At 37.2% G+C, this 144179-nt stretch overlaps 2 protein-coding genes across 4 annotated transcripts in view; both read left to right on the top strand.

Moving 5' to 3' along the window:
* The window catches only part of YIPF7 (Yip1 domain family member 7), a 14028-nt gene extending 7293 nt beyond the window's left edge, over positions 1-6735 (top strand). For both annotated transcript variants that reach the window (XM_040065048.1, XM_040065049.1), the window contains 2 exons: positions 1457-1638; positions 6318-6735. In XM_040065048.1, coding sequence (XP_039920982.1) covers positions 1457-1638; positions 6318-6480 — 345 coding nt within the window. In that variant the 3' untranslated portion in view covers positions 6481-6735. The remainder of the gene's footprint in view (positions 1-1456; positions 1639-6317) is intronic.
* A 41622-nt stretch (positions 6736-48357) lies between these two features.
* KCTD8 (potassium channel tetramerization domain containing 8) lies at positions 48358-141215 on the top strand. 2 transcript variants are annotated; one of them, XM_058420676.1, is made up of 3 exons: positions 48358-49245; positions 89264-89301; positions 139902-141215. In XM_058420676.1, the coding sequence occupies exons 1-3, from the start codon at positions 48402-48404 to the stop codon at positions 140097-140099; spliced, it is 1080 nt and encodes a 359-aa protein (XP_058276659.1). In that variant the 5' UTR covers positions 48358-48401; the 3' UTR covers positions 140100-141215. The 2 variants fall into 2 exon arrangements, with proteins under 2 accessions (XP_058276659.1, XP_039920634.1); XM_040064700.1 differs by lacking the exon at positions 89264-89301.
* Positions 141216-144179: the final 2964 nt, after the last annotated feature.

The following is a 144179-nucleotide window of genomic DNA, read 5'->3' as shown; positions in this document are numbered from 1 at the left end:
TCAATCCTCCTTAGGCGTCATCAGAGATAAACTAACAAGTATCACAAAACATGATAAAAGCTTCAACAATGTTTCCGCCTAATCCATCACTACAGAATCCAACCATAAGCAACAGCATTATTAGGAAACTATCTATTAGTTTTGAGTCTTATGTGGTTTATCATATGCATTACATATTTTATATAAAATAGTGTGTGTGCAGCATATAGATTGTGTGTGTGTGTGTGTGTGTGTATGTGTATGAACACACTTATGGTTTATGTATGTACAAATACCTTACTATGTGTCAGGAAGGTGAGGCATAGTTGCCCTTCATTTGAGAAATTTACTCCATGATTCTGAGTTAATGGTTACATTCCAGGTCTCAACTTTCTCCTTTACAGGTGCATTTTATCATTAATATTACAAGTTCCAAGAAAAAAAACAAACAGATTTCTGAATTATGAATGTTTTTCTGATGTACGGTTGTAAAAACAACAGTATTGCATAGCAAACATTCAGTATTTAATTTGTTAGAAGCTTGAAGAGAGACAAAAACGTATTTAACAATCTTTTGCGACTGTTTATTTTTGGGAGTGAACAATGCCCTTATGCCTGGAGGTGATCCTTCAAAATGATGGCAGGAGATGAAGGAATTGGTGGTGCTGTGGCCACAGTTGCCTCTTTTACTAGCTTTGGGTATAAATTAGAAAACATCAAGCTCCAGGCTGCCAGGCTGGTACCTTTCATAGAAAATAAATTCAAACAAAGGAATAAAACCCAGAAAGAAAAGAAATCTGGGATTTTTTGTTATTATTTGTTAGAACAAAAAAAGGACACAAGCTGACAGTTACTACTGGGTTTTATGTTGAAATGAACATGTATTGGCCTAAGCACAGAGATTAATTTTTCTCATGGTAGTCAAGGGGAATAACAGTAACATTTGCCCTGAAAACCACCATAATTTAAGCAAATTTTTCCTAACTTTTTTCAGACCTGCTTAAAGCTGAAGGTTTGTAATAAAATGTGAAGCATATCAGGTAACCTGGGTCATCATATTACTTTGGACATTTTTACAGCCCCATATACACTTACTGAAAAGATGTTTCCTGAGCCTATACTGATTTTTAAACATGCTTTCGATAATTTCTTCTTAGTTTGTTGCCAGTTAAACTTTACCAAGTCTCCCAACCAATTCCAGTTGTGTTCAGAGCCCAATGACGGTAAGACTTAGAATCAGCCTTGTGCCTTTAATTAACAACAAGAACATTTTGTCAATTGAAACTTGGAATTATTTTAATTCAAAAATCACCCAAAAGTATCATCTGTGGTTCACAACTGAACCACAGAACATAGGTGAAGCAGAGAGAGTGTCAACAAGAAGAAGTAACAAACCTAAACCTGAATCTGTCTTCTGCTAGCACTTTGTGATCACTGCTCACTTCTGTCACTTCATGCTTCCTCATATTTATTCCAGGCAGGAAAAGTTCATTTTGGCTATGTGTATGGGATGAGTGCCATTGGGTGCCTTGCCATGCACGCCCTGCTGAACCTGATGAGCGTCTCAGGAGTCTCACACGGCTGCGTTGCAAGTGTCCTGGGCTACTGCCTGCTGCCCATGGTCATCCTGTCCTCTTCAGCAGTTGTCTTCTCACTGCAGTAAGTACCAGTATATGGCAACAGAAGTCCTATCAAGAACAGTAAGTCAGACAGCTGGTGTTGTGCAAAATATTTTATAAATTGTCACGTAGTAAATTTTGGCTTCTGAAACTGTATCACCATTTTGTTGGTATGTATAGGAGGAAACAGACAAAACTGGACTGTATTTGAGAGGGCTGGTATATATTCATTTTGATGCCAGTCTTTAATTCTACTGCTTTCCACTTGGGCTGAGAGTGCAGTTGATTTTTGCAGCAGCCTCAGTTGTGATTTTTTATTTTGCAGAGCCAACAGTGGCCAAATTGAGGTATCGATTTTAAAAGCATCTTCTGAACTTCGGGTTTATATAGCTGGTTCTCTCTCTCTTTTTTTTTTTTTCATAGCATCAGGCCTCCCATCTTTATGTTTCCTTTCCAACCGACTTCTGTGGGACAGAATGAAATAGCCAAATAGCCCTTAATAATGTGGAGAATTAAGACAGGTGTTTAAGATATAGTAGACTTGTATATTCTGAGGTATAGCTGTGGTGCAATTGCACCACTGAAAATAACTGCATACTTTGAAAAACCAAATGTGTAGTGACGTATTTATCTGGGCACATGTGGGGGGTTGTTCAGTCATATTCTCTGAATAGGAAACTTTTTGGCAAGCCTCCCATTCCTCCTCGTTCAGTAAGCCCTTTGAGACACAGTGTTTATCTCCCTGTTCACACACAGCAAAGTACAAGCAAGTTCCAGCTCTTGCCTGAAGGCCCTGAGCAGTGCTTTTCCTATTGTTGACATGTTATTAATGATGGTTTCCCTCCTTAGTCTTTTTTGTTCTCTCATATTTTAAACTCTCCAGTCTGCAACATATGGAACCTTGCTGATGATGAACAAGAAAATGCCCATTTTCTTTGGAAAAGCATCATTCTTACATATCTATCTATCTACATATCTATCGATAGATAGATAGATAGATAGATAGATAGATAGATAGATAGATAGATAGATTTTTTTTTTAAGGAAATTATGTGGTGGAATGAAGTTTTGGCAAAATTCTTGTTGCATGTTTCTGTGGAGCTATGATGACTTAACCTGACCATATTCCATGTATTAAAGTGTTTCTGAGCTCTCCTTGATAAGATGGATGATAGTGACACTGAAGAAGCTGTTTATTCTCTGTTCTCCTACACTTTCCATATTTTCTAGATTAACCTGTTTAATAATCCAGCCTAATAAAATGTGCAGATACACAATCATAAGACAGATGGGTTGAATTCCAAACCAGCTGTTACAACTGTGCAGGGTACAGTTTTCTGTACATGGAATCCCCAAGCATACACCACAAAATTTGCTGTGTAAATGCTGTAATTTTGTAAAATGCTGTGAATTTACAGAAAGTACATATTTTGAAAATCTATAAATACTAAAACATGATAGCTTTACAAAACTGAACTGTTATTTTTAAAAGTAATTGATAACATTAAGTACTTATTGACAGGGTTCTGCCATCCTTTCTCATTTGGTATATGAAACTGCTTGAACACAGCAAGTACTACGTTAATTTTTGCAAAAATGCCTTTAAAATTAATGGTAACTTTTAAATCCAACGTACATTCCATTATTTTTAATTTAAAAAAAAAATTAAATGGCAAAAGAAATAGCAATACATTCATGATTTTTAAAAATATTTATTAAAAACATTATTTCAAAGTTCAAAGAAATAATCTGATTTTTTTTTTTTTTTTTTGCCAAAATTATAATGTACTCATCTATGGCAGAGATACATGGTAATCTAATAAGTTTCAATTTTCACAATTAGCTATTTCCCTGTAACAAAATAAAGCAAAATATGGAACATTTGGGGTACTGAATACTTCCAAGGAGAAAACCTTCTTACTCAAACTTGCATAGAACTAGATTTGTTTCTGCCCATCTATGCTGTTATCATGTGTGAGCCCAAGTTTATTAGGCCATCTTTCTGGGAGAAACATCAATAGACTTTCTTCCTGAAGAAAGCATAACAATTCTTTAATATAAAATCACCAAATAGGGTGGTAAAGCTACTTTCTTAACTAAACAGTGAAGGAAATGAATGTAAGCATGAAGAAATTCTTATATCCAGGTAATTCAAAGGACCCATTTGGTGACAGCATCTGCAGGATGTGAGAGAAATAGAAATGGAAAGGGTCCACCCATATGTGTCCCTCCATCTCAATCTCATACCAGTACAGCCCCAGTCCTCTTGGTCACTGTAAGCATGCCGTGCTTTTTGCCCTTCTCCCAGGCTAGGGGATTTGACCCTCATGGACATTCCAGACAAAGCTCTCTGCCAAACCATTCCTTTTAGCAGTAACACATTGTTGGATTGAGGACTGAATTTGTGAGTGCACAGCAGTACCTCTTGATTCTGATGGGACTTTTATGCCACCTTTCCATCCTGTTCTCTGCCAGTCCTGGAACAAACCATGAGAGGTCATTGGACTTCAGTGCAGGGTGGAGCATCCACAGCTCTAAATTGTGCCATGTTGTGATAGCTCCCTAAAGAATCACTATGTTAGCTGAAATTTGTCATTTCACAATATGTTCCTGGTGCATCCCATCACTCTACCGGCATGGGTACCTGCTCGAAGAGCCATCCATACCAGCTCTGAATTTCTGGCTCACTGTCTAGGTGAGCAACTTAGCATCTCTTCTTGGAGGAGAGGCCAGGAACTTGCTTTGTAAAGCCCAGTGGAATTTCCCTAAATGCCACTACATAGGTTTAAAAAACACTTAAACTGAGGATATTAAATCACATAGTCTTTAATGTTTTATTTTTAACTTGTTGAAGTTGCAATGAGGTGCTGAGTCACAGTAAAATCAATATTTTCCTTCCTCCCTCAAAGGCCCCAAGAGCTGACAACACCAAGTTATTGGCCTGGTGACTGGATTGCTAAGAAATCAACCATTTTATGTGATGTGAATGCATTAAGTAAACTAAGTCAATTATGTAAGGACAGCTTTATTCATCATGGTTTAGTTGCAATAATTATATTAGTAGAGATAATTTCTGATAAAAGGACCTACCTGAGTATGTATAAACAGTCTGTTTTTCCCTTCTGCTTCAGTTATGCTGATGCTTTGGAAGAGTGGGGCACCAGTAAGGCCTGCCTTTAGGAAGTGGCAGACGTTTATTCTTTCTCAAAGTCCTTGAGACTGACACAGCAAAAGTGTGTAAAGCAGCTATCTCATTATGTACTTCAGCAGTGTATTATGCACATGATCTCATGCATTTTACAGAAGCAGGCTGCAAGTGGAGTGCAAATAAACCATATGTGAAATATTATTTATTGGCAAGATTTTGTTCCCACAAGGTTTAATAATGAGCCCTCTGTAATCTCCAGGAGTACTTCAGTGGGCTTTTAACTATGGTCCTGTAATCATCAGTTCCCAAGGCCTCCCTGCTCCTGAAAGGGGGCACAGTATAACTTCAAAAGGGCTCAGCTGTCACTAAGAGGTAGGGGGGAAAGTCACAGTCCTTTCAGCGTGCAGAGATGTTGTCGTGTATTATTTGGGTTTATATTGTATTTCATTTTTATATTGGGTTTTGTAATGGTTTCTTCTGTACCCCCCTGTTCCCCTAGAAAATGTATCATCCTGAGGTTTGTCCATGCTCCTTTTCCCCGCCCGTTCTCCCACGCTGGAATGTAACCCAACTCTGTTCCACTCCCACCTTATCCCTGATTGAGTAGTGGCTTGTCCCCGCCTCTAGCCCCTTCCCCCTGGATAAAAGCCCAGACACCAGACAAAAAAATCCCCTTGGCTTGGGGGACAGGGACTGAGACTGGGCTCTGGACCCTGCGGGGGCAGGACCACAGAAGAAAGGCTGAATAAAGCCATGATTCCCCCCGGACCAAGAGGAGACTCTTTCCTTTTGCCATCAACAGGGGGCTGCTCTCTCTAATGGAAAAGGTTCATGGCCGCTCTGGGATCTTTAAGACCCAGAGGGAAAAATCCTTCCAACTGTGGTTTCTCTCTCAAGCTAGCTGAGGCAAAAACGGAGCCGGGGCTCCGAGAGAGAGAGAGAGACACATCACAGAGAAGTATGCCAAGATAAGCAAAATATTTTTCCTTGGTGGCTCTTTTCTTGCTCCTTACTTCGGGCTCAGTGTGCTCCCTTTTTTAAAAGGCCAGTCAAGCTTTTTCCTGGGAGTCCTTTCTGCCCATCCAGCTGGTGTGAGTCTTTCAGAGCCTCTCCTTAGTGTCTAAGGCACACTTAAAATCTGTTCTCTGTGTTACAAAAATGCAACCTCTCCAGATCATCAGGTAGGTCTGTAGTGTTATCTTAGAACCCAACAATTCCTTTGAGATGATTTTGGCTGAAATAGGAACTTGGCTAAATTTAATATTAAAATTTAGCAGCTGCATCTGCTGGAGGCCTAGAAGATTTATTTGTAAACGTACAGTCCTTTTAGCAGTACTTCTGATGAAGCTTTTATCCATGTTGAACATACTACTTTTCAGTTTATGGTTACCATTTTAATTTTCTGTCATGCTTGACTTTCATTACGTCAGTTAGTTCTTGGTTCTTCCACTGGATGATACCTATCAACGACATGCTGCTAGCCATGAACATGAGTTTGGTAAGATTTGATGCTACATTTAATAATAGGTGGACTCTGTCATGTTTCTTTCTTTTTTTTCATTTTCTCCTAGGGGGATCCCAGGAACTGTGTTAGCCCTACTTATTATTGGATGGTGCAGTCTGTCAGCCTCCAAAATTTTTACGTCTGCATTGGCTATGGAAGGACAGCAGCTCCTGATTGCATATCCATGTGCTTTACTTTATGGACTTTTTGCACTTCTAACAGTTTTCTGAGATGTATTTTCGGGTGATATTCTTACAGTCTATTTATGGTTGTTGGAGGGGAAAGGGTTTATTTACTTATTTTCAGATTGCCTAGAGTTGTGTTAAGTTCCATTAACAAAATTAGATTCTATGACTTACTGTTTTTTAACTAATGGCTGATAATGAAGTAAAAAAATCAAGCTAACAGGTAGATGGCCTTAAAATAATGGTGTTTTGACAGTCTTGCAGCTTAAAGAAAAGAAATTGTATTGAGAAGGTAGTAAAAGTGGAAAAAAAAAATAAATAAATTATAATTTAAATAAAAAATCCTGTTCTGAGTATTTATAATACATATGCTAGAGAGTAACTAGAAGGCAATTATGTAAATATTTAATGGACATAGTAAATCAAGTAAAAATGTGTATTTATTTGTTTGTTTTTTTTTAAAAAAAAAAAAAAAAAAGAAAAAAAAAACCAAAAACAGCTCGCCATCTTATATAATTACTAATTAATATCCAGAATATATATGTTTGGGTTTGGGGTTTTTTTGTGACAGAAGACTGAGTGACCCTCTTTTGTGGCATTGAAGAATTGGCCAGGAACAGGCTGGTACAGCAGAGGGAACCTAGGAATGTTGTCTTGTTTTTTTCTTTTTTCTTTTTTTTTAAAGAGATGATGGAGTCTAAAACACCATTGTACTGTTTTTAATGCACAGTAACATTATATTTTAAAATTTTCACTAAACCACTGCCTGCTGTAACTGCAGGAAAGCACCACACAGAGTAAAGGTGACCCCTAAAAATGTGTCCTGAAAGGCAGAACTCTATTTGAACAGGCAAAATAGAAATCTCCATAATTTTATCTGCCCCTCAAAAATCTATTTGCTGTTTTTAGTTTTAGGGGAACCAAACATATATAATAATGCCAATAAAGCACAGAATGTACAAGATGATATTTTAAAATATAGTATTAGAAATATAAATCAATCAAGAGGGATTGGAGATGGGTGCAGTCACAACATGAAAAAAATCTAAGTATGAAGTAGAAGATAAAATGAAGGTAGGTGTAGAAAGAGCTAGGAAAAATAAATAAATGAAATAAATGGAAATGTGAGGGAAATAAATGGTAGCAGATTATTTCTTCAGTGTTTTATGGTGTCTTACCTCTTGATGCATATTTTTATGATCTTGATTATACTCAACTGATTGTTTTGAACTCTTTGATGAATTTTTTACAAAATATTTTCTTTCTAGACAGAGGGTCAGTGGTTCTGGAAAAGAGAGTCCTGATGCTGCAAGCACATTGGCAGATGCTTAGTATGGCAAAGCTGCTCAAGAATACACAATAACAATTGTATTCCTAATCCTTTTCAGGTCAGAGGTAAATTAGATGATCAGTTTGTCCTCAAGCTAGTGACTCTCTTTCTGAATTGCAAGAGCCTTTGGTAAAAATATTTCCCATTGCTGTCATATTTGGGGGTTTTTTTAAAGAATTCTTATGCAAGCCATTCTGGAATTCATTTTACTGAATTACAGAGGAACTAGTTCAGACTAGAGGTCGTGAGAAGTAAACAAAAGATAATGTATACTTAGGTAATTCCTTAAAAAATCAGAACTCATTTATGGAAAAAATGCTGCATTTATCCATTTCTTTACTGCAAGGCTATGAAAACAGGAGCAAAAAGGCCAAATTGGAGGCATGACCCTGGAGCAAATTGTGACTATAACTAGGCAGGATCTAGTTGCATGTAAATGGGAATTGTGTGGATCTGGAAGATCAGCAATTGTAAACATGACAAATTTGGCCCTGCTGTGTCAGGGAGTAAATCTGACAGTAATAAGGCACAGATAAACATGTCAAATGGCTGCAGGGTATGGATATAAAAATCAGGCACTTTGATTTAACATGCATTAATGGCATTCTCATGTCTGAATGGGGACAGAATCATATGGTTGCACTAACTGCAGAGTTCAGAAAAGTTGGTTTAGAAACATTTACATCCATTTTTGGCCTACACCTCCTATTATCATTCATACTGTCTAAAACAAGTATAAAATGGCTCTATTCTGCAGCACTTTATGTTCATTCTCACAGTGATCTGCATGATTTGAATGGCAGGGGAAGAAGCAAATTGAGCCATCAATTTGTCTTTTGCTGTCATAGACAAGTCAAATTACTTATGGGGAAAATGAACACCTTGAAATTTTGCCACAACATTTGCAAAGCAAATGGTAGTCTAATTACAATTTTATGTTTATTTTCTTAGAATTTGTAACTTCTTCCTTTTTTTCACTGAGACACATCTTCATAATTTTGAATGCTAAGATCTTAATTCCAGTAACTTCCCTTGCTTTACTGTTTTTCTGTGCCAATTTCTTTTTACCTGTTCCCAAGTGATTTCCAGTGAGTGGTACATGCTGGTGCTGTGCTCCCAGTATGGTGTCCTTCAGGAGTCTCTGTGCTGACCAGGAGGGTTTAACTGGCTTAGATGTCCTTCTGCTTCTTTAAAACAAGATTCCTCCAGCTCTCTTCTGAAGGTCAGCATAGCCATGGTGATGCCTTTGACCATGCTATTCTTGTATCTACTTCCTAAATCTAAAAATATTATGGTCACTATCACAAAATGTTAGTTCATAAAAAAAAAAAAAAAATCTTATTTTGAACTAAGATCAGTTTAAAATGTATGTTTGGTAATAAGCTCTTGTTCCGACTCTCTGGACAGGCTTTCCCAATACCATATAGCTTTCTTGTATTTTCTCTTGCTTGGGCCCTCATATTTAACTCCCTCATATTCTTCCATGATAGTTTAAATACAAGGTTGGCAAACTGTTTCTTTCAACTGGCAAAAGAGAGGATTATTAAATAATAATAGGTCACATATTGATTTTTAAATCAGGCTTCACATCCCAAAGACTTAAAAAATTCACGAGACTTACAAATAATCTTCAGAACATAAAGAGAAAAATAGTTATGCTTTTGGAGAGTGAAGCTTTCTAATCTGTCTTTGGTTTCTTTTTTTTGTTTGGTTTCATGCACATGAAATGTTCTGAATGTGTATTTACACACAAAAATGGGCATTTACGTAGGTCCTTTCTTTTCATTCAAAGGTGATATAAGTGTTGGACACAGGTAGAGTGTGGCAGAGGTATAGGAGAAAAAGTGTTTGCCTGCCCTTCCTGTGTGCTAGGCATGTTCAAGGTCACCCTCAGAAAAAAGCATGCAGCATTCTGTTGTAATAAAATGTTCTATTGCAACTAAATGCAGGGAGGTATGAAAGTGAACGTATTCTGAGTGAGAGGAAACTATAGCATGTGCCTGACTGTGCAAGGGCAATAAAATGGTTTTATATCTGACTGGCAGCTGCTGACAAAATGTCAGGTTGTATCTGGAGACCTCCTCTCCCTGGCCACTTCTGTAGTACCAAAGCTCCTCTCTATCAAAAATCATCTTGTCACATGCCATCTCTAATAGGTTATAATATGACCTTGAATGGTTTAACTGTTGGTAAGCTGAATTGAGGGCAGAAATCTGCTGACAGATTGAATTGGGCACATGTTGTGCTTCTTGGGGAAAAAGCTGCATTAACAAGGGCTAATATTTTTCCAGTTTTTTTAGCTTACCAGCCAAAGAGGGCTTATATACAAAACAGTGACCTCATTTCATGACTGTGTTGTTTATGTCATTTGAGAATGAGAAAAGACAGCTCTGTGTCTTGACTTAGACCTCTATTGCCACCACTTTATTTTAGTGCCTAGCTAAAGAGTCATCTTCACATACTGGCATTTTCTGTTCACTGAATGATCTTAAGTGAATTTTACAGTAAGACTGAATTGTTCTTCTTTATTCCTATCAATAATCGGTATAAATGAAGCAAGATTTCAAGAAATTGTGCCAGTTTTAAATTTCCTTTTTCTCCCTTATTGTCAAGAGCATATTTAGTGGTCAGACCATTGTGGGCTTCTTCATGCCTGGCAGATAAGAATACATTAAGTACATAATAATATATGATATCCGTATACATATATAAAAATAGAGATATGCATATATATGATAGGGTGCAAGACACTGGAGCTGCAACAAATTCTGAACAGTAGATTGCCACTTTTCAAGGCATTATATCAACCATCTGTTGAATCCAGCCTGGGAGATGATGTATATCCTTCCAAAGAAACAGTAATTGCAGCATTTTTTGATAAGCCTTGTGGGGAATCGCTGCACGTAATGACAAAGCTCATGGTGACACAATTTACTGGTTAATGTATTTTCTGAAAGATAACAAAAGGCTACTGGATCAGCAAGTAATGGGTTACTGCAGCATGATGGCTGCAAAAATCAACTGCATAAGAAATGTCAACCTGCCTAGATCATTGTTATAAGAAATTGATTTCTACCTGTATTGCTATCACTCATGGACATGTTCATTTCCAAAATCTACTTTCTGTCTAAATTTCACTGATTCATGTTCAGTTAACCTCTTGCCTATTTATTCTAAGCAAACTGCAAGAGTCCTATGAGCAGTACCCATTCTGTAGCTGTAGGCCATGACTTGTCTTCTTAAACAATCTCACCTCCTCAACGTTCCTGATGGCGCATTCTTAGGAGAGGTCAAAGCAAACACAGGCACTATGTTTTAGTTGTTTGCCAAGTGCTTTTGAAAGAATAACATCTGTGACAATGACAATACATTTGCTGTGATTACCAAGCACATTTATTAGACTTATGGTCGCATCATTAGCTTAAAACTGCCCAGTGACCTTGGTGCTGCATCACTGAACTAGATGGACGGTGCAATTCACAGTGATCTGCATACAGTTGCATAATGAAGACCTTGGCCAACACATACCCTCTGCTCTGGCAGCATTTTAGTTACAATTGCAAAAAAAAGCATCTTTTTTTTGGCCATGACATTAAGTGAAGTGGTAATGAATGAGAAGAGGTCACAAAACACCAAACACTCGTAGTTGTAAACATACCAGACCATGTGGGAAGACCCACATTGCACCACATCCACCACTTTGCAGAGAACTAGGGGTGGATTTTTAAAAGCACAGATTTCTGTCCAACCCATCAACAGCCACTGAGGTCTGAGCTCAATGTCTACTTTGGTGGTATTCCAGACGACTTCTTGACAAGCACTCCTGAGAAAAGTGGAAAAGCCACCAGGCTACCACAGGCAGTGTCCCAGAAGGCTGGTGACCCACATAAAATTCTGGGTAGACACAGCCATAGCAATCAAACATAAGAAGCTCTCTCAATGTGTGATTGCATAATGTAATCACTGCCTACAGCTTTATTCCTTTGGTTATTTTCTAGTTTATTTAACCCTCATCTCTGGACATTGAGTGGCCATAATTTGTCGGGCTCAAGCACTGGCAGCTTCTCATCTCAGCTCTAAATGTATAATACGGAGTTTTACTGGGCTCTAGCTTTGTTCTTCAACTTAGTAAATCCCTGGTTGTTCTCAATTCTGACCCATCGCACCTCTTCTTGCTCTGTTTCTTAGCCAAAATTATTCTTTCTGATATTTTATTTCCTGGTTTGAGGTTCCAAGTTAATGGTTTTAGTCAGAATCTTACAATTTAACAGTCTGCACCCTTGTATTTTTTTGATACTCCATCTACCTTCTAGAAAATACACAGAGGAAGAAAGAGTGCTAGTGAATAATGTGAAAATATTTTGGAAGTAAAACCAGCACTTGGCCATCGTCAGCACTTTTTTTTCTACACCCGACTGTGGAATTAGCTGTGCAGTTGGGATATGTCATCTAATCCATAGTGTTGAGAGAGAAATCTCTAATACGCTTTTTGAGTGAACATGGTGATTTTAATGCAAATACCTTGTTGACATCTGAAATATGATCAGGGCCTTAGAGGTGATATACAACTGCATATCTTGATGACAAGACTCTAGAAACAAATACCCTAACTTTTAAAGAGGCGTAAAGTGAGCACTAGATTTTATCTCTCCACATAGAACAGTGAGATAGACATGCATTACTGTCCCATCACTCTTCTGAACTGCAAACTGAGTGGAGGAAGAGCACTGTTGATGCACTGCAGAATGTGAAACAGTTTAGGCAGTTATTCCTTGTGAAAAGTAGTAATGACACTTGGCTCTTCAGAAGTAGGCATGCTAATGTGATCTGCTTTAAAGTGCACTTGTGCATTTTGCTTGGTGAGTCAATTTGCTGGAGGAAGATGATACTAAGTGACACTAATAACCACAAAAAGGATGAGTGCAGCATAAATTTGCTTGTATTTCAGACATTGTGCACATGGTGCATAGAGATCTGCAGAGTGTTGCAGAGTAGCAGCACTGTGATGTAGCTCACCTGCATAATGAGTACTGCTGAATAACTGTTGGCACTGCCTAGGAAACTCTTTGACTGAGATATGAGCATACCTAATGCTTCCTGCCTTATAAAAAGGACCACTTCTCAAAAGAGAAGATCACCCTAGAGACGTGAATTTCTGAGGGCAGACATTGAGGTGATATGTTTAATGGTGCACTTTGCAGTTTGCTTCACCACCATCCCTGCCTATATACTTAAATTCTCTCTTTCCAGCGCACCAGCCTGATTTATTGCTTGGGTCCTGCTGCAAAGGAGGAAGCTCAGATGAGTTGCTAAGGTCAGTTGCTAAGAATACCCTACAGTGCAGAAAGAAGCTTCACAGAAATGTCCACCAGACCCACAACCTCTGTTCGGTGAATAATGTAGAGATGTTTTTGCTAAGATAAATCATGCCTCTCTCTGTGCTTCTCATGGCCAGAAGATGTATGTATGGCTGTTCAGTTCCTAGGCTATGGCTAGGGCTTATTGAAGAGCTATGGTGCCTACATGACCACAACTTTTACAGGTCTCCATCTGGTTCCACCAGATGAAACATTATGTGTGTTACATTTTCAAGCAGAATGAAAGACATTTTCCTATTTCAGACTAATTAAAATTGAACTTTCTAGCTGTTATAGCAGCTGAATAATCATAGATTCATTAAAAAATTGGTGCGGGAAAGAGCACTAAGAGGACATTTTAGTCCATCCTCTGTCTCAAAGAAGGGTTGACATCGTTTCTGACACCAGGAGAGTGACATAGTGACTTTCCTTTAAAACTTTCACCTTTCTCTCAGTAGACCTTTCAAATCACTATACTGAAGACCTGCACCATGGTTGTTACCCTGGTTTTTCTGAGCCTTTTGATTTTCGTAAATGGAGTCAGATCTTTTTAGTTATTGTACAATATTAAGAGCAGTTTTCTACCTTTCCCACAGATGTAACATAAACAAATCCTTTGTTTTTCATTCTCTGTCCTTTGTTTGCATATTTCTAACCTGAAAACAATTGTAACTGACAATTGGTCTGGCCACTGAGGCTGAGGGGTGGAAACCCCAAAAAGCCAATCTTCCGCTAGACCCACAAATGTATAAAAAGTAAAAAATAAACAAAGGGGCTCTCTTCTCTCAGCTCTCTCAGCTGTGAGCTGGGATCAGAAAGACCTCTGCGAAAATCTCTGGTCTATGTGTGACTGCTTTGTGTGTCTCAGTGACAGTAGGTGGCATATACAGGACAGTGTATAGTTGTTTTTTCTCTGTGTGTACATATGCATGTATGCATATGTACTGGCAGGGATGTTGAAGGTGGGTACACTGACAATAGACCAGGTCAGCTGGTTTTGAGTCATTAAGGTACAGCAGAGACCATGAAGCAAATCAAACCTATATAGGATCCCCACGGAGTCTAGTTCCAGTTTTCACATCCTTACTGCTGATTGCTGGAATCTCAAAGGCCATACCAGGGAAGGAGTCACTCTATACATGCCTGTTTTCTCATATGTTTTGCTTAAAAATATACTTCTGACTTTTATCAGAAAAGGGATACAGAGCTACATGGGGCTTTGGTCTGGCTGATCATAGCTCTTATCCTTAGAATTATTATCCTCATCCTCATGACGATTATGCAGTGCCTAATGGCTAATCAAGAATGATACTTAGGCAAGGTACGAGCAGAGAATAGTGCCTCTTTCCCAGAGCAGCTTATGCTGGTGAAATATGACTACTGTGGCAGCACACAATTGCATTAAAAATATCATTGCATTAAAACACTGCAAAGCTTTCCCTCTGTATAGCCTGCCTACTGCACCTCAGAAGGCACTTTGCTCTGTAATCACTGCAGTATGGTACTAATGAGCTTGTTGGGCTTTGTGTGCTTTACTGCACAGTTTGCATTCTTTGTGTATTTGGGCACTTGAATGTATTCTAGCTGTGCCAGTGGTATTTGCATTCTGATTGCTTAACAAAACAATGCTGCACCTTTAAGGAAAATCACAATGCAAATACAATGCATGGCACGGGTAATAATATCCTTTGTGCTTACAAATCCCTGTGTGTGCTATGTCGTGTTCAGATTTGAATGAAGTGGGCAATGTGAAGCTACAACATCAGTTGTTACATAAATTGTTTACCTATGTTTACCAAAATTTTTCAAGCAGTTCAAGGAGTTAAGGGGATAATTTTTTTTCTGTTAAAAAAAGGAATTGTGTCTAATACACTGGGTTGAGACTTAGTGAACATGGGTTCAACTCAGGCACTTCACTGGGTTTCCTATCAGACCCTGGGCAGACATTTGGGCTTTGAATCCTAAAGGTGCTTAGTGACATATCACACTGATTTCATTTAGGTACAGGCATATCTCAGCATCTGGCCCCAGAGACTTCTCAGCAAGGATAATGATTCTTTCACATTCCATAAACAGGCTGTGAGGTGAGTTTAGTTTCTTAAAAAATTTCTTAAAAAATCAGGCACTCGGATGATGGACCCTAAAGTGAACTCTCACAAAAATAGTCAGGTCAAACCTCCTTTCCCAAATTAGCAAGTTTTTGCTTGGACACACATTCCCCACATGCATGTTCCCCAATCTTTAAACACAGTGCATGTCATAGTGGACCCACAGATGGGGTGGCCCTAATGACAAAAGGTGGAATATGACAAAATCTGGTGGAGTTACAGCCTCCAGCTGGGGAGTCTCCAGCCAGCAAGCTCTCCTGCTTGCCATATTCTACTCTGCATTTTCCCTGTCACTGTAAAACACCTCACATCTTCCCAGTGAGCACATCTCCCTAGCATGGGGAGGGCAAAAAAAAAAAAAGACCTCAGGCAGAGTGTGTGTCTGCCTTTGATGATCCTCATTAAACCTCCAGGGAGCAATCAGAGGAGTGGAAAATACAGCTGTTCTAAGACCAAGATGGGAACAAATGTGACAACTCCCATTCCTTGCTTAGGAGTCTCAAGAGTCTCTTTAAAATATGAGAGACATAAACTACAGCAGGACTGGGAGATAATTCCACTGTTTATTGACAAGAGGGATGCATCCTATGTGAGTCACCTCAGAGCAGTAGAGGTCTTCGAGCCAGATCTACACCCAGCACTCACACCTGTGTACCTTGGCCACTGTACTGTCAGGTAGGATGAATTTCAGGAAGATTTAGCTCCTCTGTCCCACAACAACTGTTAGAAAAAGGACTCTACCAAAAACCAATACTGCTGAAATACAGACTCTGAGTCTGGGCTACTGAGTGACTCTTACCCAGACATTCAGTATCTTCAATATCTGATGGGTCCTACTTTCTTGTAAAAATTCAGTATGTTCTGTATATTTTCTGACTTTTCAATTCACAATCACTGTCCACAGCAATGGGTGACAGCTATGCAGAATCAGCCTGGCTGGCAGAACTAGATTAAGCACACTGTTCCCCATTAGATGGAGCTCAGTAAATTGCTTCTTTGACCTCAACAAGATATTAGTAGTGAGCTAACTCAATAAAAGGCTTTATCTTATAAATAGCCAGTGATGTTTTAAATAATCAAATATCTTTAAATCTATTGGTCAGTCTGTTACTTTGTAATGAGTCCAATGCATTCCAGAAATATTTTTGCAGTAAACTCTACCAAGTACTCTATATTGTGCAGTTCAGTGTGACAAGACAATGTGCATGTCAGCAGTAACTCTTTATAGTCCATCATATGCTCCTGATATTGTGTTTATTATTGACCATGTATAGTAACTTCTTTGTCCTTGATAGGACATACTCCATTTTAGCAAATAGATACAGAAGTGTTTTGGTTGGTTGGTTGGTTGGTTGGTTTGTTTGTTTGTTTGTTTTTGGATAGATCTGGTGTAAAGATTTTGTCCCCAATAACGTGGGTTTTTTTTTTTTTTTTACAAGTCTGCATATTTATTCAAAAGAGAAATACAAATTTCCATTCCCTCTGAATGAACAGTAATACAACCTTAGTGCTGAAATCTGAGGGAGAATTAGATCTCAATAGTCATAAAACTTTTGAGGAAGTAGAAATTGTTTTGCTGTTTTACCTTAGTATGTCCAGGATATGCTTAAGTGTATGACATTTAAAAACAAATAACTGGTGGAATGCAAATTTGGTGCTGGCATAGACACAAGTAGATAAGATATCCAGAAAGAATCAAATGACAAGAGAGGGCTGTTTTCAATTTCAGGAATACAAAGCTGACTTAAGCTGCTATGTCTCAAATTTCAGTTAACTTGGATCACTGAAAGAACATTGCATAGTTTAGTGTTAGTTAGAAGTATGGAGAAGAGGAAATTGTGCTATTCTTTATACTTTTGAATACAAACAGAGCACTTGGTCAATGCCTTAATCTCAGAGGTGCTTGTATCGTTTTGCTTATCCTTTTTCTCTTGCAGTGGGCATTTTCTAAAGTTACATTTCATTATCAAGGAATGTGAACTGAAATTTAATAGCATTAAAAGGGAAAGAATATTTTCAGTCAGTCTAAAATGTTTCTTTCACAATAATTAGTTAGATCCTGGGCTGAAGTATTTCTATATCATCAGAGCAATTAGACTGAATTAACTAGTTTCATTATTTTCTTTAAAAGTCAGCTGTTCTTCAGATTAATTTCTGATAAACAGCAAACAGAGAAAATAATTTTCTACCTCATTTGGGTACTGCTCCATCTCCCATCCAAGTCAACAGAAACCCTTTCCCTAGATTCACTAGGGTAGAGTTTTACTGTTCTTGATGAAAACTGAGAATATATAAGTTCGTGGTAATGATGGTGGATAGTATTTCAACTGTTCGTAAATTGTGCACCAAATAGAGTATAACTGACATCAGCACATATCCCAACATTACTAAAACTTTTGGAAAAGTACACAAAGGACAAAGGGAAATCTGTCTCTCTTTTTGTCTCTCACTTGCTAATCAGTCTGGCTGGCCGATAGGCTGGGACCAGTCCTTAGGACTTTTATAGTGGTGATGATTCATGATACTCTTGTAGCTCTGTCGTGTTGTTCAGGCACAATTAGGCATGCACAAAGAGATGTTGTGATCAAAACACATCTGGTTTCAAAGTATAAAGCAATCCTTCATTGTCTAACATATGTAAGAGATAGCAAAAGGCTTCAATGAGCTGCAGGGCTATGTCAAGGAGACACACAATGAGTTTCTGCTGGGCAGTCTTTCCCAGTCTCCACCTGCTGTCCTCCAACTCCTTGTGTTTCCTTTAGGGTTTCTGTGTTTTTCCTTATGACTCTGCTATAGGCTTCCTCACAGCTTTCTCACAATGCTGAATTTCTACAACCATCTAAACTGAAGTTGGCTTCACCTTGGCATTGTTTCTGGTAAATTAATGGGGAGGTGGGCATGCTGAAGTTGAAAACACCAGATGCTGCTGAACGCAAAGGAAATTAAATATTTTTTTAGAGTAATGAAAATCATTGATTGAGTAGGCTGTTCTGCAAGCTGATGCAGAATCTACAGTTTTGTCCACAAGTTCTTGCAGAAAGGGGAATTATTCCTCTCTACAAGTCCAAGGATGATAATAAAGATAATTTTAGTGCTTAGGGTGGGAAAAGAGGAAAAGAGTGGGGAAAAAAAAAAAAAAAAAAAAAAAAAAAAGGCTTTTACTATGAGTTGCACTACAGTAAAAATGGAGTAAGATCATTAGCAAGTATCAATGTGTAGATTATAAGAATATCAAGACCTGAAATGTCAGGACAACATCATACTGCTGGTCAACAGCAGGGGCTAGGTTTAAGGACAGAAAAATAGAGAGTTTGCCACTTTCTGTGGAGTGTAAAATAGCTGTGACATGCCTGAGAAAGAAAAGTTTGTATTAGCAGAATTGCTTTCACATTTTTAATGACAAAACCCGAAAGCAGATTCCTTCTGGTTCAGACAAACATTAATCAGTAGAAGCAGGTACTCGTAAATAAATTAACTCATGCCGTAGCCCTCTCTGTATCTTTTTTGCTTCAGAAGCTGAGAAATCACAATATACCTTAGGGAAAATGGTCTTACTTGTTGATAGAATCTAAAAAGGTCCTTGGGAAAAAATAAATACGAATCAGAAGTAAAATAAAATGCTTTTCTCTAATGAAAAGAAGGAGACTGTTTGATTAGTTTGTGATTCTTAGCATCTCCAAAATTGAGGTCACTATTGTGAAGGGGATCAGTCAGTTTCTAATCTATTTCTTCAGTGCAGCATTACCAATTCATCAGAAATTTATAGGGAAAAGTCCAACAAGCTTGAGGCTTGGGTAGAATTCATTATTCAGTACCCAACTTTCTCTTCATGAGATGCATATTTAGTACAGCAGACTTATACACTGAAGAACTCAACTAGGATCCAAAAGCTTTTCCTTGCTAAAGCTCTGAAAAATCTCTTGGAGATGTCTATTCTATAGCAAGTCCACACATATTAAGTGAATCATGAAGTATACCTCACTTACTTTTAAAGCTGTTTTTTAACCTATCAATGCAATGCAAATATTGACAAGCATGATAGGTAATCCCTATTTACTGATCCCTTAAATCATGCCTGTAAAATCACTTTCCCAAGAAAGGTTTGATACAGAAACAGATACAGCATAGATTTAGTCCAATGAAAAAGATAATTATTTAATCTGATAGATTTTTCTGTATTGGTAAATGCTGGATTTGATTTCTTCCCATAGGTTTTATTTCATTCTTCCCATGAATCTTAAAAATAATGCATCATATGCGCACCTTCTCTGTACAACACAGACAGCAACAAACATACACTGCTCCCAACAGTGTGGGCTCCGAGCCTGGCCATTAAGTGCTAGGATACCCCGGCTGCATTGTTGTAGGTATTTCTTCTATAACAAAACCCAAATATTACATTATATAGCTGAAGGAAGTGGATGCAAGAAAGGAGGGAGAATACATTTTCATGGCAGTGTTCTGTCTGCTGCAGTAGTTTGCATTGTGTGTCAATGTTCATGAAAGGATTTCATTGAATGCTCCTGTACTGGTATTGTCTCTCTGTACTCTTTAATAGGGGGCATAAATATTTCAGTTTTAGATAAGGAAGGAATTATAATATTGGCTAATAATTCAGTCATGCTCCTTGAATAATGGAAGGATAAGCAAAAGAGGTTTTTGGGTAGAGAATAAAACATCTCTCATAAATGTCCAAGACTTTAAGAGTTTCAGTCCATATCCCCTTTAGAACCTAAGGATCGTTGTGGGTAATATACAGTTTCTGACTGTCCCTCATCACGATGTTCTTCACAGGAAAAAGGAAGGAATGGATTGAAGCTTTACTGTACAATGAGGCCTTGTTGCTCTTCATGTGTTGTCTCTCATCTCTCACAGAGCTCCTGGCTCTGTTTTGCCCAGGCTAGCTCAAGACTGCGACAAGACAAGAAAACTCCCCTGAGTCCTAAAAACCTGGGGAGCGGCGAGGGGCTTTTTCCCCTTATCACGAGAGAGAGGTGGTTGGTGGTGGAGGAAAGGAGTTAGACTTGATCCGAGGGTGAATCCAAAGTCTTTTTTCCAGCCTTTATCCTGTCCCGTTTGGACGTCTGCCTCAGACTGCAGCTCGAACCAAGTCATCTGGCCAGCCTTGTGGTCTGGGCTTACATACAGGGGAGGGGCTAAAGGAGGGGACAAACCAACACTCAATGAGGGAAAAGGTGGGAGTGGAACAGGGTCGGAGGAACATTCAAGGAAACCAATGGAGAACATAAGGGGAGGAACCTCCTCAGCTCTTGCCCTGTCATTCGATGTCCTTACCTGAACTCTCCAGAAGCTGGGAGGAACAGCCAAATGACAGACAGGGCCCGCAGAAGAGGACTGGGAGGATGGACAGGGAAGGAAGGCAGGGACAAACCTCGGGATATAACATTTTCCAGGAGAACAGGGGAGTACAGAACAAATGATTATAACATAAAACCCAATATAAAAATGAAATGCAATATGAAAACAAATAACACACAGCAACAATGTATGTGCTTATTTTCTGTACAAAAAAATATGAAGTTCTGTTAAATTATGTTAGCAATTAACATAATCATCAATTTTCAGAAGAAAAAGCCACAAAACCTTTCCACGCGCACTTCCACTAAATTAAGCAGGGAGAATGACAGAATTACATCACAGGTTTGGAGAAATGTTGTTTGGAAAGAACCGCAAAGGGACATGTTGTGAATCAAAGCATTCCTATTCCCAGCACTGAGCTACGTCAGCCATTGGCTTGTCTAGTCAGATCTTGAAAACTTCCTAGAATGTCCACATCATCTATGGGCAACCTGTTCCAGTGCTGCACCAAGCTCTTTGTGAAGTTTCTCCTGATGTCCAACCTGGCTGTTGCCTCTTTTGCCCTTTGCCACAGCTGAGAATAGATTGTCTCTCCATTTTTATATCTGTTCTTCAGAAATTTGTAGGCTGTTGTTATTATTATTAGGTTTAACCTTGTCTTTGTTAGACTATGATATCTCAACTTCTCTTCCTGATACATGTACTGTAGACCGGCAAATACATCTTCTAACATCAGGATAATTCTCAACATTTTGCTGTGATTTTTTTTTTTATTTTATTGGCAAAACTGCCAATAATTTGAGTAAAGTCAATGTCTGAGATGAGATATGAGTTCAACACCAAGGCCTGTACAGTACACTGAAATATCTGAAGAAATCTAATTTTAATGAGTTTAGAATTACCACATTTTAGTGAACACTTAAAATTAGATTGTCTGCTTTTCTAATGGGAAGTGGTCAAGCAACACAAAAGGTTATTAGTAGAATAAAAGGCAAGAGAGAAATTATAAAGAAAATGTTCAGATCAACACAAAACCCAAACCTCTGTCCCAGCAGGACATTATGAGAAGATTTCAGTTTTATCAGCTTATATACACCAACATGGAAGCCACTGGGAACATTATAGTAATTCTACAACTGTTTAATTTAGTAGACAATAAATGAAGTGTTATTTGGTTGCTTTTACAAGTGGAAGGGGGAAAACTTAAAATGGAACTTGCTACAAAGTATTCTGTTTCTGTAATTTCACAGCAGGACAATCATAGACCACTTAAAACCACAAACTTGGAGAAATTCTCAGTGCTTCTAAAGCATTTATCAGCCACTGGAGCCTTATGTTACTGTCGATAATGTAAAACTGTAAACAGCATATGCTGAGCTTCTGTATTGTATAGAAACTTCTGTGTTGTATATTGTCAACTGTTTCAGAAAATGATTGTAACACGTTCAGCTGTGATCAGCAAAGTATAAAATTACTGCCAAATTCCTGCAGATTCCAAAAAATTATGAACCCAACCCAAAAGTTAGCTGTACTCAAGACGTCTGGAGTCTTTAGCATTACAACAGGAACACATACAAAACTCAAACGTGCTTGAGGTTTGACAGTGACACTTGCACATTCAGATCTTAAGAGCTCCAAATTTCCTTATAACCTTGGTAAGACTATCTAAGCCTCTAGGCATAAATAGAAGACTGGTAAACATCAATTATGATACAATAGTTTTAGAAGTATTTTGCAGAAAATATCCCAGACGAGATCAGGAGAAAGCCATGTGATATAATTTCTTGCTATGCTGGGGAAGATATAGGTCTAATCCAGGTTCTTATAGGTAAGGACCAGAACTGAATCTGAGTCTCACCCATTCCATATAACCATTACAGGATTGAGTAAATATGAGCCTTCACTACTTCCATGCTAATACAGGAAAGTGACAAGCAGTTTTGGAAGCTAACAGATATACTGAATACTGAATTTAACTTAGCATAAGGGACTATGCTGAGTGTTTCTTAGCATTTAGAAATGCATTGTTTACCTTGCTAGCCTTTGTAAGTCTATTTGCTGTGAGCTTCTATGCCTAACCCTGAATATGGATTCTGCTAAAAGTTCAGTACCACAGCTACTACAATTGGTCTAACCCCTTCATGTATCCTCTCACCAGGTTTTGGAGGAAACTCCTCAAGTACACCTAATGATCACAGAAAAAATTCAGACCCATATTATCAGAATAATAACATATTTTTTTGCCTTCCCCAAGTAGGATCAACAGAAGACTACCCAACAGATACTGCTAAACTGCAGTTAAATTACGCATTTCTGCTTACATTCCCTTTTTCACCCTTTTCAATTTCTAAATTTTTTCCCTTTACCATAGTCATCCACTCCCAAATAAACAGACTTTTTGTATTTACTCTTTATTGTTATCCCTAATTTTATTTCTCTTCAGCATTTCTGATATGTTTGCACTGGTAATTTCTACTTAATTCCTTCAGGTTAGTGATCCCCTCCTGTTATCAATCATAGTTCTCATTTCTACTACTTCTTATGTTGCTGTCTTGTTAACATGGCCTTGTCAGATGTCTACATATGCTTTACTCTCCTTTTGCTCTTTGTAGAACTCTAATAAATTCCTCTGGTGTTGTTTTGTTAGTGTAGCTGCCCACCTGGGTGCATAGTCTTACAAGTGTTAGGCTGGTCTGCATGATGAATCTTGTGCAATTTAGATGCATTCCTTACTGCAGTGGAAGATAAATCCCTATTGCATGAACAGAATTATTATCTCTCACTCTTGGTCAGCACATCAGGAATATTGACTCCATACCAGCTCATAGACATGAGATGTCAATGCACACATTATCAGGAGACAAGAAGGTTATATACAAGTTGGAATGATATACTGAAATTAAGTTGATTTTCCATATGGAGGCAGAGTACTAAATCATATATAACAGAAGATCATATTCAAAAGTTCATTGACTTTGCTTCTAAATCTCCTCCAGATTTTCCCAGATTGCCAAAAAAGCTCTTGGTTAGTTTGGGGACTTAAAAAAACCCAACTAATTAAGACCTGTGTTTGGTTGCAAATAAAGGGTTTCTTGTTTACACTTTTGCTTTTTGTTTTGTTTTAAGTTGCTGTTGTTGTTGTTTTTCTTTTAATAAGTAAGTAAAACTAATGATAGAAAAATATTATCAGCTGTCTCTGTCCTCATTGAACTCTCTCAACTTTGGAAATTACTGCTGTTGGCTGTGGCTCCTCACCATTGCATGCTTGCATTCGTTCAAGCCTTGAGACTCTTACCCTCAAACATCTTCCCTGAATGCTGGAATGCCTTTCAGAAGCCAGTCCTGATGCCTAGCTCCACTGGTAGAATATATATATCTCTGTCGTACACATATACATATTTTCCTGTAGCAGATGACTAATATAAATGGTTTGCATTATTCCATATGAATCCAGCTAATTCAGCCCATATGGTGAATTTTTAAGATCCTTGTCTTCAAGGACAAGAGCTTCTGAACAGATTGTTCATAACAGTAGAAACAAATTCATTTTCAAATACTTTTTTATTATTTGCCAAAAGAAACTATATCAAACATGTCATATCAGCTTTTTACTGTCCTGCCACAGAAAGGCTGACTGAAAGATCTACCCAGTCATTTCGAGCAAACTCCACCATTGATGAAGCTCTCCTGAGATCAGTTGTACTGCCTTATGGTTTGACCAGTAATATATGCAACTTCAAAGTGACAACTAACTTACTTAAATGTTTACATTCTTTTGCTGAACTGCACCTTTCTGCAACTACGTTATTCATGATGAGTGCAAGAATCATAAGAATAAAATCACTAATGAATAAGTAAATGAACAGATGAATGAATAAATGTGCAAATAAAAGAATAATCTACAGTGCCTCTTCTTATGTCTACATGACCATTTCATGAGCTCTTGAAGGACAGCTACCTTTATGAACAAAAGCAGAGTTTTACTGATTATAAATTATGAATTGAAGTACCTGTATTTATGATAGTTCCAGTATTATATATTGTATCACTTACATTAAAACCAGAAAGGAACCATCTAGCCCTGAGGCATCAAACCACTTTAATTAACAGTCTAATATATGATGTAATTCTTTCAAACACTAAAAGCTCCATCCCACTGTACCATCTACACCAGCTCTAAAACAGTATATTGAGAAGCATAAGGTCACTCTGCAAAGCCCTCTTCTCCATGCTGGTTCTGCCTGCAGTGGGAGGGCTCGCTGTAATGAGCTTGCTCTCTCTCCCTGTAGTACTCTAAATATCAGATGAACTTCCATAAGGATGATTGTACTTCTCGTCATCTTTTGTCATTAAATAGATGCTTTTATAATGTAACAGGATCCAGCCCTTGGCTGAAAAGAGAAGTTCAGAAGAAGGGAGACTCAAGTAGGTGTCTCAGGCAATAGCTGCGCTGTTGGGTATGGGAACCCTGCCCGGCCCTCATGCTGGCAGAGGTGCCCTCCAGGATTTCTGACTCCATAAGACCTGAGCACATGTTGCCTGCATTTGAATACTCTGATTTCTGCAGGGACTGGCCAGGAGGGAGCTGCCAATTGCCCTGGTGTGTGCCCAACCTAAACCATCAGGGATCTCGATGGCACATCAGGATCATCTGAGCTGAAGACTGACTAGACGTTTCCCTCCCACTTCTGTGCTCCCCTCCAGCGACGGATTTAGGTACTTAAATTACTCCCCTCTATTCTGGAAAGCCTAGAGATATCAAGTAGTTGAACCATTTTGCTGTGGGAACATTCCCTCATCCCTTTTCCAATGTGCATCCCTTTGCACAAAGTAAGGGACTGCTGGGATGCAAAAAGAAGGTAGATATTGTGTCATGCAGGTGGAAGGAACTAAAGAATCTTACCTGGCTCACAGCAGAAAATTTGTAATGACTTCAATTTGTTTATAAATTATAAATTATAAATTATAAATTATAAATTATAAATTGTCAAAAGATGTGGTTAAATGATCTTTATTTTCTTGTTTTATACAAGTTTTGGTGGAAAATAGATGTTAACCACCAATTCCTGTAGACAAAAAAAGCTTGTAAACACATTTTAGGGAAAATTTGAGAAAAAAAATCAAGCACAGTATTTGATAAAAAAACAGTATTTAACAATATTCTTTTAAAGAAAAATTAACCCAAACAACTGATCACCTCTACTGAGACATGATTCTTGGTGAGAAGATTAAGTTTATGGGTTTATTTTAATAAGCATATTTATACTGATAATATTTAGGCATGGCTCATTTCATGAAAGCAAACATAGAAACCAATCATTAAAATTCAGTCTCTCTCACCATAACCCATGCCTGAAAAATTTATAATCTACTGTAGGATAATTTTTAGGAAGTGTATAATCTAAGGAATGTCATTATTGCTACAATAACTCTTTACAGAAGAATTTTAAAGACCAGTAATTCTGTCAGTAGTTACTATGTCCCTGCCAGATGAAAAATTCAGGTTCAGAAATATAAAAAATGGCATATTTACATAATTATTCAACCTCAAGTCGCAACAGAAGTGGTATTTAGCAGCTGTTTATACTCTTTGGTAGTGGAAATTGATGGAAAGTACAATTAATACGGATAGCTAGATTGATTTGTCATTTTAAATATTTTGACTGTTTTTTTTTTTTTAATCTTTGCAGTAATTATATGAACTAAATGACAAAGTGATATAAAAAATAATGCTTAAGGCTGAACTAAATAACCAATTAAATCTAGTTTAAGGAGTGGAAATTTGTTTACGAAACGTAACTGTTTTCTAATTCAGAATTATTTTGCTATCTATTCTTCCCTCCAGCAAAGAGGTACTGGGCATTGAATCTGGGTATTGAATTCTGCTCTGTTTCTGTTGCTTTCACAATTGTTCCTTAATGCAAAGCCTATGAAAGTACACACTTATCTTGCAGGGGATTAACAAAAAAACATAACAAAAGGCAAAACCCAGTAATTTGTGTAGCCATTTCGTTTTGCTGAGCAGAGCAGAATGGATTTGCTCCAAAGTGCTTTATAATTTGTGGTGTGTTTCAAAAGAGTAGTATGTATCACCTTAACTGCATAACAGGTAATGCTGTTGTATTGTGATGTTGTAACTGTCAGCTTTTACATAATGCCCGGTTTGTTGAGCATTTTGCTTCAAGTCATAAATTATTGGTGCTAAAAAAAGAATAACAAATTAATTTTTGACTATTAGCAGAGCAGAACACATACCAAAATTGCATTTTTTTTTTTCCCTTCTACTGAGGAAATGGCATAGCAGGAACCAATCTAATGGTTATGCAGAACAGCATCTATTTTTAGTAAAGCAGTTTTCACTAGATATAATTTGGACACTCTGAATAGAATATTTGAACCATTTCAGATTTAAGTCCTCCCAGTTATGGAAGAAAGCCCATAGTGTATTTGACAAAGGTGACTTTCTAACTTTAGGAAATGATCTTGGTTTTGATCTGTTGCAATGTCACAAATTATAAGTGATTCTTGCATAAGTAAACAAACAGGATATTAATTTCTATGTCCTATACTGCAAGAATACACAAAGATAGGTCAAGTGACCCAAATGAATGCAGAATCGTGTAACTTGTTTCATTAGGGTAGAGTGGCTTCAAATATCTATGGATGGAGGAGGCATCCCAGCAAAGCATAGATATTTGCATTTTGTACTGTGTTAGTGTTCTATGTACTCCACACCTGTTTCTTCCATACCAAAATATAGTACAAAAGATAGTACAAAAAGAGTGATTAATGTTTGTCCATTGCGGGTTCAGCCTATTAACTTATCTATTTATTTGCCTGTATACACAGATTTTTCATATGAAGCCTGTGAAAGTAGTATCTAAGCAACAGACTGAACATTTCAGCTTTGTCCTGAGGACTCTATTCAGCATTTAGAATGGAACATAAATGCAGGCAAGCTGTAATAGCTATGGGGAATTTAACCACTATGTTATCTTACCTGGTTTGTGCTAAGCAGCTGTAAGCAGTGTATTATTTAAATGGCTACTATTTCCACCTTGAGACAGCACTCTCCCTGTTGTTACCCCAGAGTTACTAACCTAAAGAAATGCTAGGAGAAAAGTAATACGAGAAGCAAAATAACCCAGGAGGGGAAAAAAAATTGAAAAATCAGTGTTATACTTTGTTATAGTCTCTGCATATGGTTGCAGGCATATGTAAGATTTAGCAGGATTTACTTTTCAGATATTCAAAGAAAGCTAATAAGTTTTGAGAGTTTCAGATGTTATTTGAATTACTTTATATATTTCAAAGAGTTGCTGTATTTTTTCACCTCTAACTCAGTGTTTCTTGGAAGTCTTCTCACAATTTCTGTTTATTTGTGCCATTTCCCACCAAAGCCTGACAGTGTGGTGCTCAGTACCATGGCAGATTTCACTTTCTCATCTAGAAGGGTTATGTAGGAAAAAATGAGCACTTTCAGCAAGCCATCTATAGTGACAAAGTTATTTGGATGACCCATCTTGAACATTTACCTATTTTGATAAATAATACAGGAAAAAATTTTGAAAGAAGACATGAAAAGAACTATCAGCCTGATATGTGAGAGTGTTTTCTGCTGTTGAATTCAGTTGCCACTGTTTTTGAAGATAATAAAAACCCTGCAGCAATTAAGAAAGCAGCAATAAAAATTCCCCATTCATAGATCTCATCTACATTAGAAAAGTCCTACTGATTTTATTGCAACTTTAATAGTACTTCCACAATTTTTGCTAAAAAATGCAAGGACATCAGATGTGAATATTTTCAGTTTAGAGAAGGACTGGAATATCGTATTCAAACCTTAGGCTAAGACAAACCTGAAAATTTACAGTATTAAAGGTGAGGGCATGAACTTAGAGGCTTAAAGCAAGAATTTCTTCTACATACAGTGGGCTTTTCTGATGAAAATGAAAGAGGAGTAGTAGTAGTAATTGCTTTCATATTAAATAACTCATTGCATGCCACCAGATAAGATGCCAATAACTTGTTTCTGTGAAGAGGAAAATGGAAGATTTATCTGTGAGAGGAGTCTAAAAGACTTAATGTGATGTGTTTATCTGTATTTGCAAGCAACAGTAATTTATGTCCTGGAAATTTTCACCTGATAAATTCCAAGTCACTATATGACACTGGGACACTGCTAATTCTCTGAACTCTGTTTTAACCTTTAAGATATGAATTCTTTGTTCCTACGTATACTGTGAAGGACAGTACAGAAGTACACATACACTTCTGAATAGAATTTAGTTTGTTCAAAGTTTTTTGAGAGAAAAGAATGACCTAAATTTTCATGGCCACAGTGTCACTCTTGTGTACAGGATTATACATAGAAATATATTTCTACAAAGCACAGAGTACTTAAAGATAACTGAGAGAAATAAGATGTAGAAATTTAATCTTGACTATCTTGGCAAAGGTCTGCATATTTACTTTTCCAAATAATATCTTTGTATATCTTTATCAAAGTTGGATTATAGCTCTACTCTCTTGCAATAATTAATACTTTTACAAAAAGTTTGATTCAGAGTTATTGCTCATCCTTGGCTGTCCTTATATTCCTAGATCAGTGAAAACTCTGTTGTAGTTTCAGATATGCAAAAGTAAGTGTGTTACTAGCAATTCTCATTTTATTTGAAATACAGATTGCAATTGCTTTTGTCCTTTGAGTCCCTCTTATTATTTTCCATCTATTTGATCAGAAAGAAGAAATCATTTAAAAGAAATTTATTAAAAATTATGATCTTAGTAGATAGCCAGAGACTGTGGCCATTGTATTATGAATAAAACATTGCACTGATGCATAGCAGAAGTTGATGCATCACAGCAAAGAAGTAGAAATGAGAGGATGCCCCAATAATGTAGGCAAAAAAAAAAAAAGCTTACTTGGCTAAAGATACCTGGCAAAAAAGTAAAAACAATAGGTTTTTTTCAAGGGGGAGAAAAAAGTGTGATTAAAAATTTTATTGGTACAAGGCAAGAAAATACCAAGGAACTGAAAAAAAAAAAAAAAAAAAGAAGAAAATAGGAGGAGAACAAAATTGACTACATTTTCTTATATTTTTGTATTTTGGCAGCTATATGTCAACATAACACTATTTTAGGAATTAAAAACAATTCTTTTAAGAAATTTGGGGTTGGATATTTGCTACAGTTCCTGTTAATCTGCTAATCTTGTTTGCTTCTTAATGTCTTTTTTAATCTCCTGTGCTGTTGCCATATTTCTTTCCTTTTTTTTTTTTTTTTTTTTTTTTTTTTTGGTGGCATCCACAGAAAGTACTGCAGTATTTGTTTCATGCTCTTCTTGCCAGTAAAACACTATCCTTGACTAAAGACAAAAAACAAGCTTCTGCTCAGGAGGTGGCTAGAGAAAACTGGCAAAATACCAGTGAACATAATCCTGGCGTGGGACAGACTAGACTACCTATAAACTTTTCCTAATATTGAACATCAAGGTTTTTCTGGAAGTAGTAAGAGAAAGAGATAGATTCCAAAATATTAAAATCTCTCATGATATTTTAATTGTGAAGGGCTTAAGGTCTCCAGAGATATTCTATTCTAAACCACGTTTCATTCTGTTCATTTTGCTTCTCATCTTGTTTTAATAAATAAGATGACTGCTTTAACTACTTCAACTTAACCCTTCACTTTTTCTAAGTGGATGAGAAGAGTTTCTGTGCCAGGGATGAAGACAGCCTCTCTTAAGTAGGCTTTCCTCTGGAAAAAAACCCAACAGTGTGAGTCCTGGATCAGCACTGGAGTGCAGTGCACAAGGGTAAGCCTTGTGGCAGTACAGGTAAGGTGGAAAAAGGGCAGAGAAATTAATACCTTGGGGATTGGAGCATGTCCATATATTTTCTTTTGTTTCTTGCTTTCCTGTCAAGCTCTGCTGCCTTTTCTAAGCTACCTGTGTGGAGGAGTCTGAAGGTTTTCTTCTTGCCCTTGTTTTATAGATCCATGAATTGCTTAGCCTTCAAGAAAAAGTATCTATGTATGTTTGGGTATGAGTATTTAATTATTTTAATTATTGCTTCCAATATTTTGAAACACACACTTCTGAAAGACTGCAGAGCTATTCTATATTTGATAGGAAAAACAATATCCCCTCTTATCCAAGGTCATACTGTATCAATCCCTCAGGAGACATCAAGCTCATTTGTTAGTACAGGAGCCAGAAGAATATATGCTAGAACCCAGCACTGACACTGGCACATTAAACAGTCTTAAAAAATGTTCAACAAACCTTCAGACACAGTAATTTGGCACCTTAGTTTTCTTCCTCCTCCTATCCATTCCTATGTAATTTAAATATAAACCAGCCATTTGATTAAGAACACTTATTAATAAGTATTCAAGACTAGAAACTGGAAAAAAACCCACAAACAACCAACAAGCTAACAGCACTTGAAAAAAATGAAGCATTCATTCCAGATATGGAGCTAGTTTGCATTGCTATTTCTAACAAATAGTACTGAGCCTTTTATTTTCATATCTTGCTGTAAGTCTTTGCCAGTCTGCTTCTATTTCCCAAATAGCTTCTGCTTCACTACATTTCCATCTGTACAGAAAGGGCATGGGCACAAACACTGATAAACAGTGAATGAAATCTTCCTTACCTCCCAGCTAAGTCAGGATACTGGCAGGCTGTATTTTTCTTTTCAGAAAGTATTATGCTAGGGATTTAGTCTTTTATTGTGATTTAAAAGGTATTTTTATAAGGAAGCTGGCAGCATCAAGCTTTTTTTGCTAGATGTGGCACTGCTTTAAGATATATAGGCATATGTCTTTTGGTTGCTGTAATAACCTTTCTCAGAACCAACGAAGAACCATTATCTATAACTTCACCTTTTAATCACTGCAGTAGTGATTAAATAGATAATTAGCCTTGCTTTTTTTTTGTCCTGAATTTTCCTCTGATTAAGAACAAGATGGAAGATTGCCATATGTGTCCTATATGAAAGAGGGAATGAAAGAGCTGGGCTTTCCTCCATGGACCAGAGAAACATAATCTGACAGTAGGTACAAAATAGATTTTGTGAGGGTTTATTTCCTGCATTAAATAAGCAAGAAACGCTTGAATGGTTAGGATTTGGTGCAATCCTGAGTTCTTTTTTCCGTTATACCATTACTGTGCTGGTAACAACAGGTAAAAATTTATCTGAGCCTGCTGCAAAATTAACACTGTTATCCATCTACAGAAGAAATGAATATTTTAAATTAGCAGAACTTTAGGACAACATTGGTATAAGGTGTGGTTAAGGAATTGTAACTCTAGATAATAACAAATGGACACTTCTAGAAATAGTAGCAATAGATGAGTCACTGAAAACAACCACTTTGCATCTGTAGTTCTGTTTTCCATAGAAGGAAATTTTCAATATGAAAAAATTTCAATGAGGTACAAGTGTATTACATAATCAGTGTTAAGTTGTTCCACGTGATGAAAATACTAAGGAAAAAAGAATTGTCCACATTGTATGTTAAATAAATACTATATTGTATTTAGCTTGTGTTCCTCTAAACCACAAGAACATCTATTGATGAAAAAGGGTACATGTATGTCCTAGAAAACTACTGTTACATTACTTGGAACCATGTTTTTCTGTAACTAAATTAATGTCATCACAACTAAATTTACATAATTCTCATTAATGTCAATAGGAAGCTGATGCCTAGAGAATAGATAACAGAATCCTTACACACTTGTAAAAACAGATTTGCAGTTGATTAATTAATAAAAAAAGATTAAACTAGCTTTTATCCTCTGATCCTATGCAACACACTTGTGAATGCATATACAATCTGTGCCTTGCATTCTCACAGGTCAGCATCTATTCCTGAGTCCTGAACCCTTTTGTAATGTAATATGTATGATGGCAGAAATCTAGGAAGGATAAACAATGTTATCCTCCATTTAACTGTTTGTCTTTCACTTCCAGGCTGTTCATCAGAGCTGCTCAAGTCTGGAAGTGCTTCCCCACATGTTCTTCAGCCACGTCCAGCCTCCTGGATTCCCACGTTGAGCAGTAGAGGCATCTGCAGGAAGGCACTCCAGTATGTTCAGGGAGTATCTGCAAGAACAGGAAGATGGGGAAAAATGAAGTTAAAACAGTATTTAAGAAAATTATTTTCTTAGTAACTGTAATAAATGAAAAACATACTGGGAAGCGGACTGCAAGAAAAAATTGTATCCTTCAATCCTGCACAGATTAACAAGTACTAGAATTTAACTGATTTAGAATGAAAAAACCAAAATTGTGCTTGTAGGAAAGAGTTTAAATTGTCTGAAAGACAGATGCCTGAACTTTTGCCATGACTTAGGATATAACATGAAGGAAAACAACATAAGCACTTTAAAGATACTATCGCAGAGCTGTCCATTTTTCAAAACCATGGTGACTATAAATCCTCATGTTCAAAATCCATGTGGATCAAGCTACCCTTTGAATGTGATTTGTAGTTATTGGGGGTATATCAACCTCATTTAAACAGAACTCTGGCATGCAAACATTACTTCTGTTTGTCTGAATGTGACATTCTTCTGCATCTGCCCAAGAGCAGAATGCATGAAAAGCATGTTACAAGGCATGTGAAAGTTTGACAATGTGGGCTATAGCACTTCATGAATTCCCACAAGATTTCTGTCTTGTAGTGGTGAACCATCTGACTGCTGAAGTCAAAGAACTCAGAAGTGATCAGAATGCTCCAAAGGACAAAGAAAGAAGAAAACTCCCCACTCCTTCCCTGAAATTTTGCATGCTTTACCATCTGGTGAAATACCAGACAAAGTAATCCCAAAGAGCATTAAAAGGCTTCTGGCTTTTGGCTTTTCAGATTTCCTGAGCATATGTCATGCAGTTATCAGTTTGTGCTAAGAAAGGAGAAATTTACTTTCTTCTTCTGGGGCAACAGTCCTTTCCACACAGGTGCAAAAGGAAGTGCTGAGACAGAGAAAGGATTTGCCCTTCTTACAACAGCTTGCTCCAATTTTGTAAGTAAAGAGACAAGACAAAGCATTTTTACCAGCTGCTTCTAAAGAATGCCTCCTGACACTTTCATAGAAAAGTGGGAGGTCCCTGAAACTTAAAGAAGGGAAGATAGTAAGGGGAGGTAAGGCAGGGAGTGACAGCAGATGAAGTTGCTGAATGGGAGAACAAGTAAGGCAGATATCAGAGGAAATACAGAAAAGATCTTGCACATTATTTCAGATATCCTCCTCTTGTGTTACCATCTTACACCATTCATTCATCACATCACTTTATTGATGAATTTTATATTTGAACTTGATTGATAAATTGATATTTACCAATATTTTAAGAATACATGCAGGATCTTCTCTTTGGACAAAATATATTCAGTTCATATTATTAAGTGACATATTTAGATTTTAATTGGTTTGCCCACTCTTCTGTACAGTACAATATATGTACAATCATTGAACTCTTAATTTTTAAGTGTTTATGAAAAACAATATTCTAAACTAGGAAAAATTAAAAATAATTTTAAAAAAAGAAATTATCAGAAAGAGGAAATATACGATGAAGTGATTTAATAAACAAATCTGGAAGACAGATTTTATCTAAAATACAGATTTAGTGCCAGAAATTAAGCTCCATGCCAAAATATTATGATGCACACAAAGCAAAGGAAACCTTTTGCAGACTTTATAGTTGGGGTCCTCCCAGTAGAACGGATGGTTAATATTGTATTGTTAATAACTCACTAGATGCTAATTAAATTCAGGTTTTAATTTTTATGAAATCCTTTTCCTGTACTATCTTATAATCTTCCAAAATGCAGGAAATTGTGGTGAAATTAAAATAATATCAAAATGTAGTGAAGACGGTTTTGCTTCCTCGTTCACCATAACATTGGTTTATACAAGAAGAATAATGAAGCTGGACCCATACACTGTATTTTTCTATCTGATTTTCTAGATCTTCATTTAATGAGATGTGCTAAAACTGAAAATGAGCAATTTTCCTGTTTATGTGTTGGACTTCCACTGTGAAGAAGAACCTGGGGATTGGCTCGCTGTGCTTTTTCTTCTTTTTTATTTTTGGGTTGCCTTTTTTTTTTTTTTTTTTTTTAAACAAATGGTGTTGTAAAAGGAGATCGGGCAAACTGGGTTAGTTAGGACTTTGAAGTTAAGTACCAGGAAGTAGAGTACTTTATTTTCATTTAATAGCCCTTCAGATCTGTATAAAATATCCCCACTTAGTGAAATGATGTTGGTTTAGGTGCCTTACCTTGACAGTATTCCAGACCACGCTTAAATTTATCCTGACCCTATGTTTGTAGTTTTCAAAGCCAGTCTTATAATTAGACCCTCCAAGGTAGAAGGAAGCTAGTCTTTGGCTCCTTAGTTAGCAGCTGTGCACCCAGCTGGGCGTGTTTATTATAAATGAGGACAACTTCTCCAATTTCCATTCTCTGCATGATCATGCTTGGCTTCAGTGTCTGTTTCTGGATGTCACTGAAGATAAACATTAAAGGCAGTTTCGTTGTTGCCTCATAAAGATTTGGTTGGCATAAAGTACCATAATGATATGTTTCTAATCGGGCTATTTAGCATTATCAAACAAACTTTTAAAATATGAATCGTAACATGTCATTTGAATATAAATGTAACCTAACTCTCTGTATAATGAGTCTATGCAGTATAGCAACTGAATATGAAATTCAATATTTGCCTAAAGCATGCAGGTGATAACAAAACAATGGGACATGGTTGACCCGTGGAGAAAGTATTTCACTGCTCATTTGAAGAAAAAAAATTCTTGCATTTCAATCTCATTATAATAATTAGAAAATGTGCTCTATGGCATTATTCACAAAATGCACAGGGTTTTATTGTCTCACAGATAATTTGGAAGGTTTAAGCAAGATTTAAGAAGTACACAGGTCCAGTACTGCTTCTTAATATGAGAATTTCATCATTAATAGTTATAGATTAGATATAAACATCTATTAAAAAAAAAAAAAAAGTTGTAATTTACATTTAAAACTAGTTTTTTCCTAAAGTCTCTGGAGCATGTTTTTGTAGAACCGGAGGTTTTTGTTTCTGGTGATATTTTTACATGTTCAAAAAAATGAGTCCTTTCCACTCTCCTTTCTATTTAATTCTCTAGCAGGAAATCTTTCCCTCTGCACCTCCTAGCACTTTCACTGGATTTTTTTGCATGATTCATTTAGCTTTTTGTCTCACATATTTCATCCAAGTATAACAAATCCCCTCAAGCCACCGTTGGTCTAGAAAAGGCTGAGGATGGGAAAGCAAGTTATTTCATATCAGGTTAGAGACTTTAGATTATTGTTTTGCATTATAATAGCATTGAATTTGTCTACTTAGATTTATTTTAAATTTAAATATACTTAGATTTATTTTAAATTAGAGTTCTAGTTGAGATAAAACTCTAGATTTTTTAGGTGAAATCCCATCAGATTTGCAGCTGATTTCAGAAAAACTAGGTTTTCACTTGATTTCTTTGCTTTTTAAGTTTCTAAGATATAAATTTCTGTTCTCTTGATCTAACTTGCTGCATTCTCCTTTTCTCTTTCTACACAGTTAGTCATATAGATCAGTGGAATACAAAGGTGCTTTCTTCCAAGGTGACTTACATGCTGTTGAAAGCAATCACTTTCTTCCCTACAAATGTACCTCCCAATGATCAGGTAGTCTCAATCAATTATTTAGGAAGTCTTACTACTCATCAGTATGAAAATATATTGGTGTACTGCTCTGTGAGGAATATATCTGGTCCAACACATAATTTATTGCATCTCCTCAAGAGTCAGCTCTGGACAGTATCCATTAAGTTGCATATCCTGAGCCCATTATCATCACTGAGCTAATATAGGTAACACTAAACATAACCATAAGAAAGCTAAACTAAAAACCTTTCAAAAAAAAAAAAAAAGTGCCTTTTGTTTTTACCTCTTTCTAAGTAAGAGTTTAAAGGTGTTGATCCTTTGGATACAATTGTTGAAATGTAGCATTGTGTGCTCCTAGGTAGGACACTCTCAACTATAGATAATATGAATTTAGCACTGTCATAAAATTTTCTTTTAATGTAGTAAAAATTCTTGGATGGCAGCCAGCCTCTTTATCTCATACAAAACCAGCCTCTGTGATTACCCGTGTAGCAGAGATCTCATAATATGTTACAACATAGTGCCTAAAAGATGAGCAAACTGGCTGAGAACATACCCTCCACACAGGCGAAGTTTGGTCCCACTCATTGCTTGACATTACTGATGAAGATGTACTTTCTCTCCCAGAGGTAAACATGGTCCCATAGGCCAAATTCTCCTATGATTTGTCTCCATGTAAATACATGAAATGCAGACTCTCTGGGCTAATTAGAATATGCTCCTTTACCCTATTGTGCCTTAGAAAAATTCCCTTTTTCTATCACACATCTTAGAAATAGGATATATTCCACTTGGAGAAGGTGACCTTGCTCTTGTGCATGCCAGCAAAACCTGTCATCAGCTAGGCAGATACAAATTAAACCAAGAAAAAGCATGTAAGTATTCATGTAGGTCACAGTATGAAAAAATAACCCACAAAATCGTACTGAATTTTTTTTCTGCATCCATCCCCAATTCAGTTACTGCAACAGAACTGGGGGCTTTACCTGATAATTTTTCATTATAAAAAGCTCTGAGATTATAAAAGGGGGTGACTGTTGTGAGGAAGATAGAGCTTCTATTCAGCTAAGGTGGTGATTTCAAACTTTTTTGATTACCATCACCTGCAAGGGGTTATGTCCTAATATTTAGTAAACTTCAACCTCATAGCAGTAATTTTGCTGTGTTGACCCCAGGAGCTGAGAGAACACAGGCTGTCAGTGATAGGTCTAAGATGTATTTGCAACATACACAAAGAATAAATAAATAAAGTATTAAAAAAAAAACTTCAGAAATATGATCCTTCAAATCCCAGTTTCCAGCAGATGGAAAATGAGCAACACCTATAATGTTTCATGATTTATAAAACAAAGTGTGCTTCATAAAACTGAAACAAATGTCAAGACAAATATTCTAAATCAAATCTAAAATTAGTTGGCCATGTTCTTAATTCTGTGTTAATGCTTTATTAGTGCAGGTATTTATATTACATTTATTACCTGCTTGAAGCACTAAGTACCTTTAGTATGTTCAATAATTGAAATATCTTTCTATTCCCTAGAACCTCAAGCCATTGGATTTTAATTATTAGTTCCTGAAAAACATTTGTTTGATGCTTAGTAAAACTCATCTCTGTTTCACCTCAATTTTTTCTTTTAATTTCACCTTTATGCTTGACATCTTCCATGCTTTCTTTCTCCGTATTTGTGAGATTTGTCATTCTCAGCAGTATTTGTGCTAAAAGTATTTTGAAACTTATGATGTAGCAAGATAGTGGCTGTGTTTTATTGCCACATATATACTACCAGCTTCATTTCTTCCACTTGAGTCTCTCAAATCTATGACTGGATTAAAAAAATCTCTCATTACTCCTACAGCTATCTTGACCTTTCCATATGCCTTTTAATTTACTCAGTCATTTCACACTTGAGCTCTTGTTTTGGGAGAAGACAAAATATAGTACATTGCTGTAACCAGTTTATTCTCTGAGACCAATTCCGATTCAACACTGAATGACACTGCAGCCTTAGGGATGACCAGGTCATGATTGTTTTTCACTCAAGTAACAAGCAAGTAAACCAATGATTATACAAAAACCAGCCATGGGAGAGAATCCATAAGGGAATGTTTTGACTCCTCCCTGCCTTTTCCCATAGCATGGACTGGACCAGCTGGGAGGAAACCCCAAACTTTTCCTCTCCACACTGAATTTTCTGGCTCATTTAAGTTGGTATTACAATATTGTTTTACCCTTCTCATTTGCCCCAAATTAAAAAGGGATTACATGGTCTCATTCCTTATGGCTGCTGCTCATAAGGAAGACAAAGGTTTCCCAATTCACAAACTTTTCATTTCACATTTCTGTGGATTTCATCTAATCTGTGTCTGTTATTTTTAATAGCCCAGATAATGTAATCTTCAAGCCAAGTTGTGCCCATAATAGTCTACTTCTCCTCATATGACTAGCTCTTTCACTCTCCTATCTACTTGGCTGAACATATTTCTGTTTTTATATATTCATTTTAACATCCTTTTATTACTGAGCTTACATTATTGTATATTAATGTCCATCAATTCCTCATTAATCTGTCATGTAGCACATTTTCCACCACAAGAAACCCACCCAAACCCTTGCTAATATTTATTCTTTTTGTTTTCATCCTCTCTATGTACGTATTTGTTAGAGAGGCTGCATTAAGGTGAGACTTCAGTGTGCTTGAATAGGGTCAGCTGACTATAAGATATTCTTCTAATATTACAATAATTAAGAAATTAAGAGTTACTGATGCACTCAGATAATTTCTAGAAGTCTTTCCTCCCCATTTGATATATTAAATGAGAAAGGGTCAGCAGCTATTGAAAGAGTCTCACAAGAGACAGGGAAGTTGACACATATGGAAAGGTTTGGGCTGGAACAGATCTTAAAGATCATCTATTTCCTGATAAGTCTGTCAAGGTTCCTTCCCTCCAGCATGTCGATGGCATGACTCAGCTTAGTGCTGTCAGCAGCCTTGCTGAGGGTGCCCTCAATCCCACTGTCCATGTAACCAACAAGGATGTTAAGCACTGCTAGTCCCAATACTGACTCCTGAGCAACACCACACATCACTGGCTCTCACCTGGACTTTGAGCCTTTTACCGCAGCTCCTTGAGTGTGACCACGCAACCAATTCCTAGTCAGTCAAGTGGTCCGTCCATCAAATCCACATATCCCCAGTTTAAAGACAGGAATGTTGTGTGGGACAGTGTCAAATGCTTTGCAAAAGTCCGGGCAGACAATGCCTGTTGCACTTTCCTTATACACCAACACTGTGACCCTGCCGTACGAAGTCATCAGATTTGTCAGGAACAATTTGCCCTTATTGAAGCCATACTGGCTGTGGCCAATCCCCTCATAATTTTCCAAGTGCTCTAGCATAGTTTCCAGAATATCTGCTTCATGATCTTGCAGGGCAAGAGAGGATATCACACTCTGTCAAAAATCAGCTGGAGTTCATGGAGCTTCACCTGGGGGTGGATAAGGAGCCAGGCAAAAGCTCATGGGTCAGGATGAACTAAAGGGCAGGCACAGGTGACTTCATAGTGGGAGTCTGCTACAGGCTGCCTGGGCCAAGACAGCTGCACAGGAAAAGGGTGGAAGCAAGGACAGGTAGCCTTGGAGGGATACAGAGACTGCCAGCTAGCAATGAGATTAGGAAAGATAATGTCCCAACAGAATTAAATGTCACCAGAACATCAAGGGCAAAAAGAAAAGTTTCTATACTTATGTCAGTGATGAAAGTAAGACTAGAGACCCATCACTACAATGACGGGTATCAGTCACTGTTCCAGCCCTGACAGTTGTTCTTCCTTGTCCTTACATCCAGGACAGCATCACCCCAGGCTGGTCCTTCCAGTACCTGTGTCATCCCTGGCACCCTCCAGAAAACTCCCCAATGCCCTTTCCTTTGCAGCAGGTGCCAGGAGAACCAGTGCCCTTCACCAGAAATTTGGCTGTGCCAGGAACATTGTAGTTCTGTATCCACATATGGTGCTCTAATTCAAACAGAGAAACCAGGAAGGAAGATGAGACTGGGCCAGCAAATGAAATTTATTATTTCATTATTTCCTAGAAATATCTTGAAACAAATTAAGGTTGCTTTTTTGAGGCTGTTGTTTGGTTCAGACTTTTTTTTTTTTTTTCCTTTTGACTCTAGCAATACAGTATGAGGGCCAGAAATCTCCTCTTTTGAAAATGACCTCCTTCCTGTCTCCAGCATAAATGTATCTAGGATCAGTTTCAGCTTATTTGGCCTTGGGCCAGCCTAGCCATTCAGAATTTCAGAACTCATACTGTAGTCATGTACAGTAACTGTACTCCTCTCAGCTTTCATTTTGTGCAACCAAGTATGCCAATTTCTGTAGTTTTAACTTATTTCCTTTTAAGATATAGTTTTACCCTTTAAAAAGTCTGCCAATTATAACACAGAACAGTTTTAAACTATCAACATGACAGTAAGGGAAAATAATGGGGTACAGCATTCAAATCAAAATGTCTTTAACTGTGTTATGTGTCTATTTCTTGTCTATTTTCCTGATTTTTTTATTGTCTTCTAAAGTGTGGGAGGCAGACACCTCTTTGAATTTTACTTTATTATTTTTTCTCATGGTCTAATACTATTTTGATAGTAATAACAATTTGGTTGGCTGTAAAATCAAATGCACATTGTTATTAGTACTACTGACTTTTCGTTCCCATGTGTTAATTTACTGTGCTATTCTTTGGAAATTTGTCACTGCCATACTTTATTTCTTTTAAAGCTATCATTAATTTATCATTATAACACCTTCTGCAGCTTTCTTTTGTGAATGCAGCCCCCCGCATGACAAAGAAATTCTATCTTTGTATTCTGATTTGGTTTTACAATTGAACATCGGGAAGAAAATATCAAGTACACAAAGAAAAAATGAAAATATATGGAAATGACAAACAATCACATTTCATTATGCTATTTTGTCTCTTGAAATGACAAACAAATAATCATATTTCATTATGCAATTTTGTCTCTTGTTATGATGTTAGTCGACAGTAAGTTCTAAAACATTATGAATTATTGTTTTAAGCTTTATAGAAATACTATTATATACTAACAAAACAGCAATATAACTGACACAGAAGCAAAGACTTTGTATAATCTGTTATCCTGCATTGCATGTGCATACATTTCACATTAGTCATTACTCTCATCATAAGCAGTAGAGCTCTTCAGATACTGCAAAAATGTTTATATGTCCAGTGCCACAATAGTACCTCCTATTTAGGCACCTCAGTCATATTAAATTTTGTGAACCAGGAAAGGTTTTTGAATATTCGTTTATAAATCTGGCCTCAAGTGCTTTGCAGAACCAGAGCCTTGATGAACATGTCTTCTTCCTTTTATACTTAGCCAACAGATACATTGACATGCAATATGGCAAGTTGTGATGTTACCAGAATAATGACTTTTCTTGGTTTTGTGCATTTAGAAACTCAAGCATAAAATTAAAATGGAAAAACATTGTGTATTTTATTTTCTTTGAAAATTTCCCCCTTAATGAAGAAGGAAAAGATTTTTATGATAATCTAGAGCAAACAGGAAAAATCTATACTGAATTTAGAGGAGCCATAATTTGCACTGCTGTAGGGAGTTCCTGAAATAAACACTGTATTCATTTCTGCGTGCTAGACTGTAGATATATACCCACTCAGACACTAAGTGCCTACTTGTCAGAACTCCTGAACACTGCAAACACAAGCTGAAGCCAAAAGGAGCTGTGATTGTGTAGACTCTATCAAAATACAGAAAAATCAAAATCTTTATCCAAACAGTTGGAGTCAGACTGTAGCTGCTCCAGCTACACCTAGCTGCTCCAGCTACACCTATGCCCTCACTGCCTGAGGTTTCTGTATTTCCTTCAACTTAGATTGATAAAGAAGTGGCAGCGAGAGAATATGAGATTCCGTGTTCTGATGACTGCAAAAAGGCATGTAATTGCATAAAAACTGTTGCTATAGCAAGTGACCACATGACATATATTTATACTGAGGAGCCAATTATTAAGGAAATACAGCCTAACTTCACTCTAAGGAAACCATATGATACCATATATATATGTGTGTGTGTGTGGTGTGTGTGTGTGTGTTTGTTCTGTCAAACTGTTCATTTCAGCAGGCTCTGGTAAATTGCTGCTTGAGAAGAAGAAAGAAATGAGCAGCTGAGCAGAACATCAATAAGCAGTACTTCTATAGAAATGACTTCACATTGATCAACATTTAAAAGATGTTTTTTCAAAAAGATAAATGAATGAAGAAGGGAAAAACAGTACATTCAAATGCTAAATACATACAGCCTACAATGAAAAAAGTGAGAAAAATGTCATTGTCATACTTGGAATAGAGTTGCATAACTGTTCAGGCTATTAGACCTAATTAACAGCAAGTGAACAGATTCTTGCTATGGGGGTGTTTATAGGCAGAATATGTTAAATGCAGAGTTTGACAGTTCTAACATTGAAGTTAAAATTTAGTCAGATTTAGGCTAGTGTAAATTTACATAGAAGACACATTTCTGCTCTGAAAAGGAACTATGAACTTTTTCATGAAAACCAATGATTTTGGAAGGCTAATTCTGAGTGCTAATATTAATGATGAAAGAGAAATTATGTAGTTTTCATGGAATGAATCCAATAATATAAAATATAAAATTATTCTAATATATATATGGGTAAAAAAATACAATTGAAATATTCTAACAAGGGTAGACTGGTTTATTATTCCTGGGGTTGTTCTTTCTTGAGTTTTGCTTTGGTACTGTTAGCATAGTGCAGGGAATACTCCAAACTGCCACAGTATGAAAGCACAGGCATCATTTTAACTTCCATAAGTGTAAAGTGACTCTGTACCCAAAGAACTTGTCAGGTAAAGCTAATGCAGCTGTTGTCATGAATAATTCAAACAAATCACTTCAGCCACAGTATGATGGAGCTAACTTCACAGTGGTAGCCTCTGTAAATACTGTCAGAAAACAGATAAATTAACTATTAGTGACTGAAACTTCCAGTCCTTGGGAAGCTAAGTTGCTAAATTCTTTCTTGTTTAACCTAGCTAACAAAACTTCTCACCATGCCTTTTTTTTTTAACATATGTTTACATATTTTACATACTTTACAAATGTTACATATAAATACATCTAAGGTATAAAAAAGATTACTCTTAGGAGTGGAAGGAAAATGTTCTGAATGAGCTAATAAGGAACAAACATAACATATGTATTGAAGTGTTGACTGGTAGGTGGATGGAAAATAGACAAGCTCAAAGTCTTTAGAAAAATCAGTACTTCAGAATGATGTTTTGTTGCTAACAGAGAAACTAGTAAAATCTTAACAGGAAAAATTCTTAACAGGAAAATATTAATAATTGTGAAAACGACAGAAATGACAACCAAAAGGAAAGAAGGAATTGTGATAGTGGCCAAGACTTGTAGGCTTACTGGGCCAGAGTACATCAGTTCGGGAAATATGATTCTGCTGGCAGTTTTTCACACTCTTGTCTATAATTGTAATATATTTTTTTGTGCTGATGACTGTTTGAAAGACAACATAATGATCTTAAATGTTTGTTAGGTAATTTCTGCAATTATTGCAGACTGGCTCATAGTAATAATCTGGAATTTCTTTTCAGGAACTCTTCCTTCCTGATCCTGCAACTCAGGACAAAGGACCAAAGGACTTCACCAGGAGCCTACCAGAAGAATTCTCTCCTTACAAGAAAAGTTCACTAAATTTATTACTTTACTGGGACTACAGATTTTTTTTTATAATTCTCTCCCTAAGGGAGTATGTGTTCTTTTACTACACATTATCCTTTACTTGGTTGTTCACTTTCATAGAGAAATAAGATTTTTTTTCCAATTTAATTTGAAAAGTGGTTATGTATCCTTTATTTCATGTTATCTGATCACATTGTATTAGTGAATTATTTTTCTTTATTTTTCTTTAATCATACTCAAGAGTGTCTTTAAAACAAGTCTCTCATGAAGAAAACTCTCACTTTCACCTCTCTCCTTCTCAGAAATGCTGTTTAATTTAACAATTTTACCAAATACAGTTTCACAAGAGATTAGTGTAGCATTTTTTATATGTAAAATGTTACCTTTAAATCAGGTAAATCAGTTCAAAACCTGGCTGAGCAGTAAGCCAAGTAAATGTGTTAATTCCTTATATCCTAATTTCCATTTCAGAACTGTCTGAGCAGCAGTGAATGCATACTTTTACCTACATGAATGTTTCATTAGAATGACCCGGTTGATCAACAAGATGTGGTCCAGATGATCTTACTTGACCCTCTTTTCTGTTTTCCTCCTCTCTCAGCATGATCCTCTCAGGTTAGTTGAATTTTATCACGTAGACTGGCCAAACAGGCACACCAACTGACTCCAGGGCAGGAAGCACTACAGACTTTTCAGACTACTTCTGAAAAGAAGTTTTTATCTGGGGAACTTATCCTGACTGTGCTCCTCCAGGCTACTTCCAAAAGGGTTGTTGCTGCTGCCTGCAGCTTGCACCAGTGTGCCTACCTAAGGGAATCTCCAACTAACATGAATTCTTCAGCCCAATCTCAAAACACTCCTAACAGATAAAGAAACAAACCATGACAGATTTTCACCTGCATTTTTTTTCTTTGCTTTAAGCATCAAAAATTATTACATGTCTGAAGCTTAAGGATATTTACTTATGTACTTAAAAATTTACTTTTTTCCATTGTATTGCCCTTAGACTTCACACAAATAGCACTGCAGAATGCTGCTACAATACACAATGTAAACATATAAGAAGCTCCACAGAGCACAAACAAGTTCTGTCTTTCCATTCTCATGAAAAATTACCTTTGGAGTTTATATGTGATATTTTCATTAACTCAAAGATTTTGATGGGTGTGGCAGTCTCTCTCTCTCTCGCAGCCCCGGCTCCATTTTTGCCTTGGCTAGCTTGAGAGACAAACCCCATTTGGAAGGGTTTTTCCTCAGGGCCCTAAAGATCCCAGAGCAGCCATGAACCTTTTCCTTTAGAGAGAATAGGTGCCTTTTGATGGCAAAGGAAGGGTCTGCACTTGATCTGGGGGAAATCAGGGCTTTATTCAGTCTTTCTCCTGTGGTCCTGCCCCCACCTGGGCCAGGAGCCCCATCCCTGTCCCCCAGCCAAGAGGAATTCCACATGCTTTTCCTGCCTTATATCCAGGGACGGGGCTAGAGGTGGGGACAAGCCATTACCCAGTCAGGTGGGAGTAGAACAGAGTTGGATTACATTCCAGTGTGGAAGAATGGGAAAAGGAGCAGGGACAAACTTTGGGATGATACATTTTCCAGGGGAACAGGGGAGTACAAAAGAAACCATTATAAAACTTAATATAAAAATGAAATACAATATAAACTCAAATAATACACAACAACAGATGGGCCTAACATATACTTATTCACAGAAGAAACTGGAAGCTGACCAAATAATAGGCAGCATGCAGGAGCTTAGTACAGAAGTGACTTTAACATTTGGTGTATGGATTTTTCAAGCGTTACAGTGGCTGTTGAGCCTAGGAAGAATGTAGCACAGATTCTCCCTTCTTTCACTGATAATCCTGAGAAGAAACTTCTTACTTCCATAAGTAATACATTAATATTTATTTTATGCATGACTTATATGCAAACTGACAAACTCTGGTAAATTCTGTGTGGCAAGTGAGCTCACTCTATCTTGTCAAACTATGTATTCTTAGATCAGACATCCCTGCAAACACAAGTCACGAGAAAGAATATTTAAGATAAAGTAATGCTGCAGCTGTGGGCTTCTGGAGGGGAGAAAAAAAATGCAATTATCCTCTTGCTAATGGCACCACTCTGACCATAGGAACAGTTCAGTTCTGCTCATACGTCTGGTGCTGCAGTGTCACAGTCATGCAGTACTCTGGAATGAGTTGTCTTAGGTGTGGGCAAACTGTTATTCTATAATACACAGAAGATAGAGGACAGGAAATCTGTCCTCTTAGAAATCAACAGTAATATTTCATCTGAATCCTCAAGAGAAACAATATCCTCTGTAGAAATGAACAAGACAATGAAAACTGACTCCTCTCATAAACCAAGGAATTAAACCTACAGAACCATACCGCAAAATTGATAATAAACAATGATGCCCTCCTTTCTTGCCCAGCAGTTTGTATGCTTTTTTCTGGTCTTCAAGGCAATTTCAAACAAAATAAACAAGGAAAGGGACAAATTTTTACATTGTTTCTTACGGTTATTTCTTTTTTCAAAACTGTTAATTGGTTTCAGTAAGTGGTCAAGAAGGGGCACTGCATAAATCTATCCTGAAGTCTTTCCTGAACATTTGTTTGCATGCTCCTTTGATTTCCACAAAATTTTTATGTTCAAAGCACAACACATCTAGTTTTCTAGGAATCTTTTCTCAGTTTAGCCATGTAAAAGCTAAAGGAGTTCTCTCTAAACACAGATTTAGGGTTAGTCTATAGCAAATGAAATGATGAAAGTAGCACCACGGACAGATTCCTTCCACCATGAAAGATATCTAAGACCCGTCAGATGAAGTGCTGCAGATGTGTATGCTACTGCTTTAAAGCAGAGAAGTCTTCACTACTGGTTTAAAGACCCTGATCAAGCTTTGGATGACTGGTCATCTTGATCACAGCACACTACTGAGGAAATGACAGACCACAGCTATCCACCTGCAAACTGTTGGTTTTTACTCCCAGGCCTGAAGTCACTCTTGTTTAAATGAAGAACAAGTTCCTCTCCTGCCTATGTGGCACAATTAATAGTTGAACCCTCACCATTTAAATGATCATAAAAAAACAAAGCTAAAATGTTCCCATATATGAAACACCCAGCTTAACAGTCACACTTAGACCTGGCGCTGGTAGTCAGAGAAACACAGTCAGGTTTAGGCCTTGTTTTTTACTGGCAAATGCAATTTTGCATCTCTCAGCCAATGCATGAGAATAAATCTGGGCTCTAACATATTCTGGCAGCACAGCCTGGATATACATGCATCAGAAATCTGGATGCAGGTGAGCTGTGGCTCTCACTAGAAACAAATAGATAAAAATTTAAAAATCTACTGCTTAAATAGAGTACAAATTGAGGGGCTTCACAGCCAAGAATCCAGACACTAATGTTGCAAATCAGTGTCTGTCATCTGGATCCTAAAGGCAGCTGACTTTTTTTTCTGCTCTGAATCACCCCAATTCCATTGTCAATCTAGAGAGCATGCTTAGCTTCTCTGAAAATCAAGATCCCAGTGAGCTCTGCCACAGTGAAGCCTCACAACATCAAATACAGCATTTGTGTCCCACCAGGACCCATTAGATTTGTGCCACCAGCACAGTTGAATTCTGGTTTCTTTTGTGCCCTCAATTAAATGCCCTCTTCACTCATATTAAAGGCATGCTGATAGAGGGAAGATGGGGGGAAATGCTGTCATATGCATCCTGCTGGATGCTACTCTTGGAAGAACGACCATCATTATAGCACTGCAAGTGTAGACCGGAGAGACAGTCTAAGTGAGGCAGAGGCATTTGGTGGAGGCTGGGAGATTTTCAAGGGGGGAAAAAAAAATAATTTCAAACCGAAGCCAGCCAGCCGAAGCAAGGGGAGGAGCCGGGCAGGGCTTGGCTCTTCCCTGTTCCGAGCCTGGCAGCGCGGCAGCGCTTTGCCAAGTGGCAGCCGGCTCCGGCGGCCGCTCGGCCCCGAGGCCAGCGCTGCTGCGAGCCCCGCGCTCCGCCGGGCGGAGCAGGCAGGGCCGGGGGGCGCTCGGGTCGGGTCCCGCCGGGCCGGGCCAGCCCAGAGCCCTGCTCAGAGCCCAGCCCAGGCCGTCCCACCGCCGGGGCAGCCAGGGGACGCGCGGGTCGGGGTCCTGCCGCCCGCTGCCGCGCCGGAGGGCGGCGAAGCGGAGGCTCCGTCCAGGCGCTTCCGGGCGCGCCGGGCGGCGGGGGAAGGAGGAGAAGAAAGAGGAGGAGGAGAAGGAAGGGAGGTGTGGGTGGAGGGGAGGGGAGGGGAGGGGAGGGGAGGGGAGGGAAGGGAAGGGAAGGAGGGGTGGAGGGAGGCCGGCTTTTTTAGGAGGGAGACCCTCCTTCGCGGCCGCCCGCTCGCAGCCATGGCTTTGAAGGAGGCGGGCGGCAGCATCCTGCCCATCAGCGAAATGGTATCGGGGCCGTCGGGCTCGCCGTTCCCCGAGGTGGTGGAGCTGAACGTGGGGGGCCAGGTGTACGTGACGAGGCACTCCACGCTGCTCAGCGTCCCGGACAGCACGCTGGCCACCATGTTCTCCCCGTGCCGGGGCGGCCCGGCAGCGGCCCGCCAGCTGCCCAGGGACAGCCGGGCGCGCTTCTTCATCGACCGCGACGGCTTCCTCTTCAGGTACGTGCTGGATTACCTGCGGGACAAGCAGCTGGCGCTGCCCGAACACTTCCCCGAGAAGGAACGGCTCCTGCGGGAGGCGGAGTACTTCCAGCTGGGCGACCTGGTGAAGCTGCTGTCGCCCAAGGTCACCAAGCAGAGCTCGCTCAACGACGAGGGCTGCCAGAGCGACCTGGAGGATAGCAACTCGCAGGGCAGCAGCGACCGGCTTCAGCGGGCGGCGCTGGACAAGCGCTCGGGCTTCCTCACCGTGGGCTACCGCGGCTCCTACACCACGGTGCGGGACAACCAGGCGGACGCCAAGTTCCGCCGCGTCGCCCGCATCATGGTGTGCGGTAGGATCGCCCTGGCCAAGGAGGTCTTTGGAGAGACCCTCAACGAGAGCCGTGACCCCGACCGGCCCCCCGAGAAGTACACCTCCCGCTTCTACCTCAAATTCACCTACCTGGAACAAGCCTTCGACCGGCTCTCCGAGGCGGGCTTCCACATGGTGGCTTGCAACTCCACCGGCACCGCCGCCTTCATCAACCAGTACAGGGACGACAAGATCTGGAGCAGCTACACAGAGTACATCTTCTTCAGTAAGTGCTGCCCGCGCCCCGCTGTCGCCCTCCTCGCCCTCGTCCCCGGCGGTGCGTGGCGTGTGCACCTAAAGTACCGCTGCAGCCCCAGAGCCCTTGCCGTCCCAAAGCAACACGTAGCCGGAGAGAAATGGGGGCTGCCCCGTTTCCCCTCACTCCGCTCTGCCACGGCCATAGTTCAAATCTCATTCTGTGCGTTGTGGGGGCGGGACAGGACTGCCGAAAATGACTGCCCCGTCCGGAGCGCGGCGTGGGAGCATTTCCCCACACGCTCTCCGTGGGGCAGCCTGGGCTGATCCCGCCTTTCACTGCCGAGAGGAGAGGCAGCCCCCACGTGTCGGGGTGTCCCGGGGGAAGGGTCACTGGTTACGGGTCTGGGGGCTACGGCCTCGGAGGAGCTGTCCCTGCCCCGCTGGGCGGGCGCGGGGCGCGGGGCGGGCGGGCGCGGCTCCGGCTCCGGCTCCGGCGCGGAGGGTTTGCGGTGCTCCCGCCAGCGAGGCAACGCAGAGATCCCCGAGCTAGGAAGGGTTTTAATATTTTATCGCTGCATTTCCTTCAAGTGAGCGCACTGCGCCTGGCACGGTCTCCGTGAGGGAAGGGGCAGCGAGGGTACAGCCAACTTCCCAAGGAGCAGGAAAGGGTCTGACTCCAAGGTGGACAAAAATTGGAAAAGAGAAAAAATAAACTACTCCACAGCCATTGCACAGCTCCTAAGCAACTTCGCTGGTCGGCTGTGGGTAGCCTTAAATGTTTCGGGTCACTCGCAGATAGGAAAACCGAGCGATGACGAATGAGTTTCAATCTGGCAAAATATGTAGTGCTATGTAGGGCACTGACTGAGCAGCGGGTTCGGGTCATGGAACCACAGCTAGATGGAGAACACCATCCCCTGACAGAGATTTGTCTTTGAAAGGCAGAGGCAGCCTTAAACATTACAGATGTGTTTGAGAGTCGAGCGAGCTGGCTGAAGAGAGAGGCGTTCTGCGTTCACTTCTTTCTTCTCCTGCCTCTGTGTGGTCTCACGCTCACTGAGCAAAGAAGGGATGAATTGGCAGAGCAGCTGCCTGCCTGTGTGGGGAGGTTGGGAGATGCAGCCTCTAACTTCACTAGTAAGGCAGCTGAACAGAAGCAACTAGTTTGCCCTGCAAAATTGGACTTAGGCACGGTATTTAACTAGAGAAGGGACATGTGAATGGTTTTCTGCTGGGAGGAGAAATTAATTAGTTTATGTTGCTTTGAATTGTATAGGTGGTGACTTCCAATTGCTGAGCAGTCTTGAGTACTGAGATCGATCTTTGAAACTGGATTAAAAGAGTTTTTGAAGAGCCATTGCATAACTTATCACTGGTCATATTTCAGTAGGATATGTGAAAACTGAGCTCTAGAGGAGCTTCACATTCTCCTGGGTGGAATTCTGTCATGTATTTTATATGATTATGAAATCTTCTTTTTCGGGAAATTTGACTTAATTATTTTCTAAATAGTAAAATTTCCTTCTTGAAATAGTTGGCTAGAAGTAGATTCGTAGGTGCATGATTTTTTTTGTGCATTTGTGATGCTCGTAATGTTTTGGTTATTTTTTTATGTGTATGTTATGAGGTTGCTGTATAGAACAGTCCTCTAATTCACATCAGTGTTTCAAATTAATCCTCAGTGTAATACCACTGATTTATTTGGAATAATGCCAGGGATGAACTGGGTGTTGTATGTCATGATATTTGTTTTGGTTTTTAGTCTTCAAGCTTCTAATGCTGTGAAAAGTAAAATAGTTAATTACTTAAATGGATGCAGTTAATTGAAAATTTATGGGTTTGCTTATTTTTTTGGGTGGGGGTGTTGTTTTTACTTCTGATTGCAAATGGCTAAGATAAAAATGGGGTGAAAAGATGCTGAGCATATTTTGATTTTGGTTGCTTGTTTTGCATTTAGAAACTTTTTTGTATAACAACTTGTTTTATGATCAGATGCGTTTCTCTGATATATAGCAAGATGGAAACAACACTTAAGAAAATCACCAAAATGGGAAGAGAAATCTGTGAAACAGTGCCTGAAGTAAATGCTTCAGTGTTGTTGGCTTTTTGTTGTTGTTGTTGTTGTTGTTGTTGTTGTTGGTTTTGTGGGTTTTTTGGTTTTTTTTTGGCCTGACAAGATGTCCTATTGGTGAAGACTGTTGATAAAACAGCACTTTATTATAATAATAATTATAATATGCCCTGGATGGATTGTGTGTGTGCTGCTGCCTTGCCTGACAGATGCACAAGAATCCAGCAAAGGGAGAGTGAACCTTGGAAGCCTTGTGCTCAGCACCAAGACTGAGAAGAGGGATCAGGGCTACTGGCTGTAAGCACTCCAACAGCATTAGCCAGGGCCGTGTTCCTTCCTTGCTCATGAGCAGAGCTTAATACACAAGGAGAAGAGCAGTCACTTTTCAATTTATTCCTTGCCAAATGTCCCTATGAACCCCAAAAAAGAAGCAGTTTTAGGTGGAAAGTTGCTGATTTTAAGAGCTCTCATGTAGAACCCTGGACTGTGTCTTACATGCAAAAAAAAAAAAAAAAAAAAAAAAATCAAGACGAAAGACTTTAGGGAGCTTATTCCAGTTTTGAACCATGCGTGAGACTTAATTTGGTACTAGTGAAGAAGAAACCTAGTTTTATATCCCACTGGAAAAAGTTGTACCTGCATTTGCATTTGTTATTCACAGCATGAGCATCTGCAACCAGCAGCAACTGTATTATTTGTTGGTCTGTAAGTCCATAGCAGTCACATAAACTTCTTTTTCATCATTTCTCCTGAGGATTGTGGGCAATTCTATTTCCTAGTAAAGGTAAATAGTAAAGTGATTGGAAGCATACATTAGGATATATTCATTCTGTCCATTTTCTGAGGTCATAAATAGCTGAATCAGTTTCTCCCCAACAGCTACTAAAAAAAGACAAAGGTTTAATCTTTGGTTTGTGAAGCATATTTGAAGTCTGTTTCTAGGATCTTTCAAACTTTGGTAGGTTTTTTGAGTTGAAATGATCATCTATAACTTTTCTAAAAAAAATCAAAATTACTTTATGTTCTTAAACATTCCGGAAGATCAAGTTCACCTGGGATAATGCATATATGTTTAACTCGTTTATGAACTGTTTAATATCTAGGGATAGAGGAGTAGTTGCAGACATTCTGATTGAGGAACCAGAGGCTGGTTGACATGGCTTAGCAGGAAATAACACTTCAGCCGTTGGCAACGTGTCATGACAAATACAAAACCAGGTTTCCTTCTTAGTATGTATAAATCCTATAAAAAAAAAATAAGTTCTTTGCCCCTAGTGGTGTTTTAGCTCTCATGCATGCAATGACAGTCATTTGTCTGTACAGTTAGTACATGGCCAGAATTTAGCCTGTACCTTGCATTGGTGGCTCAATTCTGAAAAATGCTCATAGATCTGTTCCACATGTCCATTACAGATCCTGTCTCTGTCTCTTAATGGAGCAAACTCCTACATGGTAGTGGTAGTGAAAAGGCTCTATTGGAGAGTACCACAAACTTCTTTTCTTTCTTTTGTTTTTGGCTACATGCAATTAACACTGTCACCTTAGTACACATGAGGATGACTTGGGCCAGGTTAGTGTAACATGAAACGTGTATGCAGTTTGGGAAGGATGCTCAAACTCTTCTACTACTTAGTTTCACATTGCCATAGAGGATGACAGTTTAATTAATTAATTAATTACCTGTTTATATGCAATAGGTTATGGCCATCATAAAAGTTTCTTCTAACTGGACAGAGGAGACCTTGCTTCTTCCTGGGCTGGAAGCACTGTAACATGTCTTCTATTAGTTGACATCTTTGTTGAGAAAAGGGTGAAATTTACATGTTTAGTGTTGGGGGGGGGATATTTTTTTTTTTTTTTTTTTTTTTTTTTTTTTTTTTTTTTTTTTTTTTTTTTTTTTTTTTTTGTAGTTCATGGCATCTCTCAGTACTGTTGTTAATGCAAGATTGCCTGTGCATGCTATTACTAGTTTTTTTCTACTGCAGAATCTAATTAGTCCTAATAGATTTTACTCTTAACATCTGCTATGCAATATGACTTAGGGGTGTTGAGAGTACCGTGCTCAGCTGAAAGCTTTGTGTGCTGAACTGACATCTTTATTATAAGAAGAATCCAGTAATATTTCCTGAAAACTTTGACATGCTTTCTGTGCTGACACTCCTGTTTCACATATGACACTTTCTGTTTTCCTTTTCATCTGTTTTTGTTTTGTAACAGGTGACATTAGCATGGATTTATGGTGCTTATTTTCCACTTGAAGTCACAGCACTCTGAGGTTGCATTGGATGCTGTGGAAATTGTCATAAACAAGTGATAATAATTTTGTAATCAGGGAATAAGCAGTTGGAAGCAATGAATTTTTAGGAGGCAATATGGTATTCTGAAAAAAAATAAACCCCAAACTCAAACAAAATTATACCAGCACCCCTGCCAAAAAAAACCAAAAAACAAAAAACCCACCCAACAACAACAACAAAACTGAACCAACAATGATTGTGTCATTGCATGTAAAATACTTTGAGGTGTTAATTGCTCTGTAAGTGCTAAATCCAGTTCAGCATCCCAGTGGGACAGTGAGGAGTTGGTGGGTTGCCAGATAACCCTAAACTGCTCTTTCGAGGGCAGGGTGGTGTGAGAGCCATCCTGCCAGTGGTTACGGTGACCATGTCAAGCTCTTCTCCATCCATCACTGCATCTTTGGTGGAGTTTTTAATGTGTGAAGTGTATCAGTGTGTCCATGCTATTCTTTTTAATCTGGAATAAATGTATATAAGACATTGAGGAGAAAAAGGAGAGCAAGGGAAAAACAAAAACAAAAAAAAACCAAAAAGTGGTATTACATCTCTGTGAAACATGGAGATAAATTTGGACGATTTTCTTTGGACCTGAACCAGAGCCTCAAAGATTTTTGGTGTGGTGGGATGATGTGAAGGATTAAATCAGTATCACAAGCACAGTGAGGAAAACTTCAGATTTCTAACAGTTTCAAGATCTAGAAATGTTGTTTCTGACAGAACTATTGAGCAAAGACCTTTAAAGAGGTTTTGTAGGCAGCCCTTTGACTTTGGAAAACTGACACAGAACTTCAGGATGTTCTGTCTTATGATTTCAGCTCAATTCTCATTGCCGCTTAAAATTAAGTAAATAATAGACTGCTCCTTATCTTGTCATTCTTCCAAAATATATGTTCCTGAATGCAAAGGGGTGAATCAAAGAGTGCAATCATATTTAAGAATATAAGAATATTACTCTTATGCTGCCACTTGGTATAATGCATGATAATCTAGTTTACTGAAACTGGTATTCTGATGTTTGTCATCATTTCAACCAATAGACTTTATCTTAGAATTATTTTAAAATATGAGATTAAAAAGAACTTTGAAAGGATTTGACTTTTTAATAAAAATTGAAAATAGCCTGCATTTCTCCACAGCTGATATAAAGACACTGCTGCAGTGAAAAACTGTGCCAGGAACCTCTTGATGTTTTTTTACACTTCAGTCAAAATATGCATAACTCAATACAATGATTTGTGATCACATTTTATCAATTGTCTCCAATTTCTGGTCTTACTATGGTAAAATCATATTTTTAAGTATTGTGGAGCCTTTTAATATTTACAGCTGAGTGTTGAATATGTTGTGTGGTATTTTAAAAATAGAATTAGAGATTAACTAAGAAAGTCAACTATGCTGGATATTATATACCAGTATCAATGCTAGATAAGGAATAAGCAAAAATTGATGGAAGCATCTGTTATTTCTGATTCAGGAAATGGAAACACACTGGTTTTGATATTATCCCAGACTGATATTTCTTGTGGATTACTTGGGGAAAAAAGTGACAGTGTTAGAAAAGCTGACTTCGCTGGATCAGTAATATTTTGCAGGAGAACCACTTCTTGGTGTCAGATCATTTCATAGATTTTCAAGGATTTATGACAGTAGTTGCAGGGAAATGTTTATTTTTCCACAGTAAGATGAGCAAATCATATTTTATTTTTTCTTTAGTGTCAACACGAAATTCTAGTTATCTACTGTTCAAGCACAGAAGTTATGCATGCAAAAGCTTTCCTTTTAATATTGTTCCAGGCAGATGATTTAAAATTAAAACAGCACTGCTAATAAAATATATTTTTTAGTGTTTTCTTTCTTTGTTTTTTGTATGATATGGCTGGTATTTCACTCTGGCTTGTCTTCTCCTTTGCTGCAAGATTCATTACACTGTGGTGAGAATTTGTGTGGCAAACAAAAATTCACTAAGATTTGCACCTGGAGGGTGTTCACTGATCGCCACATTATCCCCTTTCTTGCTGTAGTTCCACATTTAAACACGGATCTCCAGAAATTATGAACTGCTCAGGCAGTGCTCTCGGAGGTCAAAAGGAAGCTCCTGTGGGTGTGAGGAGGGCAGAGGCACAAGGAACGCCATCTCCTCGGTCCAGCTGAACCCCAGCATGGCCTGGGCCAAGCGGCCAGAAGTAATTCGTCGTGTTCTGGTGTTACCAGTTTAAGGATGAGCTCAGATGGGTCAAGAAGGAACGGGCACAGGGTGGTGTGCATCCATCTCACCCTGCTGCGGTCCTGAGCAGCTTGAGACCGGGGTGGTGGTGCTCAGTGGAGCCTGCAGCCAGCTCAGCATTGCCCTGTGTTGTCTCAGCTTGGCAGGTCCTGGGTGTCACACTGCAGGTGAGGTGAACGGCACAGCCCTGCTCTGCATTTGCTCCCAGATTTTTCTTCAGAGTTTCTATCTCCAGTTTTGGAGGACTTTACTGCTAAAGGAGAGTCGTGTAAGAAGTCTGTTACAGAGTTAAGCTGGCCAGGGTTGTGTTTGCAGGGCTTTTTTACACTGCAGACTGCTTATTTGGTTGCTGGTTATTTGACTATGATTGAAAAAAGTTGGAGGCACTACACCAGCTAAGATCCTTACCTAACAAACTCATGTTATTTTTATATCCAAGGATGATTTTGTTTCACTTCTCCTTACAAGACCTTTATTTCCTAAAGCATGTGGAGTACTAATGCCATTCAAATCATAGCTCTTTCATAAACCGAACCACTGGAAGTGCAGTGGAAAATCCTTTAAAAAAATTACTAGGCAAATTTCATTTTGCTTTAGCAAATCAAATGCTTCATGATGGATTTCCTGGGGAGGTTGTTCACTTCAGCTTGATCAAACTGCATGTTCTTTTTCAGAAGAAGTAATTTATACTCTACTTAAAATTCATATATTAAATAAATGTTAGGAGAAAAAAAGTCCTATCTGTAAAATATCATTCTCTGCAGAGATGAAATACTTTCATTTAAATGTTTTGTATTATTTTTATTTTTTATCTTAAGACAGTAATTAATTGGACATTTAACTTTCCTTTTTTTTTTTTTTTTTCCCTTTGACCTAAATGGAACTAATCATATATATAAGAATCAACAGTGTGTGAAGCTCAGAATCAAGTTCCATTCAGAATTGCAACTTCACTGGGACTGAAGCAACAAATAGCCTTGTGCTAGTCCCCTTCATAAAGGTGAAATTCAAACTACACAAGTGGTTATTTGATTTCATGACTGACAGTTTTTAATACACAAAATCCTGTCAGGAGTTAAACAGTGATGAATTGTAGGTTTTATGGCAACTTTGGAAACTAGTGCCTTTCCATTTTGGATGCATTTTATTAGATTGTAGAGTATAGAGTACTTATAATATCTTTGCATTAGCAGAAAGACATTATTCAGAAAGAAGTCAGTATATTGTATTTTTTTGTATAAGCAAACAGCAATAACCTTCAGATGCATTTGTATCTTTTCTCTTTCATCCTTGCAGGGTTTTACCTTTTAGTAGTATTAACAAATATTCCCAAAGAGAGAAGTGCTACTGCTCAGGGACTCTTGTCACATTTTGTTGTAAACATTCTCCTGCAATTTAAGTTAGTAGTGAAATTGTTCTATATTTTATTGAATGTAGATGTTCACAGGTTCTTTCAAAGATTACAACTATGTCAGTGTATTCCATGGAAGTTATTAAAAGTGTACTATCATTCCAAAAGCTTTGTATCAGTGAATATTTTATATATGTCACAGGGATCTGGGAAACTCTTTATTAAATGATAGGAGCAAAAAAGCCCAGTAGTGCATATATTCATGATTATATAAATAATTTTTCTGCAAAATGGTTACTTTTATAACCTCTTACTAACAGTTTAATTAAATGAGATTCCCCCCCCCTTTTGTTACTCAAATCATCAATAAAACCACCATACTTGCAAAACTATAAGAGTAATGACAAATGTCCATTTTGTGTATATAGAAGTATTCTCTAACACTGGTTCTTAATCCAAGATGTTCATTCTCATTGAAACTCGTGATACAAAAAAATATGAAAATCCACTACAGCAGGGCTGGAAGGCAGATAAACTAAATCAGTAAAATTGAGTGCCAACAATTTAATCAGTGTAATGTGTAGATAATACAGCGGAGAAAGATTAAAACTAAACAACACTCTGCTATTTTTTTTTAGTAAACACATTTTCTTTCCCTTTCTTCTCACAGTCACTCTTTTATAGGCAGTCACTCCTCAGTATTGTTCTTTTCAGACAGCTGTTACTATTTCTGTTGTTAATGCCTACTGTGGCTTTTGAACAGTTCTGAAACAAAGCTGAGGCATGGCTACTCTTGCCTTTCTATCTATTTTTGTCTCTTTGCAGTGTTTGCTAATATGCATATCACTCATTCTGTCCTTCTAAAAATACCATTATACAGCTTTATACAAATGTGATCAATATTGCTGAAGCTACATGGACTTCAGGGGGGAAAAAAGAAAGCACAAAATAATTTAGCTATTTATGTTACAAGATAGAATGGGACTGTTGTTCAAGCAAGGTTGTTTCTGTCCTCTTTTAATTTCAAAATTTTGGCACAAAGTCCCACGTGTGCCTTTCTGCATGACTTACCCATTTGAAATACCCCTTCTTTGGAGAAGTAATTTTCAGAATCTGTATGTGTAGTTAAACCTCACCATACTTAAAGAGTAAAACAAAAATCTTTAAGGAATGGAGCTAAGACCACTGTAATTAGCAACCCTGCTTGGAATTTGTACTTTCCCAGGACCCATAGACTTCAATTTTCTGCTACCAATCTCTCAGAAAACTGTGCTTGTTTACCTATCTTTATGTTGCCATGGCTTGCAAATATAAATTTATCATCTTCACACTGTCAGTTTGTTTTTGGGGATACAGGAAATAAATAAAAATCTCTAAATCTTATAGACAGAGAGAGACAGTCTGTGTGGTTGTGCTCCTCCCAAAACATATGGAGTAGCAGATAATTACATCCTTTGCCTTCAGAATAACCCTGTAATTCTTTAGGATAGAAGGGACAAACTTTTCAGAACTGTTTGTTATTTAGATACTTGAAGATTATTGGAATTTTTTAAGTTTTGCCTCATAACCTGCTAAGTTTACATCTTCATATGACTTTTAGCTGTCTGGTAGTTCAGCCTCCAGTCATAACGACACACATTTTTATTCCTCTACTTTCAGTATTTATTTTTTCCACTTGTAGCTGAAGTAGTTTGGTGTCTAAATTGGTGGAATTATGGCCCTAAATAATTGCATCTGTGATCACATTTGATTACAGGAAGCAGAATGTGCTCATGGCAGAGGAGATTAGGTTAAATGCTGTCTAATCAGTTCCTCAGTGACTATCTCCTGGCAGTGCTTCCTTCCTAAATCCCATTTCTGGGGATGCCATGAATAAAAGCTGCATTGCCTGTGCAAGTCCGTCTCTTCAGAAGATGGTTTTACTTTCCTGATTTGAGGAGTCTGACCTGGACTGAGGAGCAAGCCTGAACATTGGTCACCCTTGCCAAAATCACGTGGGGGGCTCATGGTGCTTTTGGGTGGACTTGGCAAGGTGGCTGTAAGGTCACGGGAAACTGGAGAGGGGAGCTGGAGAGTGTCTGTGCTGCTGCCTTGGGGTCTGCCATGCCCATGGGGACAGCTGGAATGGGTCCTGGGCAGGTTGGGGAAACCAGGGGTCTGTCAGGGCTGCTGCAGACCTGGGGGTGTCCCATGGGTATATATATACATATGTGTATGTATATGTATATGTCTGCCCTCCATGAATACCAGAAAATAAGCCAAGAGCTGCGTCCTCCCAGGACCTCTGGCCAGACACCATAAACACAGGTCTGCTTCAGTGCCAGAGCAGTGAGTGAGGGTGGGGTATTCCACAATTAAAAACTTGCTATAGTGCAAAATACATGAGAAATAACTCGAGTTCTTTTTATGCAGGAAAACCAAAGGGTTCTTGGTCAAAGGCACCAGTAAGACCAGAGTTGCATCTAACCGATATTTATGCAGTGGTATGGCACACTATTTGTGTTCCTGCAACCATGCTGCTGAAGCAGCTTAAATTCAATAGCAACATCAAACTTAATGTAGTTAATTTAAATATTCTTTATTTGTCTGCAAAGTATGGAGGGACAAAAGCAATTATTGCTTATGAGCAATAAGTAACCTGAAATTAAAAAAAAAAAAGGGGGGGGGGGGGTGTGGAATTATTTGAATTATTTGCTTTTTAGACTATTGCAAAATTTTTTATTTCTAATTAATATTAATAATGTATGCAAGATTTTTTGATTGTCACACATGATGAATAAAGGTACAAAGGAACTTAGAGTGGTTGCTTAGCTTAATTTTCTGAACACAGTAAAAATATTCTGAACATTGAGAAGATAGCCCTCTCTTTTTTCTTTTTTTTTTTTTTTTTTTGTATTTTAATACATGATTTTGGAATCAGGATTATCCTCTGTCTTCATAGTAATATTGCTAGCAAAAGTAGTTAACATTTTTAATGAACCATGTAATGAATCACATTTAAGAATAATATGAGACTAAAATTAACCTCCAAATCAATGCTTTCAATCTTGAATGTATTTTCAGAAAATCCAGTCAAGTTCAGTGAAAATTTCCATCTGCACTTTGAGTACCAGGCAAACAGCAGGGATAGACAAATTTGAGTTTAGACTGCTGGTTTGGAAAATTTAGTTTTTCTTATCACCTCTGTGACTGGCAATAAACAGCACTTATTTCTTTCCATCCTTAGCCTGTGGTTATAGCGTAGGCTTAGCAATATAAAAAATGATATTTTATCAAAGTTCACCTTGATTTCTTGCAGTGGTTAGCTCTCATTCATTTATTTGCTCAATTAAGTCAGTTTGTAACAGTGAAAGCAATGCTAATAAAAGCTATTTACTATATTTTCGAGCAGTCACTTGGTAAAAATACTAGACAATTACTGCTGGTCCCAAGCATTTTGCCATGATTTCTATTCAAAAAGGTATATGGTTTTAGACTGTGATCAGAAATTAAGAGTGTTAAGTGTTACACGTGGTAGGCACATAACACTCAGCCTTCAAGCTTCCTAATAGACTTAAAAGTTCCTTGATAAAAGGCAAAACGTTTCCTCCATTAAGGAGGTGTTGGAACAGTCTGTGCAGTGATGCTCTGCATGTTGTGGATCCTTGGAGGCTTTCAGGACTTGTCTGGATCAAGCCCTGCTAACCCAATCCAACGTCACAACTGGCCGTGCTTTTGGACTGCTGCTAAGTTATCTTGTGGGTCTCTTCTCCGATGTGATTTACATTGACATTGGCTATTTGAAAACACTTCTCAGAAATGGAGAAGTGAACTGCTGCAGGTAAATTAAGTAGAAGCTAGAAAGCTATAAATTCTGATTATTCTCAAAGTCAAAAATTTCAAAGCTTTAGCTTTATGTTGTCTTTTTACTTACATCTGTGTGTCCTATCAGAATGGAAACAATAGCTTTAGGATAAAGTTTCTTGTAGGACTTTCTGGCCCAAATTCAGGACCACAGAATGTTAAATAGGCCACAGTTAAGAAAACATCTGAAAAAGTAATCAAACTGCATATTGGATAGCACTGTGTTTGTTGATCAAATTCTCACAAATTTAGAAAATCACCACTTTTAAATCGCCAATTAAAACTTTAATCCTTTTTATTGTCATTCTTTAGAGAGATTCTGGTGCTATCTCTCATGAAGGTGACAGGCTGCCTGTATTTCTTCAGGTTTCTCTCCATTTTGATGGTTTTAATCAGTGCTGAGTTCTTTTATGGTGACATATTTTTTTTTGCTGCTGTTTTTCAGCCTCTGTATTTTTCCCCTAGCATAGCTTGAATCAATTTATGTAGCAACTGCAAAAATGCTGAAGAGGATTATTTTGGTGGCTTTTTTTTTTTTTTTTTTTTTTTTTAATATTAAAAACAATAGTAAAGGAAATATGAACATTATGGAGTTACTTGTTAGCAATACACTGCAGAATGGATGCATAGCATAAATACAAGGTAGTTAATTATTAGAATATTTCAACAGTTTAATTTTTTTCTTTCTTGAATTTTTAATGTAACAGTATGAGGCTCTAGTAATTAGGATTACATTAAAAAAAAAAAAAAAAAAAAAAAAGTTAGATATTCCTCTTTCTTTTCCCACATTACTGAAAAGATTTACAAAGTGATGTAGCTGAAGGTTCTTTGTGCTGTTAAAAAATCCCTTATGACAACAAATTAAAACAGAAATATTGTTTGCTTTGACTGACACCTCATAGATAAATATAGATACACGGTCATAGAGAAGCAGCATAATATAAAGACCTTAAGTAAGTTCTTGTGTCAGTTGAAGGCTGTCAAAACAATATCAATGAAATTGTGTCAGTTATGCCTAGAGTAATATGTTTTCTTCTCAAAAACTGTTCTTCTAGGTGGGGCATATGTTGTTAAGGCATGGTGTATTTCCATCACTAGTTATTGCGATGGAGGGACTGGTACAGATACCCTTGTTATGAGCTCACCTACATCCACTTAGAGAACTCAAGGATGTCTTGATGGTGTCAGCTAGTCTGCCCCTCTATGTCCACGTTAAATGTAAATCAAAACTCAAGTGACATGGTATTTAAAACCCTCTGGCTTGTGTTGTGTGAACTTTCACTCATTGATGTAGCTTGTATTCTAAAGAGGGTTTTCGTTCAGGATGATACAGAATATCTGTACCAGCCAAACATAAAACTGTCTTGCTACAGTTCTGGAAAGAAGTCAGCAACAGTGTAACTCAAGTGTTTAAAATTCTTGATCATGACAGCGATTATATAGAGATTACTACAAGTTGTAGAAATGCTAAATAATATAAAGCTGTTTATAATCACTGGTCTTTATGAAGGCTCTGCAACTCTCGTATATTTATCCTATCTATGCTCCATTGGCTCATGTCATGTGTACTTAACTTCATCTGAACAAAGCTGGTCCAAGCGAAACAGGTCAAATCCTTTGCATGTTCATTGAACAATTGTAGGTAATTTCACAGGACATAAAACAAAGGAAACTGGGACTGGAATGGACAGGAATGTTTGGAGGGAAAGAGAAGATCTTCAGCTAGTACACAAAGTGGCAAAATCCAAAAAAATTCTGATTTTCTGGTCTTGCAGATTGCCATGTGGCAATTCTTTCCATATAACATGATTTAGAGAATCAAGTCTTGAAACTGTAAATTTGCGGTAAAATACATGGCAATTGAGAAAAAGCTCTTTTCTACCGAAAGATTCTTACCATTAAATACTGCAGAATTTTAGTTTCACAGAGTTACACCAAATGAGGCTACTGGGACTAAGGGCTCTGCTGAGTTTGTCTGACGTGATGCAGCACCATCTAATGGAATCCATTCCTGGCGGCCTACCAGGTCAGGGATTTTCCTTAAATGGGAGGGCTTCTGTGCTTTCCCATAAAGTGGAATGATGAATGTTATGAATATCATGAGTGGGTATTCAAAACTGATAGAAGTCAATAGAATTTCATCTGCATTTTTGCAAATGCTCTTTATATGTATTTTTTTATATTTATATATATTTTTTTTTCTTTTGATTTTTCCTCTTTCTTTGTTATATTGATTTTCCTCACTAGATGGCAGTGCCTTAGCACTAGTGCATGACAGGGGAATTGGTTTAATTTATCCAGGGGGAAGAAATCCTTCTGTTTCTTGTTTCCTTCTACATACATAGCTTAAAGAATTGCATGTGGGAGACTGGATTTTGATGAGCCACATATGGATGGGCAAAGAAAAAATGCAACTTCCCCCACCACACACACACCCCTTTTTTCTTTGTGCAAATGGAAGTCTATTCAAGCTGATCGATCCAGGCTTGCATTGGCTGGATGTGAGATGAACTGGGGCTGTCTTTCAATGCTGTCCCCAAGGAATTGTATTCATAAAAACTTCAAGTGAAAAGCTGTATTGAGTTAGAGCTGAGAGTGCAACCAGACTCTGAGCAGATTGCCTCACAGTTTCGAGCCATATGTTGTCTATACTGAGAAGTCAGTGAGAGAAAACACAGCTTCCTTCTCTTTCCAAGAAAACCAGGTGCTGGAGGGGTGGTGGTGGAAAGCTGAGAGGTGCTGGGGTGCACCTAACTATTGCTGTTTTAGTGTTGGAATACTGCCTGGGCTCATAATTCCACCTATGAGCTGGGATACAATTCTGGGCTGCATGTTAGTTGAAAGACTGGAAGTTTGCTGACTTGAAGTATTTTAACTAAAAGGTGATTGGAATGAGGATTGAGGGGACACCATGATTAGAAACAAATGGGCTCTGGAAGAGTAAATGTGGCAGTAGTAGGTTAATAGGTGAAGGCTAAAAGCTGGAAGTTGTAGTAGGGGCTCAATTTTAAATTAGGAAACAATGTTTAAAATTTATGGATGAGTTACTTGAAAACAGAGGGTTTTTAAAACAAGCAGGTGTCTCTGTTCATATTTTCAACCTTCTTGAAAGAAAACCTCCAGTTAATCCTCTGAAAAGATGAGACAGGAGCTTTTAAAACAATAAATACCAAGAGATTCTGCAGTAAAGACAAAAGAAATAGACATATCATTATCAGGAGAAATTAAATACCTTAAAATACAAGAGTAGGGGGAAAAAAAGAAGAGCCCTGACATAGGATTGATCGACTGTGTGAGAAATAACTGAAAGAAAGAAGGTATAAAAGCATAAAAAAAAAAAAAAAAAAAAAAAAAAAAAAAAAAAAAAAAAAGAGACGTTCAAGAGTTGTCAAATACATTTCGTCTTTGTAAAATTTATGAAGAGTATTCTCATTGTATGATTCGTTCAAAAATAAGATGATTTCAAGTTTCGGTCCTATTTATACTTCACAAAGGTAAATTTGATGCAATGCCTTCACCTTTTTCATTGGAGTTAAACATTTAAGAATCTGGAAGGCTCTTGCCTGAGGCTGGGAAGCATACTGCCATGAATAAATTTTCTTAAAATTTAACTTAACTTGGTGTGTCCTGGGACCTCACTGCATGCAGCTTCTGCCTTATTTATTTAGTTTTATTTTTTGCTACATCCCTCCTGAATGAGCTGGATAAAACCAAATTGAAATACAGGAAAACAAATTTTCTCTTACTTTTTTACTGGATCTGTCATAGCTGAAATTTCATTAATACTGCTGGAAGGAAGGCAGGGCAAAAAAATGTTTATCAGTATTCTACTGCAGCATTCACAGAAACGGAATATTTTTTTTTCAAATATGCTGCTATTTGCTGTCATTTTTTGCATGTCACAGAAAGTGATAGTCCTGTCCATAATTTATTACATAACTCTGCCAGAACAGAAGATGCAGATGGCTAACTATAAAAATGCAATTCAGATTATATTTGATAGTACTGCTTAGATGATTCCTTGCTAGTTAGGGAAGCAACAAATAGTTCTAAGTTGGAATTTGGTGCTGGAAAATGAGCCTCAGTCTTGGGGCAGTTATGTGGGAGGTAGAAGTTGCCAGATCTTTAAATCAGAGAGAAAAAATGATTGAATATAGACTTCCCACCTCTCAGATGAGTTTTCCAGCTGCCAGGTTAGATTGTTGAGGGGCGTACCTATTCATTTTGCAACAGGGATATTTTTCTTTCTGAATTTGAATACAAATATCTTCCCTCAGAGGTTTTCATAAAACAAACTTCCATTTCAATTAGGCTTCTTCACATCAGTAGAAAGAATTTTTTGACACAGATTTTTTTGAGAAAAAAATTATTTATATGGACGGTATTATGCAGAAATTTGAACTTGGCCATGGTTGGTTCTCTTTCATCTTGTAGTGGATGGTAAAATTGGGATTTTCCGTTAGTACAAGGAATTTCAATCTTCCATAGCACAAAGTTTTTGAGACTGGATTGTAGAGAATAGGAAGGCCCACTGGATACCTGTAGCCATCCTGTAACCATTTTCCCCTTCCTTTTTTAATTGGCCATGCCCAGCACTTTGCAAAACAGAAGGAACTCTCTCTCTCTCTCTCTCTCTCTCTCTCTCTCTCTCTCTCTCCTTTTTTTTTTTTTTTTTTTTATTTTTTTTCATGCAAGCTGAAAGAAGTTCACTCTAATAGAAGATTTTTATCTTGCTCATACATTGTGATTGAATCTGATGAAAAAATGAATGCCAGGATACTTCAAACCTCCCAAATGATTTGTCTTTACTCATATTCATGATTTGATTGAAAGCAGAAGGTTTGTCCTCCAGAATTGGATTTTGTAAGTATAAGGATTACCCTTGTTTGTTAAATGTAAACAGCTCTAATTAAAACTTCTACTTCCTAAAAAAATCATTGTGCTCTTCTAGATTGTTTTCTTGGATTTACTCTGGCTGTGTTCCTGAAAAAGAAACCCAAACAGGATGCCGACTTTGTCCGGTTTTGATAATCAGGCATTCATGAAGAAAACATTCAAGATGTTCTCTTTAGCTAGTCCTGCTTATGGGTTTGTACTGCTGCTTCTCCATCCCACTTTTTTGTTGGCCTCCTTCTAATTCTAAAAATGTAACTTCACCACAGGAACAAGAGACCTGCCACTCTTGCCAAATTAATATTAACATTTCTCATTGCAGCTTTTATGCCATCCTCTTGGTCAAGTTTTGTGGATTGCACTTGAATTACTCCAACCATTGCCTGGAAGATATCATGACTCACTGGACTTCGGAGAAGCATCTTTATCATAAATTCAATTTGGAACAGCTTTTCTTGTCAGATACTCCTGCAAAATGCTCATTCAGTACTTGCTGTCTTCCCAATTTTTTCCTCTCCCTTACTTGGACATATGCAACTTCTTCTCTTGCCATTACTGAATGATTTGCACTGGAAGTGACCCTAATGAGCAGGGACACCTTTCACTAGACCAGGTTGCTCAATGTCCCATCCAATCTGGTCTTGAACACTTGCAGGTGTGGGACATCCACACTTCTCTGGGCAACCTCTTCCAGTAATTCACCATCCATACGGTGCAGAAATTCTCCTCAATATCTCATTCTTATCTAGACCTACCCTGTTTTAATTTAAAGCCATCCTGTCTAGTCCTATCATTACATGTTCTTGTAGAAAGTCCCTTTCCAGCTTTCCTGCAGGTCCCCTTGACCTACTGGAAGGTGCTATAAGGTTCTCCCTGGAGCCTTCTCTTCTCCAGGCTGAACAACTCAAACTTTCTCAGCCTGTCCTTCTAGGATAGGTGCTCCAGCCCTGTAATCAGCTTGGTTCTGGACTTGTTCCAACAGGCAGTAAGGCCACTAATACCTGATGAGACCCTTAAAAGGGCTTTTTAATACTTTTCTTTACGTATTCTGAGTTAGATGCATGGGAGAAACACCAACAAGATAGACTGAGGAGGTCAAAACAACAAAAAAACTATTTACTGGCAACTTAGAAAATCAGAGAATTTTGGCAAAAGGTTTTGAGCAACATTCAATTAGCTTAAAACATTCCACAAAACATTATATTAGCCCATTCAACTTAGTAAACTCCAAGCCCATCTGACTTTGGGTTTCTTAATTATTCAAAATTCTTAATTCAAATTTCTTAATTAGAAACAGAAAAAGACAGAAAAGTTACAGAAAAGAACAAACATTAGCCACCACTCATGATTCCATTTGTGTTCAGCTGATAGAAATTCCAGGAGGAGGGAGGATCAAGATGTACAGGATGGCATTCTGGGCTGTGAATGCACATTGCTTATTATCATGTTGGTCAGACTCCTTTTCAGAGGCTCATAAATTAATTCTTTATGCTTTCCACTGTGATGCTGTTTTCCTCTTACATTTCTTTTCTCAGTTTTGGGGGGTTTTGTGTGCATTTTGGGCTTTTTGTTACTGGTAATTTAAAAGACCTGTTTCCTCATACAATTTTTTCTGACTGGAATACATTGTTCTACCAGCAGTTGAAGACTGTGGGATTTTTGTATTTGGTCCACTCAATCACATTTTGTTTACTTTGCTACAAAGTTAAAGCCTTTAGAAGACATCAGCTTTGGTTGTTTCTTAATTGTCTTTGTTTTCTCATTTCCATCATGCCACACATATGGAAAACAGCTGGTTCCCTTGTTGGCATTCCTTAACTGCTACTTCTTATGTTCACTTGCTGGTCTAAACAAATGCAAGTCCCTTGGGTGGCACAATAGAAACTACTTACTTCTTTTTCTTTCAATTCATAGGGGTTTGTTTGTTTGTTTGGGGGGTTGTTGTGGGTTGTTTTTTTTTTGTTTGTTTTGGTGGTGTGGTTTTGTTGTTTTTTTTTTTTAATAGGGGCTGAATTATATAATTTCACTGTTTATGTTTTCTTAATTTACTGCATTTATGAGTAGAATTCTGCAGAATACTCAAAATCATTTACTACATTTGTTTGCTGCTGTAAATACAAATCCTCAGTCCAGCTAAAAAGACTGGATTGTTTGCTAGAGAGAAGGTTCAGATGCAACTGGAGAAGTGAGAAACTTCTATACTCTGCAGAGCTCTGTGACTACATTCTGCTGGGGCATCTACAATAGCCAGATTAGCATTTTTCAGGCCCTGGGTTATTCACAGTCAGTACACTTGATTGGCAGCTTGTGCAGGTCCCTTGCTGATGCGTAAGGACACTTTCTCATTGGATGCAGTCACTGCTCTAAAAAATTTAAAAGGGAGATTGTGGGCAGCAAGATACCTTGGGATGTCCAAGTTCCTACCAACCCAGCTCTCTGGTGAATGTTTTCCTGCTGCACGGGCAGATGCCTGCACCAGGTAAGTCAAGGCAAGTGTTTGGCCCTCTAGTTTTCCATGCAGGCTGTGGCTACTATTGCAATCTATTTGTAGGGGTCACTTTTTTTATTTAGCAAATGCCTGTTCCCTTCAGGTGCGGAGCGTTATGTTGCTTTTTTAATGTGGAGACACGAGGTTTAACACAGCATACTACTCAAAAGTTGGTGCGTATGGTAAATTGTGGCCGGCCTTGCGGTGCACAAGTAATAAAGCTTTATGCATTTTTATTTCTTAAGACACACACATAGAAGAAGTACACAAATTATTAAATAACAGCTAATAAGATGTTGGAGTCTATGTTTTTGTCCATTTTTGGCTTTTTTTTTCCCAGTTTTTAAACTTTCTGCCCTATTTTATAAAGTCACCAAAATTTATGTAAGTGTGCTGTCTAATGATAGGAGCTGAAGTAGATGTCTTTCCCACTGTTAGAGGCAAGAACTTACAAAACTGAAACGTAATAATATCTGTGCTAATATTGCTATATCATTATGTAGTGAATTTTCTTATCTTTAAAAAATCTTCTAAGAAATGAAAGGGAAAATTGCCAATTTTACTCAACTTGAAAGTTATTCTATTAAAAGAATTTTAAAAACTATCCTAAAATTTAAACGTCTATCAGCTATTTCTATTACTTGTACTGTATCCTGTGGACTTGATTTCCAGTTTTAGGTGTGTAATTTTAGCATTGCCTCATTGTCATTTTAGCTTTGTGAAATTTTATATTGAAGTGAGTGTTTATGGAAAATACTGTTCTCTACAAAGATAACAAGAGAATCATGAAGCATTAAAATTCAAGAGGAGTTGTCTGAGGGGGAAGGGAACATCATATTCTATCATGCTATTTCTTAAGAAGTCAACAACAAAAGACACAGGATATTTATCTGAAATGATCACAGCAGTGTATACAGACAGAAGGCAAAAAACAAAAAAAGATCAGGCATTTTAATTTAAATATCCAAAATGGCTGGTCCCATGGAACTTGTTTACCGCTATTAAAATTATTCCTTTTCTTCCTTTGGAAGCATGTTACAGTTTAGGATGCCGCGTGTTGGCATCGGCTGTGCCATTCCCTACTTCTCTATTTCTGCCCTTTCGATACAGTGGGTAGCCTGTTTCTCCTGGGGCGGACATGGGCAAACAGGCTGGTGTCCCAGCAGGGGTTGTGAGAGACTTCTTAGAGACAAAGAGTCAGGGCAGACATAGAAGGCTGAAAACAAGAGTAGGGCAAGGTGAGAGAAAGCTTTTCTAAATGGCTAAGAATGGCTTAATTGATCAACTGCTAATATGAAACCCAGAACACAGTGGAGTCACAAGTACACTCCCGTTGGACTTTGATGGACGTGCCTGCTATTTATCACTTTAGGTCTTAGTGTACTCACTTTCCTCTTTGACATTTAAAGTATCAGTGGAATTAAATCTTGTAAAATGAAACATCCACCGTAAAACATTCTTGTCCATTAGCTTTAATCTATACCTTTTAGTACCAGTCACTATTTGTTTACTGTATCAGAGAGACTAATTAAAAAATCTTTCAAAGCAGCTAGAGAAGATTTGTTTGACACGATGAAGAGATAAAACCCCAATTCCTGCATGTTCTTCCCAAATCACATTATAGATTTTCCTCCATTCTTAAACCATATATCATGTATTTATCCTCCTTTTCGTTTGCATTTTGAAATCATTTAAGTTTGGAATTATGTTAATTTTTATTTGAAGCATTTGCCAAAAACCCTTAGGCAAGGGTTGCTGAATTTGTACTCTGAGTGTGTAACTCTCCCTGACTGGAGTGTGGAACTTGTTTCTGAGTATTATAGCTTTTAGGAAAATAAATAATAAATGCTACCTCACACCTCCTCTCAGCTTACAAAAGATTTTGAATCTTCCTGAAAATTTTGGCTCAGTGGTGGATTTGGCAGTGTCAGGTTATCTTCATGATCTCGAAGGTCTTTTCCAATCAAAATGATGAAGTGATTTTATGACATTGATTTTCTAGTAAATGAATATGTGTGAAAAGATAAAGGAAAAAAAACCAACTGCCTATTAAGTTTCCATAGTAACATGTATAGAATATTTCAAAAAGTTTGATTTTATTACATGCTTCTGTTTTCTGGTATGACTAGATCAATCTGGCATAATGAATTTTGCTTCATATTTTACTGGGTTCTGACTCTTCATAGCAATACAGGCAGTAATCAGTGTGATGTGCAGATGAAGGCAGTTTAACTTCTTGTTGTCATAGAAGTTTTATTCACCTACTGTAATTATTTAATGGAAGAGCCTAGTGAAGAGAGCTGCTACCTTTAGCTTCATCTTGTTACAGTTCTCTTATGAAAAACATATATAAGGTTTGAAGACCTATTTCTTTTTCTTAACTATTGGTGTTGTATATCTTTGTGTTTCAAATTTGCTAATATTTGTTGCCTCATGTTGGTGACATAAGGATTCTCCTTACTCTGTTCTATGGAAGTGCAGTCCCTCTAGAGTAATAACTCTGGGGCTGGTACAATTCCTGCAGGTACAGCAGCCACAAACCCACACATTCATGGTTGCTTAAGTAGTTCTGCTGAGGAGGACTATGAAGTATTAGCTCCAACTGAGGTCTGCCAGGAATCAGTCTGAGTCTGATTCATTTTTTGCTTTAAAGAGTATGTAAATTAATGGTATACAATAACAATTTTATTTCTGTGAGCTAAAGCATAATTGATCATATCATTATAATGTGGTCCGCAAAGATTAGACATTCTCAGGTCTTTCTAGTGTGGCTGTGTGGGAGTGGAGTGATAGATATTCCTCTTATCACAGGATAGGTCTTCCTTTCTGCAGGTTAGTAGGGAGTCAATTTTTTATATAATCCTTTTATATATCTCCTTTAAATCTCCTTTTATAGGAAAGCAATCAATTATCATACAGAATTGGGTAAGGTGGATTATTTCCTCTCTCAATCCTCATTTAGAAACACATTCTGTATCTTAAGACCAAGGGTAAAGATAAAATGACAGATTTCCTCTTGTAATCCATTGAGAAACCTTTAGCTTTTTCTTTTAGTGTTCTCTCTGTGCAACTTCCAGCTTTACTAGTTGGCTTGTAGGAAAGTAGGATGCAAGTGTGGGAGTAATGTTCCAAATTCTAAAGAGATAATCTTTTGCATTTAGTAAGTAAATGTACATCATCCTATATCAATTTAAATGTACATCTGCATGAATTTAAGAACTATCATTTTGTTCACTATCACTACTTTTGTTGGTTAGAAAACACTTTAAAATGTCCAGCCTTTGCTTTAGTCGATTTATGTTTTTTAAGTGCTGCTACTGCTTCAGTTTACATAGGCTTTCTTCCATTAAAAGAAAAATCAGATATTTAATGTGTTTTGGTTTGCTAGGATGCGCTAGATACAGTTTTGTCATGTGCTACTATTTGATTCCTCTGATCCCTAGTAGATTTATTTTCTGCATCTGATTCTGTTTGACCGTTCATTTTCTGAAGAAAGAGAATTGTGTAGATTACATTTAATGAGTTTTTATTGTTGCCGTGGCTTTTACACATTTTAGGATAACCTTCATTATTTTCACAAAGCCAAAGCATGCAGACATTATTTTATCCAATTAGATAGTCATGTCTTTCACATGCCTTGTTTTCCTCAGATGAGAAATTTCTTGTCATTAGCACAGCAATCAGTTCACTTGGTAGTAGTATTACATTTCACCCCATTACATTTCACACTACTTTGATTCTTTCATGATCTTCTGGTCCTAGCTTATTAACTTGTCTGAACCCTCTATTGTTTGCAAGGTTTTTCTTGATCTCTTCTGTTTCTTGGTGTTTTTTCTTGTCTATAAGCTGCTGCGGCTTTTTACCACCATGTTGCAATCATGCTGCAACCTTCACAAGCTCAAGCTAGAGATACAGGACAGTGTGGCTACGTAAATGCAAAGCTGGGGGGGGGGTGGGGTTTGTTTGTTTGTTTTTTTAATATGTATAAAATTCACAGCATCACAGTCATTTGAGTTGTAAAATACCTCCAAGGTCATCGAATCCAACCTTTGACTTTTTCAACTAGACCATGAGTGCAACATCCAGTCATTTCTTGAACACCTGCAGGGATGGTGCCTCTGCCACGTCCCTAAGCAGTCCATTCCAATCCTTAACAACCCTTTTTTGTGAAGAAATTTCTGTTGATGTCCAACCTGAACCACCTCTGGCTCAACCTGAGGCCATGTCCTCTCATGCTATTGCTGGTTGCTTGGGGGAAGAAACTGATCCCCATCTAGCTACAGCCTCATTTCAGGTAGTTGTAAAGAATGATAAAAATATTCTTCTTTTCTCCAGGCCAAAAAATCCCAGTTTCCTCAGCTGCTCCTCACAAACCTTGTACTCCAGACCCTTCCCCAGCTCTGTTGTCCTTCTCTGGTCATGCTCCAGCCCCTCAATGTCCTTCCTGTGGTGAGGGGCGTGAACTGGATACAGGACTGGAGGTGCAGCCTCACCAGTGCCCAGTACAGGGGGACAGTCACTGCCCTGCTCCTGCTGGCCGTGTTACTGTTGGTAGAAGCCAGGGTGCCACTGGTGTTCTTGGCCACCTGGGCACAGCTGGCTCATGTTCAGCAGCTTTTTACCAGCACTTCCAGGCCCATTCTGACAAGCAGCTTTCCAGCCACTCTGCCTCCAGCCTGTAGCATTGCAGGGGGTTGTTGTGACTCACGTGCAGGACCCAGCACTTCCCTTTCTATAAACTACTTTTTAACATGTGGTTTTAGTGGCTACATAGGTGGGATAGTCCAGATACTTTTTCATATTTATTTAGATCCACTGTTGTTTGTCATACTGTACAAATGTTTTGATGGCCAGTCTTCACTGGGGATTTTTTGCATTATTTTTAAAAGAATGTAAACGTATATTTGTTAAAAATATATAAGTTTAGTGTTGGGGAATACATTTAAGAAAAACTTTTAGACATCATATATATACATGTGTGTGTGTATGTGCATGTGTCTGTGCATGTAAACATATATGTCTGATCTCAACACCTAAGATTACGAAAGTAATTTGGGAGGGAAGATTCTGTGAATAGCAACAGAAAATCACTGACTTGCATTTTTTGGTTGTGCAGCAAAACATCAATATGTTATAGCACAGGCTCTACTTTTGGTGTTGTGTTTATTCCATCAGCATATAACACTGACAGGTGCAACAGCTGACATTCTCATTAATCTCACTTTATTTTATGTAGAATTACAAGCAAATGTAGATAAGAGATGCTGACTGTGGGATTTCAGAAGTTTCTTTTTGACTGTTCTGATGCATAAACTGCTGAGCCCTCTGTAGCTATAAAGTCTCCTTGCTCTTTGAAATTGCCAGAGTTTTTATAAGAACAATGTAAAAAATACTTAAAGAAAAAAACCCAACAACCTCCAAACAACTAAATACTGTGAAAGAAAATTCCTTACAATGTGATTGTCATAAACATCAAACACAAAATAAATATTTTTCACATTTCGAGTGCAGTTTTGTTTTTCCTTGGGAAACATAATTTTCTGTTCTGATTTTTTTTTGTTGTTATAAAATCCCTGATTTTATATCTGGAATGCTAACAGAAGGTAAGAGAAGCCATGATGAATGTCAGAATGAACTGTAGGTAAGATTAAGCTGAGAATAAAAAAGGGCAGAACACTCGCTGTCATTTATCACAACTTACTACTTGACAATTATGTTAGTTATGGAAATCTTACGATAAGTACAGGTTTTGGGTTTTTTTTTTTAGGATAATTCTTTGGATATACAATTTGGAATAATCTCATAACTGAGCACAGTGGCCTATTATACATCTGTGTTACATTTGTGTCCTGGTTTGGGACAAATTTTGGAGAAAATCCTTGTATAGGATGAATCTATAATTAGTTAGTTAGTCCGTCTTTAAAATACTGCAGGCGAGGCTACAATACTAGGGGCTGAATCATTGTCTACTGGTTGATTGGTTTTGTCTGTGTGCTTCTTTTCTTTCTTTACTGCAGTAATTGCTGCTCTACAGTGTTTAGCAGTGCGTGACTCATTTTAGAAAAGCTATAAACTATATAGAGGAAAGTCACCAGGTGAAATACTAGGGAGGTGGGGGTTTTAACATTTAGGAGACGCTGAACTTTTTCTAAAAGTGATGTAACTGACTCAAAAGAGAAGAAGGAAAGAAGAGGCTGAAGAGCCTCATCTCTTACTCTTCTTCTAATAAACTGGGTGCAATTGTTGATAAATCCTCAAAACATGCTGCTGGAACTAGGACGTAGGGTAGGACGAAAAAACTATAAACTGAACATACTCAGAACAAACTCTAGTATTTTTATAAGCTTCTTGTAAACTATGATCACTGAACTCAGCAAAATAGCTATTTTAATTTGTGCATTTCTAATGTAAAAGCTGTATGTTAGGGATAATATTGGAGCTATTTCTGGGTAAGAAAACAAACTTAGGGACTAGAAAAGTATTAAAACTTCAAAAAAGCTTAGGGAACAGAAATGCAGAAAAGACTCCATTCTAAGAGACATTAGGAATTTAAGAAGCAACATGGCCACTGACTGTTTAATCCCTACTTAAAGGACAACTAAAAAAATGCAGTTAATAATAATCAATACAAGTTTTTTCCACTCTCTCGAGCCCCACGTTGGGCGCCAGTTAGAAATATGTCCTGGTTTGGGACAAATTTGGGAGAAAACCCCTGTATAGGATTCCTCTAAGGAAGCAAACCTACGTGGCCCCTCCCTCCAACCGGTCTGGAAAAAAAACCAAAACCCTCTTTGGAGAAAAGTGGAAAAAACTATTTTACTAAACAAATGAAGTGCATACAAGTATAAAGAATGAATAGTATGAAACAATAAAACTTCTTTTTCTGAAGTGAGATGGCAAATTGAGAAAGTCCTTGCCGTGGGTGGAGCTCGGCTCTCTCTCAGCGTCTCCTCAGTCCCAGTCCCTCCGGCGCTGCTGGAAAATGCCGAGGTCCAGGCCCCGGTGGGCCGCAGGTGCAGCCCCCAGTGCTCCCCTGGGTTTTCAGTCCAGAGCAGGTTTAAACAGTTCTAAGAAAAAGGAAAAAAAACAGTCCAGGGAAATTCTCTGCCCTAGCTAGCTGAAACTAACTAAAAGTAAAGAAAAAAAAAGATCTCTGTCCTGCAGTCTCTCCAAGCCTCCGCCGAACACGCTGTCCGCAGAAGAATGTGGAGGAGTCGGGCAGTTTTCTCAAAACAAACTCCGCGCTTCTCCTTGCTCTTAGAACCAGTCTTAAAGGCACAGGACTCAATATACAGCACAAACAGAACAGACGATTGGGGATACAGGCATCATAAAGTTACCCTAGGACAATTTGATTTTTAGTCTGTTACCAAATAATGTGATTTTTGTCAAAAGGAGAGCCTGTCACCTTGTTGCATACTAAAAGGTGTGGAATGGTTATGTTGGGATTAGTGGTGTTGAAAGTGGAAGAAATAGCTTTCAGGCTTTTGCCCTTTTCTAGTGACAACAGTGTTTCTTGTGTTCTAAGAATGTAGGAAGTTCTTGATATTGTTACTGATATATATTTTCTTAATAGAGATCTCTTTTTAACTAAAATAAAAAGGTGGGTTATAGAATCATAGAATAGTTTAGGTGGAAAGGGCCTTTTAAAGGATATCTACTCCAACCCACCTGCATTGAGCAGGGACTTCTTCAACCAAATCAGGTTGCTCAGAGCCTGTCCAACATGACCTGGAATGTTTCCAGGGGGCTGAGCATCCTCTACCTCTCTGGGCAACCTGTTCCAGTGTTTCACCACCCTCATTGTAAAAAAAAAAAAAATCTTTCTTATCTCTAATCTAATTTGACTCTTCTTCAGTGTGAAACAATTCCCCTTGTTCTATCGCAACAGACCCCCCTAAAAGTTTATCTATGACAGCATAATAAATCATGCAGTTTGACTTGGACTCTCAATGTAAGCTGAACACGCACCCAAGGATTTCCCCAGGTATTTGGGTTTTTTTCAATTTTTATATGCTTATTTTTCTATTACTGGTAAATAAGAATCTTTAATCATAGCATTAAAATGCAGCTTGAATAATTTGTTACTTTCATGCTTTTCATGATTTAATATTTGCTGCTCTGTGGATAATTTTGTCTCTTAGCTTAATATGAAATTACTTTAATTATATCTTGAACTCTACTTTTTCCTCTTACTTGATGCTAAAGATATCCATTAGAAAAGGATGCTAAAACTCCGACAAAAATGAAGCAACAAATTTGATACCTGCTGTGAGTGTTCAGAGAACTGCTCCCAGCTGTGATATTAATATTGCATTGTTTATCAGGAAGGTGACTTGCAGGGTTATTTCAAGTTAAAGGCCAGGGTTATCTCCCACTGAGATAACAGCAGCATATTTCTTTGTAGAAATTTGTTGGTCTAATTATGTTTTTAACTGTGCTTTTATCTATGGTAGCCATACAACTACATACATTAGGGTTAAAATGATTTTACATTATATATTTGGCTCTAAATTTTCCTGGATTCAAATATATTTTTAATTTTTTACATAATAGCCTGTTGCCTTGGATTTGGATATTGTTCTTACTGAACTTTATTGTAGTGATTCCAGAAAACTAGCTGCACAGAATTCTTGAACATTTGAATGTTTTAAAAACAAAGTATGCTTTTTTGGTGGGTTAAAGAATAGTACTAATTATATTATTTTTTAAACATTAGTAATTTCAAAGGGAACTTGTAAATTTAGTATGTGTTAGAGTGAAATGAGCAATCTAGATTGTAGTCTGTCAGAATTCTAGATTTCCCAGGAGTAAATAAAAACATTAAAAGACTATTTAGTCAAATTGGCAGAAACTTTCTCTGCAGTCTTCAATTGTATTATGTGTTTCATAGTGGTTCCGAAAGTTTGTAGTAAAAATGTTTCTAGATACTGTGATTGGAGCTAAACAGATAGGCTGACAGCAATGTCTTGTCATCAGAGATGATGAAAGTGCAATGGTATAAGAAGGTAAAAAACAGCAATTAATCTTATATCTCTTGGTGAGTATTAGTAATAATATTTTCAGACTTATCCACTCACAGTTGAAGATTTTAATGCACTTTAAATATATGATTTAGTGCTCATATCATGTCCAGAGCACGTGAGTTTACCATTTCCTTTAAATAAAGTGTAATGCAATCTGAGAATACAATACAAATCTGCAAAGCATTTTTAAGGTCTACATTAAGCATGCGAGAAACTGGAAATGGTAACGTTTTGCAGAATCAAACCACAGGTAAGGTATTACATTAATAAATTTAACTGTTTGAAATAGAAAAAAAATAAAAAAGAAAAATACTTTTAGTCTTTTCAGTAAAAACTAATTCTCCATGCTGAGCTTTCGTAAAAAATTGAAAACTAACAGTAGCAAAATGACAGGTTGAAGCAGAATCCATAATACTGGGTAAAGTCATTGTGAGAAGCATTATCTTAGCTGAACAAGCAGCTAACGCACTGAAGATTTCAAGCGCTTGAACCTCATTCATTAAACAGCATACGGCAAAGAAAAACTTCCTTTTGCTTGTTGTAGCCACTGTTAGAGATGACATGTTTAATAAATGGGCTCAGCTCATCCAGATACAGTCAACTCTTCATTATCCAAGGATAAATCTTTCAGACTCAGGGTTCAGTGTGCCGTTGATGCAGAGACACCAGAGCTGGCTCTGCATGAGCAGGTTTCATTTCAGGAGGAGTGCAGGCATGCCCAGGCTGAGGGCACAGTACATTCTTGACTGCTTGCCGGGTGCCAGCTGGGGGGTTTCCCACTCCACAGTCCTCAGCAACACTGCCGTTTTCCCACTGTACCCTTGCAATGCGTTCTTATGGCCAAGTTTTGCATTTGTCTTGCATTATACGTGAGTTTGAGTTACCCAGGTTATCCAACTCCTTCAGAGTCTGAGAGTGTATAATGATTGCCTGCTGTTTTCTCTTGACATCTTTTATGTACCAATTTGCTAGGAAACTATACTAAAAGCAGGAATGAAATAAAAAACAAATCTAATTTCAAAGTTATAACTTACATGTGACTTTAAAATTAGGCTTACTGCTGTGTTTTAGTGATAGGATTCGTTATCTCTTCTAGACTCAAAAAGACATTCCTACTACTATTTACTTAGATGTTTTGTTTGCCTTTGGCTTTTGGTACATGGTGAATTTAAAGAATTCCTGAAATGTAGTGCTTCTGCACAAAATTCATGACTGTCCACTTCAGAACTTTGCATGGAGTAGATGCACTCTGCAATAAATAGGAAGTAGTGTGAGATTCAAATTCCGTAGGGTTTTATTCACCTCTTTTTCATAACAAGTCCCATTTTGCTATATTTCCACATCTGCAGTCAGAATTTAAAACTTCTCATCAGTTGTTTTCCTTGCTTGATCAAACCATGTGGTGCATTTGGAGTGCCAGTTGTACACATATGTTCACATATGTAATTTTTGTCTGTGAACTATATTTAATACTAACAGAAGGCATCATTGGCACTGTCAGACCAATTGATTCTCAACCACAAAATCCAGTCTGTGTCTTGTGAGCTGGCATTCTATCAATAGACTATGATAGGCTCAGTCATTTGGGAGTAGTCTAATGGAAAACTGCTCATGAGAACTACATATATTGCTATTAAATGAAATTGTATATTTTACTAACATTATGTGGGTTTTGAACTACCTTTTCGCTAAGGCCTACTTTTCAAGTGCTTAGCATGGACATTTATGTCTGAGTTATAGTCCAGCATGAAAGATCTAACCAAGTTCATGGAAAAAGCCTTAGATTTTTTGATTATTTTCATGATGGAAACTGTGTCAAAACACTGCACAGGATGACTTTACCAGGTTAAAGCTTTGGACTCTTTCATACTCTTTCTGTGAAATGTCTATAATTGAATTCTTGGTCAATCAAAGGCATGATGTCTATAATCACATGATGCCATTTGTTTCATCACTATCATCAACTGCGTCACAGAGAAATATGAAAGTCTAATACTACAACCAGTCAAATCATGTGAAGTACATATCTGAAAGAGTAAAATCTGCATCTTCCCTATTTGTGCTGGGGAGTAGCTAAGCAAGGAAAAAAAAAAAAAAAAAAAAAGAAGAGCAAGCATTTTGAAAATTAATCTTTTTCTCTGGCCTTTAGTTCCACACGATATGCTAAAATGATAACTGCTTTTGAAATAACAAGCACAGTTTTCTTTGAAAGATTTCCGACTTTTTTCATCTAATATGTAATATCAAGCTCCTGTTGAAATGGAAATGAGCTGGTATGAGTATTTTTGCTTATTAGTCACCTGTACTTCAACTCACCTACATATGTCCCTCTGGACTTGGTTATAATGTGCAAGCTGGTCTTTTTGTTACAAGGCCAGGGCATATTCTTATTAATATATGTAACTGTTCTTGTGATATATTCCCAAAGGTTTTGAAAAGCCTTCCTCTATGTCTTTGAGCCAAATGGAAAATGTAATACTTCCAGAAAAAATTCAAAAGCTTTGATGTTGCTAATAGCACCATAGGTAGGATTTGTTTTTTGAAACATATGGTGATAAAGATAAGTAGTTGTTTCATATTTAAATCTGTGGTTTTCAGAATTCCTCATTAACAGCACACAACCACAAGTAAAGTTTCTGCCCTTATAATTGATCTATTTGTCTTTGATTTCCTAGACGCTTCCATCGTGATCTTTAGAAAATTACTATACATAAAATGGAGAATTGAGTGAAGGTACAGATACTTCTCTTCTGAGAGCACTTCCCTGGTAATTCTCACTCATAGAACTGCTCAGATTTTAGACTTCTGACTCCTTACTTAACAGCAGAACATGCTCTGTTCATTTTCCCCATGCTACTTTAGACTGTTGCAGTTTGACCTATTTTCACACTTGCTTCTAGCAGCTTTAGTATAAATAATAAGTTCACTTTAGCTGTGTGTTCACAAAGATTGTCTCTCGCTGAGTAGCACTGAGTTGTTGAATCATCATCCTTCCCAGGCACAACCAGCTGCCTTTCATCTGTGCCCGTTTGTTTAATCTGCCTTTTCTCTTCCATTCCTATTTACAGTCTGTCAGCATTAGTGACTACTCTTCTAGCTTCAGCCTTTCCATTCCCATGCATTGTTGGTAAAAATTGTTTTGTTGTGTTTTGCACCTTCCTGTGCTCTTCCCTTCCATTAAGATCAATTTCCAAGCACTGTCCTCAACAGTAGCCATCCAGCATGAGTATTTGCAACTTCTTGTTGCCTGTACATGTCTCTATGTTGTAAGATGGGAAATTAGATGTCTAAGATGCAATTAAAATCCACGCAAGCCTAGTGCTACATTTGATCATTATGCAGCTGCTTCAGACTAGACTAGACAGGCTAATTTCACTGTACACAAGATGTTGTGAGACCTAGGCATCCATCTCAAGTAATACCTCATCCCTTAGGGGCACAAAAATGCAGAAGCAGCTACGAGCCTGTAAAGTTTGTACAAAACATAGAAAGGAAGGCTGCAGCTCTCTGTCTCAGCAATTATGTAGTGAGGGTTGGACAGCATTCTTACTGATCATCTTCATCTTTTGGACATTGCCCTAGCAGACTGGTGAGCTCTACACCATGAAGATGTCACCAGAAGTGTATAGAACACGGCCAGGCTGACAGGAATAGGAGAAACAGGACAGAGAAAGAGGGATAATGCAGGTTTGGAATAAGAGCTCTAAGACCCTGAACCATTTTCCCAGTCTTTAGGAGCAGCCCAGGTAAAATTAATGAAGAAATAATTTTTACCAAAAGCTACCATCAATAGCAAGCTTTCCAAACAATGACTTTTGTTCCTTATTTCTTGTACTCGTTTTCTGTACTCATATTCACCTTTAGTTTCAGTTTCTCAAGCCTACTACAGGGTTCTGCACAGATGATTTGCAATTGTCTGTTGTTTCTGTCTACTTAGGCGTGCAATAATCCTCTGCCTGCCAGCAGCTGGGAAAGAGGGATGCATTCAACTCTGCTCATCCCTCCTGGCTCTGAAACTCTATGGGCTGAAAACTGTATCTCTCACCAGTGTTTGACAGAGGCCCCTTACTGAAAGTAAAGCATGTGGGACTAGGAAGAGACAGCATTCTTGCCATCCTTGCCCTGAGTATTCCCATGCTCAGCACAAGTACAGAAGAAGGATACATATCATCTGGACAATTTCATTCCTCTAAACCAAATTATGTGAAGAAATTAAGTTTCCTAAAATTATTTCCCTGAGCTCCTAGATTCTTTGAAACTTGCAGTGAACATGCTGTCAGGTTTTCTGCAATAGTGAGAATAAAACCTCCCCATCTCTTTCCTGTCTGTCTTAGGCAGGACCTTGTCCATTGATGACAATGTCTCTGCAGCAGATTTATAGAGCTGTTTTACTAGAGCAACTTTACGATTAACCCACATGCAATGAGGCTCAAACACATGGTAATTGCATGCTCTACACCACCACTGAGATTGTCAGCAATTGTATAATTACTCACAGTGTGAAAAAATATACATACCAGGTATGTATAACTTCTCATTTCCTTCCTCTACTGCCCGGTCTGTCTGTGAGGTTTCTGGGATAATATTTAAATCCAGATTTTACTCTTTCATCTCTATTTGTATTACCTCCCTACAATGTGTAAACTTTCATTCTATTCACCAAAATAATAGTCTCACTTGTACATACACATTCCTTCTCCTTATATGAAATACCCATCTCTACAACATGCACGTGTAGCACATATCTGCGGTATATCTAGCTCCCTCAACTGGGCAAGTTTTCTTGCAGACTGCAAGTGCCCCTGTACTGCAAGCACAGCAACACCGTGTCTTTCTTGAGTAACAAGAGTAAGGAGAGTTGGACTGTGAATGGGGGCTGATTGGTGGTGGAATAAAATCCCACACATTCAACACAGACATAGGTGCTGTCTGTGTTGTAGTACTGCTGCTCAGAGATTGTCTTTGCCCAGCTTGGGATCTGACGAGTCTTGTTGGCTGGTCTCCCTCAGCCTTCTTTGTAAGGCACTTTTAATTGTCTACATCATTTATTCAGCCTGATTGATGGTGTTAGCTTAAATGAGTGAGATTCATAGCAAAGTCCTTAAATTCACTGGAAATGATGGTCTGTTGCTGGATATGGCAGGACCTGGTAACTCACTCGTCACACCAGACAAAGAGCAGAAACTGCTGCAGTAGTTGTTTATGTTCTTGACTCATTTCAAGTAGGAGTCTGCCACAGTCTGTGTTCTTTTTAGAAAAACACAGAGGCATCAATACAGATTTGAGACAACAGCTTCTTGGATAGCACCTTGTGTGCCACAGAGTAATTGGTTGAGTAATTCACTCATTTAACACTTTCTCCTGGATATGCTTTGAAACGCAGAATTTTTGGGGTATGGTGTAACATGGCTAATGTTGCTCAACAGCTATTTCTTTAAGAATATAGTGGCATGATTTTTTCTTCTGAATATTTTTTTCAATCATTTTTCTCTTAATATCCAGAAGAACATGTTCTGCTGGTGGCTATGTGGTGGTCATTTCTAGGACTTGATTGGCCAAGGAGGGAAATTAATATCCAGACTTGCTACAGGGAGAATGGCACAATCCAGCAGCATTTTGTAGTGGCACATCACAAGGATGGTGATTGAAGTACTGCACAGAGGAAATGCAGACCCACAACACGGGGTTGAAGGAAGGGCCAGTGTTGCAGCATTCAGAGATTCCTCAGAGCTCAGCAGTGGAAGCATCAGTACCGTTATCAATGTGCTGAGTTTCTGGAACTGAAATATGCAGCCAATGAAAGGGGATGTAGATAGAAATGCCTAGACAGAAAACTGGCTGTTATATCTTGTTTTTCCATACATCAGATGAAATAAGTGCCTATAATGGCAAACAGGGCCACTTGAAACAACAGCGTATTTTGTTTTGGAAACAATCTCTCTTGTTTCAAAATTATTCTTGAATTCAGAGAAGTCTGAAATCAAATTCCATGATGCAGAAGCAATTATATTGAGTTGCTCCATGCATCTCAGGTATGCTGATCCAATTTCCAAGCACTCCATTTCAGTGACTGGAGCAGCTCTTAATGCTATGAGTGCTTGCTGCATGTTCTCAGGATTGCTGCTTCCTTCTCCAAGGAGCAGTGCCACATTCCTGCTGGTTCTGCTCATTCTTCTGCAGGATTACACCCTTCCTGCCAGAGCCCCAGAGCTGTATTTGTGGAGTGGGACATGTCTTGATGAAGAAGCCAGCAGCGTGAAGCTGTGAAGTGTGACTTCTGGTGGTCAGTATTATGAGCAAAATCTTCCTTCACAAAATCCTCCTTCACAGGGAGGAGCTGTGTGTGATAGAATTTCTTTGTGGGCCAGAAACAGTATTTTGCATATGCAATAATGGCATCTTACCTGGATATTTATACCCCATATAATTTAAGTGGCCTTTTATGCATACACAACATTTTCTGCCTTCTGCTTTCATTTCCAGGACTATGTAGGAATTTGATGTCTTTTTCAGAGAGAAAATCACCAAGTCCAACATGACCACTATTGCTATTGCCTCTTTCTTTGCATTTGTCAATATTGAGATTTTTCTTATGTTTTCTTTCTTTATTAATTGCATCTCTTTAGAAACCAAACCAACAGCCTGGCATGGCAAGTGCTGACTTAGGCTAATATGCTTTGTCCTTTTTACTGTTCACTTACCCAGTTGCTGGCTATCAGCCTGTCTGGTTTTATGACCATATGTCATTTCTTTGCACTTATGGCATTTTTGGCACTGAAGAGAGAGATTGTTTGCAATAGATAAATTTTCTGTTTACTATTTGCCTTTTGTAGTTTTTGAAACTTTTCACTAATTTTTATAAATTAGTGAAAAAATTAATGTTGTTAATATTATTGACACTGCTTTTTTTAGATGCTCGGCTAACATCAGTAGGCTATTGCGATAGCTGAACACATGCTCTGCATGGAAAGTAACACTACACAATTTTAAAAGATACAAAATACACCTAAGGCAGTACACAATGTTACCTTAAGTGTATCAAAAATAGTGATCCTTACAATAAATTACACAGATGTCAAGTCTTGCCACTGGTGTTTCAAAACTACACTATGTTCCTAAATAACAATGTTTTGGGAAGACATTACACATGCTTTATTGAATTGTTGCTACAGAAAGCTGATTATTCCACCTGGGAATCACATACTTACGACTTTGGAAATATTCCAAAATTATCAGTGGCCTTTTCCTTTTAGAAGACTAAACTCAAGGTACTTGGCTGATTTTACTTGCCTATACATGAAATGACAGTCCTAGCTGGGAATAGCTTTCCAAGAGATCTATAATAAATAAAATGGTTCTTGTGTGGAAAGTATGAGAAACCTGGGAAAATCGGAAAAACATCAGGGCTTAGATGACTCCAAAATTATTTTAGCTCATGGTTTAGAAAACTTGAATACCAAGGCTGCTCAATTCTATAGCAGCTTCAGATTTGAGATGTAAGTTCTAGTGATAACAGTGTCACTAAAAACTTATTTAGTAAATTATTTCAACAAGAGTTTCTGTTGCCTTCATAAACTATGTTTATGGAGATTTAATTTCCGTTCTATTTACTCAAATGCTGTGTTGTTTTAGTGCTGCTACAGCTCTCTTTTTCACTCAGAAAAAGTGACCTTCTATGCAATGGTTTTCAAAATGTAAGTATGAACCAGCAGAATATGGGAGAGAAATGGAAAGTACAAAGAAAATCCAAAGTTCAAAACTTTCACAGAATGCCTTAAGGTTCTTGAAGTCTTTCAAGTAGAAAAGTATGAGGAAAATTAATTACTTGCTGGTGACAAAACATAATTAAGAAATAATAGTGCATAACACAATATACAAAATCTAAACAAAAGTCAAACTATATTATTAATATTTAAAATATTTATCTAGAAGCAATTTTTTAACCAGACCCCAATAGTTTGTGTTTTTTAGGTGCACAGGTACAATTTTAATGAATTGAAATGAACATTTCCAAGTGCAAAATGATGTCTTTGGAGCTATGATATTGTTGCATTTAGATAACATTTCACATAAGACCTTCTTCACTTGTAATTTCAAGCCATCTCCAGGAGAGAACGGCTTCCTCAAGCATAATGGTGACTTGGGAAGACAAATGCTGTCACTCCAAACATTCCCTCTTCCTCCTCCTTTCCCCCAGTTTACACAGTGAGCATTGATGTCACATGGTCTGGAATATCCCTTTGGTCAGTTGGGGTCACCTGTCCTGGCTGTGTCTCCTCCCAGCCTCCCACACACCCCCAGGCCCCTCACCAGTGTCGCAGCAGGAAAAGCAGAAAAGGCCTTGGCTCCGTGTAAGCCCTGCTCTACTATAACAAAACCATCTCCATGTTGTCAACACAGCACAAATCCAGAACACAGGTCCACACCAGTGACCGTGAGGAAAATTAACTCCACCCCAGCACAATCTATTTTAAGACAATGACATGACCTACTTTAGTGTTATCATGATTTCAGCTGGGGCTAAGTTCATGCTCTCAAAATTAAAACTTCATCTGAATAAAACAATAATTTTTTAATAGGTTTAAAATGTTTTTAAGAGGTGATATGAAGCTAATTATAATGTTGCAATACAAAATGAGCTGTTTGACCATTTATAAGAAGCAGAGTTTGAAAGCATCAAAATTAAAGTCTGCTGGCAGAAGGTGTCATGTAGTAAAATGAACTCCACGTGGCCTTAAAGCTTATGCTACAAAAGAGAAAGTCATGAAGAATAGGTAAGATCAATGTCAAATAGCAGATGTCCAGTAAGGTGTATGGGTTGTGATGATCCTATAGTGGTACTTCCTTTACTTGTATATAAATGTGCAAAAATATTTGGTGGTGAATATTTGAAATGTAGATTCTGGTACACCAAAGCATGGGTCCTGAAAGTAGATGTCTGGGTTATTTAGGAAATAATTTTGCAAACTATGTATTTTCTCTGGAATTTGATATGCCTTGCCCAAAAGAAACTTGACCAGGAAAAGGCAGACAATTTTGTTGGAAAATGATAAAACTATTAATTTTAAAGTCAACATTAAACTTTACCCATCTAAAATACTTTTGAAGTAACTATTATTCACAGATCCTTTGTAATATCTTTATGACTCGATCATTAAATTTTAAAATATGATAATGTTTTATGTTTAAAGCAAAGGAAACTTGGAGAGACCAAAGAATGTCACTTGGTGTCCTGAAAAAAAGCTGAGAAAATAATTCATAATTTATCTGTGTGATTTTTTTTTTTTTTTTTTCCCCTCCTTCATGAATACTTCACATAGAACACTTTCCCAGTATCAAGATTCAGGTGTTGATAATTGGGTTAGGTTTAAGTTCATAATTTTGAGCCAGTATGCTATTCTTTTTTTTTGTTAACCATTATTGAATTTACAAATGCTTGACATGTTTGGACTGATAGGATATTTTTGACCTTAGCTGTGACTATCTACACCCATCTTCCAGAAGATATAAGAATAAATAAGAATTTTTTTGTGGACATTAGCATGTCAGTCTTCAGCTGTCTGTAATTTCCTGTCTGGAGTTCTGAGGATCCCTGATATTGAAATTCTTTCATTGGAGAATGCTCATGTAAAATAGGATATATTATCATTTCTCCTAAAAATTAAATATTATAAGGCTTGTGACAATGAAAAGGAGTGTTAAATGGAGATGTTTATAAACTTATTCTAAGTTTGTTTATTGGTCAATGACAACATGAAAAATAGAAGAAAAAAATAATACTCAGAGGATGGAGATAGAAGTGCTTTTATAGAATGCAGGAGAGATGGAATTTCCCGCCCTCAGGTTTTCTTCGTCTTATGAAGGATAATCCATGGACTACGATACTTATTCTTAAAGAGAAGTGGTGCTGTTTGAAGTCTTGTGGTTGTAGATAAGCATCTGACCTTGTGAATGAGAAATAGTTGCCAAGTTCTAAATAATGTTGCTATGTACTTCAAGTCTTAAATGGCACTAAGATGGTGAAGGACATTAACATCATCTGCACATGAAAAAAGTTTATGCCCCTTTCTGCATTTGATTGTAAAAAAATCTTTAAACTCTAGTCTTATATATGTAGTTGTGCAAATTTTATGTATCTTTTTTCAGACACCTATTATACTTGGAAAACTAGCCACAGTGTTTGCTCCTGTCCTGTGTTTCCACTAGCACTATTTCTTTTTTCATTTAACTACCAATCAGAGGTCGATTTTTATTTGTTTTGTTCTAAATGCTCAAAGACAAAGTGGAAAATAATTTTATTTTGCTTCAGCTAGCTGAAAATCCCTGCCTTCTGGGGCAGCCCATCTGTGCTGGAAGGCTTGCCCAGGCCAGTAGTTTGCACTTTATGCCTTAATGATGAATGCAGCAGCAGCTCTTGCAAGAACCATTGTAACATAATCATAATCTAACCTTAATGTTCTTCAACGTGTTGATCTTAAAGCATCAAATACGCTGTACTACTGGTGATCTGAAATAATAGTAACATGCAGGGCTTTTTCTCCTTCGTGAAATGCCCTTCATTGAAAGCTAAACCTATTTTGAAAAAGTCATCTCTGGAAATAGACCAAGTGACTTTTGAAGAATTAGCTGTATGAAGCAAATTAAGCAAGGTGTCCCCTCTCACAGTTTAAAAGACATTTTCTTATGAAAAGTGCATACCTTGGCAACTGGATTCAGATGAGAAGATATTAAAATGCAGAATATTAAGGAGCTGAAATGAATCTTAGAGATTATGCACTCTCCTCCTCCCTTTGCAGATACAGGTAAAGAAGTTCACAAGTTACTTTTGGGTAGATAGCTGAAAAAGTTGAAGTAGCTCTTTCCACTATTTATTCTTGTCATGGTCATACTTATGACAGTGTGATGAAGATAGTCCCAGAGTTTCATCCCAGCTCTCTGGTTAGCAGCATTTCCCTTGGGATCTTGGAATTCTCTGTTGTTCTGCAGCCTGGTGTGAAGTGTCATCATGCAAACATTAGTGTGAGGGGCTGCAACTGACTGTCAGAAACTTCTCTGAACTCTCATTTTGCACAGTTAGTTTCACAGCTGGTTTAAATTAATAAAAGGAATAAAAACTCAGTGTTGAAGTTTACAGGCTTGAAATATGCCTGATATTACTGTAGTAGAGCATTAACCAAGCCTCTGTGCATGCATATTTGCCCTGCTATTGAAAACCTGTCTCTGAATACTTAGCTCATGGGATTGTATGCAAAAGCTCCATTTATGACTCTGATTCTTTTCTTCTTTGGATCGCTGTAACTTTACATTTGGTTTGTTTATTTCTTTGTTTGCATGTGATGCTTAATATTGTCAGAACAATGCATTTTTTGCCCAAACGTTTTCTTTGATGTAGGTGACAGATTATTCCATTACTAAACTAGTATATAGTGCTTTATATTCCTTCTGTTTTCAGGTGCCTGTTTTTGCTATGCCGGCTGTAACTAAACCCATAATGTTGTCAGCCTTATTATTCCATATACCTCTTTCCATTTGCTCTAATTTTTAAATTAAAGCACACAGAAACTTTGCTTTTCTAGGATTTTGTGACACCTCATTTCTTGTCCTGAGAGCCAAATTCACACTGTGAATAACCTTATCTGCCAATACTGAATTGCCTGTCATTCTATCTTGACTATGTTTTCGGGCTTAATTGCTATGAGTCAGCAGTAGGAAATTAGAAACATGCTCCATAATGAACGGAAGCTATTTGTGAATACAGCCTTTTTCCAGTTCAGAGCGTTTGCAGCTATAAGTTGATTTTTATGCTTTATTTTATAGGGCCATGGTTCATTTCAATTTTTTTTTCATTTTCAGAATTTAATAGCTTGTCATATGTGGGAGGTCAAAATGAGGTGAGTTGTAATCTGTGAATAATCAGCCAAATGATCTTATATCTTGAAGTCTCTGAGATTTGTAAACATGAGCTGTAATTCTGAAATCTGATTATTTTCATGTCCAGCTTTTCCCATGTGAAGTGTTCTTGTGCACTTTTGGAAATGTTTGCTTGTTATCCCTTGTAATCAGAGTGATCTTCCCAGACAAAGTTCCTATTCCAAAAATAATGAGTGATATATTACCTTATATGGTGACACACTGTTTTATATCACAAGGATTAAATGGATGACTCAGATATGATCCTGAAGATTTATGTACACAATAAACTTTAAGCATTGGAGTAAATTTAGGTTTGCACACAAGTCTTCCCAGGATTAAATAATAAAATTTAGGTGCTGTTTGCCAAGTGACAGAAGTGTTGTACTTGTTAAACTATATTTGATCATATGCCACCCCTTGATTTTTTCCATGCTTAGGGCAAAAATATTGAGATTACATTGAAATCATCCTTTCTACTTTTCTCTTTTTATACTTTGCCTTTACCTAATTTTTTGGGGTGTCAGAGACAGGGAGTCAAAGCAATTTGAATTTATTTGGTATGTTTTCACTCTAATTTAAGACCTGACAGCTTTATATATTCAAAAAGGCAAAATGAACAGGTGTTTATATTTAGATCACATCTGAAGCTTGCAGGAAATGGCTCTTATCAGGTGGTTATGCTAAGCATAGAAATAGGATTTTTAGAAAAAAAAGAATGAGAAAAATTGCACAATATTACACATAATAATAATAATAATCTGCATTTTGTTCATCTTGGACATTTTATTGTCCACAAGTAAAATGCTTAAATGTAGAAATTACTCTTTTGGGATATTGTTGGGCAGGGAATGCTTCTGTTGGATTTTTGAGCTATAAGGTCAGTATAAGGGTTTAGCTGGCTACTCCCTTTTTCTGGTAGTTTCTGTCCTTTGTGTCCCAGTTTTTCCGTCTGCCCCAGTTTTTCCATCTGTAAAGTAGCTGTACTGATTCTGATTACTGTCAAGAATAATATCTATTTGATGTGTGTTTCTGAGATGTTGTCTTTAAAAGCTGCATACAGTTAATACTCTATAACATACCTGAATAACATACATTAATATATCTCCTTATTAAAAAATCAAGTAATGCAGCATTTGCTTAAATTCTATGACAGTTTCCTTGATTTATCAAGAACCCTCATATGCCACTCCATTTTGGTATTTTTTTTCAGAAAATTACAATGAAACTCCTGGGTTCACCTTAGAATTCAGAATTTAAGATTTGCTTCTTCTTGTTGTTGTTAATACTACTATTATTATTATATTTTAAAGTGATTACTGGCTTTTTTAAGTTAGAAAGAAATGATTGACAAGTTCACCTCAATCAGATGAAATGAAAACAACAAATCCTTTTCCCTTTTTCCTTTCAAGGCTTTAAAGCCAATATTATGATTGTGGGTTTATCTGTTGAATTTGAATGCTTGGAATTAGTAATATTTGTTTAAAACATCTTTGTCCCCCTAGACTAGCCATTAAGTACAGTTCACCTTTGTGAACTTATGTCCTCCTGTGTGTAATAAAGGAGATAAAACCTAAAAGTTCAGCTGTTGACTAAGTCCATCTGTTAAAATATACTAGAATAGCTAAACCATTTATGGACACTGTATGGAGAGATGAAAGATTCCATAATGTTTTCATAATCCAAAATTGGCAAACCATCATGGAAGAACAGTCGTTATTAGGGGTATAGATACCTTTAGGGAGAAACTCTTCAAGTTTAAGTAAACAGATGAGGAGATGTGTTCAGTGATGTCTCTCATTCTGTAGAATTGGCAAACTCTGTCTTAAGTTGCAACAAAGGTAGCAAAAATTTAGAGCTGTTTCCTGTTTCTGAAAATTTGTCAGGTTATTAACCTTTCTTAGTGCTACAGTTCTGTGGCTTTCAGCCTCCCCCATGTTTTTTTTTTTGCAATGTAGTAAGCTGTGAGTGATACCAGCTACCTGTCACCCGCTGAAAACTGTGGTGAAATTATGCTGGGTTTCTTGAAAGCAACAAGAGGTAAAATTTAGCTGCAGGCATCTTTTTCTCTTTTGTGTCTCTTTCATCTCTTTTTGCATCTGGCTTTCCTCACTAAGAGGGTGGAGAACCTACTTGTAGTTTAGTATTTCTCCAAGAGTTCAGTGTTGGAAAGTTCAAGCAGCCTGCCCCAAGCTGAAACAGTAAATCCTGCTGTGAATTTTTTTAATTCTTACTGAACTGAAAGTTACTTGAAAAGCAACCATATTCATATGGCTTCTGCAACTCAGGGGTTTCAGGAGAGCGTGCATGCACATGGAAACAGAACTGGATACACAGAGAGAAGAGAATGGTATTAAGAAGGGTTCTTGGAAAGGAAATCCAAAACTTAAAAAATGGCATTCCAGAAACCCTACTCAAAATCAAGGCCATTACACACAATCCTGTAAAACAGCACGGAGGAACTCAAGTTGTCTCAAACTCCTGTGATTAGTGAAAAATGCAGAAAAAACAGCAGATTCTGAAGTCAAAATAGGACTTTTCCAAATTAATTAACATTTATTTAAATGTTCTGTTAATGTCACAGAATCAGCTCATTTCATTGTAGAGACAAATGTGAAAATAAAATCTCCAACTAACACGATGTTGATCAACATTGCTGTTCCTCCCATTCTTACCAAGGTGAATGGAACCCAGTCTCCTTCCCTTGGAACTTTAGTGCCATATTCAGTGCTTTGTAATGACACGTCATAATATGTATCCTCTTAGTCCAGCTGAGGTTCCCATCAAAGCATTTACTGTTCTACTCTTTGTCCTTGCCTAAGTCAAAATGCGTCCATTTTGTTCTGCTGCTCTTAATTGGTTTCTTTGACCTTCAATTGCCTGCAAGTACCACAAATTCAGCTTTTTGTGGTGAACATGTAGAAGACTGAGGCATTAAAAGAAAAAGCTGGTTTCATTTGCTGGCAATTAATATTAGGCAATTCCTGCATGTAATATATTGCTCTTTTTTTTCATTTTCTGACTAATCATAAAGGTCTATTTTAATTTTAAAGTCTAGAGCATCATCATGAGTTCGCATCACACACTGAGTCACATCCTCACAAGACTCACAGTCTTCATTACACTGAGTTCACATCCTCACAGGCAGTGTTCACCAATACTGAAGAGGAAAGGTCTCAGGGCTTCCCTTGAGCCTCTCGGAAGAGTAAATCTTTACTAGAAAGGCAATGTAGTTCAGTTCCATTTCTGTGTAGGTATGTTTCTAACTTGAGAACTAGTCAGCATACATCAGAGCTGAGTGATGAATACATGAACAAGGCATAACATTACTCTGGAAAGTTTTGCAGCCACTAGAAAAAATAAAGTTCCAGCTGCTCTCCACTGAAAGCAGACCTTTGGGAATTATTTTAGAATAAAATACTAAAATAATAGACAGCAAAAATACAGTGCATCTATCTAATGTGTCATAAAGAAGCATCGTTCACTTCTTTAGAAAAATTATAGCAAAAGGAAAGTACTTTCTTATAAAAGTGTTCATAATAACAGTAAGTGTAGTAAGATTTAATGGGATGAGATTTTTCATTTTTTATTAATGAAATATTTGACCTGTGTTGAGGAGCTCTGCAGTAAGGTTACTGTCATTGGGACATGATTTAATAAGCATTACTGGCTGGTACTATTACATATGTTTTTTTTAGTTTCTTCTTAATGTATAAGTTTTCAGCCTGCTGGTTCCTGCTAAACTTTGCTTCTGCAAATGGAACAAAAATCTCTTTCAATTGAATGAGGTAAAAATTAAATTAAAACTATAACTATAAAAAAGAGTTACATCGAAAATCATGTACTTCATTCCTTGGTCATCACTTTTTTAGAATGCACAGCAAATTTTTTATTTTTTTTTTTTTTTTTTTAAGAAACTGCAAACAATCCCGTGTGCACATATTTTTATGTCTATTTATTTCAGTAGGTGTTTCCACATGGATGTGGAGATTATGAACCAAGAAAAAGCTGATTTTGCAGTTTCCTTCTCAATATGGCCCACAGTCATTTTATCTTCCTTCACATAGTGAGTTCACTTGTCTTTTTTAAGTTGTAGTGAATTTGTAGTGTCTTATATTCAGAATACTTTTCCTTTACTGTAGAGTTTCACCATTTCAAGGGAAAAGAACTGTTGTAGAAATGTGGAGAAATACACATTTCTGGGAAGGGAAGAAGGGGAAATGTGGGGAGTCCTACAAGAATGCTCAGATGCTGGGAGACAGTAGATGACTGAGACGCTGTTCACTGAAGGTTGCTCACAGGGAACAGATAATTATCGTAGTATCTTCATAGTCTTGTGTTACAAAACAAAGCTTGTAAATTAATTGGGATCACAAAATCTTCAGCCCAGAGCTATGGCTGGACACTGTCACCAGTAGTTGATGTGACACATAAGGTGTTTGTTACAGAGCACTCATGTCTAGCATGAACTCAAGTCAAGCAATGAGTTCTTTTCTGCTATGAATGCTATGAATGTCTAGATGTCTTGTTACCATCCTGAAATCCAGAAGATTGAACTGATTTATTTAAAAGTGGATAGATCAAGCAAAATATATGAAGTATTTTGCTTTCTAAACCAATTTTGGTAGGAAACCAAATAGTTGTATTTGAAATTAATGGGAATTAATGGGAAATCAATGATATTTGTTTGTTATATAATGCACTATAAAATGTGTATTTCATACCTACTCCGGCACCTTGTGAGAAAACACTAAATTAATTTAGTGATAAATTAATTACAGGGAAGTTACAGGTGCTCAGTAGCAGTATAACTAAGACCATAAAGTGGTCATTCTTTAAAAGATTGCATATAATAGCCTGTTAATTTATTAGAGTACTAGGGTGTTGTCTTTGTAGCAGGAGCTATATCCACTTCACTGTTTACAGGATTCTCAGAACATTATGACCTAAACCTTTGGGTTCAGAACCATTACTCTTCAGTGCTATAGTGGCATATTAGCAGTTTAAGGCTGTTTTGGTAGTCATACAGGCATCACATCTTCACAGCTGACAGAATACCAGCTTAACACCACATCTGTCCTTTTAACCTCAGGAGGTCTGAGGGCTTTCCTCTACCGCATTAGCTGCGAATAATTTAAAGTTGCTGGTAGCTATCATAATTTAGAGGGATGAACCCTGTTCACATTGAAGCAAACACTGGGAGAATTCATGGAAACCTTTGCAGATGCTCTGTAAAAACTTAACTGAGTTTCACATATAGAATGAGAGACAAAATTCAGTACTAGCTTCATGTCATTCTCTTGTAATTAAGCAAAAGATCTTTTGTATCAAAATATTATTAAACTTTTAATCATATGTAATAAGGTGTTCAGAACAAATAATGCTGGGAATGGAAGATGTTTCTTCTATGTGGAAAAAAATATCTGTACAGAAAACTTGATTGGATGGGGGAACATTGTACATAGTCACAAGTTCCTTGCATGAGTAATTTTTAAGTCAGATTCCTTTATATTTTGTTCTGCATCTCAGTGAATTCTGCATGGGAGCACATGGGAGTGTTTTTGAATGTAAAGTTTTCCTATGGCAGAAGCAGCTCAGAAGCATTTTGTACTGAGCAGTGTTGGCCTGTTGGGCAAACACACTGATGATGTGTCTGGGAATGGCCTCTCCTGAGACTCATCAGTTTGCTTGCATTTGCTTCCCAGCATCTGTGGGACCGGGGTGGTTGATGAGTTTATTATGATTTTGTGAGATGGGAAAGAAGAAATAAAGAATGTACAAAGAAGAAATATAAATACAGACGAGAATCTCCTTATCTTTTACTTTTGCCTTCATAGCTTCAAGCCACAGTATTTGAAAACCTGCTGTGATGCATACCATGAACTGGAGAAATGCTGAGATGCTACAAGGAGACATATGCCAAGGGACATGTAAACACCTAGGCAGAGAGGGAAGTATTCAGCTGGAAACTGTCTGCTACAATGATTGCTTTCAATGAAATGTAAAACTAGGATTTCTTTATCTTTGAAAATAAAAAAAATAACCCTGACTTTTAGGGACAAAGTGCACACCAAACATTTCATTTAAATATCATTAGATAAAATATTTTAATAGCAGAATTGCACATTAGCAGCACAGTTTTATTTCCTCAGGTGCAATTAAGGGAAATTCATCTGCTTTGTATTTGGGGCCAAGACAAATAAAACTACTGCAGTTTTAATAATTGATTTGGTATTGTTAAGGAAACGTTTTCCCGCATGTTTTGATCTCCAATATATTAGAGAATGAAGAGAATAGAAATAAAAATAAGGCAGCTGTTCTTAACAGGCAGAAAGGAAAAGAGAAATCAGTTGGGCAGTCCCATTCACCGCTGTGTCACCATGGATTTAGTCCATGGATGTAGTTTTCCTGGTCATAGCCACATAGTAGTTACTGAGATTTAGAGGTCCTTTACTAAAACACTCCTTTAGAATGCGCTTTTCAGTTCATTATCTTCTTCAGCTGACAATGGTGCTATATATTTTTAATGGTATAGAATCAGCACGTGGTATAACTGACAGCGGAAATCTTTCTGGCACTGCACCATGAATACAAATACACCAAAGCAATATGGCCAGGGACTCAGCTGAAGGAAATCACTAAAATCACTGTCTGTTCTTGAAAAAGAAGTGCACTGAATATGAAAGGGCAGCATCAAACTTTTTTGTAGTTCTTAGTAAATGAGAAGTAATTAAAATGTGATACATAGAGACCTCTGGGATGCACAGGGAATAGTTATATGGTTAGAGACATAGGTAAAATTTAAAACATCTCCATAAGCTTTACTGTTGTGATTTTTGTGTCAAAATATTCATTATATATGACTACACACAAAATTTCTATTTGCATGTGAAAATTCCTGGGACTTGAGAATTTTTTAAAGAATGTTTGTTGTTTAAAATTCATATCAAAATCACATTACTTGTGTCTGTTTTTCACTATATGGGGAGGTCTATACAGGGGAGTATGCACATTTTGAACCTTAATTTCAGGATATATTTTGAAAACCGTTCTCTGTTTTCTGATCCTTCGTTTCATTATTGAGTCCAATAATTAGGCCAAAAATAAGGAGGAAAAACAGTCCAGGCAGTCCATTCTTTATTTTTTTCCAGCAAAATCCTATCCAGCTAAATTGCCTGTATCATGAAAAAAATAATACATTTGGGAAACATACAGCTGCAAATGGTTCATTGTTTCCAAAGAAGCTTACCTGAATTTGCAATGCATGCCTTTTCTAATGAATATTTAGCGCTGTGGTTTCAGCCACCCAAAGTGTCAATCTGCTCTGCCCATGAGAATAAAAGCACGAGGTAGCATTTTCCCCTTGTTTCAGCCAGTTGTTGCTCTGTTCATTCCCAACACAGGTTGTATGAACACATTTTGTTCCTTGTATGATTCAACCTACTATTCTTCTGAGGGTCTACACAGATAATTTTGTGATCAGCTTATTATGCATTATTTTTTTCTCTATGGTACAATTTTCATTCATTCTTCCTTAATGTTTTTCCATAGCTGACCGATGCTATGTGATTGTGAGATTAATTAATAAAAACATTGCCCTAAAATAGCATCCCAGAGTGCCTTGCTCTCCATTTCCTGGCTGTATTACGCTTCACTGTATTTTCTCCTTAAGTCTTTCTATTTGTTGTATTTCTATAATCAAATTATTCTTGACATATGAAGGTGATACAGATGCAACAGTCCATTCAGAAACAAATGTACATTGCTGTTTTTCTTAGAAAGGTTTGAATATTTGTGTGTTTTCACTCTAGTCCTGTATGAGGAAAAAAGCTGCCCTATTACCAGCTTCAGTAAATTTTTGATGAATCTTTTGTGTAAGCAGTCCCAGAACCTCTGTCCTAAAAATGCCAAACCTGTTTTTACTGGTTGCCATGGGAGGGTTTTTTGGTTGATCTGAGCTGTTTCATTTGCCTTGAGGGTAAATACTATGCTAATATTTAAAAGTGTTGAGTTCTCCCTTATTTCAGTTAGTCAGAAACCAAGAAAGTCCTGTTTCCTCATGTTTCAAAATTCCCTGTTTTAGTGTACAATTTACTTTTCTTTCTGATTCCTTTACAGAGGAACAAACTGAAGGGGAAGGTCAGGCATATTTACATTTGACTGTTACAAGGAACAGTATTTTAACAAACCAAGTGTGCTAGTTTCCTTCCCCTTATTCTTTAGATTCCTTTGGAAAAATCCATGTCCTTTCAATGACCTCAGAAAGGAACAGCGTGCAGATAATATGCACCTTAAGGAACATCTGCTAAAAGAGACCAGAAAATTCACTTCCTTCTGTCCTTCCCAAGGATTTTCAAGCAGTCCAGAAACTTCTCTCGGGGCAAAAATGTGGAAAGAACAGCTGTGTTCTTCAGTGTCGGAACTGCTGTTCTTCCCAGACGGGTGCACAAGAGGAGCTAGGAGGATTTATCCCCTTCTGCAGCTCTATGCAGCTAGCCACCATCTGACCCATAGCTGTTTTGTGAAACATACATGCAATGCAAATTTCTAGGCTGTTGCATTTTTATTTTAAATATGTCACCTGCAATATCTAAAAGCAACAGGCGGTACAAGTCTGCGCTAAAAGAAAAGAAAAAATCTAGAAGCATTAAAATGGTTCATCATCAGCGCATCTTTCCCCACAAATTTTCTGATTACTTGTAATGACTGGCATGTCAGTCAGGCAGTCTTGGCCTCAGATTGCTCACAGTTCTTAACAAAGGAGGACTCTTTTTTTACCTATGTATAAAATTATTCATGGGATAAATAATTTCTTGATGGGACTTTCCTTGTTATCTCTCCATACATAATAGTCATATTTTCTGCTTCAGAAGTTAGGAGAAGGTTGTAAAACTGAACAGAGGAGACTTTCCTGGATTAAAAATACAGAATACATCCAATAGGTGGCTAAAGTTTTAGAAATTATTGGAGTTTCAGGTATTTATCATTAAGTAAGCACTATAAACAGCACGACAAACCTGTTTAGGTACAGATCAGTATGGTGGCATCACTATAGCTGCAAATAATTTTATCCTGTCATCCTAACTTCCTGGCATTTCACATGCTCCCAAAACCTCTCCAAATACCTATTTGTTAATCCATTCATGAAGAATAGGGAAACTTTGTTACTTTACAGCATTTTAGAAGGCTGAAGAAACATAAATTAAAAAAAAAAAATAAAAAAACCAAAGATTGCTCTGAGGTGAGCTGTCCTAGGTGTTTGTGACAAGTATTGGCAGGGACAAAAAGTGACTATGAATAGCTATATAATTCACAGGTTCCAAAAATAACTTTATATGAAGAATTACTATTGCTTAAAGTTTGGGGGGGGGGGGTGGGGGGGGGGGGGGGGGGGGATGTCTCTAGTTAAGATTACTTCTACCTTATTAAGAATTGAAAATAATATTTTGCGTAAACAGAGTAATAATAGCTACTTTTTTTCTATTATATCATTGGCAGACTAAAAGTCCATGAACATCCAAGTAATCTCAGACATTATGACATTGAAATCTAACTTTCCAAAACTTGGGAAGTTACATAATTACACATCAATTTCTAGCAGGTATGAGATATTTATTGGCAGTTTTATTTATGGAAAGAGAAGTATTTCAGAGATTCTTTTGAAAGTACTTGTCTTGTAAAAAAAAATTTCTAAGTGGAGAAGAGAAAAGGAAATGAGTAGATGTAAATCAAGTGAATTGTAAGCAAAATCTTCCCTTGCAGAGATAATGTGTGATCCTGTTTCTGAAGATTTCCTTCTTGATTAATGTTGTCCTGTCCATTTTTTACTCTTTTCTTGAACAAGGATTTCTGTAAGAGCTACAGAAGATATAATCCTTTGTTATTTAAATTCAAGTAGTTGTTCCTTGAATGGATTCTGAATTTTCTACAAGTTCGTGTCTCTGAAGTGGCATAAAATATTTTTGTAGCTCTGCTGTTGGGTTGCTTCCTGTCCCATAAGACTATGCTATGTCTCAAATGTTTTTTCCATTTTTATTTTTAAATCAATAGATCAATAGGACAGTAAGAACAGTGGTTTATAATTGATGTTTATGTCCTGAAGACTTCACTGTATTCAAACTCAGGACTGGTATTAAAAAAAATCCTCCAACAAACTGATAGATCAAAATTGCAGAAATAATGTTTAAATATAACCACACCAAAAATACCAGTACTATAAACAAATACTTCTAAATGCCTGTCATAGTAATTTCAAAACAGCGTTCAAACCTAAAATGTAATTTAAGTTATATCTTTTGGCTATATATTAACTTTAAAATTAACTTTATTTGACTTTTCCTATTATTACAGTGTTATTTCCTAAGCATTATTTTCACCAAAAAAAAAAAAAGGTTTAAACCTATATATTACTGTTTAAATCTTTTAATAGTTTTCCTATATATATGAGATGAATGTTCTTTTTAATTCTCTTTTATGTTGTAGATCTGCAATGTAATTCACACATGACATTTTATTCATCTGATAGAACAGAAGATTTACTTTTCATTAAAGTGTTATTCATAAGCAAATTGACTAAGTCCTTTATTGACCTTCCTTTTAAATTTATTTTTTGAGATTTCTGAAGATTTAAAGGGTTGCAGCTCATTCTTATCTTTCAAGGTCAGATATAACTGACCTTTTTCCTGTTTCACATTACTTTTACTTCTTTAATTCAAAGATATATAGTGAAATTCTGCTTTAAGTTTTACATCCCTTCAGTCAAGGGTGAATATATATAAAAGATTTATTATCAATATATAAAAAATATAAATATATATTATAGATTATAGATGATATGTTATAGATTATCTATAAAATCTATATAATATGTGTTATCTATAAATATATATCATATATAATGTATATATTATCTATATGTAGATAGATAATATTATATATATATATATTATCAATATATCTGCAAATTACATTGATGAGAAAGCAGAGGTCATTCCACAAAATTAATTTGTTCATGTTCATATTGTTATTATGTTAGGATGCTCCAGTGCAATGTTTCTATATCCTGCTTATTCAGAGTGAAGCAAGTTTTGAAATAACTCTGTCCTGAAATAACCTGACATCCAAGAGTTGCTTAATCAAAAGTCCAACATTATATTACTGATGTTAATTTTTCAAATTACTACCCACAGCTAAATTCCTTGATTGTTTTTAGAGGATGGTAACTTCTGACAGAACTTTGAATCTTCATTTGAAACCTATGATTTACTGAATAACAGGGAAGCCCTTTCCAAAGTATTCCATTTCCTTTGTAGCTTTTGACGAGAATCAAGTTATACAGTTTTGTCTATTTGCTCTTCTACCTTTCCTTGTTAACAGTAAAAAAGTGGATAATACAGAGTGAATAACAGGAATTGGGATCAACAAATCAGGCATTAATTTCACTGCAGTTACCTCTCCTGCTGTTGCACTAACTTTGAGTGAATTGGCACATACTCTCTGATGAGCCTTTACTTTTAGTCAGTAACTCCTTGTAGTTGTTAGCATTATTTCGGTTCTCATTCTGCATTGCAATTTTGTTCCACACACAGAACAAAGCTTTGGTTCCAGGTTAGGCAAAAACTATGTATTCAAAATATCTCTGACTTTGTACCTATAACCACTCTTTCAACGTATTCTAGCAGGACAAACACATCATTATCATTATTGTCTTTTGATGAAATACAAAAACTGTACTCATTTCCCCATAGCTACTTTTCTTCCTCAGGCATCCTCAAGCTGTCACAGCCATGTGTTACTGAGAATGGGAAGCAGAAAGCCAGTCTGCTGCTGGGTGTTGAGCCTAAAATCCACCAGATAAAATCTTCTAGGATGTTAAAATGAAACAAAGGCCAATTCAGTATTTAGTTATTGTGACAGGTATTTAGTTCAGCCTAGTACAGTTTTGTGCATGACAAGAAGCCGTCTTGCTTTGGTCTTGGGCCTGAACTCAGAATAGTGATCTTAGGAGTTTTCAATAGCCAGGGAGAATTTTTTGGGATGAAACTTTGGGTGGAAATACTTCCACTGTGCTCAAGTCCCATTCTAGATGTCCACTTTAATGGGATAGAAAAACCCCTGAAGCCAGTCCAGCTCAATCATTATGCCTGTATAATACACTTCAAAACATTCTATTTGCAGGTGAGAAACAAGAATGAAACATTGACAGCCCACTGGAAGCAGGGAAATGGCAAACAGCAGATCCAGGCGTGTTAGGGATTTCTGAGAATGTCATTGTGATTGTCCTCCAAGCTCTCCACATCTGATGCTTTCTAGAATATAGAGCAGCATTGTCCTCAGGTTTGTTCCTGAGCACACTGAAGGTTTACCTTTGTATTGCTATTTCTGCAGGTGAGATTGGATCCCTCCTAACTGCTTGCAGAAGCTAACTTGCTGTGGCAAATGAAGTTTGTCTAGATAGTGGCCATTTGTGATGGTAGCCCAAATGAATCTGATTATAGGCTGACTTCTAGACATGGCCTTACCAAACCTGTCTGCTTCTTGAGGTTGTTAATTCAATTATCCATTTGGCTGCATATCAAATCTGGAGTGGGAAAGGATTAACTCTGGAAAGCCATTTCAGTTCACATGTAACAGTGCAACAGTGAAGCTTTTGGAACCTAACCCTTGCAGACACAGGTTTAAAAATTACTCAAGAGAAAGCCTTGGAATTGTTTATAAAACAGATACTGCAAATCGTCTGCTTTGTTTTAAGAGCAGAGTTGCTGATTTTTAAAAATTCTTTGAAATTTAGCCTGATGGTTCTTGGAATTACTTGCAAATGAATTCCAGTGTGGTTTAGTATCATCAGTGGGAAGAGGAGTGTGAAGCTGAGCAAATCTCTTGCCATCTGGAATGTCACCCAAGCACCTGATAGTTCCATTCTGAGTCCCCTCAGGAAGCTTACAATTATATAAAATGTTTAATCAAAACTGTTATGCCAAGTATAACTGCAAAGCTGACATCAACATAGGAAAAGAAAAGTTAAATGGTTCCATATGGGCTGTTCTTTTCACTAGAATTTTAAAAGATGGGAAGGAAAGATAATGCCAACTTTGCTTCCTTTATGTGTGAGTTACCAAAATCACCCTTTTACTAAGCAGTGTCCTTTGGCTCTACAATGTTGTCGCTTTTTTAAATTACAGAATTAATGCCCATAGATACATGGCTTTATGTCATTAAAACAGAATATTTTCTCAGTTGCTTAAGACATGCTAATTTCTCCAGTTAATCATGCAAAGGTGCCTTAAACCCAACTAGCTTAATGTGCATATTTTTATTTTTTAATTCAGTTCTTTAACAGAAAAGATTGACACATTATAAGCAGTGATTAAAAAATGAACACATCTGATGAGCAAACTTCATGTAATCTGTATTTTAATAAAAAAATGATACTTGGATATTAGAAATACTGTATCATATTTGGGACATGCGAAAAATGTCATTTGTTAAAAAAGTTCTATGTAAAACCTAATTTAAAAGTATTTCTTAAAATATTTTTTTGTAATTTATGTCTATGTAAGGTGAATTTGTATTTATAAAATTGTTAGGATGTAGGCCTTGGGAACACCACTTTTTCATAACAGCAAGTGATATTTTTGATAAATTTAGTCAGAAAATTGTTTGCATAAACAGTCTTTCACTAATGTCAGTTTAAAAATTATTTACTCAAAAGAATAAACTAAAAAAATATTTTTGAACTTCACTTTTTTTAAAGAAAAAAAGTAACTGTAGATTTCCAAAGCAAAATATAAATTAGTGAAGAAGAATACTAGCATAAGAAAAGTGATCTTGTGGATTATTGTTTTTTTATGAAATAGAATTTTATGAAGCATTAAACTTCACAACATATTAGCTACTTCACATTATTTAAAAATTACTACCACAACTAAAAAAGCTTCAAGAAAAACCTGAATCTTTTAAATACTTGCTAAAATAATTATAAAATATAGAACGTTTTCTTCATTTTCCTTATTTTTGTTTGCAGTGTATGTCACAAAATCTTAAGGTATTGAACACCTGATCCTCCAGAGCAAGACTGAAAATGCTGAAAAGATTTTATGTCCAGTAATCTAGATAAATTTCAGCTAACCTTTTCAAAGAAATTATTATTTATATAGCTGTTTAAATAATTGCCTTTATGCAAATTTAAAATTGTGATAAATATGCCATCAAATGGTGGCGTTATCAGCTGAGGCTTTGGCTGCTGTGTTTTATCAAATAATTGTTAAAATATGGATATGAGAAATTCCAGTTCAGGATAATGAAGCTTCTCTGGTACTTTTCTGCTTTTCAACACACTTTGGCATTAGCAATGATTTTAAAGATGTGAGAAAGGAATATAGATCTCACGTTCTCGAAATCACTAAGGAAGCTACAGATTCCTTAAAGCTAAAGCTTTATTATGCTAACAAAGTTAATAGACCATTTTGACTCTTTGAAGAATATTAGAATATGCTTAAAGGACCTAGTTAGAGATAAATTCATAATCCCGAAGGTCCCACAGATAGAGAGGTTAAAATACCTCTGCACCATCTGACAATTCTACAGATTCAGCTCCTTTTGTTGCCTTAAGGCGTCCAGCTTGGCCTTTGTAAGTGTACAGTGCTGGCGGAATGTTGCAAGTACTGGTTGGCAGGATGCTCCCAAGGTCATCGAGTTCAACCGGCTGCCTGAAGCACAACTGTCCCCGACCTCACAGGAGGTCAGCCAGCTTTGTTCAGCTGAGTCTTGAAAACTAAAGGGTTTCACAGCTTCTCTGAGCACCATGTGCAGCGTGAAAACTTCTCCCAATGTCCAGCCTGAATCTCCCAATGTGTCGCTACAAGATTACGTCACATTATTACATTATCTATCAGGGAGAGTTTTGTTCCACATGGATTCCTACCCATCAACTAGCTGTGGGGTTAATCAAGCTCTTCTCCTTTACAGGCACTGGACAAGATGGCAGGTGTTGCTAAAATCCTTTCTCTCCACTAACAATCTCCACTAACAAGCAGTGAAGGCATAGCACCATGACTGACTTTTGTAAGTCCTTGAAGGAACACAGAGAAAGAATCCATACAGAATGAGGGGAGGAGATGCAGTAGTGACTCTGTTTTGTGGATTTTTTTTTTTTTTTTTTTTTTTTTTTTTTTTTTTTTTTTTTTTTTTTAAATCAGGAAAGCTTCACTTATCTTGGGCAGCAAGGAAATCTTCACCTTTATCGAGAGGCAGTTTGGTTCAAGGGGGAAGGAGCTTGGCTACTTCCCTACCATGTGGTGGATGAAGTGTACCATCTCAGCAAATTTTGAACAGGAAATTGACATGAAATTGTCTAAGCCTTTACTCAGCTCCCTGGGAAATGACATTGGCCTAATTAGAGATATACCAGACCTTCAGTTGCCGCCATGTCTTTTTACCTACTCCCATTTCTTTGATCAGGAGGCTGAACTTCTGTTAAGCTAGTCTAACAGCAGGTTTATCCTGCTGCTTTAAGGGTTACTTTTATTTGTCAGTGTGAGCTCTGAAGACAAGCTAACAACATTCAGAGAGAAGATACATTAGGTACACCTGTACTACAAAGTGGGCTGTATTAACAGGCTTTCAGGGAAACCTATACACACTGAAGGTACATTAGCATTTACCTGTCATGAAGCTATATTTGAGAGGTACCAATACTAACAGAATTTGAAATAAGAATTTGAAACAGTAAGCTAGTTAACTAGAAGAAAAAGAACAAAACAAAAAATGTGTATGTGTTTCAAGTGTGAAAGCTTGTACAGGAAAGTAAAATATCTCAAAAAACTTGAGTGGTTCTCTGTGTCATTTTTCTAACCATAAAGCACCTGATTGCCATGTCAGTAAATATCTATTATATGATGCAGAAAGTAAATGCTATTATGTCTCCTTTTCATATCTCTATGACCTTTCAGAAAGTCTCCAAAGACTTGTGAAGTGACCCATTCATCTTAATGAGATGCTGCCGGGAAATTAAGAACATTTCAGGGACATGGATACTGATAGAAACCTGGGATGTCACATGACTTCATTTCAGTGGGTCTTCTCATTTTCCCTACTTTAATTTCACCTCTTATGAAGCTTGCTGGTAATTCATGCGTAAAGGTTTATATTTAGATAAACAATTGGGCAATGTTTCATTATTTCTTCTGCTGCTTTAATGTTTTATATGACTGCTGTGTGTACACATTGGAAACAAGAAAAATAGTTTGATTTATTTACCATTAAAAAGTCAAATAAAACACCTGAGACAATGTTCCTCGATATTGCACAAAAAATCTGGAAAAAATTAATGGGAAAATCAGAATTTAAACTACTCCATTTTCACTTGCATGATATCTTTTGTCAGCGTCTTTTTGCTGACATTTACATGAGCATGAGACTATGCGAGCTCTGTAAGAGGCTCTAAATGTTCCATTGGTAAGAAAACTTCAATCTAAGGTGCTAAAAGCACCTCAACTTACAACTGAAGTATGTTTGCAGGCTGCCACGTCTTCTTTACTGTGTTTCCTTCTTCTCTTTCCATTCTTTTTTTTATTATGCTATTAATGACTACTTCCTCCTAATAGGTAATTATTTTATTTGCAAAATACTAGAACTATGATAGGCAATCACTGAAGTGATTTTACATCTGTCTCTAATTACTTTTATTTCCAGTGCCCTTTCTTTTAACTATGATTTTAATTCTTCTCATTTAGCTCTACCACCTGCAATTGATTCCTTGAATTCTATTCAATTTACTTCATAGCCTTATCATATTCCTTGACAGCCCTTTGTATAAAACATGCTGTCATTTAAATTATGAATGATTCTATTGCTTCTTTGTAGCACTTTTCTGAGTTTTACAGGATACCCCTTTAGATAAAATAAGTTTGACCTTGTTTCATGTGATCAAAGAGCAAGCAAGTCTTTAACTGGAATTAAGATCAGCTTCATCTCAACGCTGCCAACAGCAAGGTTACCCTGTCTGGATTGTTCCTAACAAAATAAGGTCAAATAAGTCAATTTCTAAATCCAATACTGAAACTTATTTTCTAAAGAATGGTGGTTATCATAGCAATTTTAAGGAATTGTTTATATATATATATTTATGGAAATAATATCAAATATAAAAAACATCTCTGCCAGGCATTCATTTTCACCGGGTCCTGCCAACTGATGGTGGTAGGAGTTGAATCAGCTTTTCTAGACATGCAAAGACACATACTGATGTCATAGGATCAGCTGGGGTTTTTTTAGGCATTTAAACCCCCTCATTGTCTGAAATGGTTGTGTGCCTATTTGATTCATATTTAGCACACTACAGCCATTTGTTTCAATAGATGTGAGGACTTGATAGAGCAGTTCCTAGCTAAGCAAGCAGTTGTAATCACTCTTCATTTTATCTAGTTAATATAACAGGACTTGTAAATTGGGGGTTATTTATGAGGAGTTTGCTGTCATAAACTTCAGATCCTGATAAGAACTTGAATTCATCTAAAACTTCCTTGGAAGTTTTTGGGAATCCAGAGCTGTATGGTATGGATTGAAAAGCTTGAATATCTTTAGGACATGATTTTCAAGCAATGTATAGCTTAAAAAAAAAATAAAATACACAGTTCTATTCCATTTTATTAAGGATCAATTACTTCTCCCAGGCTTGGCCCAAGCTGGACAGAGAAAATAGTGGTCCATACTTACCTTTTGCCTCCATCCACTGTGTACATTTCTTAGGGAAAATCCCAAATTTACAAGAATACATCTTGCCTTGCCTTCATGAAATATTTTGCAATTTTAATATGATGTCACCAAATGGAAGAGGTTAAAAAGAAGTTATATAGGAAATCTTACCAAAAGGGAAATGCAGTTTTAACAAAGGCTATTAGAGGCAAAGCCTTTTTAATACAATGAAGTAGTGTTAGACCTCATACTGCAGAGAAAATGTTTTAAGTAAAGTATTCTCCCACTTTAGCATACAAATATTTGAAAATGCGTTGCAACCTACACTAAACATTGTAAAAAGAAAAACATCTGAAGTAGTTAACGCATAAAAAATATAACTCTTTTGGCCAAAAACTTCTAGAAACCCTGGGATTTTTTTCCATTTTAATGATTAAGAGATTTATTCATTGCATGAAAGAATTCTTATTTCAGGTCATCTGCCCCTATTGCTTTTTTGGGTTTGATTTGGCATCTAGACTAGTATCTCTGCTCCTGTAATTAGGATTTTAAAATTTATTTGTCATCTGGTTCCAGTAGATAAAGATAGAATTTTTCTGAAAATTATACTCTTTTTCAGGGATGCTCATAAATCTTATAAAATTAGGAGAAAAATGCTAAGACTTTAGTGAAGTAAAGCATATGAAGACTTTAGGGTTAACATGTTGGTCTCCATCTGTAGCTTTTGCTGCTGTTCAGTGGGGACTTCTTATCATCTACTTTGCCACGATGTAGTTTGGTACTGAAAATTTCACAGGTAGAGGTGCTGATTTTCAGAAGGTGTTCAAAGGCAGGTGGTGGTGACTCAGGTACTTGAGATGAGTAGATGCTTAAGGCCCCTACAAGATCCACTAAAGAGTCTCTAGTCTGCACACCCTATTGCAGGTGGTCTCTGTACCAGGGTAATTTCCCCTCTGAGGCCAGAGGTGGTAGACTTCAGGCTGATGCAGATGAAACCAGCCCAAGTTTTGAGCAAGCTCTGATCCAAACACTGTATTGCAACATGTAACATGTGCTGAGCCTTGTTTAACAGGAATGCACGCTCTTTCAGCAAAGCTTTTTATCTGGGACAGGTGCTCCTCTCATGCCAGTTTCCTGCCTGGTTTTGTCTCAAAACACAGGTGACAAGTGCTGTGTGTGTGTGTGTGTGTGTGTGTGCACGTCTGCATTAGTAGGAAATTTGCCAGTCTGTCATTAGTGGTTCTTGATCTCTTACAAGGAGACTTCACACAAGAAAATTGGCAAAGTCATATAGACTTTCTGAAGTTTGCCACTTAATTACTTTTTCTGTACCTTCTTTAAAGATGATGGTGATGATGATGATGATGATAATAGTAACAATCATCAACATCATCATCATTTCTAGAAAGAAGTAAAATGCATTTCTTGAGCTGGAAAAATGACATAACTGCTTGATTATGTGAATATTGGATTAGAATTCTTCTTATTTTTTTTTTTTTTAAATATAATTTGAATATGCATTGAGGTGGCAGCAGTAGGCATTCATGAAGACTGACTTAGGAGTGAAAATGTATTGGTGATCTGAAAGACTGTTCTGTGTTTGGGGTTGAGGTACAGTGGGAAAATGAAGTTGAGAGAGACCCTGGAAACTCTGTTTCAGAGCTGTCTACCAAGTACTTGATAATTTGGGATATAAATTACACATAATAATTTCCTTATTTAGAATATTACTGTGAAAATAAAATAATCATTTTGTCATTTGCTCTTCAAAACCTACCCATACAAACTGGAACTACTGACACGGGTTTTTTTCAAAAGACAGTTGATTGCACTGCCTGATCTGGGAGGATGATTCCTTACTGCTTGAATAATAAGAACCAATTTCAGTAGTACTGGGTTGGAGTGGACAAATAGCTATCCTTCCTGAATGAATTTTCAAGAGAAAGACAGCCTAAAGCATTAATGAAAGTGAATTATTCATCTTTTATGGTTTTTATTTACTTACGATAATTTAAACATTCTTTGTCTATCAGTTTTCATCCCTAAAGTGTAACTCAGTTTTGAATTAATGTGTTTTGATAAGAACATAAAACTTAATGCACCATCCTACCAAACACTGCTTCTTAAGAGTTAAATCTCTCTGACAGCTCTTTTGCTTCTGACTGCAATACAAGTTGGAATTTACTTCAGAGTGTCATCTCAAAGACTTTGACCTAACTACTCCTTCATTTATCATCACTCTGAAGTCAATAGTTGTCTCTTCCACACCAGAAAGAAGAGCAGGAGGAAATTCAGGGTAATTTTTTTTTTCCTGCCTCTCAAACTGAAGATGTTGAGATGATGCTGCAAGATTTATATCTCTCTTCCTTGATCTAGTAAACTTAGCTTCAGTGCCTTCTTCCAGGAATGGGATTTATTTCTTTTCCAGTATTTGCTGTTGCCTGCCCTGGCTGTGCCACATGTTTTGTAGCTGTGAGGTTCACAGCATTGTTCAAGGAACACTTTGGTGTGAGACTGGGCTCAGCTCTACATGTAATTAAACGTCTAGTGGAATAGGATCTTGGTAGCTTTAAGTTAACTAAACTAAACTGTGCTTCTACACCACAGTGCAGTCACCACTGACTTTGGTTTTGATCTCTAATATCTTCCTGGTGGCTTTCCCTTAACCTTGCAGTGTTTAGCACCTCCTGTATGTTAGGCAAAGTTGCTTGAGTCAGCCTGACAAATCAGTCTGTAGGTCACACTTGCTATTAGGTTACATCAGGTAGAAAAGGTGGGTGTTTTTGTTCAGTGGGGTTTTTTTCCCATGGATGTATATTTGCAAATATAGCTAAAGAAACATGTGTTCTCCTGTTCTGGAGAGATTGTTCCATGGCTGGAGCTCGTGAGATTCAAAGAAGAGAAAATTTAGAATTTGAAGCTGTGTGCAGAAAATTCAAACTTTCTTTAGGTACTGCTTTAATAAGCTGATTTTGATGGAGGCAAAGTTTCCTTTTACTCTCACTTGTAGCCACTCTTCAGGAAGACATTCAGCACTTGTTTTCCCATTCATGTTCTTATTTCCTGACAGCTTACTTGCTGCAAGTGAACTCTGGCAACCGGTAGAATAGTGGGGAGAAACAGAATTAAGCATTTTGGTGACTCCAAAAAGCATGAGATTATTGAGCTTAATTTCCCCATCACTGCTATGGTTTAGAAGGTGACTGATGTTCTCTAACTCTTCATTAATAAATCCTGTTGCATCCATGCACTATCAAGGACAAGCATATGGACAAGCATATTTCTTTTACTTCAGAGGGTGACAAAGCTTCTCTGTTGGGATGATATGCTTGACAGGTGAGGAAAAGGTGGTATTTCACATGATCTCATCAAATAGGCAGAAAATACTTCTGCATCTAAATGGAAACAGAAAACATGTGCTTGCCACTGCTGATTACTGGCACAATATACTGGCAGGGATGAAATAGGTAAGTGTGTATAAGTGAGATCATTTGAAAAGATTTTTTAATTGCTTTGTTTTATATAAAAGTGAAATATTTATTTCCAGAATATGCCTTTAGGATATCTTGGTGCTTTTCATGCTACTGTGTCACTGAGACACACAAAGCAATCACATGCAGACAAGAGATTTTCACAGAGGTTTTTCTGATCCAGCTCCCAGCTGAAAGAGCGGAGAGAAGAAGCCTTTTGTTTATTTTTTTTTACTTTTTATACATTTGTGGGTCTAGCAGAAGATTGGCTTTTTGGGGTTTCCACCCCTCAGCCTCAGTGGCCAGATGAATTGTCAGTTACAATTGTTTTCAGGTTAGAAATATGCAAACAAAGGACAGAGAATAAAAAACAAAAGATTTGTTTATATTATTTCTGTGGGAAAAGTAGAAAACTGCTCTAATATTCTACAGTAACTAAAAGATCTGACTCCATTTATGAAAATCAAAAGGCTAATAAAGAAACTGAGAAAAACCAAGGTAACACTACTGAGTTCAGCAGTTATAATAAAGGACTTAGCATTTTTGCCTTTCAGTCAAATTAAATTTTATTATTTTGCTGTTTACAACATCCAGAATATAACTGTAGTAACTGTAAAATTCCCAAGGAGGAAACAAAGTTGTTATTACTAAACAATAGGTGGTTTTTTTTCATAGATAGTATTCACTGCAAAATTTGGTAATTTAAGCTCACTAGGATTCATTCTATAGGTTTCTATTATCAGACAGTTTATCATCCCCTTAGAAAAGATCTAGTTGTTGCTATTATTAAATATTATTTTTTCTTGGCTTGTGCTGTGAGGAGTGGAGACTTCTTACTTCTTCCACTTAGCAGTTTTTTAAGCAAAGACTGTTGCTTTCTTTCCCATAGTTCGCCACAGGGGGAATTTTTTGCCTCGATGCATTAACCAGGATGTGCTAAGAAAACCTCACATCTGCTAGACCTGGAATTAGTGACTTCCTGTTGAATATTTCTCCTATCTGTGCTTATCTTGAGTTCCTGCTGTCGCGGCTTATCTTACTGCGAGTTCGTCTTGTGGCCTTAGCAGTGTTTTGAGACAAGAAACTGTGATCTATAAGTACTTAAAACCTTGTATATAGAACTTTGAAGTCATGGTCCACAGCCTGATTTGTGTCATCCAGCCTAAAAAACCTTCTTCAGGTTTCTTGTACCCTATGATTTTAAAAAGCACAATACTCTTTAAGCTTTAAAATCTGAACTTCAGAAAGCACTAACCTTCAGAATCCTTTAGCTTCTTATAGAAGGACCACTGCCGGGAAACTGATGTCTCATATTTACAAAAATCAAATCAGTATTCAGTCATAAATCACCAACTTTATGCCACACAAGTTTAGTATCAATTTCTCATCATGGAATTTGTCTGGATGCTGATACTAGTTAGGTAGAAAAAATGAATGAATATGCATCCCAAAGGAAAAGCACTTTCCTTCTGAACACTTATAGGTGTTAAATTTAGCTTCATTAGAACATACTCATATTATCTGGATGAACAGTCAATGAATAAAAGAAATGAACTGCTATGTGTAACATTCAAAATATTTCCAATAGGCACTGAATTCGGAGTCACTTATTTTCTATTTTCTAAATAGATGTTTATTGCCCATCTTCCTCTGTTAGTAAATAAATCACTTCTTCATAGTGTAGTAGTAATGCCATATAGGCTATGATAGATATGATATGATATGATGATATGATATGATATGATATGATATGATATGATATGATATGATATGATATGATATATAGCAAAAAAAGATATCTAAACCAGAGATACTTTGAATTCTTTTCTGAAGATCAAATTTCTGATGAAACACAGAAATATAGGGGTAGGAAGACACGTAATCGTCCTCATCTTCATATTTATCAAGCATGGCTGTTACAAATGGTTTAATCTTTTTAAAGAAATGATGATTTGAAAGAAGTTTTTCTTCTTTATAACTATTAGTTATTAGAAGTATCAATGCATCTTATTTATCTGAAGGAAAGTGTAAGAGAAGCACAGGTGATGGGGAGTATACTAAGAGAAGTACAGAAAACTTTGAAGTAGACACAGTAACTCTGACCCTGTATATGAACAGCTCTTGAGGTACAAAAGTGTTATAACCTTTTACAACACTCCTATATCTTCTACATCCTGTGTTCTGTTCTGGAAATGGAGACTAAAATAACATGCATCTCCCTGCTCTCCCCAAAAGTAACATACATTAATCGTAAAATTTGATGAATTTCCAGCAGCCCAACAAATGGTATGAAGCTGCCGCTTTGGTGGCCAACTATGTTGTGAATCTCCCTGAGAAAGTAGTCAGTAAAGCTCTCATTTCTTTCCCATCCAAGCTCTTCCACTGATGGCAGCTCTGGGTGCATCTTCTGCACTGGAAACGCAAAGGCTCTGTGTCTGTGCACCTGTTGTCTGCCAAAGGTGGCCTTGATGCTGACTGGTTTTCCCTGCAAGCCTGTAGCAAGGCTACAGCTGAAGCAATGACCCTCACCGTGTGATTCAGAAGATCTGGCTAGACACAGGGGCAGTGGCACCCACTCTCCTCTCACAATAAAGTTCTTTCTGAAAAGAATTTCAGTAAGTCACGTTTTAATCCAGAAGGTGATTGGGAAGCATTAACTGTGATTGTGTGATTCAGGTGTTAACTGGGTAGCTTTGACAGCTCTTCAAAGTAATTTCTGGCTTTTTACATGCTTCTCTCTAGAAGGATCTTGTGCAAAACTCTTGATAGAGAAAATGTAATAAGTTGCTATCAATTTTGGGAAGTTGTTTGTATGACACTTTTAGATGATTCCCATTCTATATAAGAAAAGTAGTGCCCCCCTTTTACTAATATTGCTTAGTTCAGAGAATCTAAAATTTCTTGGCACAATGATACAGAATTTTGGCAACGTGGGTAAAAACAGTATAATGTACTTTAAATAATTTTGCTTGAAATCCATTAAATGAAACTGCAAAACTAATGAAAGAGCAGGAATTAGAATAAAATCTATTCATGACTGCATCTTCACGCTTCCTTGTTAAGCATTGTTTCACAGTCTGCAATGAGCCACCTCTTGTCTCCTGTAATATCAAGAGACTCAAAGGTGTTCTTTTGAAAAAAGAAAATAGCAAGCTTCTTCCATGCCTGAATGCCCAGGATACGTACTGAGCACTGCTCAGCTGCACAGCCCTGTGAGAGTGCTGTGTTTTGTTGTGGGCTCCAGGATGGTTTGCAAGAGTCAAATTATATTTAATTCTTGTACTGTAGCTTCATCAAAGTTTCTGTGCAAGGTTGTTGCAGGAAACAAAGACTGATTTGGGAGAGAGTTTGATGTTCTTTTCTCAAAATGTATAAAACAATTTTTTTTATTTTATGAAATGTGTCAGTATTAGTAGGCTTTAATAAAACACAAAAACATATCAGCAAACCCAGGCTACTGTACATAATTTAAACTGAGCAAATATTAAGCACTCTGTCACAGCAAGGTCAACTCTTCTGAAGTGGCATTAGCTATTCAAACAAATCTTCAAGTTATTGCCAAAAATATCCTATCTCTATATATATTCTACATCTAGGGATGTAGCTGCATGTCTGGGATGCAGTTACTAACTAAATGATTTTGAGTCCTTTCACTAAAGGATTTGAACAGTAAGTGCTTCAGTACTGCCAGAAAGCTGTGATCTAACATCCAAATTACATTCTAAAAGGTAATAATAAAAAAATTCCAACAAATAAATTTACATGGAGATTTAAACCTGTCTCAAATATTTATCCAATAGGGACACCCCATCAATTTTTTACCAGGAAATTTATAGAAAAATAGACATTTAGCAGACCTTATTTATCAGAAAATGCCAGGGAAAGGCTCCAGTCTTCCAAAACCTGCACAGCAGCAAAGAAATCTTTGAGCAAATTTCCCGTTGCTGTGTGAACTCATTGGATGTTGTCACAGTAATAGTGCATTTTAGCACAGCAAACATGCAGAGGTTGCATGGACATTCTACCATTTCTAAGAACGGAAAATAAAAATTTCTGAATTTTTCAAAACTGAAAATATTAATCTCCAGTTTAATAAAAAACAAAAATTAAGAAGAATGAGCTGCTGAAGGCGTGGCGTATCTTGGACACTCTATCTCCCAAGGATGGGTCACAGGGCAGTGGAGCACATCTTCAGCAAGTGCTAATGAAGCTTGTCTGATGCCAGAAGTGATACACTTGATGCACGCTAGTAATGTCTTGGTGCTCAGGTGCAGCTCTGAAAATATGCCATGGATAATTCTTGATGTAATGTGTTAGCTGTCGGTAACTTGGATGGTCTCAAACCGAAGAGTAGCACAGAGCCAGAGAGTGTTTTTGTACCTAAGTTAAGAAAATAAATCCTCACTCCTGGCTATCTACCTAACTGCCTACCTACCACTAAGCTAATTTCGTAGAATATTGATATATGGTTAAAAATGGCAAATGACAAATAATGGTTAAATCTACAAACACTTGGAGAACTTTTCCTCTCTCTTCCTTTCTGCTATAAAATTTCACAAGGACAGATTAGAAGCAGAAGTTTAAAAAAAAAATATAGAATTTCTTCATGAAAGCCAAAAATCATAGAAGCTTGGTCTTCAACCTTCCGCTCTCATGAGTTCCATTCTATTTGTAACATGCTAACTAAATGCCTGTCTCAAGGCATAATGCAAAGTGTCATAGCATCACTTTTGAATAAAAGAAGACTATTTATTGCTTTTTACACATGACAAGAGAAGGTCTGTCCTGTGGGAAATGGCACTTTGTGTCAGTTCTATCCAAGTTTCATCCGATCAATTTTAAATAAGTAGAATTGACAACTATTGTAATTAGGTTCCAAAACCAAAACAAAACAATTTGAAAAATCAGTTGTTACTTTCTGAGCAAATCTTACCTCCCCTTCTTTGCTTCATGTTCTCTGTATTTCAGGTGCTTTTCAAGTTTTTTAAAATGTCACATGCTTTTTTTCAGACATCCTTTTAATGAAGAACTGAGAAGAGGCACGGAAAAATAAAATCCCATCATTAGTCTTAGCGAAAAAAGCACAGTTTTTATTCCAACAGATGCATTAAATTCTGTTGTATTTTTGCTCTTCAGTGCTGCAAGAACTGCTGCTTTTATTTTCTCATCTTCATCTCCCCTTTTTCTGATTGGTTTTGTGTGCTCAGCCAGTGTGTGTTGCACTTGCTGCTCTTCTGCCTTGATCCTGCAAATGTGACCACAAGTTCATTTGCATTTCATTTTGCATGCACACCCAGTGAACTATAGGTTTTAATCCAGTTGATGGAGTGTAGGGGGTCAGCTCCATGGAGCCTTGCTGAAGAGAGGGTGAAGCTGCAGTGTCCACGTGCTGCACAATCATTGTTACCAGTTTTCAGAATGGGGCTGTGCGTAACCAGCCCGGTCTAGTGCTTCCTTTCATTTGAGTCTTTCTTAATACATTTTTATGATATCAATAAGTAAGATCATAATTAAAACCTGACTAGATCAACAGTGCCTTTGTGTAATCTCTTAATCCTGTACTAATATTAGACATTGCTCTTTTTTTCAAATCCTCTGTTTAACATTTCTGGGGTAGTTCTTAATTTACTCTAAAGATTAGTCTTGGTACACTAGCCTATGAGTGTTTCTCAGCAGTCAGTTGACTTCTTTCTCAATTCATCTTTTACATGATTTATTGCTTGCTGAGAGAACCTAATTAAATCTAATGGACTGCTGGTATCTATTGGAATATTGACATTTTATCACCAATTAGGCTGTATGTCTTGTGCTCTTTGCTGGCTTTATAACACTTTACTGGATTAGGAAATGCTTCTTCCTCTGTTTTTCAATGTATTTGTTTTCAATTAAGGTGTTTAGGTGTTTTATTTATCTGACAAGCTCTACATGTCAGAAGTACAGGGCATAAAGATGTAGGTAATTGCCTGGCATAATCATCTTAAATATGCTTCTCCTTTTCTTTGTTTGTATTCTTTTTCCAAAATACATCCTACAGTTTGATAAATTAAGCTCCTGTATGCAAATCTGCTTTCAAGCTAGAATTGTTTTCTTTGTTCCAAACCCTTTTGCAACAAGAAACTCCTAATGACTTCAACAGTAATATCTTGCTAAACTGTAATGCACATGTGTTGCATTTGGAGAGACCGCTGGAGAAATGACTGTCCCCTCACTCCTTGTCCCGAGTGTCTTGTACCAGTAGGTATCTTTAGACTTCAGAAGGGTGACTCTGTGGCACACTGCAGCACTGAAGGCGTGGGGGGCTGTTGTGGAGAGCTTAACCCAGGGTCAGAGCTACTGTAGGCTTGTGTAATGACTGTAAGCTCTCTGTCTCTGCATCAGGTCATTAGTGAGAAACAGCAGCAAAGCAGACAGCAGCAGAAGTGCTTGTCCAACACCAGTTAGATTGTATGGTTTTGATCCCTCATGAAGTGAATGCTAAGTCAATTTTGACCATCTCTACTGTGTTCTTTGTACCAACTTTAAAAAATCCAGGCTGTTTCTGAGATGAAAGGTCCCCATTTATGCACTAAACATCTCTTCACCCAAAACCACTGTGGGCACGTGCAACTGACCTTGTGAGAACAGTCCCTGACCCACACTCTTGTTAAACCTGTGCCCAAACACTGTCTCAAAAAGAGCTTGCTGGCATTGCATATCACCATTCAGGGAACACTGCCAAACACAGTGTCTGGCCAATCCTTGACCGGTAGAGTTTTCCATGAGTTTTCTTGTATTTATTATTATGTATTTTTCTTTGGAGGTTTCTTTGCACAGTTCAGCCTTATGCTACAATTCAAAGATTTCAGTGTGTTCCATTAATTTAGGTTATAGACTGAAGAAAATCAACACTGAAATGTCTGTGCAGAGTAGTGGAATGGGGGACCAGGCTACAGAAAATTTTGTAAAAGAAAAATACATCCAAATGGATATTTTCAACAATTATAACAGCACTGAAATCTGTAAAATCGATGAAAACCACTTTACATGGGCACCATCTTGTGTACTATATCCATTGTCCCAATACAAGTCATAGCAGAAAATCTGCACAATAGCTTTGCGTAGTATATGATATGTTGTATTTATGTTGTCGCTTTTCTGCACACACTGTGATGCTGATTAATTGGATGCTATACCTATCTACATTTTCTCTTATTTTTCAGTAAGTGTTAATGATGAAATTGTAGCGAATATAAAAGAAATTTATTAAATATATTCTGTTATGGGTAGAGTATTTGCTACATATTGGGAAACTTGGTCACCAAGAATATTATATATGAACTACAGGATTATTGAACATAACAGCTTCTAAAATATGAATTAAAAGGCTGCACTGTTGTTTACATTAGAAATACTTGGTATCTCAGTGATAAAAGGAACATCTCTGATCTACAGTGTCAGAACCAAACAAAAGTGATATCTATTGATGCACCAGTGAAATATTGTTTTATTAATAGATTTGTTTATCGGGCTGTGAATTAAGGTGCCAGCACATTATTTTCTTTACTGTTTCAGGGGATAATAACCTGTTCCAGAGGTTCAAAGGGAACAGCAGAGAGTTTAAACTTTAGATCTTCTGTCCCCCTTCAGCTAAATCTATCAGAGGATGTCTGGCCTTGCTGTTTATATATGTCCCTCCTGTTGACAACCACTTGTGTTGATGTATGCCAGGTATCTGTCTTATAAATATATTGCAAAAAAAGATATATTGCTTTGGCTTCCAGAGGGATTTTTTAAGTCTTAAGTTTCCCTCCTGGCATCACAGCATAGGTGTATAAATATAAATATATGTTTTTCAAGAGGAATATGTAAGAAACCTTAAAGGCTCTTCTTCAGCGGACCAATATTTAGGGTCTTGTGGCAGTGAATATTCTGTTCAGTTGCTGCTGAGACCTTCAAAGGAGAAAAGTATGTTACATGTTGCCCCAAAAGTAAACATAGTGTACTGTTTTTTCTAAACAAAGTAATTGATCTTTAATGCAGATAAACTAAGGAAACAGGTATTAACATAACCCCAAAAGACTTACCTTTCTGAAACAATAAAGGTTCTCATACGTGTATCAATTGACTTCATAACTGTAGCATTAATGACTCTGGATTACAAATATTTGTTTTTGTTCGAGACTTACAGGCATCTCTATGCAAATTGTAGTGATGATGGAAATTAAATATACATTAAAAATACTGTTACTGAATAATTCTAGCATAATAAGTAGCCTGCTTCATAATACATTGTTATTCTCATAATGGTTGAGCCACTTGTATCACAGATTCATTCGATGAAGTAGCAACAGCAGTGAAGATAGCAGCATAAACATCATCCTCCACTGCCTGCCCTGTGCTAAAGAAATTACAGTGTGGGGGGAAGGAACATAACATTGCAATTGCTGAGACTGACAGCCAAGGAACTGATGAAGTCTTATGAAATCAACAGCATGTTGGGTACCTACTCTCCAATTATGATGGCAGGGTTTCACTAAAAGGTGGACCTGCTAACCTTACACAGAAACAGAGTTGTTAAGACAGTTTCCAAAAGATCAAGAGCAGCATATGTAGTTTAAAATAGATAATGAATGTTGTTTGAATCCAGCAGATATTCTAACACTGTCTCATCCTGTCTCCTTCCAGTATAAAGTTTGTTCAGTATTTTTTTGTTGTTTGTTTGGATTATTATTCTCAACTGCCTCCAAAATATTTTTCAGCCCTTTCTTGGCAGAATGGTACATGTGCCCTGCTGAGAGCTTGGCTGTTAATCACCATGTTTGTAGCACCATGTGTACAATGCATGTGCTACTTCCAGCTGTAGAGCAAATTCTTGGGTAGACCTGCTGTGTAGGATTTTGTTGGTGGTGTGTGGTGGTGTGGTGGTTTTGTGGGTTTTTTGGGGGTTTTTTTTTGTTTGTTTGTTTGTTTTTGGTTTTGGTTTGGTTTTGTTTTGGTTTGGTTTGTTTGTTTTTTTTTTCTGGGCAGAATGCAGGATTTATAAAATTTTGGGTTTTGTATAACTGACCAACTTCATTGTGAGTCATGACAGAAAGCAGGTTGCATTCATTTTTCTGTAAGCTGGTGCATGCACTGTTATGTAGGCTGGGCAAAGGGAAGAAAGATTTCTTCTGCCTGGTGCCCTCACTGGGTCGACTGAGAGTGGATGTGAGCTGCAAAATTGCTAAGATTGCAAGTCCCAGAAAGAAAATCTGTTGGCCCACAGCAAAAGCAATTCAAGGAAAACCTGGTATTGATTTTGTTCTTCTCTTCTGCCTTAATTTATCAAAAGATTTTGAGAAATACCTATAAGAAAATTATCTATGCAGATCCAACCCAAAGCTGTAGCTAATTTGGAGATCTCATCATAGATGTGGTTGGAAGGCAATTCCCAGTTTACTGAATTTGTACTCTTTCAAGCAACCACATGTGTATAAACTTATCAAACTGCAAAACCTTATTGCTCTGGCTTGTTAGAAAGCTTCTGAACTCATGATGGGTTAAAATCAACCTATTTTTGTACCAATGCTGCCATTTCTGTTTGCATTGCTTTTTTCTTCTTTGCTTTCAAAAGAGGAAAAAAGCTAGAAGCACTTTCTTTAATTTGAATTGTCTTTCATAAGTGTGAGAAGCCATGATTAAACACAGTATTCTGGGTCAGGTCTTACCTGTACCTTGCAGAGCGGTACAAGTTTTCCTTCTGGGTATTCCTCACTTGTTATTTTCTGGAATTTTATACAACTTCTTCCTTAATGACTGTATTACTTTGTTCAGGGGCACTATGATCAATTAGCACAACCAATTCTTTGTGCTCCTTTGGTTTCCACTCAGATGCTTAAAGAAGAAATTCGTGTTGATCATTCCCAAGAAGTGTTTTTGTACCATTACCTTCCATTCTGTTTCTATTATTTAGGTCTTCAGCATCACCTCATTTGATTTTTCCTCTGTAATATCCTATAACTTTGTGTCACCACATTTCTGCAGCATGCTTCTTTGTGAAGGTCATTACTACAGATACTAAATGAGACTCATCTCAATTATTATTCCCAACAAAAGAACCCACTTTTCTCTTGCTCAACAATTCAATATTCATCTTCACCTCCCATGTAGTCAAGTCTGTGGCCACCTTTATATTCCTGTATCAGTCCTCTTCTTGTCTGGCTTTTTGCAGTTCATTACTGTACAAGTTTCATAATACTTTTCAAATGAGTGCGAAATTGTACTGATATCCTAGCAAAATATTTATTGCTCAAAATTCATCTTCTCAAGCAGCTGCAAATTCCATTCCTAGCAAAGTATTTATAACACATCCATTACCAAAGTCCAAGAAACTGGTGGCAAGCAGAAAAATACACATTTACATATAAACCCCCTCAGAGGACTACTGGATTTAAAAAGTTTTTCCTTCATGTATGTAGTTTTGCAAAACACTTATGAATTCTTCATACATAAATGCCCAGAAAAAGGAAATGATTATTTGTATTAATTTTTGTGTAAAACAGAAAGAAAATGCAATTAAATATTGAAATATCTCAAGCAGTTTTGTTTCATGCTTGTTTATAAAAAGCTACAGATAGGGTAGTATTCATTTCACAATCAGAGTTAAAATAAGTTCTTCCAAAGAGCACTTCAATAACAACATAAAAGCAAAATGAAGAGAGTTTAATTTTTTTGGTCTATCTGGTATTTTTAAGCTCCATGACAAAATTTGTTAGTACCATTTTACAGCACAGAGAATAAAACTGCCACTCTTTTCTGTACAGTCCCAACTGAGAAATGGCTTTTTTCTCCTTTACTTGGTGACATTTTCTTTTTGGTTATTAAAAATAGAAAAGGACAGCTGAATACTTACATGTGCATTAACTTCATAAATTGTTAATCCTGAAAAGACATGCTGCTCACAGAGGGGGTAAGTTAATGCTGCAGACTGCCATTCAGTGACTATCACTGTTTCTCATGTTTGAAGTCATGCACATCAGACAATACTTGCTTTTCTATAAATTGAGCCCATTCTCAGGGTGTCCCTTGATTCAAGCAAGAGTTTCATTTATTTCTGAAAAACAATCAAGTAAAAACAATAAGCATAACTGACGTGGTTGTCTGGGTTTTGTCCCTCAACAGAAGGGAGTGGGAAGCAGGTTTGCACACGTCTTGAAGGTCAGCATGGATGCTTCTCCTTAGAGGGTGTTACCTCCCAACTCTTCCCTGAGGTCTCTTCCCCTGGGTGGTGCTGTCCTGACACATTGAGCCACGTGCCAAACACGAGCAGGATGTCTGTCCACACCCTCGTGCTCAGTACTGCAGTGGACCTCTTTGCAGGAAGCAGGTGCCCATTCTCCTATGTGGATATTTGTCAAAGCAGGGTTGGACAGGCACCCCCCAATGACATTAGGAACCTGCAGTGGCAGGCAGAGCAGGAAAGGAGCACGGCACACGCTTGTGGATATACTTATGTACCAGTTAAAGAAGGATTTTTTGTGTGGATTTCATCCAGTGTTATTTTTGTTAACTTTATTTCTGATCAGCTGCTGCTGATCAAAAACACCATTTCTAAACCTCTTTCACTCATTCACTTCCCAGCTGTAAGCTTTTGCTTGTGCTTTATCATTAAACTGAAATGCTTGATGTGCTCTAGTAAAGTCTTTATCAAAGAAACATGAGGAGGATAAACCTTGAAATTTTCCATTGCTTACATGACAGGAGAGTGGCAAATATCTCTAAGCTGTATTCCAGCTAAGGGAAAGCTGAAATCCACATCAAAAAGAGAAGATTTATGCATATGTGGTTGAACTTAGATAGCTAAGTGCAGCATGTCACCCTAAGAAACTCAACTCAGCTATCACTTCACTCTGGAAACATTTGTAATCTCTAGCAGAATTTCCCAATTTCCAGGATTTTAGCTGTCCATATGTGTGTACCCAGACTGCCTACTGAGGTTGTTCCACAAGGCAGAAAATAATTCATCATCTAAAAATGATGAATCCTTTTCCAACAGCTATGTTAAAAAAAAAAAAAAAAATCTAAATAAAGAAACTATAAAAAAATTATCTGTAAGGGCAGCACAATAGTTCCAGTACAGAATGTAATCTTAAGAGAGATTTTCAATGATGACTGTGAAAACATTTCCAAGTTTTTGGAAACCAAGAGGTTTTAGCAGATGCTAAAAGGGAGCTGAGAACCTCCAAGTCCAGCTGTAGCATTGCTGAATATAGGAGCATGTCTGTCTTGCATGTATTCAGGTTAATGTATAGAACCTGACTTGTGTTCTTATGTGTGAACATGATGAAAGGCCAGAGCACCTTCATCAGCACTGCTGGTGTGAATCTGGATTCACAGCAGTCTACCTGTGTGCAGAATTTGAGCCATGCTATGAGAAAGGTAACCACATGAATGCCAGAACTGAAATTCTCATTATTGAGGACAACAATAGCAGCAGGAAGAAAAGGAGGTGATTGTGAAATAATTGCCTGCCTCTACCTGCTGAGGAAATAAGTGTAATTTTTGGTTATATGGATATATTATGTAATACAACATAATATATATAGTTTTGCCATTAGTAGAAATGTATTTCTGTATCTGTACTTCTAGCACTACCTCTGTATTAACCATAGATGCTGCATAATCTAGAGATTCCCTTACTCTAACTACCTTATCATACACATTAAAATTACTCCAATTTTTGGTTCCTTTCTGCCTTCTATTCATTCATTTAAAGACATTGAAATAGTCGCAGGCAAATATCATAAAAGGGATCTGTGGAACTATTGATTCAGTTGTGTCACAGACCACTGTAAAGTGATGTAAGATGTGGAAAATGTATTTAAAGCACTAGTTGTGTTCATAAAAAAAAAAAAAAGGCTGTAACGTTTTTTCAGTGAAAAATATGTGTTTCATCAAAAGCTAAAGTATTTTAAGTACATAGATCTAAATTAAGTTTTCTTCTAAAAGAGGAAAGGTAGTTTTAAGAAGAAAAGCAGGTGATTTCCAAAAGTATTGAAAGTTATTTATTAACTTGGGGGGGGTGGGGTGGGGGTTTTTTTTGTTTTTTTTCTTTTAACTTACATGGATTTCCCCATTTATTTTACATTATTTTATAAAAAATACAAGAATGTCACTTGCTGGAATGAAAAAAACATATCTTAGAACAAAAGACAGAAGTCAAAACGCACCCTGAGCAAGAGAAGAGACAATTGTTCCCTAGACCGTAACATATTTTTAAGAATGCAGTATCTCAACTGTGAGTAGATGATAAAAAAAAAAAAAAAAACAACCCCCCCCCCCAAAAAAAAAAACCCCAAACCCTTGTGTTTTCTGTTTTCTTATTATCAACATCTACTGAGGAGTGTAAATTATAAACAATATAATTTACAGTATGTTGAAAAGTACAGTCAAAAAAGGTATTAAGTTTTCTGTGAAGAATGGTCTTTGTTTTAGTACAAGGAACTGTTGGTGGTATTTGTGTCAGAAAGCACTTCATGAGTGGTTCATAAAATCCAGTTTAAAGCCTATTACCAAAGAAACAGAACTTGTAGCCAAGACTGTGCCTCTTAATTCATGTTAGTATAACTAGCAAAACCACACCCAGCTAGAGCAATGGGATAGCGCCATGGTGCAGGCACCATTCCCACTCTGTGGATCCCCTAATCTTGGTTGTGGGGAAATGAAAGGATATAGCAAAGCCTTTCTTCTGCCACTAAAAGTCCCTGCCAGTGCAAATCACCCATCTGTGACCTTGCCTGGAATACAGGCAGCACTAAAGCTCTGCCTGTAGAATGTAGGACTCTATAACAGCATATTTTTCTTCCTTTTATTGGTATTTGTTTACACTTTTTAGTCTAATTAAAACACACACACACACACACACACACACACACACACACACACAAAAAAAAAAACAAAACAAAAAAAAAAAAAAAACAACAAAAAAAAAAAACCACCACCTTGGAAGGAAGAATTTAATAAACGTCTGACTGTAGAGTGAAAATGAGCCAAAGTAAAGAAGTATCCGGAAGAACTGAACTTGTAATCCCTGGGCTTTCATTCAACTCTTCCACTAAGGATTTTGACTTTCTTTGCTCTCCTAAATTTTTCAGTCCATAGTAATACTGTGACATCCCACACACATTAGCAGACCAGTAAGACTATAAAAGGGGGACATCTTCTACATTCACACGAGATTAAACTGTTAACTAGATTATGGTCTGGATTTTAATTTCTCTTGGTCTAGGTGTACTTTAACCCATAACCCCAAAATAAATTTGGAATTTATTTTGTAAGAAACCAGTGCAATTTAACCTAATAAATTATTAGCATCCAGTTGTCATATAATATTTTCAGCAGCAGATTTGAAGCTTTTTACAGAAGAGATGGCTTCCATTTTACAGGTGGAGAAACTCGGGAAGTGAAACAGAAGAACCCTGACTTTAATATTGACATTGAAAAGCAAAAGAAAGTTACATTTTCAGGCAAAACCCCCCCAGTTTGTTCAGGGTAACTGCCTTGAATTTGAAAGCCCAATGTACAGCTGAATAGAAATTATATACTATCATTGGTAAAACTTGATTAAATTTTTTTAGCTTATAAAGGAATCAAGATAGAGGAAAAACAAGTATGTAGGGAGCAAAATATTACACTACAAGAAGACTGATGTCAGTGAATATAGCAAGAGAGGAGTATCTTGATGTTGGGTTCCTTTCTGGGGAATACTAAAAATGAGAAGAGCACAGATATCTCTTTCTCTGGTTAATCACTGTACAGATTGTGCTTGGAAATCTGAGTCACTGAGGTTACATTGTTCGCCTCTGCCAGTCTAAATGCACATACACTGGTCTTTATTGTCGCCTCTGAATGGTGACAGAAAAGAAATACCACCTCAGCTGTCATCACAAACAGATGTCAGTTTGGTTGGCTGTGTTGTTTCACTGTTTCCCAAGAAGAATTAATTTAATAAATTCAGCCTCTACAGTTTTTTTATCTGTTTGTGTATACATATAATACTTTAACATACAAATTGTTTACAAACAATTTTGCTTTATACAGAGGAAAAATGAGATGTTCTGTCCAAAGTGAATTCATTATCCTTTACATTTTGAGGGGTTTTTTTTACTTAAATATATATCATATAAATATTTTTCTTTGTTTCCTGTATGTATATTCATATTTTCTGTAGTTTTGAACAAATGCTTTGAATTATTCCATTAGGGTGATCTAGGATTTTGGATCTAAAAAAACTGAGTTATTATTGGCATGCTTTAGGATCAAATGCCCCTCGCAAGTAACTTTGTGTTACATTATTTTTTATGTACCAGATTTTAATGATAAAATAGGTGAATGGCACTGCTGTAGTTGAAATGTAGGTCTCAAATATGATTCATGCTGCTTACACCAAAGTGAGAAAGACCTCACTGATGACCAGCACTGTTATTTAAGGAAAGCTTTTAGCAAATATTTCTGGTCTTTTCACAGAATTTTTGCAGATTGAAACCTTTCTGTTATCCCCCAGACCAACAAGAAAGGGCATAAACTATACAACTATGATCTGGAGTATATTCTGAATTGCTTTGCTCTTAGTGCTTGAACCCTTAGGGTAATTCACTGTGGACTCCTGCCCAGTTTAGATATTCACTCCTAGTTCTTGGTAGCCAAAAGGTACTGAGTGTGCATTTCCCATTGGTTTGCACTTGCCTATTGCCTGTTGTCATTCAGAATCAGTGGCTGATGCCTGAAACATTCCTTTAACGTGAGACTTTTTCTAAGGCCAAAGCCAGTCCATAGTATTTTGACAACTTCCTAGCATATCTTATACACATAGACACAGACATATAGCATTTCTTATATACATTCTTTAAAGTCACATTAATTTATTTTGCATGTCAATGGGAAAGAAAAAAAAAAAAAAATTGATAGAGATGGAAGAAAGAAATGAAGATTTCCTATATATATTTTTTAAACATCTGACAGTGTTATTGACAAAGAAAAGTTATGTAAGATGATACTCAGAAAAACAGAAATAAAAATCATCAAGGATAAATGCTAGTGCAGTATCTGAAATTGAATTGGGACAAAAGCCACAAAAATTATGGTTAATCCTGTCTTTTTTATTATTGGGTGGGGGTTTTTTGGTTTGGTTTTTTTTTTTTTTTTCCTCTTGCTCATACTGTTAGAACAAAGTAACTGAGGCCACTGACAATCTCCTAAGAGGAGAGTTTGTACCAATAAGTTATGAATACACTTTCCTTCAAAGAAACTATCAAAGCAAATATTCCTGAAACTTTGTGTTGGTCACTCTCCCTCTGCTTTAACTCATGCTGGAGCTTCTAAGAGAAGCAGTGATTTTGGACGTGACTGAATCCCTTAAATTTCACTGAAATATGTTTATGACTGGTAGACCTCATTTGAGATGTCATTTTTTACATTCCATGTGTCCTTTTATTGAAAGTAAACTGCATTTGATGGGGGCATTGTTGTTACATTTAACCTGTGTGTGTGTCTGAAGGAGGCTAGTAATGGCTTTATGCATGTTTCCCACTGCCCTCGCCACCACTGAGAAGCACAGTCCTTTCCTGTCAATAGGCTTTCCCATCCCTCCCTCTGGTGCCTGTTGTTCTGGCACAAACATTTATATGGCCACATAGGGAGCCACATCTGACAGCTGAGAATTAAAAATGAGTTTAGGAAAAAAAAATGTGAGTGGCTCAAAGAAGAGTGTTGCTTATCTGACTGGAAAGAGACTCAGCTTCACGTTGCCTAGAAGTCTGATAGGGGCTTTGCCAAACACAGACCTGGTAGCTAAAAGACTATTTCACACTTGAGCAGATGCCCAACCAGTATTAATATTTACAAAGCAGAATGCAACAGCCAGTGATGTGGTTGACTGCAGGCTGAAATGCCTGATTGACCGACAGATAAATATCTTCTTAGAAGAAAGGGGAAGGTGAGAAAGGGGAATGATAATAGTGGGCAACCTCAGAGGGACCCCCAGGGAATGGGGGCCTATATCAGGGATAAACAGGGATATAGAAGAAAGTATCCCTCCCCAGATCAGCAGCTACTTTCTCTAAATGTTATCTGAGGAGACCAAACAGAATAGGAAATAGAACTGAGAATCTAAACCCACAGGTTAAGCAGTCATTTATAGTTTGTCCTGTGGACCATGGGAGGAAGATGCATTTGGGATGTGTTTCTATAATGTGGAGTTATTGTCTTTCTTTTTGTCACTTCTGCCCTTTTAGAGGCTTTGCAAGTATGCTGTTAGCTTTAAATATTTTTTTTTTTCTTTCTTCTTATTGTAACTCAAGACTGCATCTGAGGTGAAGAAAATGATTAAGAAAGAACAGCTTAAAAACACTGAACATTCTTGGCACTGAGATTCCCTGGTACTGTCCAGTCTCCTAGGTGTTGAAAGAATAAGAGGGTACCTCTGCTTTTAGCTACAAAGGCTAGAGTAGAAACTGGAAGATGGGTCTGTGTCACAGAACGCTCTTCCAGTGATCAACATTAATGAAGTAAACTTTCTGCCAGCACTAGTTAGGGGAAAGAAGCACCAAAGTCTTAAGGGAATTTACAAGAGCAACACGATCAAATATCCTGCCTTTGATCGTTCCCCTAACTCCTTTTTTGGTGTACTGAGAGTATCACTAGATAAGTCTTACTGACTTTCAAAGGCCAAATTTATAATTTGGTGGCATTTAATATCAATTAACTATTTCTTTTAGGGAAAATACTGCATCTAATAGGTAACTAATAAGCATTTCTCATGGACAGAGCAAAATATTTTAGTTCTTAACTGATAATCAGTCAAAAATAATGAGTCAAAAAAAGACAAGATCAGAGCATGAGCCGACTACATGCATGAGCATGAACCGACTACAGTTTGGAAATGAATGACAAGTACATCTGCCAGATGTTGCCAAGACGCTACTGAAATAAAGCAATTGGGCCTATTCACTGTAACAAGTACAGTTATGAAAGAAATATGCTTTTTATAAAAGCTGTACTCATTTTTCATGTATACCAATGCATTCATTTCTGAGATTCTCCTTCAAGCATCAAAATTATTTTAAGTACCTATATTTTCAGATTTTGGGCAAGGGAAAAATAAGGTGAAGAGAGACCAACCATTCTACATGTAAAATACTTTTATACCAAATTACCTTCATTCTAAAGTAGCCAAATCACTTAGTCATACTGCTGATAGTATAATATTTGTATTTTATTGCTATTACTCTGCTGTTAGTGGAGAGTGTAGCTCATGACCACCACTGAAGAAAGTGATAATTTACCCAGACCTTTCATGGAAAATGTGGATCATCTGGTTGACTCTGGAAGTTTGCGTCACCTAATAGGAAATTGGCAGGTGACTTTACAATATTCCTTTAGGTGGGATAGACTTTTTAATTTTGCTTCTAGGATTTTGCAGAAGATTGTGCAATCCATTTGCTAAACAGTGCTCTCTTCAAGGGTGATCAGGAGGTTTGACATATTTGGCTGCAAAATATTGACCTAATGATATAATCTGGAAATGGCTACTCTGGTATGCATAATACTTGCTGGGTGGATATTGGCAGTATTGGTGGTTTCCTGACTTTGAATCTTCTGCTACAGATTCACCTTATCTATTCCAAACTTTCCAATTTCAAACTTTTCATTTTCTTCTTGTATGTCCAGCAGCGCTTTAATGTCCTAGCCATCTCTAACTTAACAAATAAAAATACCATTTCAATATTGGACTCTGTTTGCAGTTGGATATGAAAACCAGTGGTCTTTCCCGTCATCTTTAGATAATCTCCCTAGAAAAGACACTTTGCAGAATGACTTCAGAATTTTCAGATTAATGTATTTAATCCAAAAACTGTGGTCTCTTCATTGCCTTTACTGGAATGCAATAAATTTTCTATGTCAGAACTTCCCTGTCTCTCTCCTATTTAAGTACTGTTTGGCCTAGGACAAAACTGAGCTGGAAAAGTAACGAAAGAATGTGGGTTAGTTATTTGCTCAAAACAAGATTCAGGTGAAATATCTAATGAATTCAAGCTGGTTACAAACATTTTATTATTTATTATTCTGTCATTCCATATAACAAAATTAGTTCCCTCTCTATATATTAATTAGTCTTTTTATGTCATGAAAAAATGCTAATATTTAAAATACAGCTTGGCTGGAAAGAAGCAAAGAAATTTTCCTCACTGATTTATTTCACTCATTCTACTGCACCCTTTCTAGAAGTTAGTTTAACATCAGGTGGTAGTAAATGTGACAGTAAAATATTTTTATGTTGTGTTCTTTTTTTTTTCTTTTGAGACAAAGCACTTATCACTTACAGGCATGTGGCCCTAATCTGAAAGATGAATTGGTTCATTCACTTCAAGTACCACATAACCACTCATACACCATCAAGCTTAACACTGTTAAAGGGTAATTTCCCCTGTGGGAGCTGTGTCCTATACAGATGCTGTCACTACTGTGTCTTTTTATCTTTCCATGGCAGGTAAGGAGATTTAAATAAGAGGCTTCGTCAAAAGTGCAATCACAGACATATTCTTCCTATTGAAATAGCCATGAAATAGAAAATAAACACTCCTAAAAATCTTAGTACTCTGAAGCATTACCAAGACTTCATTGTACAGTTCACACTTTGAAATTTTGTGTTGAAATCAAAGCATGTGAGAGTGCCTCACGGGCTTCACAGTAGAGGACAGGAAATACTGTGGGATAACTTGCATGTCCTATTAAATTCTGAATGTGGTAACACAGTCCCAAGTAATCAAGTAGTATATTTTGCCTCCATCTCTTATAATCATCATGATTTCTTTTTAAATTTCTCATAATTTCTTTAGTTTATTATCATGGGTTCTATATTCTATCAAACTTGATAATTAAGTCTGTGGTAAAGTTTTCTTTAGAACATAATATTCATATGTTTTTTGTTCAAATATCTGGATTAAAGTTTTATCTGCAGTAATTTTGCCTGGTTTAATCTAAAGATAAATTGTCTAGGGATGCCAATAAAAATATGCTTTCTGAGTAAAATACAGAAAAGTCATAATTTTTTCCTTTTTTTTCTTTTTTTTTTTTTAAGAAGAGGCAGTATTTTTTTACCTTATTTTCTCCATTAAATTGCTTTTCTGATAAGGTCTTTATTTTTTTCATTCACACTAGAATGAAAAGTCTTTGTTTTTTAAATTAATTTTGTGTAACTTAAGGTCACAGAGTATGTTGTATTTGACTTAAATGGGATCAACAGTTATGTCTAAAACTTTCTTTAAAATTTTTGCAGATTTGGACTCACAGCTCAGAATCATCTTATTAGTGAAGCCAAATCAATTTACATGCCCTGTAGATATGGATTTGAACTTTTGCCAGAACACAAGGCATGTTTACAGAACTGTTTTGATAAAGTGTGAATAACCTAAGTGCTATTCTTCATGTCAGGGAAGCCCTGCTGAGATTCACAAGCCTTTCTGTGGCAGTCTTCTTTGCAGGCCAACGTGCTTGTCTTTCCTAAATCACATAAATTCAGGTTCTGCTCAAAGTACTGAAGTTGATATGTCAACAGCACTGGCCTTTTACCCAAGAGTTCAGAACTTAGCATAGTAATAAGTCAAAGCCTCACAGATACTAATTCTCCCTTATGCCTGAGGGATGTCAACTTACTTCTTCCGAATGGATATTTTACTCTGAAGTGATTCAAAGTGAAAGAAACATTATTTTCAGGCTTTTTGAAACTATTCTACTTTGCATTGGCTCTTGCCAAGACCCAGTTGGGTCAAAAAACATGAAAATGTGAGTATTTGGCTATCCATAGCAATGCATCACTCATCTCAAAGGAGAAAGGAAATAGGAAAGGCTGAATTTCAATCCGCTTTTCTAAAAAATACTTTGCTATTATAGACTAAGCATTCTTTGGATCAAGCCATTAATTCAAGAAGTGGTTTGAAATTTTGGACCAGATGAAAACCAGTTTTGAAATGGAATGTGTGTGTGTGGGTTGTTTGTTTGTTTTGGGGGGTTTGTTTGTTTGTTTTTGTTTTCATGTTGTTGACGTTGTTATTTTCTTGTTGTTGTGGTTTGGTGGGGTTTTTGTGTGTGGGGGGGTTTTTTTGTTTGTTTGTTTTTTTACTTGAGGCAATTTGATGCCATACAGCATATTTCTCACACTATATATTCAGTTATTAGTATTGTTTCCTTGGCATGTTCATAATGGATGAATTTCATCCATGGCCAGAGGGACAGCCAAGGACTGTAAACCATTTAATTCATGTGTAGGCCTGCATATTAGCCCTAAAATAGACATTTAATGGGGCATGGCCTTCCTTCTCCCCTCCTCCCCTGACCCCAGAACTAAGTCAGATGTAAATTGTCATAAATAAAATTAGTAGTGAAGTTTTCTTCACATACTGTATGGAGTTAAACCCACATAAACTCTTCCTGCTGGGTCCAAGGAGTGGATTTAGCTTTCATTTTTGATAAATAAGAGAGAGTGCAAAAGTCAGGAAGTGCCTTGTAAATTTGCCACCCATAAAGGTACAGTTTTAACCTACAGCTCTAATGGTAAGAGTCCGGCTGAGTCCTGTGCAGGTCTCAAAGTGAATTCACGTGTTGAGCTGAGCTCTTAAGAACAGGATTTTCTTCTAAAACTGGAAATACTGTTAATATGCCACTGAAAATGTCAGGGGTTTAGAGCTATCCTTTCAGAGCTCTTTAAAGTAATCTTTTTTATAAATAAAGTGAAATTAGACATAAAAGATAATCATTTACCATTGAAGTGTGATATTAAGTACTCAAACTTATGGTAATGAAAGTGTTCCCACAGTAGCCATAATCTGTCATCAGATTTCACAGGTGACTTCTCTCTGAGCTTTCAGTTTAATATAATACTTCCAGTCTTGGTGAAAGGTAATAAAAACTTAGATATATTATATGGGTAAGTCATCAATGTGAGATCAGACAAGTATTTTTTCTGTGATTGTATATTAATTATAGTTAATTTTACTTAGATTCTAAAGATTAAATCATAATACATGATAGGCTTCATCTTAAATTCACTCTGCCTATAAAGTAATTTTGAGAAAGCAAGTGGAGAAGTTAATTCAGGAGTTTAACATATCTGTGTTCCAGACTAAAGATACTGTCCTATAAAAATAAGGACTTTTCACTATGTGGAAAGCAATGTGGAAAAAATTGCATTGTAACCAAGTCATGTTCAGCTCACATACTGCAAAAATTATGAATCCATCTGCAAATAATACTATTGAATTAGATATAATTTCTTCTGCAGATACAAATAAAAATAACTTTTGTTCTCATTGCTATTATGTTCCTGATCCATCCAATATAATGGCAGTTTAAAACCTGTTGCCCTCCTATTTTCATTTTTTATTAAATCTGCTAGAAACATGAAATTTATTTACTGTTTCAGTATTTTACATCCTAATCTTGATAACCATGTTACTGTAATTTTTTGAAGATGTTGAAAGAAAAATGATTCGTAAAGAAGTTCTCAATAAATACAAAGTATTTACAAAACGTTTGTTGCTTATGCAGGAGTTAGTTTTGTTTATGGCTGTATCATTTCAAATTAACTGATTTAATTAATTGGATTATTTCATTAATTCAATAGACTGGGTCAATTAGAGCTGATTTTGGGTTTTTAAGTACATTTGAAGAAACAGGAAAATATGAAGATAAAATACTCTCAAGAACTTTGTTTTCACTAAAATTACATCACAGAAAACTCAAGATTTGGGTTTTATTGGTTTGATTTTTTTAAACTGGTTTAGGTTTTTGCTTAAATCAACAAACAAGCTTTATTTTATAATGCTAGGAAGGGGATTCATAAAAGAAATCAGTTCTTTTTTTTTTATGTGTGTTTTCTGAAACAACAGTAAAAGATAGCATGTTTTCAGCAGATTTTATCCTTGATTGAGGTAGTGCATATTGAACTCATATAAAGTGTTGGTTATATTTTTTTTCCCAAATGACCATTTTTATATCAGCTCCAACTCTTATCTACATGTCTTGCATCCAGCTAGAACCATTGTACTCTGGAGCTAAGATTTTCCATTATTCATTTCAACACAGTAGTTACTAAAATAGCTAACTGCAGCAGTCTATGCATATGTTCACAACATTTTACATTTTGCAGTAAAAATAAACTGAATTACAAACACAAAAAAATTATCTTTGAGAGACACTGTAGGAATAAAGTAGCCGAGTGAGGAAATTAATTCATGCATCTGATAATGTGCATACAGGAAACCAGTTACTTGACCAAAGAAAGAGGAGAATCCTAAAGAATTATTTGAGTTGAAAGGGACCTTTAAAGGCCATCTAGTCCAAACCCATCTTACAATGAAGGTTGGACATCTTCTACTACATTGAACTGCTCAGAATCCCATCCAGCCTGACCTTAAATGTTTCCAGGGGTGGGGCATCAACAATCTCTCTGAGCAACCAGTGCCTCATCAGCCTCATTGCAAAACCTTCCTTTGTTATATGTAGTCTAAATTTACCCTCTTTTAGTTTAAAATCGTTATTCTTTGTCAAATTGCAACAGACCCTGGTAAAAAGCCTCTCCTCATCTATCTTGTAGTCCCTTTAGGACTAGAAGGCTGCAAAAGATCTCCCCAGAACCTTCAGTTCTCTAGGCTGAGCAGCCCTAACTCTCTCAGACTGACTTCCTAGGAGAGGTACTTCACCCCTCTGAGTGTTCTTGAGGTCTCCTCTGGACTTGCTCCAGTAGGTCCATGTTCTTCTTGTGCTGGGGACCCCAGAGCTGGACGTAGCACTCAAGGTGGGGTCTCACCAGAGCAGAGGGGCAGAATCCCCTCCCTGTCCCTGCTGCCCATGCTACTTTGGATGCAGCGCAGGATACAGTTGACTATATGAGCCACAAGCACGTTAAGATCCGATGAGAGATTCCTCTGCCCAAATTAAGATACATGAATCCATATGCCAAAATCAATATTACAGATTTTATTTGACAGTATATGTGAGGCAGAGAGATAGAAATAAATAGAAAACCGGGGTGGGTGGGAGGAGGGGCGTGGAGAGAGAGACAGAGATCAAGCGGAAGATAGTCACCACCATGATCCAGCCTCATGCTGCTCTTCACCCTGGGCTTCTTGGTGGGCAGGGTCCCAAGGTGGTTTAAAATTTTTACTGTCTACACAGTTGTCTTATTCTATTAGTTAAATTATTTCCTCATTTCTAATGCTTATTAGTCCCATGCTCAGTCTTTCTCTTCCTTTGGGTTAGTGGGCCATGAGTTGGCAGTCGCAATATCCCCCTGCCAGATCTTTTACCTTGTCAGAGCTGACTTCAACATAATTGCTGAGCTGGCTTGACCTGTGGCCTGCAAATTCTACATTCTCTTTGTCTACTGTTAGTGATACATCCTTCTCCCCAAGCCCTGTTAGCCTGCCCCTCAGTCTGAGGTAACACTTGGACAAGAGTGCCACCCTTATCTTAACTAAAGTTCCCACTGGGATGACTTATCTTACAGTCCAAGCTCCAGGTATGTGATATGCATATAAGCAGTCACTTCTTTACAGTTTGCCACAGTGGAAATCTGTGCCTGGATACGTTACCCAGGATGTGCTAACCAGATCTTCCTCCACCAGGCCTGGAGCCAGCACCATCCTGTCACTCTATCCTGTGCTTATCTCTTGGCAAAGTCCTTCTATGGTAACAGTGTTTGAATATTATTTCTTTGTTGTACAAATTTAAGAAAAAAGCTGTATACAAAAATTGAAATATAGATAAGGAGAATATCATTATTTTATGCTTTTACTGTTTCCAGTGTGGTATTTTTCTCTGATGCAGGAGATAGAGCTAAAAAACTCTTTGAAAAGTTATTCAGACTGCACTTTATGAATATCTGCAGCAACTTATGTAAATACATGGTTACAATTTTCAATTAATAGTTTTTGGCCACTGGATGATTTGCTGTGCTGTTTGGTCTGTTCTTTCACTGACTGAAGCTCTGTTGCTCAGTTATTTTTTGACCAGGAAGTCAGAAAGAATTTCTTCTTGTTTCTGTTTTGGTTGTCATAATTTATAGAAGAAGGTTTTCACTTCACAGAATCAAGTTTTTAAGTTTCTAGATAATTTTCCATGCATATTTTCTAGTGATTGAAAGGTATTCTTTTATTAGTTGGCTCTCTCAGGCTAAAATCTGTGCAGAGAGCAACACAGATGAGGAATAAATACAGTCAAAGTAAATGTAATATACCTCCCTGATCAGAGAAATGTCTGAGATATTCTTTCAAGTCCATTAGACTTAGGAGTCTAGTAGCCACCTGTGCTGATTTGGGCTGGGATAGAGTTAATTTTCCCCCCAGTGGCTTGAACTGTATTTTGGATTTGTGCTGAACACAGGGCTGATAACAGAGAGATGATTTTGTTATTGCTGGGCATGGCTTACACAAAGCCAAGGCCTTTTCTTCTTTTCATATGGCCACACTGGTGAGGAAGTTGTGTTTCATGGGAGACTGGGAGGAGACACAGCCAGGAGAGGTGACCAAAACTGACCAAAGGGATATTCCAGACCATGTGACATCATGCTCACTGTATAAAGTGGGAGGGAAGAAAGAGGAAGCGGGGCAGACTGGAAATTACGGTGTTTGTCTTCTCAAGTCACCATTACATGTGAAGGAGTCCTACTTTCCTGGAGGTGGCTGAGCACCTGCCTGCCCTTGGGAAGCAGGGATTAATTAATTATTTTGCTTCACTCGTGCACACTGCTTTTGCTTTCCCTGTTGAACTGTCTGTATCTCAACCCAGGAGTTCTCTGGCTTTTACCTTTCTGATTCTCTCCCAGATCTTGCTCATGGGGTAGTGGCTGCCTGGTACTTGGTTGCTGGCTAGGGTTAAACCATGAAACCGCCACAGTAGAGGTGATGACTAAGCCCAGAAGCAATTTTCTACTTCTTATATCCAACCCAAACACCTAAGACATGGCTGCTGTGATTTCCCTCCTCTTTCTCTTTCAGAAGTATGATCACCTTCTTAAATAGATTTACATGCCTTCCTTCTATTGTTGTATCTAGCATTTCATTTCATACCTCAAATGATTATATGAATATGCTAAATCGAGTCAGCTGGCATTATGGAACTACTCTGGCGTTGCAACATGCCATTATAAAAGGCTAGCTCACTTTCTAGCTTTCTATGAGAGATGCAGCCATATAAGAGCATTAAAGGAAAAATAAGTGGAAAGTTCAATGTCTGCTGGAACTGCCTGGAGGATAAGTGTTACTTGGGAGCTGTTTGGAGAACTGAGCAGTGGAGAAGGCAACTGGACGTATCTTTGCAGAGGAGAATGAATTGGAGAGGAACAAGATGCAGAGACTCACTTCAGCCTCTCCAAGTTGGGGAACCAGCAGCTGGTAGAGTTCCTGGGACAGGCAGGAGCAGAAGAGACCGGTTGTAAGTCTGTGATTTTCTTTAGTGTTACATGTGGACTTGGCAGTGTCAGGTTAGCAGTTAGATCCTCATTTTTTTTTTTTTTTTTTCCCAGCCTAAATGATTCTATAATTCCATATGAACAGTGGAGGATATATACTTTCTCTGAGTTTTTAAGAGCTATTCTGCACTCCTGGAAAGCAAGTAGCTTCATGCAGACTGAACTAATTGAATTTCTTTGGTGTTCTGGAATGGCTGAGGAGGTAGAGTGAAAAGTGAGGCAGCATAAAGGGCATTAAGGAGATGTTTTTTGAATTAGAAATGTAGCTAAATTTATCTGATAATCCCTGATGTTTAAAATTAAATAAATCTTTTGTAGATTCTTTTGTGTATATTTTAAAATTCTACTGGGTTTCAGCGGGCAGAAAATACTGTGAGGAAAACATCCCCTATAGCAGAACTGTTGCTTCTGTTAATAGCACATTACTGAGAAAGCAGTGCAGAGGCATATAAGTAATTCTTTGTGAGGGAGGATTTGTTAATTTTTAAAAGGAGAGGTGTGGGAGAAACTTGTGTTTCGATTAAAGTCATTGTGAATTTAGGCGATTCAGTGGAGCGTACAGAGCTCGGTGCTGTAAGATACTGAAGCTCAGGGCTGTGATCCAAAAACCATTTAAATACCTGCCTATTGTCATGCTCCTGAATAATCTTATAGCAGGAAATGTATCTTTTTATATTCTTGAAGGTGTATTTTAGTGTGCTTTTCTGAAATAGATCCTTAGTACATTGATGGTTTGAGACCATGAGAAGCAAGGAGAACCAATAAAGAACTAAGTACAAAGCAACCAACAAGAAATAAAATCTTGATACATGAAGTTGCAGCAAAAAAACGGGCAGGAAAGAGGCTTGAAGACTACCAAGTACTGCAAACAAAAAGCTTTGGTTTCTTAGTCATAGAGTGTGTTGTTATATTTAAAGAAGCCAAGATTGTAAACTAGATTAGATATTGATGTTAATCATGTTACTGAAAATCAGAGTAACAATGCTGAAATCACTGTCTGATTAACTACTCAGTTTTATAATTGCATGCTGCAAAGCCAGAGTAGTTCCATAATGCCAGCTGACTCAATTTAGCATATTCATATAATTGTTTGAGGTATGAAATGAAATTCTAGATACAACAATGGAAGGAAGGCATGTAAATCTATTTTAAAAAGTGATCATACTTCTGAAAGAGAAAGAGGAGGGAAATCACAGCAGCCATGTGTTAAATATTTCGGTTGAATATAAAGAAGTAGAAAATTGCTTCTGTTTTTCATTCTGCATAATTTAAGTGCAAACCCTGTAGGATTGTTATCTCTCTTTGGCTCTTGATTATTAATGGGTTTCTCTAGATGGGCTACAGAAATGGAACACAGCATCCTGGGATGCTGGCTAAAACAAAAGAAAAAAAGCTTGTTGAATGCTGCTATTGTTAGATTAATCTTTATTTTCCTTTGTGTATTGCTTTGTTTTGTTTTCCTCCATCTCATATAAAATACTGCAATCTTCTTAGATTCCTTTGAGTCACAGAACTGCACTGTCAAAAATACCACTGGGGTGTTCATATTGCTTCTGCATTCTTTGTAACTGTAGTTGCATTTCTAATTTGTAATTCTGAACAACGAAATGCTAAGTGGATCAAAAATCTTGCATCTCTGTCCCTGTGACCCAAAGTAACACTGTCATAATCTGAGTTTTGATTCTGGCAAAGATAGTTAACTGATGCTGGTGGTATCTGGGTCAACTGTAGCAATAATTTAGTTTATGTAAGTTATTTAGATATCTGTCTATTTAGATATCCAACGTGTTTGGATGCTTTCAGGATTTGTAGCAAACATACAATGGCCAGTGAATCCCCACTCTAAGTTTTCATTTAGATCCTTAAACATCTTTGAAAATTTTCTCTTTGGTCCAGTCAAACACTCCTTAAACTCCATTTCTGTCATCTTTAGATTGTGTCCTAAATTAAGATTGTGATGTTTATATGATGTCAGCATAGCATCATTTCATTTCACAACTGGAGTTTTGAAATAAGTCTTCAAAACTGAAAATGCTTGTACAGATTTAGTGGCTACCACTTAATTTTCACATTCATATTCTGCTTTAGACTTCAAAGCAAAAATTACATATGGGGGGAATAAGAGCCTAGATTTGATTTTCAGACGTGTGAATTGCTGAGCAGTGCCTGCCAAGAGGGTGGGCTGATCCCCCTGCCATGGCAGAGTGCCTCTTTACCCATAACATCATAACCTCCTTTTCCCTGCCAGCCTGTGCAGTAGTAGGTATACAGCTGAATTCTGAGCTTGCACCAAGTCTGGGTAACAACTGACACTAAGTGCGGTGAAATCATTCTAGGATAAAAACCCGAAACCCTAAAGACTCTGTCAGCAGTGAGTGATCTCTCTGTTATCCTAAGTTTAATACTCCTATGCTGTCCAGAGCTTCTGCAGAGTTGACACCTGCAGAGCACAGTAACAGTAGACAGTTCAGGGAAGGTGAATTAAGAGCTTCCAAAATAAAATTAAAATCTAAGTCTTTGGAATATTTTTATTCAAGTGAAGAGCTTGCAAATTGTACAGTAGTGTTTTCCTTATACAACAAAATCTAATTTGTTATAATAAACCTCTTTCAGTGTAATAGCAAACTAGTTCATTTAAACTTGTGTGCAAGGATTTCCAGTGTAGCTAACCTGTGAGCATCATGCACGCTTCATTACCTGGATTCTGAGGCAGACAGTGAAGTTATTCTTACTGTAAACATTTATAGCAGTGAGAATTTTGAGGACCAGACCTTCAATTTGTGTACCAGTTGGGTATAGTTTTGTTGCCTACAAGGAAATTACACCAGCTTTTGCCAGTTGAGACTGTGAATTGTGTTTTTCTAAATGGTATCTGATCAGTTTTCTGTGTAAAGTAGCGCTTGTTTAATACTTTTTCTCTCCTGCTTTATATTAGGGCCCCCCCAGAGAACTGTTTCCCCCAAACAAGACCATGAAGAAAGGAAGCATGACAAAGTTTTGGACAAGGGCAGTGAAAGTGGGACTTCCTGTAATGAGTTGTCCACCTCAAGCTGTGACAGCCACTCGGAAGCGAGCACCCCTCAAGAAAATGCCACCAGCACTCAGCCATCAGCCCACCAGCCAAATACTCTGACGTTGGATCGTCCGGCTAAGAAGGCCCCAGTGCAGTGGATGCCTCCACCAGACAAACGCAGGAACAGTGAACTCTTTCAAACTCTCATTAGCAAGTCCAGAGAAACAAATCTTTCCAAAAAGAAGGTGTGTGAGAAGCTGAGTGTTGAGGAAGAAATGAGAAAATGTATTCAAGATTTTAAAAAAATCCACATTCCAGATTACTTTCCAGAGCGCAAGCGTCCCTGGCAGTCTGAACTTTTACAGAAATATGGGTTATAGTAATCAACTCTTTCCTGACGTATCTCTGAGGCATTTGGTGTTTGTTACATTGCCTCTAACTTACTGATGTCATCCTCCTGGCCGACTCTGCCACCAGAGCTATTCCTGCTGCTTATTTCTTTCTGTGAACAGTGGATGTTGGATAGTACATGTCTTTCTTTAAAAATATATATAGAAAAAGATAGAAACTTAAAAAATGCAAAAGGTGTCTCATCTAAACCACTTCGTAATAGCAAAGAAAAAAATTGCATGGTCAAGAAAGATGGTTTTCGAACCACAGTCAGTTGAGCTTCATTATTGTTTTGGAACTTAACAAATAAAAATCTCAATCAGTTAACACCTCATTTTATGTCACCCTTAAAAATGACTCAGACTTGCTAAGGATGAAGAGAAACAGGGTTTAAAATCCAATTGAACTGGTTTTGGAACTAATTCCCAACATTCTCTAAATGTTAATGCAATAAAGCAAATACCTATTTTGCATGAGCACAATATTACAAATAAATCACACAAGAACAAGAGGTTGTCTGTTGCTTGGAGAATTACTTGTTCGATAACAAGCCTATAAACATAAAATGTCTAAGGGATTGAATTTACTTTGTTCTGATCTGTGATTTTTTTGTGTGTACAGTGTTCTGTATGTAAGGATGGTGTAGATATGCCTTATATTGTTTTATTATTGCACCAACAATGTTCATCTATTAGTGCTTGTCAGGATTATTTCTGTGAAATGCAAATTTATGGCAGATTGTGAAAACTGGTTTGATGGTCTGAAAGTTTTTGTTATGTTAGTCACTAAAAATGGAGAAAAATAAAAGAGAGTTTAATGTATTTATTAAAAGAATCATCTTGTAGATTTTCTTGGCTGTTGTTATTGCCTCTCCTTTTTAAATAGAATACAGCAAGTTTTTACTTTTTGTTCAATATTTTCATAACTATTCTGCTGTAAATAAAAAACCAAAACAAAGACATATTTCAAGAGTGAGAAAAAATATTTAAGGTAGTGCTGTTTAATTGGAACTTCCATACGGACCCTAAGAAAAAGAGAGTTATGCTAAGAAGCAGCACAGGATGAACTAAAATATTGAGTGGTTTTACTAACAGAGCGGAAAGCAGTTCCAATTTGACAAGTTCACAAAAATCAGCTTAGAAATAGAAGATTTAAAATACCACAGCAGAGTGTGCTACATTTACAAATGAAAAGTTTCTGTGAATACTCAGCTCTGTATGGCAAACCTGTTATCTCAGCTCAGAAAGGGGAAAATAAATTCCTTTCTCATTACAGAAACACCAAGAAGACAACTGAGGTTCAGACAGCCACAGCTGAAATGTGCAAGGACTGCTGGAGTTCACAAAAGAGCTGCTGAGTTCTTACAGAATTATTACAAATTATTACTGTGAGCACACAAATGTACACATACACATTTAGCAGGGTTATGTTGATATGTATTTTAATACATGAGTACTGTAAGATTTTTGATAACCTTTACTTCTTTGTGTTCATGAGGCATGTGAGGGATGTGGCAGATGAATGATATTACTTTTACTTGGTAACCACAGTGGCATATTAAGACAAAGTGATGTGGTTGTGGAATTAGACAATGTACACTGTCCTTCTTTCAGAGTGAAAAATTCCAAGGTGTTGTAGTCAGAGAAAGAGGGCACAAACCATGGCTGTATTCTCCGATTCCCATCACTCTTTTCATCCAGTTCACTCAGGAAGAGCTCCAATCCTATCTATATAGTTATTATTCTACAGTTTTCAGAAAATTAGGGAGAACACAAGCTGAGACATCCATTGGAATAGGGGAGCTTGTGGGTTTTGAGATGACTACTTTTGTTTGGAAGCTCACAGGTGTTACAAGAGAATTGTATATTAGAAGCACGTGGAGGGTTGATTGTTTCCTATTGTCTTACATTCTTCATATTTTCCCACGATAGCTGCTTTTTTCTTCTTTCATTTTAGTCTTTTTCTGCTCTTTTCAGCTATTCACTTTGTTACACACTAGAATCGTCTACCGTGGGAATCAGTTCCTTTTATTGGGCTTCAGCAGAGGCAGTCAGTACACTAAATATTCACTCCATTTGAAGCTTATGAAGATAATATTTTTCTTAAAAAAAACAACAAATCCAAATATTGATATTGGTCAATTCTAAATTATAGTCATGGAATAGTTTGGGTTGGAAGGGACCTTTTAAAAGTCACTTAGTCCACCCTCGTGCAATGATCACAGACATCTTCAGCTAAATCAGTTTCTTGGAGACCTGTTCCAGAGTCTCACCACCCCTCATCATAAAAAACATCTTACTCATAACTAGTCTGAATCTACCACCTTAGTTTAAAGCCATTAAACCTTTTCCTTTCATGACAGGCCTACTAAATGCTTCTCCATATCTTTCTCATAGTCTTGTATTTTTTTATTATCGTATCTGTGTCTGTACAGTTCAGAGGGGAAGATGTTGTGGAGACTGTGTCAAAGGCCTCACATAAGTAGAGATAAATCTGTTAGCTCTTCCCTGTCCACTGATGAAGTCGCTCCACCATAGAAGACCACTGGATTGTTCAGGCAGGACATTCCCTTGGTGACGCGGTGGTTGTCTGCCGTAGCACAGCTTCCAAGAGGATCTGTTCCATGATCTTCCCAGACACAGAGGTGAGGGTGACTGGTCAGTAGTTCCCAGGGTCCTCCTTTCCATCCTTTTCAAAGATGGGTGCAAATTTGGTTTAGTGTAATTAAAGACTAGATTGGTTTTAGTGAATAATTTAGCGGTAGGTTTAAGTGATAATTGCTTTGATAAAAATTATTTTAAAGTATAAATAAAGAAAAAATACAAAGAAGTCATGTAATGTGTAAATTAAGCAAGCACATTTATGGAAGGAAAACAATAATTAAAAAATAGGATATTTTCCTTTGCAGATTTTCTTTCCAAATCAACACTATTTCTTTCATTATGGTTTTATTGAGAATCCGACATGCAATACATATCCCATCCTGTTTTTCCAATGAGTTTAATTCTTAATATTTAAAATGTTCAGAAATATAGAATGGTATTGTCTATTTTAAAGATTTGGAACTGATAAAAATGAAATCTTCCTTTATAAGTAATCTTCCAGTTAAACTAATATTTCATGAGAATAATGAATTAGAATCTGATGCCAAAGTAATGTTGTTATTATTGCCCATATTTATTTGCTAGACAAGTGAATTTTAAGCCCTCATCATAGATGTTGCATGCACCAGTTTTTATTGTTCTAACTGAATGATGGGGACTGGAGATACAGATTTGCCATAGAGTGATGTTTACTCTTTAAAATGTTTGAACAAAGATCAGAATGATATGCTGGACTAGTCTATTACTAAAGGATTGTTCCATTAACAAAATTTTTTAAGTCTTAGAATAATTGAAATTAATTCTAAAATAGAGATTTAGAATTCACTTTGATTTCCTTTGAATGAATAAAATAAGATAAATTGCATAAAATGCATGATTTTATGGCCTCCTGTAAAAAAAATAATTCTTATGCAATATCACTTGACTTGCTAATGTTGTCTTTGTTCAAGTAATGACATTTAAAAATATACTTCGTACTGGAGGTGGAAAACCCAAATTAGTAATGAGAGGGAAATGTTGGGTTCCTTTTACAAGTGATTCATGTCCTGAACCAGGCTCTTTAGGATGTTCAGAAATTATCAAGTAATCTTCAGGTTTCTGCAGGATTGCACCACTGGTGTGGCTCATCATAAAAATATCATTCACACATTACTTCAGCTCACATATTACGGGCCAACATGTAGTTTCTCATTCTCCAGGATCTGTT

Source organism: Hirundo rustica, chromosome 5 (genome assembly GCF_015227805.2).
Source record: "Hirundo rustica isolate bHirRus1 chromosome 5, bHirRus1.pri.v3, whole genome shotgun sequence".
NCBI classification, from domain to species: domain Eukaryota; kingdom Metazoa; phylum Chordata; class Aves; order Passeriformes; family Hirundinidae; genus Hirundo; species Hirundo rustica.
This window is presented reverse-complemented; position numbering and strand designations above follow the sequence as displayed.

Coding starts and splice junctions, on each gene's coding strand:
- KCTD8 (XM_040064700.1), top strand. CDS start 48,402: ATGGCTTTGAAGGAGGCGGGCGGCAGCATCCTGCCCATCAGCGAAATG. Junction 49,246..139,901: donor CACAGAGTACATCTTCTTCA/GTAAGTGCTGCC, acceptor GCTTTATATTAG/GGCCCCCCCAGAGAACTGTT.